The sequence below is a fragment of the Vulpes vulpes genome, chromosome 12 (assembly GCF_048418805.1).
Source record: "Vulpes vulpes isolate BD-2025 chromosome 12, VulVul3, whole genome shotgun sequence".
Lineage (NCBI taxonomy): Eukaryota > Metazoa > Chordata > Mammalia > Carnivora > Canidae > Vulpes > Vulpes vulpes.
In genome coordinates, this window is record NC_132791.1 from 64185835 (window position 1) to 64305378 (window position 119544).

The 119544-nt window shown below is 36.6% G+C and overlaps 1 pseudogene; it reads right to left on the bottom strand.

The window, feature by feature from the left end:
* Positions 1-642: 642 nt before the first annotated feature.
* LOC112912245 (cytohesin-3-like) lies at positions 643-72698 on the bottom strand (annotated as a pseudogene).
* Between the last annotated feature and the right edge of the window lie 46846 nt (positions 72699-119544).

The following is a 119544-nucleotide window of genomic DNA, read 5'->3' on the forward strand; positions in this document are numbered from 1 at the left end:
AAGAGAAACAGCCAGAACCATCACTTCCATGTTAAAGTTCTGCCTTTTCAGAAGGTTCTCTGTGGGGGCACAACATCTGTGCTGAAGAGTAGCCCCAGGCCGCCAGCCCCCTGGAGCCCAGCCCAGGGCCCCTTTGGGGGTAAAGGGGGGCCTGCTCCTATGCACTGCATGTGTGGACAGAGGTTTCCTCAGTGCACGTACTTGTGTCCAGGAGTTCTGTTTATAGCTGCCATTCTAAAAATGCTGTTAGAAAGTAAGTATCTTTCGTTATAATTTCAGAATATAAAAAGGCATATAAAAGCTATAATCCTATATATCTGAGAAAAAACTCTGAATAAAAAAGTGGTAGCTTTTCCTTTCCTGTCCTGATAGAAAACGGCAGCTTCTGGAACGGTGAACACAGCCACTGGAGCGCGCGTGTGGCCCGCGGGGCACAAGGTCCTGTCCGCGGAGGCGGCGTTGGGACATGCGGGTGGGCCCCGCACAGAGGGCCCCTCGGAGCTCGGGCCCTGCCCTCGGCGACCCCAGAGCAGCGCCTCCGTGAAGCCGCCGCCCGGTGCAGGCGCTGCCTCCTCTGGGGAGGCGGCGGGAGGGCGAGGCGGGGCCCAGGTGTCTGTCGGGGGAGGCTCCCAGGAAACTTTCTGCTGCGGGATTTCGGCTTCCACTTTCACCTGTTCCGGCCAGGAGGGATCTATTTCTTATTGGCAATCCTCCTCTTCCTCGTGGCCAGCATGTTCTAGAAGGGATCCCTGCTGATGCTTGCTCTGATGGATTTCATGCACTCTTCCTTCTCCTCGCGGCTCGGCAGAGATCCGTACACGACGTGGTTCCCCTCCACCACTGGGCCGGCCGCCTCCGTTTTACAGGCCTTGATGACCTGGCCCTTATGGCTCGGGTTATAAAGCTCGAAACAGTTCTGTTTCGGGGGTCCTCCACCTCCCTGATGCTGAGGTTTTCCAGGGGAACGATGCCCCTGGGCTCCTTGTCGGTCGTACTCCAAGTACTAGAGGCAGTTGTCGATGATGAACCACGCCGTGTCCAGGTCTTCACCGCCCTCCCAGCCTCAGGAGCCAGCCCTCACGGTCAGGGTTGAAGAACGAGCGCGTCAGGTCGCTGCCATCATCCTCGGGGATCTTAAACGGCTCGTTCCTGATACTCTCGTACAAGCTCGGTGCGCTCCTCCAGGAGATCCCCTCCCTCGCTGATGCCACGGTCCATGGTGACGAAGCGCTCAGCCGCGGGCTTGTCCCGCACATTGTGGTTGGAGGCTGGTGTTGAGCGTGATGATGGCGAACGACAGTACATAGCAGGGGTCTGTGGACTGGAGGACGCCCGGGTTGCACAGGCAATAGCGGGACGCGGACGCCTCCATCCTGCGGTCCATCTCCTGAGCGTCCCCCAAGTCGAAAGCTCCAAAAGAACGGCCTTGAGGCTTGGCCAAGGTTCAGATCAGCAAACTCACGGAGTTCGATAAACGCCTGGAGAACTGGAGGGTACTATGCTGAGTGCAGTAAGTCAATCGGAGAAGGACAAACATTATATGTTCTCATTCATTTGGGGAATATAAATAATAGTGAAAGGGAATATAAGGGAAGGGAGAAGAAATGTGTGGGAAATATCAGGAAGGGAGACAGAACATAAAGACTCCTAACTCTGGGAAACGAACTAGGGGTGGTGGAAGGCCAGGTGGGTGGGGGGTGGGGGTGACTGGGTGACGGGCACTGAGGGGGGCCCTTGATGGGATGAGCACTGGGTGCTCTGTATGTTGGTAAATTGAACACCAATAAAAAATAAATTTATTAAAAAATAAATAAATAAATAAAGTCGTCCCTCTCACCCAGATAGTCCCCAATCACGGCCTTCTCGTTTATACAGGAACTGGGCTAGTCTTCTGGGGAATTCTGCAGCAGGTCATTTTCTATTAGAAACTGAATTCCCTTTTCAGGATCCACGTTGAATTTCTTCCTCCCCATGGCTATCTGCTTGTTCCTCTGTGCAGTTTTGCTCTCCTCCACTCAAGTCAGATTGTCAATCTCAGTCATCACTTCGGCAATTTCGTATTTCGGCCTCTCAGTGTCATCAGTAAGTTCCTTCTTTCTTCGACTAATGTCTAAAAGTTCTTCTCTGTCTTCTAATGAGAGGTTGTCAGGCACGCCGCCACCCTCGCCACCACTGCCCAGCCGCCTTCGTCTATGTTGAGGCCGCTCCCGCTGCCGCCGGGCAGCTCAGCCACATAGCTTGATCTTAAACAGTATTACTATAATCTATCGTTAGAAGATTGTAATCCAAGAAAAGTATGACATATTTATTGATCATTTAGCATTATAACTAAAGGAAGAAAAATTGTTTTTAAGTATTTTTACTTAAAGATACTAAATATGTTTTGATGCCCAGAGGCTGGTGATTGGTGAGTCGATATTGAACATTCAACTTTCTACCTCCATCCTGTGCTAAAATGTTAACTTTCATGAACATTAAACTTTCACCCCGTATCATGAGCTGCTGCCTATAGAGTCACTGTCCTATCACACAATTACTAACATCTTCATGACTCAACATATCCTGTTTTCCCTTCTGGAGTCACTAGTCTCTTCTTCTGTGCTACCTATTTTATTTTTTTCAAGTAATGTCTACATCCACCTTGGTGCTGAACTTATGACCCTGAGATCAAGAGTTGCATGCTCTACTGACGGAGCCAGCCAGGAGCCTCTGCTTTTGCACAAAACACCTTCTGGTCCCTTGATGGGCCACTGTAGTCAATCCTTAACTCAACAAATCATCTTACACAAAGTCACAAGGCATCCCAACATTTCTCTATAGTGCTTGTTGGTGATCATTTTCATCATGAGATTTCATTATGGTACACCAAATGGTAAAAACCAGAACAAAATTAGTAAGTGCCTAATATCAGCTTTAGAAAAAAATTACAGACTATTTTGTAGAGTTTTAGGTTTACAGAAAACTGAGCAAATGGTACAGAGTCTCCATACACCACCTCTTTACTTCTTATAATCCCCCATATTCATATTTTGCATCAGTACAGCACACTTACTGTAACTGATAAACCAATATTGATACGTTATTAATGCTGACATATTATTTTTAACTCACAGCTACAGTTAAAAAAATGATTTCTTTGTGCTATACAGTTCTAGAGAAAAAGTATAATGTCTTGTACCCACCATGACAATACCATATAGAATAGTTCTACTGCCCTAAAATCCACATCTCATCCACTCCACTTTCCTGAACCACTGGCCACCATAGTTTTTTTTTTTTTTTTTTTTCTCAACAATTTTGCCTTCTCCAAGAAGTTATATACTCGGGAATCTTACAATATGTAGCTTGATCAAACTGACTTCTTTGACCTAGCAATATGCCTTCAAAGTTCCTCCATGTATTTACATAGTCTGATACCTCATTTCTTTTTTTTTTTTTTTTAAGATTTTATTTATTTATTCAGAGAGAGAGCATGTGTGATCAGGGAGAGGGGCAGTGGAAAAGGGGGAGAGAGAATCCCAAGCTGACTTAGTGTTGAGCACAGAGCCCAACGTAGGGGTGAATCTCACAACCCCGAGATCATGGCCTGAGCCAAAATCAAGAGTTGGACTCTGAACTGACTGAGCCACCCTGGCTCCCTACCTCTTTTCTTATTTCTTTTCATCCCATTATGTGGGATGAACCAGAGTTTTTTTTTATCCACTCATCTACAGAAGGACATGGTTTCTTCCAGTTTGGGGCAGTTATAAATAAAGCTTCTATCAACATTTGCATAGATCTTTGGGTGGATATAACTTTCAACTCACTTGAGCAAGGATGTGGAAGTGTTGAGTCCTATGGCAAAATTATGATTATTTTTTAAAATAAACTTCCCAACTGTCTTCCAAAGTAGCTGTATGATTTTGCATTCCCACCAACAATGAATGAGAGTGCTTGTTGCTCTACATCCCCATCAGCATGTGATACTGTTAATTTTTTGGATTTTAGCAATTCTAATAGAGGTTTCCTGGTAGTTCTTTGTTTCATTTTTGCAATTCTCTAATCAGTGTCTTTCAGGTGTTTATCTTCCATCTGTCCATCTTTAGTAATATGTCTGTTCAGATCTTTTATCCTTTATATGAATTTTTTCCTTATTATTTTATTTTAGGGTTTTAAATGCTCTCTACATAGTTTTAATCCAAGGTCCATCATCAGTTTTGTTTGTGTAAATGCTTTCTTCTAGTCTATGGTTGTCTTTTTATTCTCCTAAAGGTGTCTTTCACTGAGTAAGGTTTTTAATTTTAATGAGGTCCAACTTGTAATTTTTTCTTTCATAGATTATACTTACAGTGTCATATGTAGAAACGCCTCATCAAGTTCATGTAGACCTTGAATTTTGTGTTATTCTGTAGTAATTTAAATGTTTAAATTGTGAACGTTTTACATTTACATTTAGGTTGATGACAGTGTTTGAGCTACATTTTGTCAAAGATGTAAGATCTGTGTTTATACTTTTTGTTTTTGCTGTTGTGCATGTGGAGGTCCAGTTGTCCAGCATCCTTTGTTTAAAGGACTATTAATTCTCCATTGAACTGCTGTTGCTCCTTGCCACAGAGCAACTGACTGTTTGTGGCAGGTGTCTCTCCAGGCTCTCTATTCTTTTCTACTGATCTATTCTGTCACCATTGCCATGCTGTCTTGATTGCAGTAGCTTCAGAGCAAGTCTTAAAGTCAGATAATGCCAGTCCTTTAACTTTGGCCTTTTCATATAATCTTTATTTTTTATTTTTTTTAAGATTTTATTTATTATTCATGAGACACACACAGAGAAAGAGAGGCAGAGACACAGGCAGAGGGAGAAGCAGGCTCCATCCATGCAGGGAGCCTGACGTGGGACTTGATCTCAGGTCTCCAGGATCAGGCCCTGGACTGAAGGTGGCACTACACCGCTGAGCCACAGGGGCTGCCCCTCATATAATCTTTAGAATCAGTTGATCAACATACACAAAACAACATGCTGTGATTTTAATTGGGATGTCATTTGAATCACTGCTTGAAGTTGGGAAGAAGGGACATCTTAACAATATTATTTCTAACTGCAAACACAGAATAGCTTTCCATTTATTTAGACCTTCATCAGAACTTCATAGTTTTTCACAACTACGCCTTATGCAACATTTGTTAGATTAGTATCTAAGCATGTCATTTTGAAGTGTTAAATACTTTGTGTCTTTAATTACTAATTGTTCATTGCTGGTTCATGGGAAAGCAACTGACTTTTGTATGTAAACTTTGTATTGTGCAACCATGCTATTATCGATGATTAGTGCCAAGAGTATTTTTGTAAATTCTCTGTATTTTCTAAATAGGCAATCGTGTAATTTGTGGACAGTTTTATTTCCTTTGTTTTGTCTTATTGCTTTACTCAAAACATCTGGGATGATGTTAAACAGGAGTGGTGAAAGAAGACACCTTTGTCTTGTTCTCAATGTTAGGGAGAAAGCACCTAGTTTCTTACTATTAAGTAAAATGTTAGCTAAGGTTTTTGTTCTGTTCTGTTTTTGTAGGGGAAATGCTATTTATCAAGTTGAGGAAGTTCCTCACTATTCATAGTTTGCTGGAAGTTTTTGTCAAGAATGTGTGTTGAGGGGATCCCTGGGTGGCTCAGTGGTTTAGCGCCGCCTTCGGCCCAGGGCGTTGTTGTTGTTGTTGTCCCGGGATGGAGTCCCACATCAGGTTCCCTGCATGGAGCCTGCTTCTCCCTCTGCCTGTGTCTCTGCCTCTCTCTGTGTGTCTCTCATGAATGAAATAAATAAATTTTTTTTAAAAATAACATGTGTTGGGTTTTGTTAAATGATTTTTCTGTAGCCACTGCAGCCATAAGAGTTTTTTTTTTTTAATCTGATGTAATGGATTACATTCATTTTTTAAATTAATTGATTTTTAAAGGTTGAATCAGTCTTGCATTCTTGGTGAGTTCCATCTAACATTTAGAGTAAAAATGACAGAAATTCTCTAAAGTCTCTTCCTGGAATTATATGCAAAGGGAAACTCTAATTCATCCTGACGACAGTGCTCCCATCTTAGTAGTTCCAGAGTCTCACAACTAAAGCATTATTTAACTTTCCAAACATTTTCCTGCTATATTTTAATAGTTCATGTACCATACTGACAAAATCACTCAGCTTTCTTATACTTAAAGCCAATACTAGGCCTTTTACTTCCACTCCCAAATATCACTGCTTCTATCTATTCCCTTCTTTCAGGGCTCATTTCACCTGTGATGTTCAGTCCTCTCAGAACTTTTTCAATAACCACGTGGAGATATTCCTGCAGTTTCTTGTCTCCTCCAACTATCCTTCTGTATTGAAGTAGAAATGCCTTAATGAACAACTGTGATCATCTTACTTCCATAGAAATAGGAATAAAAACTAACTTGATATTCATGACTTTTTACCATCTAAGTATGCATTATATGCCCAGACTGTTAATTCTTCCATCCAGAGAGCCACTTTCCAATCACTCCCTCAAATCTGTTTAATTAAAACCACATTTTCCAGAAGCCTTTCTGACAATGAATTTGTGCATGCATAAATGAGTAACAGTAGTGGGAAACAGTATCGCTTTCCTCAAAAATATTTTTCTGCAGCACATGTCCCCTTCTATTGTGAACTACAGTGTTTTAAAATTCATTAATTATTACCCCTAGTAGACTTGAAAAGTCTTTGGGTAGACTCATTTCTATTGTTACTAGTTACCAAGCAAAATCAATCAGGATAATTGTAAAAAGCACAATGAAGATAAATATTGTGTGTACTGACAAGCCATTTCTATATTACTTCACATCCAGACCCAAGTCCAAACTTTCTTTCAGGAAATCCCTCTCTCTCTCTCTCTCTCTCTCTCTCTCTCTCTCTCCTAGTCAACATATTAAAGAAGCAATCCTCTTCCTGCTCCAGTCCTGCTGACTTTCTATTCCATTCCTTTGCTTTATTTCCATCATAAGCTGAAGCCTACTTCAAATCACCTATTTCCCGGCTTACCTGCTCTTTCTCCCACTCTAAAAGCCACTCGAAAATAGAAATGTTGTATGTCCCATTGTCTCACACAATGCCTAACACATAGTTGGCAGTAACAGATAAAGAGAAAACTGAATAAATATCTACCTATGTGTTCTATTCTAACCGGGAAATAGAAAATAATGAAAATAAAAGGATAAGGCAACTTCTTGAATGTGAAAAAGAAAAGGCAATCCTGGAGGAGGTACAAGTGGGGTGAACATCTGTGATTTCTGCATCAAGGGGGGTAAACAGTCCCTAGGCATGGCACACTGCTTTGCTAACCCTTTCTAAGAAGCCAGTACGTCCTAGAGGTGGCATGGCTACCCTTCATTTTCCCTGATGGTATCATCACTTCCCAGCTTAAGACATAATGTAAGCAGCTACTGTTAGCAAATAAAATCCAGCTGAGGAAAACCGATGGAAGTGACTTGGCAAAGAAAATGACAGCAATGAGGGGGAATGAGAAACCTCAGGCATATGAGAGGCTAACTCCCAGGAAAAGGCTTTATTACTAAAATAATACATTGATTCTATTGCCAGAATTGCTATTCAACAAGCAGAAACAATGCTAGGTCACATTTATTAGCCAAGTGAATGTAAACTGTTTGGTCTTACTTCCTTCAACTCCACATCCTAATAAATCAGTAGTCCTTAGACTTGGGTAGTGTGTCCAGGGAACTTGTGAAAAGCAAACACACGTGTATACAGTACGCCTGTGTTTATATATGCTAACAGGTATATATGGAGTAGAGATATAGACATATATATTTAAAACCTCAGTGAGTTATATATAGTCAATTCTCACCATTTGTGGTTGTCGTGGCCTATTAAGTCACCGTAAAGAGTTAGTGAATAATGAATTACTGCTCCCAGGGGAAACACAGGGTTAGGTTCTGACAAGCCTCCACCCATATTTTCCTCAGCTAATCATGTATGTTTCTGTTTAAAAGCATCCTATTTCATATATATTGTTGATTCCTTGCTGTTGAACTCATGGTCAACAACCCTTTAGCTCATGCCTGGATGAAGCTTATCGTACACATTTTCTTCACAAGGTACATGAGAGCCTTCGTGCACTAAGGAACCCTAGACAGTATTTCAGCACTAGAGGAGGCCATGTTCAACAGCGAAATTGTCAAGAAAAAGTATAGACATGATCCCTGGGTGGCGCAGCGGTTTGGCGCCTGCCTTTGGCCCAGGGCGCGATCCTGGAAACCTGGGATCGAATCCCACGTCGGGCTCCCTGCACGGAGCCTGCTTCTCCCTCTGCCTGTGTCTCTGCCTCTCTCTCTCTCTCTCTGTATGACTATCATAAATAAATAATTTAAAAAAATTGTTTAAAAAAAAAAAAAAGAAAAGAAAAATATTGCCACTAAATGGACTGTGAAATGGATACTTATTTACAGTATGACAGCGGAAATCATAAGGCAAAGTGAGTGCCCTCCCCCACCTTTCCCTCTCTGAATAGCTACAAAAGTACCATAAATAGTGACGTGAGGGCATTGGCTTATAAATAAATTTTAGCAGACAGGTGAATTCACACACACACAAAATCCACAAATAACAAGGTTCAACTATATATGTGGTTATACACGAACATACTGTAGTATGTGCATGTCAAAATTCAGAGAAAGAATGAAAGTCACATTTGAAAGTTGGCAAATTGGCATATGGATAATATAGGAAGCCATAATTTTCTTTTAAAATTCTGTTACTGGGCAGCCCCGGTGGTTCAGCGGTTCAGCACCACCTTCCGCCTGGGGCCTGATCCTGGAGACCCAGGATCGAGTCCCATGTCCAGCTCCCTGCATGGAGCCTGCTTCTCCCTCTGCCTGTGTCTTTGCCTCTCTGTGTGTGTGTGTGTGTCTCTCATGAATAAGTAAATAAAATCTTAAACAAATAAAAATAAAAAATAAAATTCTGTTACTGATTAAGTAAGCCTTGTTTTTAGTTTGATATAAAAGTGACTTTTTGAAAAATTGACAAAACTAAGTATTAAGGGCATGAAATCATAATTACCTCCAAAATTACTCTCCACTTATAGAAATAGGTAAAATGGTAATAAGAAGTACCTATAGCCCTGACAAGAACCAATCCTATCATTATCAGACTGTCAATTTTCTTTTTCTTCAAGTTTTCATGTCACTGAATTTCTGCTTTTCTTAATACTTTGGATAGACTATTATGACACATATTTCTAACTTAAGATGACAATTTTAGAAACTGGACCACAGAGTTGAGAATCTACTAAAATCAGTAGGCAAGAACTAAAAGGAAAAGCAAGAAAGCCGATCATAATGTAGGAGATGAAGTTCAAAGGGATCATGCTTTATTCATGCAACGCAAACCACAGGTCAACCCTTTGATTTGAATGGGTGATGGAAATAGGTCCTTTTAGGAGAAGGAGAAGAGGGAGGTATGAAGGAAAGAAGAAGGAGAAACGGAGGAAAGCATCACTTTCTTTGCAGTTGCAAAATAACTTCACAATTCTTTAGGAAAATAAAAAACTATTTTAAACTCATGTATTTAAAAAGGGAAGAACTCTGGAATTTAGCTTTTCAGTTTCTTATAAAAATACACATATTCTCACAATACAACCCAGCAAATGCACCCCTTAGTATTTACCCCAAAAGAGCTGAAAAAACATATCCATACAAAAACCTGCACATGTTTGTTTTTATTGGCTTTCTTCTTAACAAAACTCAAAAGCAACCAAGACTTCCTACAGGAGGTGAATGGATAAATAAACTGGGGTACATCCAAACAATGGAATATTATCCAGCACTGAAACAAAATGAGCTATCAACCCATAAAAAGACATGGAAGAAAGTTAAATGCATGTTACTAAATGAAACAGACCAATCTAAAAAGGCTACAAACTTATGATTTAAACCCTATGAAATTCTGGAAAAGGGAGAAATCAGAGAAGGTCAAAAGATCTGTGGTTGCCAGTTGGCTGAAGGAAGGGATGATTTTTTTAAAAAAATTTTTGTTGGAGTTCAATTTGCCAACATATAGCATAACACCCAGTGCTCATCCTGCCAAATGCCCCTCTCAGTGCCCGTCATCCCAACCCCCCCTCCCACCTCCCCCTCCACTACCCTGAATGAAGGGATGATTAAGGGGAGCAAGAGGATTTATAGGACACTGAAAACACTCAGATACCATAATAATGGGTATGTGTCTATACACATTTGTCCAAAACCACAGAATATACCAACACCAAGAGTGAACCGTACTGCCAACTACTGACTTTGGTGATTACGGTATGTCAGCGTAGGTCCAGAAATTGTTACAAATGTACTGCTCTGGGGGCACCTGGGTGGCTCAGTAGTTGAGTGTCTGCCTTCAGCTCAGGTTGTGATCCGGGGGTCCTGGGATCGAGTCCCACATCAGGCTCCCCACAGAGAGCCTGCTTCTCCCTCTGCCTGTGTCTCTGCCTCTCTCTGTCTCTCATGAATAAATAAAATCTTCAAAACAAAACAAATGTACCTCTCTGGTGGCAGATGTTGATAATGAGGGAAACTATGCCTCTGCAGGGGGTGGGCAGGGGGCATAAGGGAAATCTCTGGAACTTTCCTCAATTTTGTTAACCTAAAACTGCTCTAGAAATAAAGCTTTCAAGATCTTTTCCAATTAAAAAAAAAATGAAAGACTGATAAAAGTGTTTCTTTTTTTTTTTTCTGAAACTTGTGGCATGTTTCCTTTATTTTATTAATAATAATTTATTTTTTATTGGTGTTCAATTTGCCAACATACAGAATAACACCCAGTGCTCATCCCGTCAAGTGCCCCCCTCAGTGCCCGCCACCCAGTCACCCCACCCCCCCGCCGGATAAAAGTGTTTCCAAATGAAGATATATCACTAGGGAGTTAAAATTACTTTGCCAGGTATTAGGTAAGAAGAGTGTTTTTCTGGGGAGCTTACATATATTCTTTAAAAGGAAATTAAATAATTAAAGAATTTAATGAATCTACCAAGTAGACAAATTCACTGAAAAAATCCTCTGAAACAATTCATGACAACTCCTTATTACTGTTAGAAATGCCACTTAGAGGCTCCATCACTGCCATCCAGCAGTGATCTGAACTTTGCCAGGATCAGTAAACATCAGAAATAAAATTCTCTACCCAAGGCAGATCTGCAATTAACCACTGAACTAATCATTCCAAATTGAATGCCTGTGCAGAATTATGCAACCTAGAAGCTAGTAGATAAAGTAAACATTGCAAAACAATGACCTGATCTTTCAGTTCTCTGGGTTCCTGCGTTACGAAATTAAACATACAAAATAATTCTGTGGAAAGAACCATGCCAAAAGCAGAGTGACACAGTGACACAAACTACTAAAATTCTGATTTTAGATAGATCTCATTAAGAAAAGCTTAGACACACACACACACACACACACACACACACACACACACACACACACATTATTTCCTTAACTTCAGAATTCTTCAGAAAGCCATGAGAAAGGAGGGCTGTTTTGAAAAGCAAAATGGGCAACAAAACTGAAGGTTGGTAAAGAAATTCACTGATGTAAAATCATCACTGTTAACTTAATAGCTTAATGTACTGACTGCTTATAACACCTCAGATACTGTTCTAGGCACTTTACAAATAGTCACCAAAATTGCTTCTTATAAAAAACACCGTAACGTAGATAATATTGTTATTTCAGTTCTGTACATGACAGCACTGAGGTTTACAGTGTTAAGATAATTTGCCCATGCTCATGGGCATAATGCTGGAGTCACAAATTGAACTACGGATTTCACACTCAACCACTGCCAGGACCACAAAAATCAGCTCTGCTATACCATGTAGCAGAAAGTTTTCTTCTAATACTCTTAGCCAGAACATTCAACCCTCACTGTAGGATCATCTACCCTTTCTCTTTCCTTGCATTCTTTCTTACTCTCATTGTTTTCTCTAAGACCATTCTTTTTTCCCCCCTCTCTTTTTCATACTGATTACTTTCCAATGGTTTTCTTCCCTGTCTTTAACAGGTGATTACAGGGAACTAATGTGCATTTTTATCACATACATTAAATGACCTTGTGGTCCATACAGTATTATCCACTCCCAAAAAAACTATCAGGGAATTAATTTCTTGTTGCTTCTTAACATTGCAGCAGATGCTTAGTGACCTTTGTTAGGAAAAGATTTTAAGGCCTTATTCTATGTAAATCAGTCACGTATTAGACTGAGCTGAGACCACAGATAATTAGCACTAATAATCATAAAGCCCACTCATAGATATACTGGTTTAACAGGACAAATTGAAAACTGGTCCAGGGGCTCCTGTGTGGCTCAGTCAGGTAAGCATCTGACTCTTGCTTGTGACTGAGGTCATGATCTCAGGGTTGATTAAAATACTCACTTCCTCTCCTTCCCCTCACTCATCTCTCTCTCTAAAATAAATAAATCTTTACAAATAAATAAAAAGAAAAACTGGTCCAACTTAGGCCAAATTTGGCTCACAGAAGTTTTTGTTCGGCTCACATTCTAAACTTTACTGAACTAGTTGAAAATACAACTCCAAAAAACACATAAAATAATCCAATTTTTTGTTTTTTCCTGGGAAGTTAATAGCAATGCTATTTTTCAGAACAATCATCAGATGATGTTGAGTAACAATTTCTATCTTTTATATACAAGCTTAGGACTCTACAGTCATGTTCCTACACATAGCCCCGTTCACTCATTGACACCTGCTGGCCCTGTTAGGCAGTAGATATTATACACCCCTGATTTAAAAATATTAGTAAGCTAGAGAACTATCCCTAAGGTTGGAGCACAGAAATTAAAAATTTGCTTCTGATTTGGCTTATAATTTGCTATTCTTTTTTTTAACCAATTATTTCAAACTAGTTCTAAAAGTGACCTAGTTTGGAAATTCACTAGTCCTTTTTTAAATACCAAGAATTTAAATATATGACACCTAAGAACACTGGAAGTGACAATTCTGTATAAAATAAGAAAAATCCAGCGGTCAGCCCAGAAGACACAGTGACTACGTCAAACTCAGAGCAGATATAAATCTTAAGAAATGTCATTTCCAAAAAATGAAAGTGAGTCGGTGAAGGGCAGGAATAACAAATTTTCAAGCTTTTTTATATGGATAAAATTCTGTTTATCTCAAATGTGTTTGTCTAAAAAGCATGATTGAATGGGAGCTTCCACATTTTTGAACAGATAAAGCTTAGAGGTGATAACCCAGGCGACAGAGGAGAGAGGTTGGTGGGTCTGTTCAAAAGAGGCATTTTCAGAGCAAGTTTGTTTGTTTGTTTGTTTGTTTGTTTATTACGAATTTATTTTTTATTGGTGTTCAATTTGCCAACATATAGAATAACACCCAGTGCTCATCCTGTCAAGTGCCCACCTCAGTGCCTGTCACCCAGTCACCCCCATCCCCCGCCCACCTCCCCTTCCACCACCCCTAGTTCATTTCCCAGAGTTAGGAGTCTTTCATGTTCTGTCTCCCTGATATTTCCCACTCACTTTTTCTCCTTTCCCCTTTATTCCTTAACTATTTTTTATATTCCCCAAATGAATGAGACCATATAATGTTTGTCCTTCTCCGATTGACTTATTTCATTCAGCATAATACCCTCAAGTTTATTTAGATGGCATGTTACAGATCCGTAAAAATGGAAAAATCTGTAATATTGCCTTTGTTTGTATTTTCAGTAAGGAGGATTGGGAAAACTTTAATTTATCTGACTTTGGATAGGGAGATTCATGTTAGAAAATGTTTGAGAAGGATCTACCCCCAAATTACCTACCTGATGCACCACTGCCCAGGGTTTAGAATTAAAGGGATTTAGATCTGAAATGGAGTCAGCTATTAATTTTATAATATCAGGGAAACTACTCAAAACTTTGAGTCACAGTTTTTTCATCTGCAATTTTGGAGTAAAACCTAAACTAATATCAAGTTTTCTGTGAGCGTTTGGTAAGATTATAAACATAAATGTCATAGCACAGTACCCAGGCTACATAAGAAAACTTACTATATTTCACAAATGTGCCCTCTGTGCCTCTCACATAGAGCTTAGCCTGGCAATCCTCAAAAAGCAGAGCCGGGTGTGGAGGCTAAGTAGTTGAGGCAGAAAGGTTGATTGCAAGTTTCCCTAATGTTATCTATTAGGATATTTTAGAGACAAACATTAAAAATTAAAACCAGCGCCACTAGAGGAGGTTATTGTGGCTTTCAGCACTCCTATAAAACAAAATAAAAATAATTTAAAAACTGCTGATATTTCCAATTAACCTTGCATTCTTTGGTGGTTCTTTAGAAAAATTCTGATGATGAGCTCAAATACAACCCCTGGCTGATGCCAGCACACTCTTTCCCTTGGGACTGACAGTATGGCAGTGGTTACCAAGAATTCTACTGTTCTTTCATTTCCAGTTGTAGTTCACTACTATGGTCCTGTTTTGGGTATCTTCTTGAAGTTCTATACCTCTGCTTGTGACTGACATTGATCCTTTGCATTCTTTTGTTCTGTACTAATCTCTTACTGAGTCAGGTCATTTTTGCTCCTCCTAACTGCTGGTAAAGCTTGAGCCCAGACAATTACTTTCCCTCTGACCAACCACAGATTTTTTTCCTGATGTTCATGAACTTTTGGAAAGAACCCAGGTCTGTAAAATGCCTCACAAAGCAAGGAGAGCTCAACACAGAGCAGAAGCCTCCTCTCTGGTCTTTGTTTCAGGTCTTTCCAATTGCCCACTGAGCCCCAACATTTCTTTTTTTTAAGATTTTATTTATTTATTCATGAGAGATACAGAGAGAGAGAGAAGCGGAAACACAGGCAGAGGGAGAAGTAGGCTCCACGCAGGGAGCCCAATGTGGGATTCGATACCGGGACTCCAGGATCACGCCCCAGGCCAAAGGCAGGTGCTAAACCACTGAGCCACCCAGGGATCCCACCGTTTCTTAATCCCATTTTTCAGGGCTTTCTGCTTTATAGTCACTGAATTTCCACAAGTCAATATCTACTTTTTCGATGCCTTCAATTTTAACACTCCAAATGACTCAGTCCGTCATTACAGACAAATCCTAAATAAAGGTGCTCCCAAAGTCAGCTCCTATGGTAGACCTCCTGGCCTCACAGGCAGGAAGGATATCCAGAAAAAGACCATGAGAAAATAGAAGGCGAAAAAGGATAAACATCAAGGCAGACTAGAACAGAGCAGAGATCAGGGCAGAGGGACTAGAGGGCATTAGACACAAAGATGAAGAACTTAAATCTGCTGAGTCTTATGTTGTCAAAATCAGTACTGGGTGTTTGTGTGTGTATCTATACGTACATCTCATCCAAACCTCATGACAGCCTAGCAGAAAATATTTTACCTCCATTAAGATAAATAAACTGAGACTTAGATTAGAAAATCTACCCAAGATTATATACCAACCAAGTTAAAAAAAAAAACTATTAAAAATCAGATCTGGCTACATTTTCTATTAAAGCACAGGTTTGCCCTAACATCATTTTTTTCCATCAATTCTAATGATGTATGTTTTGGGCTGGATCCCTGAGAAGCAAGGCCTGAGACAGTGGTTTGAGGGTACGCACTGAGGGAATGCTTTCAGTAGAAAAAGAGTGAGGGAGGCAGGGTCAGGCACATAAAGAAGCTAAGAGAAAAAATAATGTGTTCTTAGTTGGGCTCTGTCTGCATCCTGATCCCATGGAAAGGACTATGAGCTTAATAGTACCAAGGGAATAGGCACTCTTGCTACAGGCATCTGGGCACAGATGATAGATTCCTAAAAAGACATACTTGCAAAGAGTTCATACAAATATAAGTTCTTCTTTTACCTTCCTTCTGGAACAGGGAGACAATACTCTCAACTGAATTCACCCCAGAGAATGCAGAAACTCACACTTCTAAATTATGGTTAGGAAACCAGAAAATAAATGTCACAAAGCTCCAACCCTGAAGTGATAGAAGAAACCCCTGTAAATGAGAAACAACTTTTTTTTTTAAATGATAGAAGAAACCAAGAATTGAATGGCTGAAATACCCTACACTTACAGAGACACTAAGTAGTGCAGCAGACACTCTAACAGTTTATCTGACTCTAAAGTTATTTTTTATCATAAGGAGGCTAAGTTTCCCTTAAAAAAACATACTGAAAAATTATCTTTGGAACTAGCTAGAGCAAAATACTGATTTCCTAGCCGAGATCATTATTTCAGATCATGGAGCCAAATCATAGTTGACACATGTTATTTTATTTGTTTTTCAAAATGGAACTTCAGAACATGTATTAACTGTTTTTTTGTTTGGTTTTATGTTATTATTTTTTTTTATTTATGATAGTCACACAGAGAAAGAGAGAGAGGCAGAGACATAGGCAGAGGGAGAAGCAGGCTCCATGCACCAGGAGCCTGATGTGGGATTCGATCCCAGGTCTCCAGGATCGTGCCCTGGGCCAAAGGCAGGCGCCAAACCACTGCGCCACCCAGGGATCCCATGTATTAATTGTTTTAAAGGATGCTGGAACCCCACGTTTAAAAATAATAGTTTAGATTTTGTTTTCTTTTGATGTTTGCTAGGTAATGAAATTGCTAATAATGTAGATTCATTGCCCATTTAAATCTTAGGCTCACTTTTGCTAATTATAATCAAATCAATTGTTATGAGAAGCAGAATGTGATATGATATATATTTTTTCCTTAGCGAAGAGAATCATCTTCTGGATAGTTAGATTCCAAATGACTTGGCAAGACAGAAAGTCAATGAAGTACAATAAATAGACCCAGTGGAAACATTTTTCCTAAACAGCCCAGTCTAAAACACTCATTCTTCAGATAATGTCAAGATTGGATTAGCCTGGTTAGGGAATCACATTTCCTAAATGAAATTTTGCAGCTGAAATGCCAAAGTTTTTATCATGCTATTATACCCCTGAGAAAAATAACAAGCAGTCTTCTTCCCTCTTTTCTGAGTATTTGTTATGAAGCATAGGTCATTTCCATAAAAGAGCCAGATTTCTCCCTGACTCCCCAGTACTACAAATTGGGACTAGCAGAGTATCAAAACATAACTGAAGAATAAAGAATAAAAATTATTGCATCAACAACTAATCTGCACAGTCTTCAATAATGAAAATATTTCCATTTCAGGCTTTAGAACACTAATATAGAGAGACTTTGTGAGAGAAGAACTCAATCAACCAAACCAAACAGATAAGCACTCCTACCTCTCATCACCATACACATTCACTAAAGCCATAGTCAAGTGAGTCTGAAGCCAATGAATAACCCCTTTTATCTTTAGGTCCAGAGTTAAGAGTTTTACTGCTGCTGACAAATTCTCTTAGTATTTTGAAAAACAACAGTCAGTTGTAGTCACTTTAGAGACAGGTAAAGATGACAAAGGGTTTTCATAGGAGTCTGGTGCCTTCGAGGTCAACAGTAAATGGAGTGGGAAAATAACAACAGGTAAGGATGGTACAGAAATATCCATTTATGGACTTTCATACTCCAGCACTGTATTTCCTGAAAGAAATAAACAATGATTGTATGACCCCTGTTATACATTGACTTGTCAAGTCTTACAAAAAAATTGATTCTAGACTGTTACTTCTGAGGGTAGTCCTCTGATTTAAAGAAACAATAAAGCCAGTATTGTGAAATAATCTGCCCAGGGGAAAAAAAAAAAAAACAGCAGCTTCTCCGTAAGACAAAATGAAAAACTGAAATCTTTGATAATAACTGGATATAAATTCTATTTATTGAACTATTCTGGGTAATACAGCAACAGAAGATGTGTGAACAACAAGGGAATTCTGTGTTCTCGGCGCCTCTTATCCTCATGGTGAATCTATGCCACATTTAGATTTTTAGAGTCCACTTCCAAGGCTGCCTTTTCCATGAATTTGCCCTGGTATCTTCAGTCTAAAGTAATCTCTCATTATAATCAAGCTTCTTACCCCATACCACCCATCTGCTATATAACCAACTTCTTAAAATCTGGGAGAATGTCTTAACCTCTTCCTTATAACCCAGCACCTGCTGAAATTTCTAACAGCTGCCCACGAATAGATTTTGCAGAAGGAAGACCAATTACAGAAAAAAGAAACTAAAGTTGCAATTTGACATATTAGTATATATTCTACCTTTCAGAGTGTGGTAAAGATCAGTGTGATAATGAACAAAACACACCAGTAAATGCATGGAGCTCTAAAGCATATAATGTGGTAGTGCCATTATTATAATCATTTTCACCATAATACTCATCACTGGTCAGAAAAAGAATCCTAAATATATTGTAGAAAAAAATCAAAAGAAATTGAATGGATAGATGATCTCTGAAATACCATTTGATCATCAAGAGACATTGCTTTTAATCACTTCTTACATCTCTTATCATGAGGTATAGTAAAGACATTTCCTTGAAGTAACTTCAAGGAAAATGCTTACACATATACTGACAACATCACACTAATACAATTTTATAGTTCTAGGCTATTTTAGAAAGGACAGCAGCTACTTCTCAAGCTAATTAACAGAGGATACCTACTGCAGAGGCATAAAACTCAACAGTGAGACAGGAATCAAAAATGCAAGTTCCAACTCCTAACTAACACACTGTGAAGATTTTACCCCTGCAGACTTCAGCTCTTTCTTCTAGAACATGAGATCTTCTGCAGTTCACAGCTAAGGTCTTAATAAAAACAGAGTGTGTCTTCAAAGTTCATATGAGGAGGACTTAAAAGACAAGAGTAGAGATGGACTTTGAAAGTCATTTAGGTTTGATCACTAAACTTTATTCACTATGAAATGGTAGTGAGGATGTGAGTCTTTGTATTACAAGAGGATTCTCTTAAGTACTTGTGTGCCCTTGTATAATCATTACTTGTTTTCACTGATGTTTTTCTAAATTACTGAATAGTTTCCCACAGAATTCCCTCGTTGTTCACACATCTTCTATTGCTGTATTACCCAGAGTAGTTCAATAAATACAATTTATGCATTTATGCATACAAATGCAGACATTCAGAATAGCTTCTATTTCTTTTCTAGAAAAAGATCTGGCTCTATCAAATTATTTTTCTTAAAATAGAGGCCTAATTATCATAATTATTCATTAGATATTATTAAATATATAGATTTATTGTTAGTAGATATTATAAATATAAATTTATAGATATATTAGATATATAGATATATTATTATAATCATTCACAGGATATTTTTAAATAATGTATATAATTATATATTAGATATATTTTAGATATATAGATATATATTACTAGATATATACCATTCATTAGATATTATTTAAGATATATTAGGCATACATTAGATATATAATTACAAACATATTTCATATATATCTCTCTCTTGAAATTTTGCAATCACTGAAAGTGATGCTTTTTTAGAAAAGTTTATTGAGAAATCAACATGGCAGAGCAGGAAAAAGTAAATGTAAGAAGAATAATACCTTTATTCTCATCAGTTATTTCCTGAGTGACAAGAAAATTTTCTGGGCCAGTTCTCTCTCCTAAAAATTTCTTTTACTCTTCTCCTTCCTTCCTTCCTTCTGTCCTCCCTATCTCTTATTTTCTTTCTTCTTTCCTTTCCCTCTGTCTTTTGCTCCTCCTCTTTCCTCCCTCCCTTCCCATTTCCTTTTTCCACAATTAGATTTATTATGTCTCAAATACAAGACATAACAGTCATGGACTCAATTTATATGCTGGTGAGAAAGCAAGCAAGTAAAAAAATTAATAAAATACAGAAAATTCACCTGAAGTAAATTTTAAGAATAGGGATTAACCAGTTATTCTTGTAGGTGCCAATAGAAGCTACCACTGGTTACCACTGATGGACACACAACATAGGATGTGTAAATGAAGACCAGGTGAGGTTTATGGAGGACTGTATGGATAAAGTAGTATTTAAAAGTGGAGGAAAAGTATGGATTAAATAAGCCTGAGGTAGGAGTAGGGGTGAAAATGTGTAAAGATGTAGGGAAAAGCTTTAAAATGAAAATGAGCATGGCGCTGCAGAAGTTCAAGGTAAGAATGAGAGACAGTATAAGAAATAAGGGTGCAGAGTTAGGGAAAGACTAGATTATAAAGAGCAGCGTGAACTATATAATTGAGATTTTTACTTAGAGTTTGGGTATGGGTGCTCCTTGAAGAACTGTAAATACTAGAATGACTTGATCAGTTTGCCTTTTTAAGAAAGATCATTCTAGCAAGCATGCGGAAAATGAGTCAGAAGAGGACCATAGTAGAGTGAAGGAGATCACTAATAAAATACAGAGTAGCTCAATCAAAAGATGGTAAGAGATCTGAGGTCATGGAGAGGAAATGAGAATTATAAGAGACACTGAAATAACAAAACAGTAAGATTTAAATATTCCATGTGACTGTCAACAGAAGAAGGCTGTCATGTGTCTCCTTTGAGCTCTGTATGACTTGGCTTTGGCTAAAGAACCACCACTACATCTCACTGGTGTACAAGACACAATCATTTCTTCTTCACACTATAACAGTAAAGTACAACTGGGCTTGACTCTAAACTACACATTGGACTCCAGTCTGTTCCATGTCTCTCAGCCTCTTTGCATGAACAGCTACCTGAAGCATCATCTTCTTATTTGGAAAGGCAGAAAATCGTACGAAGTCCATGTAATGGCCTTAAACCGTAAATTTTGTCATCTACACAACCATTGCCCTAGCCAAAACAAGTCATATGGTAAGAAGCAGAAGTGTATCCACCATAAATCCAGGGCAAGGGCATATACATGTTATAATAACCCAGGGCAGTCAGCAACCAAGACCAATGATTCAATTTACCACAAGCCTTGTGTGGATGGTGGGAGTATTCTTAAAATAAGGAATTAAAGAGAAAGAACATAATCTGGATATAGAAAAATAGAATTTAGATTACTAAAATGCTCCTAGCACTTAAAATCACCAGTGTTTTAGTAGGCAGTATGGTATACAGAGCTGTTGGGAGAATTATACCTGGGCTGGGAACACAGATGAAAAGCTGTCAACATTGATATTCAGAAGGCACTATGAATCAAATCATGAAGACACTCTAGGGTAAAGAATCCCAACATTTAAGGGATGAACAGTAGCAGAAAACCCATAAAGGACAATGAGATAAATGGTAGAGACATAAAGCCAAAGGAAAGAGTGATTTTATGTGCTAAAAGCTACACAGGGGTCCAGGGAGGAAAGGACTCAGAATTCTTAATTGGATTTAAAGTTTAAAAGAGCATTAATGACCTTTGCCAGAACCATTTCAAAAAACATGGTACAGTTAGAATCCAAAGTCATCTCAGGAAAGAGGACTATTATCTTTGAGTTCCTTCCCTTACTCTTCTCATTCACGTCTCCTCCCCTTCAGTACAAAAGCAACTCTGTCTCTCAAACTATGTCCTGTGTTGGTGCAATCTCTCCATCTCTACGTGGGCCACTATGATAACTACCATGTCCCACGAGAGCTTCCTAGCAGGTCTTTGGCCTCCATTCCTGCCTCCACAATCCATTTTCACATCACAAATACACTAATGTTTTTTTTTTTTTAAACTCATCACATAACCATGGTATATGTTTTCCTATGTAAAATATCATTCCCATCACTAAAATCCCGCCATGGGAAGTCTCACACAGCTTGACCTCTCACAGTCTCTTCTACTACTCGTTCTCCAAGACAACATATTTCACCCAGATTGTCCTTTTTTTGCATATCTCAATCACCTCAAAATCATTCCTTACTTACAGTCTTTGCCCTAGCCGTTCCCTGCTTCTGTGGTGCCTCCTCTTCCAGATAACCAACTTACTAAAGTCTGGGATAATGTTTACCTGGATTTCTCTTTCTACTTCCTCAAATGCTTGAAATACCTAACCTTTTAGCCACTTTCTGCTGCCAAAACCTACTTGATTCCTCAACATTGTACTTATCCGTATCTGATCTTATTATTTACTGTCTCCCAACATCACTGCAGATATATTGCCTTATCACCGTGTCTTATGAACATGGAACTGGACCTCAGAAGTAGATATTATGAACTGTTTGTTGAATAAATGAAGAGAACTCTGGATTAACTGCAGAGAGTTGAAGAAGAAACAGGATGAAAACCCTGAAGATAAAAAATAAATTCTAAATCATAATCAATAATAAAAGAGAGGATGTAGTACTCGGGTACTACGGGCCTTATTAATTTGTTTGTTTATATATGCCCATGCCTATATGTATATATAGGCATATATATGTACATATACACACATACATAACACATATGTGTAGTGCAGTGACTTCAACGTTGTTAAATACTGATGGGAGTAGAAGTTGGGAATGTAAACAAAGCAGAAATCAGAGGAAATAATGGAGAGCAGGGGCTGAGACAGGTAGTATGGAAGGCAGTCAGTTTCAGAGTAGAGGTGATAGGAAAAAGGGTACTTCTTCCACTTCAGCTGGCAAAAAGTATGAATAACCAATGCATGCTTTTTCCTTTTCTCCTCAAAATTACTATACCTACCATTGTGTAAGCTACTCTGCCCCCTTGGTATTTCATGCATATTTACCTGTCTTTTGAGAGAGTCTGATAAAGCATCACTTCTACTGGCCTTATAAACGTTATAAGCAAGCACCTTGCTTACTTAACTACTAGTTTTATTTGGCAATACAAAATTTTTCTGAATTTTTTTCATTATTGTAAATCAAATTGCTGTATATACACAGAATAAATATATAAATCTTGGTGCAGGTCTGTGAATATTTCTATGGCAAAAATTCTTTGAGTAACTGTATTTGAAGGCTTAAATCTTACAAAAGAGATTGTAAAATTGGCCTCCAAAATTGTTTCTACCAACTACTCCATTTCCTTCTACTGTCACAAACAACAGAAATCATGTACTCAAAATTTTTAGATTGATAGGTGAAAAATGGAGGCTTCTTTTACGGTACAGTTCTTGGATTTCCACTATAGAAGAATTTTTTGTACATGTACTTTCCATCAAGATTTCTTTTGTGAAAAAAAAAAAAAAAGATTTCTTTTGTGAGTTGTCCACCTAATTTATTACAGGGATATTTGTTTTATTCATGAATTCTGATAGCTTTTTGTGTATTTACATGATATTTAAGATTAGCATGAAACAAATTACATTACATAGATCCTATCATGGAAACGTGTCATTATATGATACAGAACAACCAGTAATGTATACAGTATGTTTATTATATATGGTAGGTTCCTGCCCCTTAGATTATGACATACTCTTTTTTTTTAAAGATTTGTTTATTTGAGAGAAAAACAGAAACAGAGGATGCACATGTGAGTGAGGGGAGGGTCAGAGGGAGAGAATCTTCAAGCAGACTTCCTGCTCGGCGCAGAGCCAGACACAGGCTAGGCTCCATTGCCTGCCCCTGAGATCATGACCTGAGCCGAAACCAAGAGTCAGACCCTTACCTAACTGAGCCACCTGGGTGGCTCAGATTATCACATAGTATTGATTTAAAAATTCATCCCATCTCAGGGATGTTAAACTGTGAAAAATAAAACAAAACAAAACAAAAACAACTGAAGAACACTGCACTGATGTAGTACACAGATTAATAACTTTCAAAGATGCCCATACCCTTATCCCGAGAGAATGTGAACATATTATGCTACCTGTTGGGGGGGGGGGTGCGGAGGAGGGGACATATTGCTCATGTGATTAAGACTACTGCATTTAAAATATAGAGGCTATCCTGGATTATCCAGGTGGCCCAAGCTAATTGCATGAGCCATTAAAAACACAGAATGTCCCCTAGCTGGGAACAAATGGTATGTGGCAAAAAGGGATGTCAGAAAGACTCCGAGGGTGGGAAAAAGTTAATATACCATCCCGGCACGCAGACTCATGTGTAGTGAAATAGAGGGAGAGAGACCTCTTGGAGGTGAGGGCAGCTCCCAGTTGACAGCCACAAGGAAATGAGGATCCATGTCCTCCAAGCACGTGAGGCAACTCCAACAACTCTGGAAGCCTCCAGGCAAGAACTTAGGCTGATTAGTGCCTTGATTTGGGCCTTGTAAGACCCAGATCAGAGACAACAGTTAAACCCTCCAGAATTCTCATCTACTGAACTATGAGACAATAAATATATATTCTTTTAAGCTACCAAGTGTGTGGTAATCTGTGGCAGCAGCATTGAAAACTAGTACAATTATAAAGCAAAATCAGGTATATGAATTCAGGAAGACAGATGAGTTCTAAAGTGTAACCTTCCCCAGGTTTAGAACTGCCTAATTTTATGAAACCAGACAAGAGAAAGAACAAATACTGCATTAAAGCAGATGAAAGAGAACTTCTGGAGTTTTAAAATCAGAACACAATTCAGTTGTGAGGCTTTAATTTATAGGCTAGAACTACAGTGGAAACTTGGAGTTTGTATATTCTTGGTATTTCTTAATTTTTTTGAGTTTCTTTTTCACTATCTTGAAAATTATCCAAGGTGTCTGTAAAATATGCCTTGCTGTTAATTGCATATTTCTGACCACCTAAACTAATAAATTAAAAGCTGTGTATTCTTACTCTGCCAGATGAAATAGAGAAAACAAAAGGATAAAATAAACTTACTTCTGATACCAAATCCTAAGGACATAATTAAAACAACCAGCCACTACTATAAATTTTTTTCCAGGTTATAACTTTTAAGATTGAGGAAAATTATTCTGAGATTGTAAGCCAAATAAAATAAGTCCTCATAAAAATATGAATATGTGAGTATCTAACTTGATTAACAGACCCAAGCAGTGATAAAATTTTCCAAATATCATTGCATCTTACTGTTTAATAACAACATTACTTAATTGAAGAAGTTGCAAAACATGTTTTCCTCTATTACTCCCCATAGTCTTAACTTAATACTATGATTTTAAATATGCACTGCTTATCCCACTGTATCTCGTATTTGACGGTAACCTACAACGTGTTATAGTGTTGCCATCAAGGTTTATTTAGGTATGCCTGAACCAATCATTAAAATGATTGTCAAAGATTCAAACTGGCAAGAGACAAAAATGTAGTCCACCATTGTGGAACTACTTAGAAAAAGAAGGTCTATACACAGAAGTACAAGGATTCTACAGTAGAATGTGGTGTAAAGACGGTATTAACAGTCTCTAGTTTACTACTCTAAGAATCTACCATTACACTAAAACTGCCTATGTGTTGGATGAGCGATGTATTTTATTTTCACTCTTGTGTTGTACTTTTCTCTCAAGGCAGTTCAGGAATGTATAACAGAGCAGAGAGTGATGGTGTCTTGTTTTCTTTTTCCTATTAAAGTCAAAGATCTGATGGGGCAACTCTGACAAATGCAGTTGGTAATTACAAAATTACTTCCAGAATGTTCAGTCTTAGCAAAAAATACTAACAGATTAAGGAGTTCAGTGGTTCTTTCAAGTAACTTAATTAACACAAAGTGATGTTCCCTGGAGACGATCTGAAACTATTTTGTGACTAAAATGTAAGATTATTGAAAGGCAAACACACTGAGGTAAATTTCTTCTGACCAAAAGATTTGCCAAAGTATTTGAATACAATTATTTCTTCGATGATGACACTTAGTGCAAGGCAAATAGTAAAACTGTTTTAACACAAACTCATATAATTTTAAATTAATATAATTACAATTATTTCCTTCTTAGATACTCATTTATTCATCATTTTGTCATTAGCATTTAAACAGCATACCTACCACATATTAGATGATTGACACTTGACTGTTGAAAAAATGAATTGCTGTCGTCCTCCCTATATTTAGGCAAACAAATTCTGTAAGCAATAGCAGTAGCAGAGAATACCACGTGGGACAGGTTTTCCAGTCTGTTGTCTTTCTGAATCTACAAGTGGAAAATGAACAAGAGCTGAGATCAAAAAGGACAAAAGAAAGAAGACCAACAGAAGTGGGAAATAGTAAGGTCACGGAGTATCTGTTGGAAGTCAGAGACCTTTCTAGCTTTTTCTCTGCCACTTCTTGTTGGGTGATCTTGGGTAAATAATTCAGCTCCTCGAGATTTATTTTCCTCATATGTAAATGGAGATACAATTATTCAATTTATAAGAATGTTGTGAGGATTAAATATAGTGTTATCACCATTGCCTTGCACTGTGTCTAGCATATAAGAAGATCAGAATAGTTATTATTATGAATACTTGAATTAAAGTAGCAAAAATAGTTTTTAGCTTAGTTACTTTACAATGAATATTTAAGGAGCCATCTTTCATTTCTTTTCCTTGGTAAGTGGAATGCTTTCATTAACTTCTCTTGGATCCTCACTGATTTGCATTATGTCTCACTAATATAAGATGAAACCAACCATCACTGATTGCATTATGATTAACTTTGCTGGTTTGTCACTTTCAAAGAGTGAAGGATGACATGGCAATGATATTCCTTAATTAGTTAAACATTTCTCATTTATAAACTGGAAAGGATATTATATCTCAATGAATTTAAATGTGTTTTGACCCAAAGAAGCTATTCTCCTGTTCATGGATGTGAGCTGTTTCATACTGCATTTAGTCAGGAGTTATCAGGTCAGGGAGAATTATCTGCCTTTCCTCAAAGGCAGACCAAGTAGTTATACAAAAAGGCTTTATCTGTCTCTGTGGTCTGAATTACTTAGTCAATGACAAAGAAAAAAGGAAGGTGATAATTCACAGTAAAAACTGGGTAAAAACATCACCAAGGTAAAAATAACTAAATTATGCTATGAGCCTTCATTCTATAACATTCCACATTTCCCTCCTATTTTATTTCCCAAGAGTAAAAGAATAAATAGAATTATACCACTCTTATTGAAAAGGTCTGCCTTCTATTAGCTTAAATCTACGTTCATTGGAACATCTGTCTTACAACAAGTTTTGTTTTTAGAGTTACACGACCCCAGATACTGAACAAAATATCTGAAAAGAAATCTGAAACACTTTATTCACTCCTACTCATTGGATGTACTTTATCATCTATAAATACGTGTATATCACATATAGAATACATTACAGGTCACCTATACACACAGATAGATATGGCTTTCAGATATTTCTAATGTAGAAGAAAGTGGAAGAAGTGTGGGTTTGCAGAGAGGAGTCAGTCCATGTGGATACATGTTTTCCACCTAAATATGAGAACACTATTCTAGATACAGGTCAAGAGTCAATTCATTAAGACAAAACAAATTACTTTGGAAAAGAACACTTAAAAACTGAAGTACAATGTCAAAATAAAGAATAGTTCTCCTTTTATGTACACTGCATAGGAAAGTGGAATATGTTTGAATAGAAGAGTTCCTTAACTACTTAGATGCATTGATTAAACACATTGACACAGCCTCACTGTAAAGCTGAACTCTCCATAAATTTTTCAGATTCTGGTATGATGTTTGCAGATTCCTTCTATTTGTAGCTTTCATTTGTTGGAGTTAATTTCTATATATAAAAAGATACAACTAACAGGAGTAACAGAGTATGATGTCATGTGACTCTTCTATCAGAAGTCTGCATTGTTTCCAGAATCTTTTTCATCTACAAAAATGTAACACTGAGAAATTGATTGTACCTAATGTGATACCATTCCAATCAAAGTACAATGAAAATGGAAAGCCAGAAATCTTAAGTTTTAAAATTGTGCATTAAAATTGTCTACCAGAAACCAAATCATCTTGGGAAAAATGTACTTAATAAATGATATATTTTAATGAGTGAAAGGATGTAACTGTTACTACATTTAAAAACTAAATCATACACCAAATTTAGATGGAAGTGGATAGGTAATCTAAACCTCAAAGTCTTGGACATAACTTGCTATGGCCTTTTTCATGCATCATGTATCTGATCTCACTGAGTGCTGCTCATCAGTCCAGCAGGGTTCTGATTGGGGCATTCAGGGTGTCCAGCATAATTATGGCTTTGTCAGGTTAGATAACTATTTAAGAGTGCATGAGACTAATCCCATGAATTTATTCATCAACTTGGCTACACTGTCTGTGTTTAGTCTTTGGCCTCCATTTTATAGAGACTTAAACTTCTTTATTTTTCTATCATAAAATCGAAATACTTAAAAAGAATATTGTGTTCCTCATTGTAACTTCACCTCCTTAGCACAGAAATCTATTTCCTGAAGCTTTTGACAAGATTGAAATCAGGAATTCCAGTACACTCACATTTAATAAGGATTTACTGCAGAATTTAATGTTGAATTAAGGTGTAATTTATCTAAAATTTACTGAGAAAGTTATCAGAAGTTGGAAGACAAATGTAATGACCTCAGAGATAAGTTGTAACACATAGACTTAATTTTAAGGATTATATGTGATTACTTTGATATACACTGTAAGAAAGAAGTGACTTATAAAAACCATGTAAGAAGAGATTTAACCTATCTCAACCTATCTAACAACAAGGGCTGCCTGCACCTCTGATTTTATTGATTGCAGCCATGAGTCTACTCACTATTTGTAATTTCTAAATCGCTCCTGTCTGTCAGTAATAATTTAATCACATCCACAGAAATTAATTATTTAAGGATCATTATAAGAGAATTTGGGAAGAGACTAATATGTTCAAAAGGTCTTAACTATGAATCAGGCATTTGAGACTTTTCTAATGGAACCTCTGAAGGAACAGAAAATACTCAATGTCAAGTCACACCAACGCTTCTTACAGAGAGAGTAGGGACTACAGGACAATATTAGTCATCCTCCCAAAATGATAAACAGTCGATATAAATGTAAATATTTAGGACTGTGCTGTCCATTCCGCGAATGTCTTGTAAGTGGACAGCCAGTCACGTCTTACAGTTTAAAGGTATTGAAAGCCCAGTTTCTCAGCCTTCACACTGCATTCAGCATAGAATGGACCTGCTCATCTCCTCTCCTGAACAACCTCCACACCACTCTGCCACATTCCTGCTTCCAGTTACTCATCATCTGAGAATGGCCTCTGGCAGGACTTTTTTTTTTTTTTTTTTTTTTTTTTTTTTTGGTATTGGGGTGGCTCCTCACTAAGTAAGGTCTGTCTCTTGCTCAGCAATCTCTATCTTTAGTCCCACCAGTGGGAGTAGGTTTAAATTTTCTTTTGGTGGAAAAAGACCACTCTGCATTACTCTGCTCAAATAAGCCCTTATATTTAGCAATCCAACCCTCACCCTTTTGTTCTTAAGTTTATTATGCTTCAGCTTTCTTAAGGCAATTGTTTTATATCAATAATAGACATAAATACTCTTTTCCTAGCCCCCTCCAACACACCATCTCCAAAACAGTGAACATCTCACCTGTTAGCTATCCCCTTTCTTCTGCAAATTTTAGTGATCACCTGTATTACATTCTGGAAATAGTTCTGTGTTCTTAACTACAAGATGGTGAAAATTTAGGGCTTACAGTTTCTTGGTTTAGACAGCCTGAGTTGGACAGAGAGAGAGTCTTTTTTCCAGGGTAAGTTGGCCTAAGTAGCCAGGAAGGAAAAATCAGAGTTTTTTCAAATGGCTTCAAAAGGAGATAGGGGAAATACTGAGAAGAAAACAAGAACAACAGGAGAGAAATATTAAAGAAATACAGGAAGAGATGAGAACCTCTCAAGTAAAAAAAATCCTAATACATTTAACATTTGAAGAATTGTGTAAAATGAGCACTGGGTGTTATAGGTAATGAATCACTAAATTCTACTCCTGAAACAAGTATCACACTATACGTTAACTAAAATTTAAACATATACTTGAAACAAAAAATTGTGTAACATTTTTTTTGACCCAGAAATACATTTTCCCCAATTTTATAAAGGGATATCATGCAATAGGACAACATTGGTTCATGTTCAATGATTATACATATCTTTCTTCTGAGTGTGAAAATATGTCCTTGGCAAATATAATTGTGGATCTCTTTTCACATTTTATGCAGAACGTTCAGCTTTGATTTTAAGTACTTCCTTCTTTCTGGCACTACAAGATGTTCCAGGCTCATCTTGTTTATTTCTTACTTCAATCTTACAAGCAGCAATTTCTTCAAAGGGTCCTGGAGACTTTTATTGGAAAGGGCCTTAGGAAGCCAGATTAGGACAAACTGATACTGGAGTGTTGTTGCTTCAAGAAATTTATATGAGTATACTAATTCACGTATATGCATGTAACTATAAAGACTTCTATGTGTAACCATGAGTATATATATATATATATATATATATATATATATATCTTTTAAGCTAATTGTGACTTCATACTGATGTTTTTGACCATCTTCCATTACCACATAGATCATTCTAGTTCCCTCTCCTTTTTATCTCTTACCTCCCACTCCATCAGTGAGACACCTGGCTCTATCCTTTGTCAAACATTTACTTAACTGTTCAATTTCATTGTAAGTATATAATGATACCAAACTGTTTCAGCATACCCCTACTGGGAAGCTTTATCAGCCAGGATATAGGTTTATGTATAGATTCATGTGCCTTTAATTTTATAGACTCCACTCATTTCCAGAGTTACATGGGTCAGCCTCTTTTCCACCACTCCCCTCAGGGATACTGTTTTATCTATTTCTAACACAGTTAGATTCTCTTGTCACAGCTGGTGTCCTTTCCTGGGATCTCCTGACCTCCTAAAGGATTTTTTCAATTTGCATACATCAAGGTTCACTCTTTATGCTATAAAGTTTTGTCATATATCCATCATCATGGTATCACACAACATAATTTCACCACCCTGAGAAGGGCTCTGAGCATCATCCATTCAACCTTGTTTCCGAGCCTCTGGTCATTACAGATCATTTAAATATATCAAGTTGCCTTTTCTGGAATATCATATAATTTGAATTATACAGCACGTAGCCTTTACAGACAGGGCTCTTTCACTTATAAGCTATGATTTTATATTAACCTGTGTACCTAAGGTGAATATAATTTTTTCCCCATCTGCACAGGTGATGTGTAGATTCTCTACTGAAGCTGACATACATCAGATGGCCTGGAAGGAGCTATACCAGCTATAATCGGTATCTGGTAGTATTTCTAAGGGTTATTCAAAATTAGCTAGCAGCCATCTCTAAGAAACTTTAGAGGAGAAGGAGGGAAGAAGTGAAAGAAAGAGAAATAGAGAAAGAGAGACTGAGATACGGATTCAACTTAAATATTAAAAGATGAGTTGTATAATCCAAATACCCCAAGTCTCATCAGACTGCATAAATTGTTTTACTGTTCTGTTAGTACATCAGAGTGAAAATACTCCCAGGCCTGACTGTGTTCGCATGCCTGTTCTTTAACTTAAAAGCTACCAATGAGCAGTAGCAGAAAAATTATTCCCACTGTATTGCCATCTTTAACTAAAATATATTAACACTGTGTAGTGGGGAAAATAAAGTGAATGGGTGGAAGAAGGCTGCCACTAGTGTGGTATGAACTTTTCTACAGTTCTGGGTCTTTCCAGAAAGGGTGATACCCATTATCTATCTAGCCACATATATCTAGCCACAAACATGCACAGAGCCTCATCATAAGTATTACTTCATAACAATCTTTTTATGTTTGAAGACAGTGGCATTTTTGCTCCTATTCCTGAAAATCACACAAAAGCAATAAAGAGAATGAGAAATAATAAAAATTAACTGTATTTTGACACAATCAAGGGAATTATAAAAATCACAAAGAAGGAAATATGTGTTATGGTTACACAAAGAAGGAAATAGGTGTTATGGTTACACAAAATCAATGAAGACTGATTAGGGGTAGGATAAATGGAAGCAGAGGGAGAAAGCTGTGGTTTCAGATCATCAAAAATGCCAGAAAGTACATTTCTTAAAGATGAGGCACATACCCTAAGGGTTGTAAAACTAAATTCTCCCTGCAGGAAGAGAATACACAAGAAGTTGGCCACAGGACATTTTCTAGAATAACTTCTGTTCTAAAAAGTAAGTATGAGAAATCATTCAGCAAATCAATACTTATAAGGAAGCATTCTGTCTCTGAACCAGTGAGGGAGGAAAGAAACTTTGCATTGTTTAAATTCTGATAGGTCTCCTGATTTCATTGGTGAGACAGTGAAAATTAAAGGCATTCTCACAAAACTAAGTTTTAAAGAAAATTCTTTCTAGATCAATACATAACCTTGATTCCTCCTAAATATAAACCACAGGCCAGAACTGGGGGGGGGGGGAATTGTGCTCCATCACAGATGAGAGATTTTAAAATACATGTACTATTGTAAGATCAGTATAAAAATAATACAAGAAAATTCGACAGACCAACCAACCAGCCAAACAACCAGAATATATTGATGAGAAATTATAGTAATGGAATAGATAATATCTTATATCAAATATTTCACCATGAATATTAGTAAAAACTAACTTACTACTTTAGTCATCTATATGAAAAGATTAAAAAAATATCTACGGAGAAAATGACAGAAAAACGTATAAAGCCTAGAATGAAGTAGGAAAAAATTTACTAGGTAAATAAAGGAAAAATTAAAAGAATACAAATAAAATTGATATTCCTTGAAAAATGGTAAGATACATAGACAATATAATAATTGAATAAAATATATATAGAAATTAAATATCTGATGAAAAGTATCCAAAAACAAACCAACATCAATTTAGTGTCAGGAAATTGTCAGAAGGGCAGGTAGAAAATTAAGAAACATTTCTGTAGGGCGGCTCAGTCCATTAAGTGCCTGACTGTTGATTTTGGTTCAGGTCATGATCTCAGTGTTAAGAGATCAAGCACTCCCATCGGGATCCACGCTGAGCATGGGGACTGCTTAGGGATTCTCTTCTTTCCTCTACGACTCCCTCTCTACCCTGCTCATGCACTCTCTCTCTTAAAAAATAATTTATTCGTGGATCCCTGGGTGGCTCAGTGGTTTAGCGCCTGCCTTCAGCCCAGGGCGTGATTCTGGAGTCCCAGGATCGATTCCCACATTGGGCTCCTTGCATGGAGCCTGCTTCTCCCTCTGCCTGTGTCTCTGCCTCTCTCTCTCTCTCTCTCTCTCTCTCTCTTTGTCTCTCTCTCTCTCTCTCTCTCTCTCTCTCTCTCTGTGTGTCTAATGGATAAATAAATAAAATCTTAAAAAAAAAAGATTTTATTCAAAACACCTACTAAATCTCTGTAACAGTAAGATTCTGTGGCACTTGAACCACTGTGGGCTAGCCCCTGCCCCATGCCAGCATGACAAGTTTCACCAGGATGGGTGGGGCTAAGAAGATAGTTACCTTCCTTCCTCTCAGCTCTCAGGCCAGGACTGAGATCTCTCCCCAGGAAGAGAAGACTTCACCATAATTTCTTGCACTCTCTCCCAGTTCTTTTTGTAGAGGCTACATTCCAATAAAGTGCAGTAGAGTTAGGGGTTCCTCTTTTCCACCCAGCCTCTATTCGTAGGGTGAAGGCTCTGCACCAGACAAAGCACACCAGAAATAATGAGAACCAGATCACTCTCACCCCAGCTGAGTTATGGGGCAGAGGTTCTAAGCTAGGAAAGGCAAGCCAGAAAGAGTAGACGCTATCACTGCATTCAATGTTTTGCTCATAAAGCATGATGTCCACTTAAGACAAATAAGTCATTCAATGTTCCTGTCTCTACTTGTGAAACAGTAGGGCAGAAATTATGCCTGGGGAGATCAGCAGGCCAGGAGAACAGAGAACTCCAACGTTTTCCACAACAACTGATTTAAGTCCAACGGAAACTTGGCTGAGATTTTAAATGGCTATTGGGTATTGTTTTTGCTTTTTTTTTTAAAATAAATTTCTTAGAACATAGGGAAATTCAATCCTAAGGGAACTTGCAAAAACAAGGAGATGAAGGGTTTTTTCTGTTAGGTAATATAAATCCTTAAAATACAGGCATAGAGTAGCTTGGTATAAAAGAATTCACACTTATTCCACCCTTCTGCTCAATCATATTTAACAAATAACTTTCATTCTCAAGATCATCTCATGGTCCAGAAGACTCTTGGAAGCTCCTGCCATCAGGTCTACATCTCAGATGGAAGGAATAAATAAAAAGGTAAAGGGCAGAGGCCGTATGAATTAGCTCCTTTAAAGCAAACATCACTGAAGGCCCAGAATTACATCTCATTGACTATTATTTAGTAATAAGGCCAAACTTTGCTTCACCGGAGCAAGGAAAGTAGTATTTATTTTACTGGGAGCATGTCAACCCAAACAAGGAATAAATTCAAGTATACAGAGAGAGCATTTCAAAACAATTCAAAAGAGCCAAGTGATTCAATTTTTAAAATGAACAAATGATATCAACAGTTGACAGAAAAAAACAAAGATTTGGCTTTTAAACATAAGAACATGCTTAAATTAACTTCAAAGAAAATAGAAATGCAAATTTAAACTATAATGAAGTATTGTCTTATAAGATTGGTCATAATAAAAAAGATTGATTTTTTTTAAAAAATGGGTTAACGAAGATATGCAAATAGGCAATAGATACGTGAAAAGATGCTCAACATCAAAAATTATCAGGGAAATGCAAATCCAAACCACAGAGAAGTATCAGTCCTCATCATAAAATGGCTATCACCCAAACGATAAAAAATAACAAGTGTTCATGAGGATGTGAAGAAAAGGAAACCCACGTGCATTTAGGGTGGAAATGTGTACAGCCACTGAGGAAAACAGTATGGAGGTTTCTCAAAAAATTAAAAGTGGAACTACCATATGCTCCAGTAATTCCACTTCTAGGAATGTATCTGAAGGGGGAAAAAAAAACTATCTTGAAAAGATATCTGCACTCCCATGATCACTGCCATTATTCACTAAGCCAAGATACGAAAACAACCTAGGTGTCCATCAAGAAATGAATGGATAGGAGGGGCAAGATGGAAGAAGAGTACGGTCTCCAAATCACCTGTCCCCACCAAATTACCTAGATAACCTTCAAATCATCCTGAAAAACTACGAATTCGGCCTGAGATTTAAAGAGAGAACAGCTGGAACGCTACAGGGAGAAGAGTTCGCGGTTCTATCAAGGTAGGAAGACGGGGAAAAAGAAATAAAGAGACAAAAGGCCTCCAAGGGGGAGGGGCCCCGCGAGGAGCCGGGCTGAGGCCGGGGCGAGTGTCCCCAGGACAGGAGAGCCCCGTCCCGGAGAAGCAGGAGCTGCACCAACCTGACAGCCTGAGGAAGAAAAACCTACGTTTAATTGGGGTTTCCCGAGGGCGCCGAAAGGGATAGAGGGCCAGAATATGTATTTGAACAAATCCTAGCTGAAAACTTTCCTAATCTGGGAAGGGAAACAGGCATTCAGATCCAGGAAATAGAGAGATCCCCCCCTAAAATCAATAAAAACCGTTCAACACCTTGACATTTAATAGTTAAGCTTGCAAATTCCAAAGATAAAGAGAAGATCCTTAAAGCAGCAAGAGACAAGATCCCTGGCTTTTATGGGGAAGAGTATTAGGGTAACAGCAGACCTCTCCTCGAGACCTGGCAGGCCAGAAAGGGCTGGCAGCATATATTCAGGGTCCTAAATGAGAAGAAAATGCAACCAAGAATACTTTATCCAGCAAGGCTCTCATTCAAATGGAAGGAGAGATAAAGAGCTTCCAAGACGGGCAGGAACTGAAAGAATATGTGACCTCCAAACCAGCTCTGCAAGAAATTTTAAGGGGGACTCTTAAAATTCCCCTTTAAGAAGAAGTTCAGTGGAACAATCCACAAAAACAAGGACTGAATAGATATCATAGTGACACTAAACTCCTATCTCTCAATAGTAACTCTGAATGTGAACGGGCTTAATGACCCCATCAAAAGGCATAGGGTTTCAGATTGGATAAAAAAGCAGGACCCATCTATTTGCTGTCTACAAGAGACTCATTTTAGACAGAAGGACACCTACAGCCTGAAAAATAAAAGGTTGGAGAACCATTTACCATTCGAATGGTCCTCAAAAGAAAGCAGGGGTAGCCATCCTTATATCAGATAAACTAAAATTTACCCCGAAGACTGTAGTGAGAGATGAAGAGGGACACTATATCATACTTAAAAGATCTAGCCAACAAGAGGACTTAACAATCCTCAATATATATGCCCCGAATGTGGGAGCTGCCAAATATTTTAATCAATTAATAACCAAAGTTAAGACATACTTAGATAATAATACACTTATACTTGGTGACTTCAATCTAGCTCTTTCTATACTCGATAGGTCTTCTAAGCACAACATCTCCAAAGAAACGAGAGCTTTAAATGATACACTGGACCAGATGGATTTCACAGATATCTACAGAACTTTACATCCAAACTCTACTGAATACACATTCTTCTCAAGTGCACATGGAACTTTCTCCAGAATAGACCACATACTGGGCCACAAATCGGATCTGAATTGATACCAAAAGACTGGGATCGTCCCCTGCATATTCTCAGACCATAATGCCTTGAAATTAGAACTAAATCACAACAAGAAGTTTGGAAGGACCTCAAACACGTGGAGGTTAAGGAGCATCCTGCTAAAGATGAAAGGGTCAACCAGGAAATTAAGGAAGAATTAAAAAGATTCATGGAAACTAATGAGAATGAAGATACAACCATTCAAAATCTCTGGGATCCAGCAAAAGCAGTCCTGAGGGGGAAATGCATCACAATACAAGCATCCATTAAAAAACTGGAAAGAACTCAAATACAAAAGCTAACCTTACACATAAGGAGCTAGAGAAAAAACAGCAAGTAGATCCTACACCCAGCAGAAGAAGTGAGTTAATAAAGATTCAAGCAGAACTCAACAAAATCGAGACCAGAAGAACTGTGGAACAGATCAACAGAACCAGGAGTTGGTTCTTTGAAAGAATTAATAAGACAGATAAACCATTAGCCAGGTTTATTAAAAAGAAGAGAGAGAAGACTCAAATTAATAAAATCATGAATGAGAAAGGAGAGATCACTACCAACACCAAGGAAATACAAACGATTTTAAAAACATATTATGAACAGCTATACGCCAATGAATTAGGCAATCTAGAAGAAATGGACGCATTTCTGGAAAGCCACAAACTACCAAAACTGGAACTGGAAGAAATAGAGAACCTGAAGAGGCCAATAACCAGGGAGGAATTGAAGCAGTCATCAAAACCTCCCAAGACACAAAAGTCCAGGGCCAGATGGCTTCCCAGCAGAATTCTATCAAACGTTTAAAGAAGAAACCATATCTATTCTACTAAAGCTGTTTGGAAAGATAGAAAGAGATGGAGTACTTCCAAATTCGTTCTATGAGGCCAGCATCACCTTAATTCCGAAACCAGACAAAGACCCCACCAAAACGGAGAATTACAGACCAATATCCCTGATGAACATGGATGCAAAAATTCTCAACAAGATACTACCCAATAGGATCCAACAACACATTAAGAAAATTATTCACCATGACCAAGTAGGATTTATCCCTGGGACACAAGGCTGGTTCAACACTCGTAAAACAATCAATGTGATTCATCATATCAGCAAGAGAAAACACAAGAATCATATGATCCTCTCATTAGAAGCAGAGAAAGCATTTGACAAAATACAGCATCCATTCTTGATCAAAACACTTCAGAGTGTAGGGATAGAGGGAACATTCCTCAACATCTTAAGAGCCATCTACGAAAAGCCCACAGCAAATATCATTCTCAATGGGGAAGCACTGGGAGCCTTTCCCCTAAGATCAGGAACAAGACAGGGATGTCCGCTCTCACCACTGCTATTCAACATAGTACTGGAAGTACTAGCCTCAGCAATCAGATAACCAAAAGACATTAAAGGCATTCGAATTGGCAAAGAAGAAGTCAAACTCTCCCTCTTCACTGATGACATGATACTCTACATAGAAAACCCAAAAGCCTCCACCCCAAGATTGCTAGAACTAATACAGCAATTTGGTAACGTGGCAGGATACAAAATCAATGCCCAGAAATCAGTGTCATTTCTATACACTAACAATGAGACTGAAGAAAGAGAAATTAAGGAGTCAATCCCATTTATAATTGCACCCAAAAGCATAAGATACCAAGGAATAAACCTAACCAAAGAGGTAAAGGATCTATACCCTAAAAACTATAGAACACTTCTGAAAGAAATTGAGGAAGACACAAAGAGATGGAAAATTATTCCATGCTCATGGATTGGCAGAATTAATATTGTGAAAATGTCAATGTTACCCAGGGCAATTTACACGTTTAATGCAATCTCTATCAGAATACCATGGACTTTCTTTAGAGAGTTAGAACAAATTATTTTAAGATTTGTGTGGAATCAGAAAAGACCCCGAAAGCCAGGGGAATATTGAAAAAGAAAACCATAGCTGGCGGCATCACAATGCCAGATTTCAGGTTGTACTACAAAGCTGTGGTCATCAAGACAGTGTGGTACTGGCACAAAAACAGACACATAGATCAATGGAACAGAACAGAGAACCCAGAAGTGGACCCTCAACTTTATGGTCAACTAATATTCCATAAAGGAGGAAAGACTATCCATTGGAAGAAAGACAGTCTCTTCAATAAATGGTGTTGGGAAAATTGGACATCCACATGCAGAAGAATGAAACTAGACCACTTTCTTTCACCATACACAAAGATAAACTTGAAATGGATGAAAGATCTAAATGTGAGACAAGATTCCATCAAAATCCTAGAGGAGAACACAGGTAACACCCTTTTTGAACTCGGCCACAGTAACTTCTTGCAAGATACATCCACGAAGGCAAAAGAAACAAAAGCAAAAATGAACTATTGGGACTTCATCAAGATAAGAAGCTTTTGCCCAGCAAACAATACAGTCAACAAAACTAAAAGACAACCTACAGAATGGGAGAAGATTTTGCAAATAACGTATCAGATAAAGGGCGAGTTTCCAAGATCTATAAAGAACTTATTAAACTCAACACCAAAGAAACAAACAATCCAATCATGAAATGGGCAAAAGACATGAAGAGAAATCTCACAGAGGAAGACATAGACATGGCCAACATGCACATAAGAAAATGCTCTGCATCACTTGCCATCAGGGAAATACAAATCAAAACCACAATGAGATACCACCTCACACCAGTGAGAATGGGGAAAATTAACAAGGCAGGAAACCACAAATGTTGGAGAGGATGCGGAGAAAAGGGAACCCTCTTACACTGTTGGTGGGAATGTGAACTGGTGCAGCCACTCTGGAAAACTGTGTGGAGGTTCCTCAAAGAGTTAAAAATAGACCTGCCCTACGACCCAGCAATTGCACTGTTGGGGATTTACCCCAAAGATTCAGATGCAATGAAATGTCGGGACACCTGCACCCCGATGTTTCTATCAGCAATGGCCACAATAGCCAAACTGTGGAAGGAGCCTCGGTGTCCATCGAAAGATGAATGGATAAAGAAGATGTGGTTTATGTATACAATGGAATATTACTCAGCAATTAGAAACGACAAATACCCACCATTTGCTTCAACGTGGATGGAACTGGAGGGTATTATGCTGAGTGAAATAAGTCAATCGGAGAAGGACAAACAGTGTATGTTCTCATTCATTTGGGGAATATAAATAATAATGAAAGGTAATATAAAGGAAGGGAAAAGAAATGTTGGGAAATATCAGGAAGGGAGACAGAACATAAAGACTCCTAACTCGGGGAAACGAACTAGGGGTGGTGGAAGGGGAGGAGGGCGGGTGTTGGAGGGAAATGGGTGACGGGCACTGAGGTGGACACTTGACGGGATGAGCACTGGGTGTTTTTCTGTATGTTGGTAAATTGAACACCAATAAAAATTAATAAAAATAAATAAATAAATAAAAAATAAATGGGGCAGCCTGGTGGCTCAGTGGTTTAAAACCACCTTCAGCCCAGGGCTTGATCCCACTTCAGGCTCCCTGCATGGAGCCTGCTTCTCCCTCTGCCTGTGTCTTTGCCTCTCTCTCTCTGTGTCTCTAATGAATAAATAAAATCTTAAAAATATATAAATGAATGGATAAAGAAATGTTTACATATATACAAGAGAGTATTATTCAGCCACAAAAGAGAAGGAAATCTTGCCGTTTGTGACACCATAAATAGACTTAGAAGGCATCCTGTTAAGTGAAATGAGACAGAAAAAGACAGAGACAAGGACAATTCCACACTTATATGTGGAATCATTAAAACAAACAACTCTTAAGTATAGAGAATATAACAGTGGTTTGGGCAGGATGAAGGATGAGTGAAGGGGGTCAAAGGCATACACTTCTCGTTCTAAGATAATAAATCCCAGGGAAAATAATGTATAGCATTGTAGCTATCTCCAAGAAATTCTGTACTATATATTTGAAGGTTGCCAAAAGATTAGACCTCAAAAGTTTTTATCATAAGGTAACAAAATTTTTGATCATGTGCAGTGATGGATTTTTAACTAAACTTATTTTGGTGATCATTTCAGGCCTTTAGGCTCACATAGGACTACACCATGGGCTCTCCTGGGTCTCTAGCTTCCTGACTCCAGGGACTTCTCAGCCTCCATAACCATGCAAGCCCATTCCTTATAATAAATCATATACATATATACATACATACAAATACATTGTTTCTCTGGAAGATTCTAATGTAATTGTGTTTTTGAAAAATAAAATGATTTTAAACTACCAAGCCTATTTTAAAATTAGACTAGTGGACTTTATTCTATAGAATATTAACATGATACTATCAATTCCGATAGACCCTTGAAGAAATTATGCTTCAGAGGCCTGAATCCTTCTGATGGTGATCATAAATTTTATATTATTTTTCTCTGCCTCATGAAAAAAAAAAGCAAAGTTAACAAATTGTGACTAGAGGCAAGTTATACTGAAATCGGCATTACTCTCTTAAAAAATTGCAACACAAGTTGTAATCAGTACAACATGGAATGCTAAAGTCTTATACATCCATCAAAGTGTTACGGCCTGTTGCTATCTTATACTTTCCCTAAAAATTAAACAAAACTGATGAAAACAAATGAAGAATCATTTGCCCACTGAGCCTACTGCTAACAGAGGAATGGAGTTACTAACCAGATCCTGGCATTGCCCATAATTTATTCCTCACAAATGGTATAAAATGGATTAGAATTTTTTTCTTCTTTTTCTTTCACAATGTATGTCTACCCCTGAAAATAGCAAAGGTAGGACTCAGATATGCAAAAGCTGACTAAGATCAGAGCACTGTTTAAAATGGTTAGGACAGGGCAGCCCAGGTGGCTCAGTGGGCAGCCCAGGTGGCTCGGCGGTTTAGCGCTGCCTTTGGTCCAGGGCATGATCCTGGAGACCTGGGATCGAGTCCCACGTTCGGCTCCCTGTATGGAGCCTGCTTCTCCCTCTGCCTGTGTCTCTGTCTCTGCCTGTGTGTGTGTGTGTCTCATGAATAAATAAATAAAATCTTTTAAAAAATAAAATAAAATGGTTAGGACAGAAAAAAAAAAGAGACTTTTTGAAAAATTCCTTTTTCCAGATTTTTACCTCCCAGCATTCTGAAAGTCTTTTGCCTAAAGTCAATTAATTAATTAAAACTTGAAAAAGAGAAGGGGGTTATCTCAATCCAGCAAAGTGTTGTAACAATATAGTTGTATTTTCTTTATGACATATTAGTTTATCTAATTCCTTAATCACTTCTTACCCTTTATTAAGTGACAAAATATGGAATTGGGAATTGGTGAATTTTGATAGGTAAAAGAGGTTGAGGATTAGTGGTGGGTGTAAATATATGCGAGAAATCTCATTTCTAGTCTATCTTAAATGACAGAAGATTATTTCTCAAGACTATATTGTCCACATGAGCTTTCCCTAAAAGTGGTTTTCTGTTAGTGATCCAGGAATTCTAGCTCCTTCCATATGTTTCCTTTGTTTTCAAGATGCAGCTTTCAGTGTTGCCACACACAAAGAGAATACCCACAGAGGGCCACATGTAAGAGCTCGCCCTGGAAGTGAAGTAAGTTAACTTGCTCATATTCAGTTGGCTGGAACCCAATCATCCAGACACACCTAAGTGCAAAGGAGGCTGGGATATGTAATCTAGAGGGAACAGGCTGGTTGTTGGGAGCAGTCAGATGCAAGCACCAAGGCACCACAATCCGAACTGGTCTCCCTAAAGCAGAGAAGTGGAATGCTTTGGGTGCCAGTGAGAGCTGGATAAAGAAGGAGAGCTAAAAAATGAAGTGGAGAAGCAAAACCTCAAAAGCAGACCATAGAAAAATTCTTCATTAAGACATGTTTTTAGTCAAACTGTAAAGATAAATGTATAAATCCTTTCTATTCCCCGCAAGGCACACCTATCAAGGCACAACGTAACATACTCTATTACATGAAAGTGAGCTCAGAGATCCTTCCCAAGCATGCTTTTATATCTTCATTTAACTTTGAGAAATTGCTGTTACTTGGAGTTAGGTAGGTAAGTTACACGAAAAGTTGATGAATAGCCTGTCACCTGTAGCCTGTCCTGTCTCAGGTGACTCTTGCACAAGATAATTTTAGAAGTTTCCAAAAGAAAAATCAGATGGACTTTTGAAAAAAGGAAGTTGCCTTCAGAGAACTAGAAATGTTCTAGGAGAAAGGGTTGAGGTCATTTTTATTGAAGAAAAAGAACCCAAAAAACTTAAGTTAAAATAATGGAAGGGACAGTCTCTTCTCTCTGACTTTGGTATGGTGTATTTTTTAAAAACCAGTTCTTTGCTGGAAAGAAATCTCCAATGCTGCAGAAAAACATTTTTAACATATTTGAGGTTTTTTTCCCAGTGAACTTTTATTTTCTCAATGGTATAAATAACCTTTCTCGCTACTCAAAGATCTAAATTAGTTAGATGGTTTTTTAAAATATTATTACCATAAATATTCCAAAGAATGTTCTTATTCTCATGATGATAAACTTTGATTAGAGGGAAAATCTAGAGAAAAAAAAGAAGCGCATCTAATAATAATAATTAACAACTTAACAATGCGAAAAAGGGCAATATTCTTTGACACAGAGGAGGATGCTTCATAATTAAAAGTCCAACCACTGAGCTGATAGAGATTAAATTTTTATGCAACCACTTCTATCCTTTTATTTATTATAAATCATGAATACTAATGAGGAAACTCAATTCTTCATTAAAAAACATGAAATGTTAAGTTTAGCTTGCTAATTACATCTAAATTTTGGAGAGTTGTGGCAACTTGCAAAGATAAATTTATTATATTTTCCCTTTAAAATAAAAATTTAATGAAGATATAACTTGTAAAGGTTTGTTATAAAGTGACAGATCCTATTAGAAAGGGTGTGTGAAATACCCAGGCATTTATAAACCCAAACCCAGATGAATTTTTTATTTCAGAACTGGGGCACAGGCAATATCAAGCCATTGGGGAAGTTAACTCAGCTCGCTGTGTGTATATATATATACACCTGAACTGCAGCAGAAACGTATTTCCCTAATGCTATCTACTTCACCTACTTTGCTGGTGGCCCTAAAGCCACTAGTAAGTCTGATGATATTTGATTGGGAGACAGGAGCCCATTCCCCCTTGGCTCAAAAGGACAAAAGGTGATTTTATATATATATATATATATATATATATATATATATATATATATATATATATATAATGTTTCGTTTTTTTTTGAAATTCTGGCAGAGATGATTTACAAGGAGCTTTATTCCAGTGGCTGAATGAGTGAGTGTCCAAAGCCCAACCTTGAGAGTCCCAAGGTTAGGAACAGAAAGCCGTGGCTTCCAATGATCTGTGATAGTTTTAGAAGTCAACATCACTCATTCCCCTTCCTCACAAGATGCCAAGAAGGAAGTGAAAAAGTACTTAACTTCTTTCTGTACACCAAGAACATAAGGAGCTGGGAAAGCAGAAAAGTTTCCAGTAATTGCCACAGTGAACACTTGGAAACCTGCCTACTCATATACCTGTAGCCTGTCCTGACAAAGTCATCTTCAGTTCCTGGTTAGGATGCTACCTCTTCGGGCACTCCAGCACCTGAATCTGAGCCCCAGGGAGCCACAAGAGAAAAAGAGCAGTACATCCCTAGGTACTCAGGAGTCTACAGAATAAATAAAATCAATCAGCACACTAAGTAGAGGTTTTGGATGATCCAGACAAGAACTTTAATTTTAAAGGTGGGAGATGCATTTAAGAAAATTCAAGTATACATGAGGATGCCTGGGTGGCTCAGTTGGTTAAGTATCTGCCTTCAGCTCAGATCACGATCTCAAGGTCCTGGATGGAGCCCCATGTCAGGCTCAGTGGGGAGCCTGCTTCTCCCTTTCCCCATGGCTCTCCCCCTGCTCATGCGCTCTCTCTCGCTCTAATGAATAGAATATTCTTTTTAATTAAAAAACAAGTGAAAAAATTCAAGTATACAATGATCACACAGGAAAAAACAAAGCTTTTCTGGGTCTTGGGAGAACATAAATTCCCAAATGATTCAAAAAATTAAAGAAGAGCAGAATACCTTGCTGGACAACTTTGGATTGTAAAATACAAAAAATATATATAGTGAATAGAGAAATCCAGATATAGTAACCAAGAGAGAAAAGATAAACAGTTGAGAGAATAAACCCAGGAGACCTAGCATATAGATGTAGCAGTGAGAGACACAAAAGCTGGAAGAGAGTCAATATTGCAGGAAAAAGTATGAGGAGCTTCAAAATTAACAAGAAAAAAATTAACAAGAAAAAGCATAGTCATCAATAAAATCAACAATGCTGAGAAAAAGTCAACAAAAAAGTGCAATGTAAAATAACAGAGCAAACTCACAGTAAGAAAAGAAAAAAGCATACCAGTCATTATCCTGAAAGTGAGGCATCTCATGTCTCCAATTAAAATATAGAGATTATCAGATTATGTTTACAAGAAACATTTAAAATACAGAAACAGAAAATGCAAGTAGGAAGAAAGGAAGCATCAAACAAGGTAGAATTTAAGGGTCAAAGAGATGAAGATGAAACCGAAAACTAATTAATTAGAAAATTCGCAATTTATGAAAAAAGGCAACATATTCATAAAACTGTGCATTCTAAAAGGAGCAGCAGGTATATAGGCAGAGCAAAGGCTATCAAAAATGCAAAAAAAAAAGAAAAAATTTTTTATTAAAATTAGAGTAGGAAACTTAAATACCCCTCTTCCTGTCTTGGATGTAGCTAGAAGGCAAAAATCAGCAAAAGTAGTTATGATCTGAGTATCTGTGTCTCCCAAGATTCTTACGTTGAAATCCTAACACCCATATTGATAGTATTAGGAGGCAGAGGCTTTAGGGAGAGACTAGTTCATGAGGGTGGAGCCTTGTAAATGAGATTAATGCCCTTATGAAAGAGTCCAAGGGAGCTCCTTCTCCTCCCACCCTATGAGAGGACACAGAGAGGCTGGCAATGTGCAATCCAGAAAGGGGTCTGTCACCTGACCTCCTGGCACTCTGAAGTCCAGTTTCTAGTCTCCGGTACTTCCAGAAATAACTTGCTATTGTTCATAAGCCACCAGGTCAGTATTTTGTTATAAGAGCTAGAACTTCTTAAGGAAAGGATAAATAAGAATTGAACTCAAAAATCCAATGACCTCAAACACACACCTATATCCATGCATGAATATGAAAACTTACGGCCCTCTAATAGAGAACAAGTGTGTTTTTTCCCTATGTTTATGCAACATGAAAATATGTAACCATCTCCTTGGACATATAGAAACTACACAACTTAAAAAGTAGAAAATTAACACACCAGATTCTCTGATCAAAATCCAATAAATGAGAATAATAAAAACGGATAGACCTTCTCAATTCGTTAGCAATTAAGAAACAAAGCCTTGAATAATTCCCACATCAAAGAGAAAAATCAATAGAAAATTGCAAAACATCTTTAAGACATTGAAAAGATAATACTTCACACTGATAACTTATGCTACATAGTAAAAACTGTGCTCTGAAAATAGGCATTTAATTACTTCAACATTAAAGAAGATTAAAAACAAAGCAGAATTTACATAAATGTCAGTAAGAAAGAGCAACATAATTTAAAGAAATGATGAAATTAATAAAGATAAAAGCTGAAAATTAATAAAGCAAAAAATAACCAAAATTAATTTACAATATTCTAAAGGTGGTCCTCTGTAATGATGAAGTTGTTAACTTTCTTTCTCCAACAAGAGAAAAGGAGAATGCGAGAGAACAAGAGAAAGATACAAAATTAAAAAGAACGGAAGTACAATTGAAGGAAGTAAAATTAAAGTAATATTTGCCACTCTGTGGCAAGGTGTTTGAAAAGTCAGAAGAAATTATTTCCTTACAAAAATCTAAGTGGCCCAAATTGAAAATCCCAAGAAATGGAAAACTTGAACATTTAAAAAACTGTTGTTTTTTTTCTATTAAATTACACAGAGCTTTTTAACAGAAAAATAACAGGGCCTACTACTCAAACAGCTCTGGCTTTGGGAATTTACAGGTGGCCTGTTAACAGAGTTGATCCTGTAAACATGCAGTGTTCAGTATAACTGAAAATGTGAAAGCCACCATCCCCAGCATTCCAGGGAGAGCCAAGGACTCAAAATCTTTGAGAGAAATCACAGTTAATTGTGTAGTTTAAACAAGTGCAAAGTAAGCGCCACCTGGAAATGCCCAGGTCATAATTTCTGTACATGTGCTTCACGTATGTTTTTCTGAGACTAAGGGACTATTCAATTGATAGTCCAGATCGTGATTGGTTTAATTTAAAATGAATTTATGGGCAGCTCTGGTGGCTCAGCGGTTTAGCGCCGCCTTCAGCCCAGGGCATAATCCTGGAGACCTGAGATCAAGTCCCACATCAGGCTCCCTGCATGGAGCCTGCTTCTTCCTCTGCCTCTCTCTCTCTGTCTCTCTCATGAATAAATAAATAAAATCTTTTAAAAAAATAAAATAAAATAAAATAAAATAAAATAAAATAAAATAAAATAAAATAAAATAAAATAAACTTACTTTAATGCTGGTAGGAGATAATTTTCCTCATCCCACAAAGCTGACTGATTTACTTAGTTTCTAACATGTTAATATTTCTCTCTGCTGTGCTCACGCCTCAGCTCAATAGAGCTGTAGGCCATTCACTAAAGAATATGAATACTACTATTCATTACGGAAATGAAATAATCAAGCACAGCATGCAAATTTTAAACCTATAATACTAGATAGGCACCTTGTTTGAAAAAGCAACAGTATTTATAAAGTATATTTTCTCTTACTAAGAACCTAACTGAAATAGCTATTCAGTGCCTCCAACTCACTGAGCAGCCATTACATTAGTAACAGTTCAACACTATAACTGATGAAAGTACATGGTCTTTATTACCTCTTGAATAATACATTCAAGGCAAAGAAAACAAATTTTAAATTCTTGCAAAGAAAATGCAGCCCCCATATTCAGGAATACCAACACATAAGAGCCTATGTTTTGATTGATCTGTTATCAAATCCAATTTTGGTACATACTTGCTTATGTTTATCTCTACTATTTAAAATACATCTCATTTCATTTATCATAGGCATATATATTTTTAAGTGTTAACCAGCTTGGCATTGATATTTTTCTGTAATATCTATATTATAAAACACATAAACCAAAACAAAAATTTTAAGGTATAATGACATAAATAAACCCTGGCACTTCAAGGCCTTGACATGCTCACATATCCCATACTGAAGACTGCATTCCTTGAAAAGTGAAGGGAAAATATTCCCCCTCTTGATAGAAAATCTTGAGTATACCCATGAGGAAGAGTTCTCTAAGCAAATATGTCCTTGATAGAAATAAGCTTACAGGTTTCCTAGGAAAATATCCCAGTCTTAATTTTAGCTGAACTAAAGGGAACACCATGAGAGTCAGCGTCTCTAAAAACAAAACAAAACAAAGGAAGAAAGAAAAAGATCTTTTTTCTTAAGAAGAAATACTACCTAGTTTCAGCTATCTTTCACTTATTTCAGAGGTGGGAAATTTCTGGATTCTAGATAAGAAGGTCAAGCTCAGCATTAGAAATTTTATACACTTATATAAATATTCTTAGTTTGTACCTGTTATGTATCTGAAATAGACCTAAATTATTAGTTAAATAATACAGTACATTCCAGTGTGATGGAGTGAAAATATATCTTTTAATTGTCTCTTTCCAGTGTATGATTTACCAACATATGCTGTCCAATTTAGAATATTTTAAAGTGCCACAGGCAGCAGTGCTTTTCAGCAGGCAACTGACTATAAAGAAATGGGATGCAGAAAGAAAAATTTGTCGAGACATAAACACTGGCCAATGCTGGCCTCAATACAATGAGGCAGTGGAATGGAAGGGAGGTGAAGATACTAGAAAGTGTGATGGTATATGTTACTGAATTTTTCTTCTCTTTACTTTTCTACTCTGTCTACAATCACGTCTTAATTATTAAAAAAAAATACATTTAAAAAAACTCGTTCTAAAATTAATATACTTAATTTAAAATTTAATTATAAATCTACTTTCACCTATTACCAATGTTTCTTTTCCATCAATGCCTTTGTTTACATTTCAGATCTTCTGTGTTGGACACATTAATTGTATGAATCTATGTTCATCCATGTGCTACCATTATTACAATTCAATTATTAAATGGTATTCTCTTGTTCTTCATGCTCAGAAGTGGGAATTACCTATACACATTAGTTTTGAAAGATTCTAGACCCTGAAAATTTCACTGTGAATCCATATTGTTCCATGAAGTCTACTGAATTATTATTATTATTATTTTGATTCAGTCTGAATCAACCATTTCTTGTGCATGAACTCCCCATGCAAAAGTTATGTGTCCAATGTGGGAAAAAATTCTCTTGTAAAAATGAAAGAAAATTAGTCTTACACAAACATGCAAAAACAATATTGTTTCCAGTTGTGATGGAACAGCTTTTAATCCACATCTTAATATGCATATACACAAAACAGTTAATTATTTTAATGATTAATGGAAGTAAAACTGGTATTTTCCTCATACTAGTCCTCACTTTTATTGTTTCATTAAAAGTTATGTTCATACCCTTAATTCAGTTATTTGAAAGAGATGGACAAGTAAATAAGAATGACAAGTTATGGTGGTTTCTGAAAGTACTAGAGAAGTTCAAAGGGAAAGCAATAAATTCTATGCATAGGTAAGATGCTTGGTACAATTCAAAGAGAGAGGGTGATCTGGGTGGGTCTGGCAAGATGAAAGGAAATGGTGTTGTCTCTTATGAGCCTCATAATAACTTCATGTCGTAAATTCCACTGAGTTCAAACAGCTTTGCCAAGGTCCCAGAGTTTGGCAGAGAGGGAGAGGTTGTGGAAAAACTGACACATAAATATAACAGAGGGCTATGAGGTGTTGTTAACTATGATAGTAATGTTCACTGAATGAATGAAGAGAGCAATTATTTGGGAAATAGCCTGTTGCTTTATCAGTGAATAAAGGGGTAAATACAAAAAAAAAAATTCCCAGTCTCCAATGTCTACATGAAACTATTATGACTGGAGATTTCTCCTGTCTTTGGGTACATGGTGTCCAGCTGTGGGCTACGGATGACAGCAACTGGTGGTAAAGGTTGTGGAGTTAAAGACTAGTAAACATCACATGCAAAGCACTAAGCAACCCCTTTATGCTGGTGTTGGGCAGCTTGACTGTTCAGCAGCTCATTCTTTGCCCAAGGTTCTGTGCTATCATCTAAGTCACGTTCTTAGCTACTGACTCTCGGTTCTGCTGGATACAACTGTCTTTTGTGAATGGTTTCTGCCAGTTCTTTTTATATGAGAGAGGGAACATGGCTCTGCTCTGGGATATATTCCCCAAATATTACTAGAGGCAGCTATTCAAAGAGTTCTACAGAGCATGTCCAACTTCAGAGTTTCTACAGGGCTAATTTTCCAGGGAGATTTCAGGTAGCTCCTAAATGTCAGAGGGTAATCATACTCACATCCCAACTCTTTCACCACTTGAATCATATGGTGTCTCTAGATCCACATGGCTTCTGACCACAGTGACAATTCCCTTTGTTACCTCTGTTTCCCCATCAAGATCAACGGGCAGACACTTGATTCTTAACTACCAAACTATAAGATCTACTACTACAAAACTAAAACTCCTATCACAGCCTTTCTCATCCTGAGAGATAGACAGGGCCCCTAAAGGAAGTTAACAGTTTAATTCTTTACCCTAATGACAAATATTGCTTATAACTTTGAAAGATGAAGTTTTGGGGTTTTTTTTAAAGATATTTATTTATAAGAAACACACACTCAGAGAGAGAGACAAAGAGAGAGAAAGAGAAGCAGAGACACAGGCAGAGGGAGAAGCAGGCTCCATATGGGGAGCCTGACGCAGGACTCGATCCCAGGTCTCCAGGATCACACCCCCAGCTGAAGGCGGCGCTAAACCACTGAGCCATCAGGGCTGCCCAAAACATGAAGTTTTACAAACAGAATAAAAAGATCAAGATCCAGTCAACTTGGGTACCATACAAAACACCAGATTTTGAAGGTGATTGGTGTTTAGGTCTCTAATGAATCAAATATTAAACATTTCCTCTCTTTTGGAGTCTACAGTTTATTGGAAAATGTGATCCTCTTACAAAACTGGTCTTGTTCTTAAGACAAAAATTTTTTAAAGCTCAAGACAGAATAATTTAATGAAGTGGTGTCCAAAGTTTATTTGAATATTTATAACCGTAAGAAATGAATCTTAGCATTTACAGTTATTCACCTTTTTACACTCTTTTCACACCTAGAAATCAGTAAATTTGACTAAAGAATGAATTAAAATACAACTTAGCAGCATTTTTGATGACAACAATGGATCATGATGCTCCTTCAAATGATTTATCACCTGATGATCATGAATACCTTATGGATAAGTATATTATGCAAAATATTTTTCAATTCATTTTTAACATTTTAAATTACTGTGAAAATATATGGGTATTTTAATATCCTGATAAGAGCTCCAGGTGTGTTTAAAGCATATCTTTTGATATGCTTTAAAATTCTTCACAGGGAAGATTTTTATTTTTGCTTATTTATTCTACTATGCCACATGGAGACAAAACTTTTTTGATTCTCTACTTTTTTGAAGTCAAATATAGGCCAGATGCCTATGTAGACCAGTCTGCATGTGTTGGTATGTTCAAAGACCACCAAATCAACAGAAATATAATATGTTATAAAACCTCCTTGGCCTTTCATCTCCAATTCTCTCATTGCTTTTAATTGCTCCTGAGTTTTTTAATTGTTAAAACTGTCTTTATGAATTTTCTCCCTGAAGCTCTCCCAAATAATCCATTCATGGAGATGCTTATCTCCTCTTTTCCTCATGAAAGGAGTATCACTTTCCTGTCAGATGCTTCACTATAATTCTGGAATACATTCATAAACTGTCAGGACAAAAGGCTGCGTGCCTGTATGGGCACCAATATTCCAGTTCTCCTCAGGGAAATGCATTTACACTATGGGGAAGAAGTTCTCTCCTGGTAACTACTCTTCCACTATGAAATCTCAGGGGAGCAGTGCTAGAGAATAAAACTGACTAGCTCTGCATTATTTAACTCAGTAGGTTGTTTCACACACCCAACTGTTGGTGCTGTTATTAGAAATGCCCAGTATGTGAAGACACATATACTGACAAACATCCTCAATGTTCCCAGCATCCTAATGTAGTCTCTGAGCTATGGTAGTAAATAAAGTCCATTACACTGTTCTTCCCTTAGTTCCGGAGCAAAAGGAGGGTTGATCTTTCTCAAGCTAGTCCACACTCAGCCTCCTGGAATCCACCTAGTGTATTTACCAGTATACGAATAAAGCAACTTTGTGCCAGGTCAGAATTTTTATGCCTCACACTTTCTTGGGTTTTACCTGAAGAAACCTCACCAGGTTCTTAAGATAAAGAGCCAAGAAAAACCACTGTGTGCTTCTGGCAAGAAGAAGGCAAAAATAACCACTTTGAAATATGCCTAGAATGTTCTCCCTAACAAAGGTCTATTCTCTAAAGTAAAAAACTTTACCAGAACCTTACCCAACCTAGATAAAAAGTAATTAGTCCAATCAAGCTTTTAGTTTACACTCACTTAAATGGGGGAGACAAAGCTCAGGAATTCAAGCCCCTCCTTAAAAAGTGAGATTTAGTTATAACATTATAGACTGCTTCCCTTCCCCCAAATTTTCCCATACGAGGGCTCCTATATGTAACAATGGGTTATATTTGAAATAGTTGTGAAATATAACCCATTGTTATATTTAGTTCTAGGGGGTCTAAATACAACAAGTATAAATAAGGAGATAAAAAAGGATATTGTAGGAGTCTGAAGCCTCTGGTAGCTATAGCTAGAGCAAACAGTAAACAGAGCCAAATTCTCAGCCAGATTAACATAAAACCTCATATAATTGGGTATGTATCAGAGTTGATCACTTCATAGATCATGCCTGGCTTCCCACCAGAAAGTTACAAGGTATGCTATAAGGTATGAAACCTGGTCTGAAAAGACAGAGCAAATATCAGAAGCTGACTCATATATGGCATCCATTTTGGAATTATTAGAGATTTTAAAGTAACTATGATTAATATGTTATATTACAAAACTGTAGTGATCAAGACAGTATGGTACTGGCACAAAACTAGACATAAATCAATGGAACAAAATAGAAAATCCAGAAAGGACCTATATGGTCAATTAATCTTTGACAAAGCAGGAAAAGGGACAATGGAAAAAGGACAGTCTCTTCAACAAATGGTGCTGGGTAAACTGGACAGCTACAGGCAAAAGAATGAAATTGGACCACTTCCTTACACCATTCCCAAAAATAAATTCAAAGTGGATGAAATACCTAAATGTGAGACAAGAAACCATCAAAATCCTAGAGAACACAGGCAGCAACCTCTTTGACCTTGGCCAGAGCAACTTCTTACTGGAGACATCTCCTGAGGCCAGAGAAACGAAAGGAGAAATGAAATATTGGGATGTTATCAAGATAAAAAGCTTCTGCACAGCAAAGGAAATAATCAACAAAACTAAAAGGCAACAGATAGAATGGGAGAAGACATCTGCAAATGGCATATCCAATAAAGGATTAGTATCCAACATTTATTTAAAAAAAACTTATCATGCTCAACACCTAAAACACAAATGATCCAGTTAAGAAATAGGCAGAAGAGAGCAGTGGGCATGTCTCTCCAAAGAAGATATGGAGATGGCTAACAGAAACATGAGAAGATGCTCAACATCACTCATCATCAGGGAAATACAAATCCAAACCACAATAAGATATCACTTCACACCTGCCAGAATGGCTAAAATTAATAACACAGGAAATAAGTGTTGGCAAGGATGCTGAGAAAGAACCCACACACACACTACTGGTGGGAATGCAAACTGGTTCAGTCACTGTGGAAAACAGTGTGGAGGTTCCTCAAAAACTTAAAAACAGATCTACCTTATGATCAAGCAAGTACACGACCAGGTATTTACCCAAAGGATACACAAATATGATTCAAATGGATACCTGCACTCAATGTTTAGAGCAGCACTATCAACAATAGTCAAATTATGGAAAGAGCCCAAATGTCCATCAACTGATGAATGGATAAAGAAGTTGTGGGGGATGTGTGTGTGTGTGCGTATAATGGACTATCACTCAGACATAAAAAGAATGAAATCTTGTCATTTGAAATGATGTGGATGGAGCTAGAGTGCATTATGCTAAGTGGAATCAGTCTGTCAGAGAAAGATAATACATATGATTTTACTCATTTATGGAATTCAAGAAACAAAACAGATGAACATACGGGGGTAAAAAAAGAGAGAAGCAAACCATACAGCAGACTCAAGTACAGAGAACAAACTGAAGGATGCTGGAGGAGTGCTGGGGGCAGGGATGGTTTAAATGGGAGATGAAGATTAAAGAGGGCACTTGTTGTGATGAGCACTGCTGTGAGTGATGAATCACTAAATTCTACTCCTGAAACTACCTACCTATCTAAATATATAAATAAAGTAACTATGATTAATATGTTAAGATTTCTAATGGAAAATGTAGATAACATTCAAGGACAGACAGATAGCGTAAGCACATAAAGAGAACTAACAGAAAACATCAAAATGAAATGTTAGAATCAACACTACCTGAAATCAAGAATGCATTTGATGGACACATCAATAGGATGGATTGGCTAAAGAATCATTAACCTTGGGGATCCCTGGGTGGCTCAGGGGTTTAGCACCTGCCTTCAGCCCAGGGCATGATCCTGGAGTCCTGGGATCGAGTCCCACATCGGGCTCCCTGCATGGAGCCTGCTTCTCCCTCTGCCTGTGTCTCTGTCTCTCTGTCTGTCTCTCTCTGTCTCTCATGAATAAATATATAAAATCTTGAAAAAAAAAAGAATCATTAACCTTGAAGATATGTCAGTGCAAGCTTTCCAAGCTGAAATGCAAAAAGAAAGAATCAAAAAGATTAATAAGGAAAAAGCAACAGAAATATCTGGATCATAATAGATGAGAATTTTTCCAAATTATTGACAGACACCAAAACACAGATAATGAAGCTCAGGTAATGGTGAGAAGGATAGATAACAAAAAGTCTACACCAAAACATATCATATTTAAACCAGAGAAAACCAAAGACAGGGAGAAAATCTTGAAAGCCAGATGGAACAACACTTTAAGGAGGAGTAACGATTAGAGTTACATCAGACTTCTTGTCACAAAGCATGCAAGCAAGAAGGTAGTGGATTGAAATATTTAACGTGTTAAAAAAAAAAAAAAAAAACACCGCACCAACCCAGAATTCTATATTCAAAGTATATTAAAAGTAGAAGAGAAATAAAGACCTTCTCAAACAAACAATAACTGAGGAAAATTGTCACCAGTGAACTTGTCCGAAATTAATGTTAAAAGACATTCTTCTGGGAACAGGGAAATGGCATAGGTCAGAAACTCAGAACTACATGAAGAAAGGAAATATTTCAGAGAAGGACTAAATCGAGGAAATTAAATATTTTATTTGTATTATTCTTTACTGATTTAATAGAGACCTGTTTGTCCAAAGTAGTAATAGCAGCAATGTGTGTGGTGAAAGCACATAGTAAAGTGAACTGAATGAGAGTCATGTTATAAGGGACAGAAAGTAGAAAACAGAAACATTAGGTTGTAAAATGCCTGCACTATCAGTGAAACAGTATACGGTTATCTGAAAGTGACTTTGGTTAGTTTTAAGTGTATACTGTAAGCTCTAAAGCAAGCACTAGAACAAGTAAAATAAAGGAGTCTGACATGCTAAAAAAAAAAAGAGAGAGAGAGAGAGAGAGAGAGAAAATTGAATCATTTAAAATGCTCAGTTAAAACTAGCAAGGCCCCCCCAAAAAAGACTGGTCACAGAAAAAGGAAACAACAAATGCAATGAACAGAAAACACAAACAAATAGTTGAAATTAAGTTAACTATAACAATAATCATGTTAAATGTGAGCGGTCTAAATATACCAGTTAAAAGTTAGAGACTACCATAGTACATAAAAACATATGCGATTACGTGTCATCTATTAAAAAAAAAAAAAAAAAAAAAAAAAAAAACCTAAATACAGAGACACTGGTCTCCACTATTGCAGTTAGAGACTTCAACATCCTCTTTCAGTTATTGATAGATCCGGCAGGAAGAAAATAAGTGAGGATATAGTTAAACTGAAGAATATCAAGACAATCTAGCAGTATATTAACAAAATCAAACTTAGTTTTCCCATGTGATCTAGTAACCATTATCCTAGGTCTGTTGAGCTGAATATGTACAAAGACCTGCACATGAATATTTATTTCAGCTTTATTCATATTGCCAAAAAATAGAAGTAACCAAAATATCCAGCAATCAGTGAATGGATAAGGCACAGCATATCAGCAAAATGGAATATTTTTCTGTGAAAAAAGACATGAGGTATTAAGCAACAAAAAGACAATGGCGTTAATGCATCCTGAGTGAAAGAAACCAGTCTGAAAAGACTGCTTAATTTATGTTTCAAATCATAGTACATTAGGGAGAAGGCAAAATAATATAGATAGTAAAAATATCAGCAGTTTCCATAAGTTCAGGGAGAGGGTGTAGAGATGAGTAGGTAAAAGCACAGGGGATTTTTTTTTTTTTAGGGCAATGAAACTATTCTACGTATTCTGTAATGAATACATGTCATTATGCATTTGTCAAAACCCATGGAAATTTGTTGCAGAAAGAATGAACCTTACTTAGTTCATGCAAGTTTTTTAAAAATCACTGAGGTTGTTGGAGGAATCTCAGAAAAAAGTATTCAGATGGTGACAAGAAAATCTAATGCTATTACAAATGTATGGAACAACCTCACTGAAGGGAGTGTAAAGACGGTGACCTGTGTAACTTCACAAATGAGTGAAATGTGTAAGACCATAGGCCAAAGGGACTGAGTATAAGAAAAGTATTCTGGTTCAAATGGTTGTTTGCCACAGAGGTATGGGTGAACGGTTCTGATATTGCTCCTTTATATATAAGCTGGAATTAAATGATTAGGTAGATAGATGGCAGATGATGGGATCCAAGTTTCTCACTGTTGGAGTGGAAATTTACAAATAAGCAAGAGAGAAGGCAAGAATATTCACATGGTAATTTATCAGAGTTTATTATTATCACATGGTAATTCATTTATCAAATGAATATCAGTAACACTTGATGCTTAATATAGATAGATATAGGTGGTTTTACATGCAGAAATGTTTATCAGTATATGCATATACAATGAGCTAATATACACATTATCTTTTTTTGCTCCATCAGCTGAGCTGAGAGGGCGTACAATAAATGACACCCACTAGCAACGAGAATATCTAGTGCCCTGACTCTGATTTCTAATACCACTCTATAGTAAAAAGAACCAGACATCCTTGAAGAATTGGCTGACTCAGGGCTAGGGCTGGACATATCTAACATGAATCTGAAGCATCTTATAATGCCATCAAACAACAAAGTGCTCAAAGATACATCCAGACACAAAGAAAAGGTGGCACTGAGGTGGGCACTTGATGGGATGAGCACTGGCTGTTATTCTATTATGTTGGCAAATTGAACACCAAAAAAAAAAAAATTTATAAAAAAAAACACAAATGAGGATTCAAGGCCATGATGTAAAGATGACTATTTTTCTCATCATCTAAATGAAAAGAATGCACTTAATGGTGCCCCTTAATTTAACAAGAGATCTACATGTTTAATATATGATTAAATTCATGATGTTGGGGCCACATAAACATGAACATAGTTAAGATTCTAAATGTGCATAACCAAAGGAAAAATGAAATAACTGACATTGTACTTTTTGGTCAAGAATATACCTCAGTTGTGTTTCATTAAAAAAAAATTCAGCTGGAAAATGACCTGGCACAATTTAAAAACAATTCAGACAAACTATGTGTTCAAATATAACTGAACTTCAAAAAGGCAATTTTAAGATTCATTGAGGGCATTTAATATGTGTATATAAATTTTGTGAGTAAATTCAGTACCCCCGAAAATCTCTTTCATATATTACACTAAGATAAGATACTGTGACTGTTTCAATATTAACTACTTAACGGATTTATAACATGGGCAATTAGGAAATTAGAATTAAAATCAGGCTGAGACTTTAGCAACTCCAAATAGTAAATCTGATGAACTGATCTTTAAGCACTCCAAGTTCTATTCTGATTCAAATGTTATAAAAATCAGGGCTACTGAATGAAAGAATGGAATTTTTCCCATTAAAATAACATATTTTACAATACTTTACATTTAATAATGACTTCCTTACCCAGTAAGGTCTTTAACTCTCAAAACAACTTTTCAGACAGCTTTATGGCAGCAAAATATATCACTTGTTTTGTACCCATTTCAAAAACAAAAATTCAGCAACCACTCCTAGATAAAAGTGCCTTTGAGGAAGCCATGGGACCTAGCACCACATGTCCAGAAAGCTGCGAAGTCTCGCTCACCCATGCCTTAGGAAATAGGCAGACAGGACTCTGTTCCTGCTGGGCACCCTGTTAGAGCCCATGAACCAACTCAACCAACTCTAAATTATGATGGGTAAGCTCCTGAAGAATATAGATTTCAATAATCACCCATAGACAACATAGCCTTTGTGGAAATTCAGCCTACAGCCAAGAGAGATTTCCTTGGCCATTTCTTCTGTGGGGGAAAATAAGAGCTAGAGAGCGAGCACCTATTTTTCCCCTTGTAATAGGTGCTGTTAAAGGAGACATTTCTCTCTTTCCCTATCCAAAGTACTGAATCACAAGCTAAATGGCCCATGTGCAGTAAGTAGTGGGAAGGGCAAAAGAGAGGATATTCATGGAGACATTAAAATGATATGGACACCACTAACCATGTCACTGATTCCACCCAGAAGTTTGCCCACGAGTCACACAGAATGCTTCACCGATGGATCCCCACAACTGGTCTAGGGCACTCCCATTGCTCCAAATCCCTCACTCACATGCAGCCCACCTTGTGGCTGGCTTCTTGTGCATTCTTCCCATGACAGTGGCAAAAGCAGGTTTTGGCAGGCACCTAGTGAGTGCACGTAAAAGCTGGACAAATTTTCAGGTCGGTCAGAGAAAGATCACAAACTTAAGCTTTAGTGTCATCTTTGGGAAAGCAAAGACAGGCCTGGTACATTATAGGTTAAAAAGAATATATGCAACATGAATAAAGATTACAGAATTCTTAAAGATTAAGAATTACACCACAAAAAGGAGCAAGAAGTGTAATGCAACTGTATTGATAGAAAGTCTGAGAAAGCCTCAGAATCTCTAGCAGGCCTGACAGAAGGCATTTCTCCCCCAAAGTCATTTAGTAAAGACTGTAGGAGGTGACTACTACTTCATGTGAAGGCAATGTGCAAAACTTCAAGGAACATGAAAAATCAAGGTAACATGATACTATCAGATGATCACAATGAACTTCGGGTAACTACACCAAAACACGTGGAGATCTGTGATTTATTGACCAAAACAAAACAAAATAACTGTTTTAAAAAAAGCTTTATAAAAAAAAAAAATGTTCAATGAACTGCAAGAAAATACGGAAGGACAATTCCATTAAATCAAGAAAACAATACAAGAACAAAATGAGTTTATTTTATTTATTTATGATAGTCACACACAGAGAGAGAGAGAGAGGCAGAGACATAGGCAGAGAGAGAAGCAGGCTCCATGCACCGGGAGCCCGACGTGGGATTTGATTCCGGGTCTCCAGGATCGCGCCCTGGGCCAAAGGCAGGCGCCAAACCGCTGCGCCACCCAGGGATCCCCGAACAAAATGAGTTTAACAAAAAAACAGAAATTGTAAAAAAGATGCAAAGAAAGGGCATCAACAACAGAAGTGATCAAGCAGATCAAGCTTGATCTCTCAGTGAGGAGCCTGCTTCTCCCTCTGCCTCTCTCTCTCATGAATAAATGAATAAAATCTTTTTTAAAAAAAGAAGAACTATTGCAAGGCAGGAGAGTTTAGGATGGCATATTCAAAGTTCTAAAAGAAAAAAACCTGTCAACCAGGAATATTTTACTCAGCAAAGCTTTATTTCAGAAATGAAGAAGAGTTAAAGACTTTCTCAGAAAAATATAACCTGAGGAAATTATCATTTAACCTATATCACAGAAAATGTTATTAGGAGTCCTTCAAGTTAAAAGAAGACTAATTAGTAACTTGAAATCATATGAAAATATATAGCACAATTAAGAACTCTAACACTGCAATATGGTATGTTAAACACTTAACCAGCATAAAGATTAAAGGACAAGAATATTACAATAATGTTAGTGAATACACAGTATGACAAGAGCTAAACTACGACATCAAAAACATAAAAGAAATAGAAGGGTAGAGCCTTGTTATGCAACTTAAGTTGTTATAAACATAAAATAGACTGTTAAATTTGCAAGATGCACAGAAAATATTCCATGTAAGTGGCAACCAAAAGAGAGCAGAGGTATTTATACTTACATATATATTATGTAAAATAGACTTTAAGCCAAAAACAATAACAAGAGACAAAAGAAGATCATGATGTGACGATAAAAGGGACAATTCATCAAGATTATAGCCAACTGTAAATATATATGTAGCCAACATCAGAACAACCAAATTGGTCAAGTAAATATTAACAGATCTTAAGGGAAAATAGACAACCATATAATATATCCTACTTTCAACAATGGATCATCTAGCAAAAAAAAAAAAATTAACAAAGAAACACTGGTTTTGAACCATACTTTAGACCAAATGGAATTGACAGATATGCACATAATTTCTCATCCAATAGCAGCAGAACATATTCTTCTCAAGCACATACTAAATATTCTCCAGGATATGTCACATCAGAGGTCACATAAAGAGTCTTAGCAAGTGTAAAAAGATTGCAATCATACCAGGTTTCTTCTCTAAATCTCAATGATGTAGAACTAAAAATCAGTAACAGAAGGAGAGATGGAAAATACACTGATAAGTGGAAAATAAATAACATGTTCCAGAACAACTAACAGGCCCAAGAAGAAACAATATCAAAAAATCTTGAAACTAACAAACATGGAAACTCAACATATCAAATTTGGGAATGTAGCCAAAGCAGTGCTAAGAGGGAAGTTTATAGTGATACATGTTCACATTAAGAAGAATAAAAGAACTCAACCATAACCTTTTAATTTTATACCCCAAGGAACTAAAAATGAACTAAGTAAGCCCAATGTTAGCAAAAGGAAGGAAAGAACAAAACTTAGAGCATAAATAAATGAAATAGAAACCCCAAAAAATCACAATAGGAAAGATCAGCAAAATTAAGAGCTAGTTTCTTGAAAATATTTCAATAATCAACAAAACTTAAAAAAAATCAACAAAACTAACTTTAGCTATACTAACCAAGAAATAAAGAGAGGACTTCAATAAATAAATCAGTAATGAAAGAGGAGCTATTACAATTGCTACTGCAGAAAGACAAAAGATCATGAGAGACTAATATGAATAATCATATACCAACAAATTGAGGAATGTCAAAGAAATGGATAAATTACTAGGAACATACAATCTATCAAGATGGAATAGGAAGATACAGAAAATCTGAACAGATCAATAATGAACAAGAAAATTTAATCAGTTACCAAAACTTCACAATGAAAGAAAGCCTGGGACCAGAGGGTTCCAGTGGTGAATTTCACTAAACATTTAAAGAAGAAATAATGCCAATTTTTTAAAGATTTTATTTATTTATTCACGACAGACACAGAGAGAGAAAGGCAGAGACACAGGCAAAGGGAGAAGAAGGCTCCATGCAGGGAGCCCAAATGAGACTCGATCCCTGGAAGAGGATCATGCCCTGAGCCAAAGGTAGACACTCAACTGCTGAGCCACCCAGGCATCCCAGAAATAATGCCAATCCTTAAAAGTAAGTGCCAATCTTTTGTAACCTATTTCAGAACAAAAAGAGGGAACATTCTTAAATACTTTTTATGAAGCCAGTAATACCCTGACACCAAAGCTAGATAAGGACATTATAAGAAAATTACCAGGCAATATCCTTGATGAATATAGGTAGAAAAATTCTCAACGAGATACTAGCAAACTGAATTCAACAATACATGAGGGACACCTGGGTTGCTCAGTGGTTGAATGTCTGCCTTCAGCTCAGGGCATGAGCCCAGGGTCCTAGGATCTGACTCCTTGCAGGTATCTCTGCCTCTCGTGAATAAATAAATAAAATCTTTAAACACACACACACACACACACACACACACACAAAAGGATCATATAACATCATCAAGTGAAAATTTTTCCAGGAATGCAAGGATGATTCAACACATATAAATCAATAAATGTGAGAAGCCATATTAATAGAATGAAAGATAAAAGTCATGTGATATCAATAAATGCAGAAAAAAAGCATGTGACAAAATACAACATCCTTTTAGAATAAAAATACTCAACATATTGAGTGCAGTAGGAACATTTTTCAACATAATCAAGGCCACATATGACAATCTCACACCTAACATTATACACACTGGTGAAAAGGTTAAAGCTTTTCCTCTAATATCAGGAATAATACAAGTGTACTCACTCTTACCACTACTATTCAACACAATACTAGAAGTGCTGTCCGTACAATCTAGCAAGAAAAAGAAAAAGGCATCCAAATCAGAAAGGGAAAAGTAAAACTGTCCTTATTTGCAAATATATAATATTTTGTATAAAAATCCTAGACTCCACAAAAAAAACCTGTCATAACTAATAAGTGAATTCAATAAACTTGCAGGATATAAAATCCACATAGTGAAATTAGTTGACAATTCTATACAGGAAATATCCCCCACAAAGAGGTTTTTCAATCCTATTCACAACACCATCAAAAAACAATAAAATATTTAGAAATAAATGTAACCAATGGAGTAAGAGACCTGTACACTGAAAAGTAAGACTCTGAGGAATGACATTAAAGAAAATACATACAAGTGGGAAGATGCCCCCTGTTCATGGATAGGAAGAATTAATATTATTAAATTATCTATACTATCATATGACTCAATGTTATCCCTGTTCTAAATCTAATGGCATCTTTTCAAGAAAATGAAATATCAATCCTAAAATTTGTATTGAAGCACAAGAGGCCCCAAGTAGCCAAAGCACTTCTGAGAAAAAAGAAAAAAGCAAGAGGCATTTCACTTCCTGACATCAAAGTATGCTATAAAGCTGTAGTAATCATACCAGTATGGTACTAGCTTAAATACAGATATGTAGACCAAAGGGACAGTATTAATGGCCCAGAAATAAATCCCCAGATGTGTAGTCAACTAGTATTTGACAAGAAAGCCAAGAATACTCAATGCTTGTCCAATTAATGATGCTTGGAAAACTGGATAGCTTGTACAATTAATGGTGCTTGGAAAACTGGATGACCATACTCAGAGGAATGAAACTGGACCTGTAACTTATATCGCTCACAACAATTTACTTGAAATGGATTGACTTAAACATAAGACTTGAAAATGTAAAACTCAAAAAGAAAACATAAAACTCCTTGATGCTAGTCTTAGCAATGCTTCTTTAGCTATGACACCAAAAGTGCAAGCAACAAAAGATTAGTAAGTTGGACTATAGTAGACTAAAAAGTTTCTGCACAGTGACAGAAACAAAAAAGAACGAACAGATGACTGAATGGGAGAAAATATTGGCAAACCCTGTATCTGATAAGGGGTTAATACATGAGATATATAAAGAGCTCATACAACTCAATAGCCCCTCCCAAAAAAGATGAAAAAAATGGGCAGAGAACTATGCAGACATTTCTCCAAAGAAAGAATACAAATTTTAAAAAAGAAACAAAGAAAATATACATATGTCCAACAGGTACATAAGAAGGTACTCAACATTACTAATCATCGGGGAAATGCAAATTAAAACCACAATGAGTTATTACCTCATACTTTTTAGAACTATCATCAAAAAAGACAAAGATAATTGTTTGTAAGGACATAGAGAAAAGGGAACCCATGGAAAACAGTATTGTGGTTCCTAGAAAAATTCAACAGAGAACTACCATATAATCCAGCATTTGCACTTCTTGGTATGTATTCAAAGGAAAGGAAAATATGATCTTGAGATCTATCTTCAGTCTCATGTTCATTGCAGCATTATTCACAATAGCCAAGATAGAGAAACAACCTAAGTGTTCATCAACAGTGCTCATGAATATATATATATATATATGTGTGTGTGTGTGTGTGTGTATACACATATATACACACAATTTCAAAAGATATATCTTTTGAGCACACACATATATATATCTTTTGAACACACATATATATGTGTGTGTGTGTACAGATATATACACATATATACACACAATTTCAAAAGAATATTATTCAATGATAAGAATGAAGAAAATCCTGCCATTTGCAACAACACAGATGGACACTAAGGGCAATATACCAAATGAAATGTCAGATAGCAAAAGACAAACACTACATAATATCACTTATATGTGCAGTTCAGAAAAAGAACTGAGATGTTAAACATGTTAAAATGATGGTTACCAGGGCCTGGAGATTGGTGAAATGTGGAGAGAGTCTGTACCCTGTCAAAGAGTACAAACTTCTAGCTATAAGACAAATATGATATACTATATGTTGGCTAATTGAATTTAAATAAAAAAGACAAATTCTGATAATCTAATGTTCAGCATAGTGATCACAGTTATTAACACCATTTTATATATTTCACAGTTGATAACAGACTAGATCTTAAATGTTCTCATCACACAAAAGAAATCCTAATTATATACGAGGTGATGGAGTTACTAGCTAATGTGGTGATTATTTTTCAATATATAAATGGCTCAAATTAACACACTGTATGCCTTTAATTTTTAACATGTTGAATTCCAATTATATCTCAGTAAAACTGCGGAGGAGGGAAGAAAATAAACTTTTCTAGTGGGAGGAGAATGATTTGTTTTATACAGTTACCTAAGATTTCAAAAACTATTTCTTGTTTAATACTGAACCAAAAGTTGAAACCAAATCCCTCGTAACCCAGCACATAGTGTGTGCTTATTACATAATACTGTGGAGACCAGTATTCCAAACCATTTGCTTCAGGATAAAGCACACTGCTGCATGCTTACTACAATGTCAGGCACTATGCTCTTTGCTAGAAATACAGAGATTAATAAAATGCAGGATTTGTTTATCTCTCTATGGCCTTACCATCTGGCATAAATGTTTGTTAAATGATGAAAGGAAAGTAATGAGTTTCAGATAATATGGATTTCTGAATTATGGATTTCTTGATTCAGATACAGGCAATGCGATGCTTCTCACGTTACATCAGTTTTATTATAGTTTATACTGCAGAGGCGCTATTCTGTATACTGCTTGTCCAAGTTATGCTTGCTAATAAATAATCAACACAATATTTCTGCAACATCATCCAATTAAAAATCTACAAATCGATACCTGATGTTAGGAAAACATAATTGCTTCTGACACTTAAGAGAATATCTATATTCCTTGGATGAGAAGACAACAAAAAACTAATGAATTTTCTGGTAATCCATTTAGAATTTTTAGCAACTATTTTAATTTTAAAATAGAATATGTGATTTTGGTTTACAACATTTTTGTGATGAAATTCATACTTTCAGTCACCCTGCCAAAAAATAAATGTGTGTTTTCATATGGTGATAGAGTGAAAGAAATGGTTAATCAGGTCAAATTCCATTCAATATATGGAACTCTTAGTGCTTTTGTATGATTTCAGAAGGTTTTTATACAGGAACACACACATACATATGCACTCAATAAAACAACACAGTATTCTTAGAGTAACAGAAGTGTATATTGATCCAAAACACTCAGTTTTTTCTATTGCCTAGGAAACTAACAACCCAGGGCCATCCCTTTATCACAGACATACTGAAAATAGTTAGGAAGGTGGAGAATAGGGTTTGGATTATTTACTATAGAACAGTTTATTGATTCGCAGTGTTACACCCCGCACTCTAAGAAGAGCTAATGAGGAATATATTACTTAACGGAATAGATGTTCCCTTCTCTGTTCTTTATTAATTGCCTCATATATTGAAGCAGAAATTTTCTGAGACCTAACATTACCACGCACATCTCTACTTGGGCTCCTACAGAATTAGCTGGCATTTTTTCATTCCACATGCTAATAACTGAATGGCATTAGCAGAAACCTAGCAGATTTGTAAGGTTTTCCTCATCTATTTTGGCTGATGTGTCCTCAAAGACTTAGCCTATTGTGGTAAATTCTCTTCTGCTGGCCAGAAGATGTCTAGATTTGTATGGGCGTGAATTTTTACTTTCTATTCCCATCTGTTCTCTTATTGTCTTCCCATGTACGGCTGGCAGATGTTCTGGGACTGCCTTGTCACTTTTCTGTGCATTTTCTTCCTGAAACTAAGTTTTTTTTTTTTTTTTTTTGGCTTGGCTTGGCTGCATTTACTTCCTGGAACACTCTCAGAGGCTTTACCTTAGTAATAATTCAGAAATCCTTCGAAAATTCTTTAAAATTAGCTAATTGGTTGCAATCGACTTCCCTATTTTCAGATATATTGTTTTGCTTTGTTTTGTGTGAACATGGCACATGTGATAAAATTCATTCCAAATTTTCAACCGTAAACTCTTTTAGTGCTTTCATTTTGGCTGAAATCAGATGCAATTTAAGTATATTGGTATGTTGGGATAATCTGTCAAATATGTCATTATATACATATAGGACCAGTGACATAATTCACAAGGCCTCTCATGCAAAATGAAAATGCAAGACCCCTTTTCAAAACAAAGTAAGAATTATGCTCTGCTGACATTAAAGCATTCAACAAAGTGTCTGACTTCACTGGCTGCCTCCCATGAAGCCAAGCCTGTCCAAACATTTTTCTGATACAAATGCTCACATCTGAAATAATAAGCACATTTTCACTATTTATTTATGATATTTACATTTATATTAATGATCTGCCTGATAGGACCTCAGAAATATGCAAAATCTTTTCTAGAACCTATTTCCTAGTTCTGTAATATTCCTGACTTGTAAATTTTTCTGCTGAAACAATGTTGTTTGATTTATTGAATTATGTTTTAATTCCTTATTTTGCATTCCTGGTTGTTGAGATGAAGAGCTCCGGAGACAGACAGTAGGTGTGTTTCTCCTGGCCCCACTCACTGCTTCATGACCCTAACAAGGTATTTACCTCTGAAGGTGTCTATCTATAAAATGCAGGTGGGAATTATATGCATCTCTTAGTTTTTGTATTTGTTTTCTAATAGGGATTAAACAAGTTATATTAGCAATAACCCTAGTAGAGGGTCTGACACCTAACAGGAGCTTGCCAATGTTAAACACTAGCTGTGTAGTTAAGCTCTTTCTTTTTTAGTAACCACAGACCTGTAAGTCCTGGTTCTGACTTCCACATCCCCTTTTAATTTTTACCATAGTATATCCCACTCCATTGTTCCCTCTCTTTTCCCTCACCATGTATTCTATCATACTATCTGGAACAGATGTTTTATTCTCTATTACAGAAGATCATTAGTCAGGAGTTCCCAACTCTGAAAATCCTTTCTAATTGTCCTACCAATAAACTTTTTGGGATCACTAGGAGATCTTCAAGATGGTGATAAAGGATTCGGTTTTCACAACTGTTTGAATCCTACAAGCTGCCCTTCATGGTCTCTCAGATGTGGCACCCCACTTCTTTCTACATCTTATGACCTCATGTATGTAATTTAGGTTATGCCCATTAGGCTATGAGTAAACACAAAAGACACTGTTTGTATTCTGAAACTAGTAATTTGAAATCTGAAAAGGCAAAATCACCTTTTCCTTTATGTAATGAAGTTTGTTCTCTCGTGGCTCTATACCAGAATATGGAAAATTCTAGCTTACATGGGCTGTCAAAACTCTCTCAAAGAAACTCTCCAATCAATCCATCTTCAGAGAGAACTGAAGTAAATATTACTATTTCTTTCATTGTTCCAAACACCCATGACATCTGGAGTCATTGGATTTGCTCACCGTTGCTCAATTAGGATATCCCTGAGACACCTGGGTGTCTCAGTGGTTGAGCGTCTGCCTTAGGCTCAGGTCATGATCCCAGGGTCCTGGAATGAGGTACCATATCTGGCTCTTTGCAGAGAGCCTGCTCCTCCCTCTGCCTATGTTTCTGCCTCTCTGTGTCTCTCATGAAAAAATAAATAAAATCTTTAAGAAAAAATTAGGGCATCTCTAATACTATCCAAACCCTCTCCATCCTCCCAAATGTTTTCAATATGTCCTCTAGAACACCCAATTGGTGATTAAAAAATTTCTCTACATTTTTAGTTTCTTATTAACTATGATCTTGATGGAACTTGAGGATTCAGCTTCTAACAGAGCCCCTAGAATAAGATTCTGTATCTCTCAGATACCTCAGTTGTGTGAGACAAACAGCCTGGAGGCTGAGTAATTGTTCTCATTAGGTTCTGATCCAATAACATCTGATAAACAGTAAGCTTTCTTACTGTAAACATTAAGCCTTCTTAGTAAATAGACAACCTAACCTTGAGTTCCTTACCAAATACTTGGATTGGGAGAATTCACATTTAGACTTAACTAGATGATATGTTAGGACTCCCACACAGTTCAGTGAGTTAATTAAAGAGGACATTGGTTTAACTCCAAGCAAGTGGAAAGACAATGCTGGCATCATCTAAGACAGGAAGCAATACATGTACAGGAGCTATGGAGAATTGGAGATGACTAATTTGGGTTCCAGAAATTCAGTTTTGAACCACTTGCCTCTTTCTTTCTTCAAAAACACAATCCCATTCAACTCATCTTTAATTTTTATTTTTTTTCCTCATCTCCACTGCCTTCCAGGAAACTGCCCCTAATTCACTAAAACTGCCCCTAATTCCCACACTGTCAAATTGTTAACAATCTTTGGACTTAACATGAACATATATGATTTATGTAATTCCTGCCTCTTCATTTCGTTGATGTACTTAATAAATATTTTTTCAATGTCCCCTTTCCAGTCACATTCTCCCCAAATCAGATGCTAGGCACCCTAGTTTCTGCCAATCTTAGTTTTTTCTCCCAACTTGCTTATTTGAGCACTTAAAAGATAATTTGATTTAATAAAAGTTTTTAAGCCATTAATACTGGTACTTATACATTATTTATCACCCAACACCTGTTGTCCCCTCCCTACCTTTATAGCTTAGATTGAATGAGTTTTCAATTTATGTATTTCCTGGCAAGCACCTTCAACTCCTTTACCCCCTTTGTAATACTGACTTGCAAATCCCAACCTTGATTGGAGTGTCTTCACAGCCTTTGTTCTAATGTCTGAGTACATAACATTCCAGTAAAAAAAAAAAAAAAAAAAAAAAATGACACAATTAGGCCAACGGGCTTATTTTCCTATTTATGTTTTCATGCCTCAAATGGACACACTGTTCTGCTTGAAAATCCCATTACATGTCCCTAGAAAGTATTCCTTTCTATCCTCACAGTTTAATATTCTGCAGCTTTTTATCAATTTGCAAATGAACTTTATAACCAACCCCAGTTTTTAGTTGCTAAGTATTTTTTAATTTCATAGGATAAAACAAGAATTTCTACATTGTCCCATGACTAAATCTATACACCTGCCGGCCTTTATAGCCATATTCTCTGCCTTTGTGCTGTTACAGTGGACAATGACACTCTTCATCTAAAAATGTTAATTCCCAAACATGTGCTCTGAGCCCATCCTTTCCCACCCTTTCAAAAGGGCTTTCCTTCTTAGATACTACCTCTCTCTAGAAGGTTCTCACTCACTTCATCTCTACTAGGTTGTCCTAAATCACAGAGAAACCCATCATACTTTTTCCTGTCTCAATAAAAAAAAGTCTGTCTTAATAGACTACCCCTTCTAGATACTACACTTCTCCTTTTCACAAAATCCTTACCCCCACCTGCTGAATGACTCTTTGATCCTTTCCAATCTCCCCCATCACATACTGAAACCGATCTTCACTAAACTCTTGGTGACTTAAGTGTGGCCAAATCCACTGGACATTTTTCTGTTTTATCAACAATATTTAGACTGATAGAATATGCTTTATTCATAATAAAACCTGTTGTTTCATGGCTTTTGTAACACTCTACTATCCTGTGTTCTTTTTTCTTCTTTATATTCTTTAGCCATCTTGACAGCCTTTTTTCTTCTCCAAACATTCCCTACATTTGAGGGGTCCAGGGTTCAGCCCTTAGCTTGCTATATCCTCTCCTTAAGTCATCTTATTTAACCTCTTGGCTTTAAGAGCCATATTTATTTTTATGATCTTCCAAATTTCTATCTCCAGCATTAATTCATCAATTAAGCTTCAAACATATTTATCCAGCAATCTTACCTGACATGTTCAAAGATGTAATCACCATTCCATATTTAGCACAACCAAAATTTAACTTTTGATTTCTGTCTCTAGTTGACAGCAGCCAAAAACCTGAATATTCCTTGATAATTCCCTTTTCCTTTTCCCCATCTTCAACCTGTCAGCAAGACCTGTGAGTTGTCATCCAAAATATGTTTTAAATTCATCCATTCTCCTCCATCACCAATGCCACCACACTATTTTAAGCAAGTACTGGAAATTATATTCTATCCATCATTCTGTCCCTTCCTCCTACACTCTAAGTTCTGTCAATGTAAAAACTTGTATGTCTTCACTTCTTTATCTTCTGCATCTAGAAGAGGACCGGGAATATTCTAAGCGCTCTGTAAATCAAGAAGTAATGGACACTCATTCTACCACCACCGTTGATTATTCAATAAAGTCTCTTTTTTCTTCTCTAATATCATCTCTATTTCTTGTTTTCTACCTAAATCTCTGTTTTTGTTTCCATTCTCTACTTTTACTCTTATTAGGTGACTAGGAATTCTTATTTTTCTAAATGAAATATTGTTCCAGGGGCACCTCATTACTGAGTTGGTTAAGTGTCTGCCTTTGGCTTAAGTCATGATCCTGGAGTCCTGGGATCGATGGAGACCCAGTGCGGCTCCCTGATTAGAGAGAAATCTCCTTCTCCTTTTGCCCCTCACCACGCTCATCTTCTCTCTCGTGTGCTCAAATAAATAAAATATTTTTAAAAAATCATAAAATAATAAAATATTATTCCAGAAGATACCTATGTTCTTTAGGTTTCTTTTTCAAGTCAGAAAATGTATGTACACAGGGGAAAAATTCATGACACAGAGATCAACATTATTGACTTGATATGTACACTCTGGACTTTCTTCTGTACATATATACAGAATGTATGGTCTTATTTGGGGAATATAAATAATAGTGAAAGGGAATAAAGGGGAAAGGAGGAAAAATAAGTGGGAAATACCAGAAAGGGAGACAGAACATGGAAGACTCCTAACTCTGGGAAACGAACTAGGGGTGGTGGAAGGGGAGGAAGATGGGGGGGGGTGACTGGGTGGCAGACACTGAGGTGGGCACTTGACGGAATGAGCACTGGGTGTTATTCTGTATGTTGGCAAATTGAACACCAATAAAAAATAAATTTATTATTAAAATAAATAAAATAAAAATACAATAAAGTAAAAAAATAAAGGTTTATTCCTCTATGTATAATTTTATAACCTATTTACATATAACATGAACATATTTCCAAATTAATAAGTATAGCCAACATTACTTTAGTTAACTGAGTTTAAATAACTTTATTTTAATGAATGGGTATTATTTTATTACATGAATTTATTTAGTAACCCTAATATTGCTAAATATTTAGGTTGTTTTTAAGTTATTCTTAAAAAAACATGCCCGTATACAGCAGTTGGTATATACTCAAGGATTTCTTCAGACTAAAATGACAGGAATATACATAGACTTCAGGATCTATTCTATTTTCAAATTGGTCTAGAGATAAGTTTCAGATATCTACTTTTCTTTCATAGTCCGTTATAATTCTTATTCTCTCCAATTCTGATGTTTTCTTCTTTTAGATCACCGTTAATTTATTACATACAAGATATACTTAATTATTGTTTTAATATATAGTTTTGGAATCTTACTGGAGTATTTTATTCTTTTTACATTTAATATTCATATTTTTAAAACTTCTTTCTACATGTTTAGTCTTACTTTTTTATTGGAATTTTAATCATTTGTCTTACTGAATGCTGCCATATTGTCCCAAGACACATTGAATTTGTTTTGTTTTTTTCACTTTCACTTTTGGGTTTACCTGTAGCTTTATTCTATTAATCATAAAAATTTGGAATATTTAAATAATCAAATCAGTACTTTCTTTTGTGGTTCTTAACTTTCATGCCACGTACATAAGGCTCTCCTTTCACACCGAGATACCCCTTCCCTAAATGATTTCACATATTCCTTTTTCCTCAGTTAAAATCATTGCTGTATTTGGAATTTACTTTGGTATGTGGTTGGACATAATATTTTTGTTGTGCTAATCACTAACCTGGTCGATGCAGTACAACTATAACATTTTTTTCAGTTTTACTAAAAAACTAACACATATCACTGTATAAAGTGCTATAGCACAACAATTTGACTTCATATGCATTACAATGGGTTCAGCTAACATCCATCTTCTCATAGAGATACAGTTAAAAGAAGAGTTTTTAAATAAGAGGAAAAAAGGAGTTCTCCTTATGTAGAAAACTAGGATTTACTGTGAGAACTTTCCTATGTATTGAACACCAGTATCAGCTATAGTCACCAAGTTGTACATTACAGCTCTAGGGCTTATTTATCTCATAACTGCAAGTTTGTACCATTTGACCACCATCCTCCATTTCTCCCTCTCCCCACCCCTCCACCTCTGGTAACCACAAGTTGAATGTCTTGTCTTTGAGTTTTATTTGTTTTGTGTGGTCTAGATTCCATATATGTATATTTATTTCACATATATGTGAGATCATATATTTCTTTCTCTGACTTACCTCATTTAGCATAATTCCATCAAGTTCCACCCATGTTTTTGCAAATGGTAGGGTTTCTTCATTTTTTTCATGGTTGAGCGCCATCCTGTTTCCAATTTCGCAGAAGATGATAATGAGGATAATGATTTCAGTATCTGAGAAGCCAAGACCTTTCATTGGTCTCATTTCCTAAATATTCTGAGCTATTGTTATTTTATGACTGTCACATCTGTGAATCAATGCCCGGACGATACACATTTTGGTCATAAGTACAGTAATTGTATTGATTGTTAAACAATTAGCAGCATTACAGTATTCACTGTTTCTACTAAAGAAAACAGACCATTTATTTAGGTGCTCTGTTATGGCTTTTGTGAGGTTTTATAATTTTCATTATATACTGACAATTACTATGTATGTAATGTTTTATGATTTCTTGTTACTGTATATGTGATTCTTCATCCACTGCATTTTTTAAAAACTTATTTATTTATTTATTTATTCATTCATTCATTCATTTATTTATTTATTTATCTGAGAGAGAGAGAGAGAGAGGCAGCAAGAGTGGGGAGGAGAGAGAGAAGCAGGCTCTCCAGGAGCGGGGAACCTGACATAGGGCTTGATTCCAGGACCTTGGGAACATGATCTGAGCTGAAGGCAGTTGCTTAACTGACTGAGGCACCCACCCACCCACCCACCCACCCCCACCCACTGCATTTTCTATCTGGTAATTAGTATTTAGGAAATCTGTAGATTTTTTTTTAAATGTGTTGTTTGTTCCTGCAAGCATCATTATCTCCTCACTAATTCAGATAGATCCCAATTGATAACTTTAATTATCTCAATCAGAACATATGTTAAGATGATAAATTTATACCTTCTAAGACCACTGACTAGCTATTAAGCTGTTCTCATGACCCCTACTTTCTCTGGGAAATCTTTTCCATTCTCATGCTAGGTTGGTCAGCGTGGGCTACCATAACAAAATACCACAGACTATATGAAATAAACAAAAGGCACTTATTTCTCAATGTTCTGGAGGCTGGAAGTCTAAGATAATGATTCTGGATATTCAGTTTCTGGTGAGGACTCTCCTCCTGGCTGGCCAATAGTTGCATTTTTTTAAGATGTTATTTACTTATCTAAGAGAGAGAAAGCATGAAGAGGGTGACAGAGGGAGAAGCAGACTCTCTGCTGAGAAGGAGCCCAATATGGAACTCCATCCCTGAACCCTGAGATTATAACCTGAGCCAAAGGTAAATGCCTAACTGACTGAATCAGCCCATTGGCTGCATTCTTACTATGCCTTCACATAGCCTTTGGACCAGGAGTATGTGCAGAATGAAAGGAAGAACAGGAGAGGGAGTTCTCTGGTAACTTTTCTTATAAGGACACTAATGCTAGTGGATCAGGAACCCACCCTCATTGCTTCATTTAACCTTTATTACTTCTTTAAAGACCCTATCTCCAAATACAGGCCCATTGGAGGCCCTCCACATACGAGTTCTGAGGGGAATGTAATTAAATCTACAGCACATACCTTATAATTTAAGTCTCAAGTTTAACATATCATCTGTATGTCAGTAACTTCCCACACTTATTGTGGGAGGTCATGAAGAAGACATGACCTAAAACCTGGACCTGGCCAACGCAAGGCTCCTTACTCCCTCCCCTGTCTTTGGAATAGGCATTCTGCTTGCTTTCCCTACTCCTCGATGCTGCCCCAAAGACACAGCCTCCAGGTAGTAAAGTAATGATGAGACCATCTGAATGGTGTACTTGACTGAACTCAGTTAAGGACTCTATATAAGCTTGTAAAAATCTGGTGGCACAGGCGCAAATGTACTCATCTTGAGTTGAGGTAGGCTTGTAAATATGTTCCCTTGCTGCTTAAACCTGCCGGCTGCCAATCTGGAGTGATCTGCCTCTTTGTCCTGTCTCTCTCTGGCCTCAAGATAAAGCAGCCGGTTTCAGATTACACCAAGGAAGCTCCTGGGCTTTCAAAGCAACAAATCCTCAGAGACCTCTCCATCCCTTCCTCTGATATCCAGATTGGTATTTCCAACTCTCAATTAAATAAGGGATTTAAATTTATCTTTGCACACCACTCCCTCAAACCTAAATAGACTATAGAGTCACAGTTTTGTTTCATTTTGTTTTCATCCTTATCCCACCACCCCCACCGCTGGATCTTCAAATCCACTCTTCCCACTGCACCTGACTTTATATTTGGGCTCTCATTTGTTTTCCTAGATGGGTGAAGGTGTCTTCTATTTCAACTTTTTCGAAGCTCCCTTCCCTTAAGAGACTAGATTAGTTCTCATTAACTTTTCAAATGTCACTCTCTAAAGCACTCAGTCTATGGGATACAATGCTATACAGTGCATATCTAAGAAAAGTTAACTCCAGGATTAGCCAGAACCATAATTATCTGAATTTTCTTTATCTTCTTTGGAAGTTTTAAAATGTGTCATAGTACATATTCTGGGTTTCCAAAACATGTAATTCAAATTAAAAATAAAAATCAGCAAAAGCAAAAACAAAACACTGATTAAATAACTGGATTATGAGTTTTGCTTAATTATTACAGATTTTGAGACTTTCTTTCAGACACCTTACTTCCTTAGGGATATATTAGTTTTCATTACATTAAGTATAGGACTAGGTAATGTATTTCTAGTACACTGGAGATGAGGTTCTAAGTCTCTGCTCTGTATTAACAATATATTATAAGCTAAAAATGTGACATTTGGATATGTCTATAAAGTCTAATTTACTTGATTTTTTTTAAGATTTCATTTATTTATTCATGAGAGACACAAACAGAGAGATAGAGAGAGACAGAGAGATAGAGAGAGGCACAGAGACACAGGCAGAGGGAGAAGCAGACTCCATGCAGGAAACCCAACGTGGGACTTGATCCCGGGTTTACATGATCACACCCTGGGCTGAAAGTGGCGTTAAACTGCTGAGCCACCTGGGCTGCCCTACTTAATTTTTAAAAAATAAAACCATGGCTGTGAGCACATGAAAATCCAGCAAAGCTCAGGTTTCTGGGACTTCCTGGCTATTGTCTTAGTTCTGAAGCTACAATACTAACCAAAAGCAAATGATAATACTAGTTTTTTTTTTTTTTCTCGTTTTTACAGTACAGCACTACAGCACTTAGAGATCAGAGGAGAAAAAAATCTAAGATCCTAACTTTGCCTCAATATAATTTACCATCTGATTGCCAGGCAAAATATTAAAAAAAATACTTATTGTTTTGCAAGGTCTAATAAAGTCAGTCTGTAAGTCAGAAACCTAACAAGCAGGATAAAAGTTGAAAAACAACAGAAAAACAAAACTTAGTTACCAGATAATGTGTTAACACAGTCAACTAAAAAGACAGAATTTTTCCAACCTCTATGATTTTTTGGTAGGCTTGTTTTTTTTTTTTCCAATGAGAGCCTCCCTTCCTCCCAAACTCATTTCCATTTTTTAAAACATTACCCAGAGACTCTGGATACACTATTCTTAATCCATTCCTCTTATCTCTTCTTCTACTAAAATACCTTGGACCAAAGCACAACAAATATAGGAAGTGTCTGAAATGTGGACTGCCTAGGGACTTAAGGATTTCCAGAACAAGATGTGATGAGTTCTCTGGACTTCCTGAATGCTTCCTGTATGTTTCAGACAAGGCACTATAGAAGTTTCCAGTCAGGAACCGCCAAAGGAGACAGAAAAATACTCCAAAAGACTCAGGAAAAGAGGATATAAGAAGAGATGGCCTTTTTGGTAATCCTTGTCCAGCCAAACACCAACAGAAGAAAAATCACTTTCTCTGTCTAGTTCTCTAATGAGATGTTGGGGAGTGGTGACAGTAAGCACTCCACCTTCCTCTTTGAGCGCCCTGGGGCTTAACAGGGAGTTGACTTCCCACCTTAAATCAGAGGCAACAAGTCTGTGCAAGTCCTCTGGCTGCTTTCACCCAGAGAGTGTGAGTAAGGCTAAGTGGGGATATGGCCTTCCATCCCACCCACCTGAAACCTGGCAGGGCCCCACTTCTGCTTAAGTGGTGTTGGCAGGACAAGTGATGTTGAATATAAACACTGGTCCAGCCCACAGGCAACATATCAACAAATAAACTGCCTATAAAATATATATGTGTGTGTGTGTGTGTATATATATATATATGTTTAAATATATTAAAAATGAATTATATTTAAATGTTACATATTTACAGTTATACAAATGTATAAGTTTATTATTATACATTTTTAAACAGGAACAATTCTGGAAATGACATAATTACAGAAATGGAGAGAACAGATTAATAGTTGCCAAGGGGTGGGGCCGTGAGTATAAAAGGTCAACATAAGAGCCTTCTTGCTAATAAAAGCACCAAACAGCACTTGGATGATATGCTTGGGAGCCATTAAACAGCTAAGTTACCAACAAAAAGCACAAACATGGGGAACTGGGTGGCTCACTGGTTGAGTATCTGCCTCTGGCTCTGGTGGTAATCCTGGGGTCCTGGGATGGAGCCCCAGGTGGGGCTCCTTGCTCAGCAGGGAGGCTGCTTCTCCCTCTTCCCATGTCTCTCTCTGTGTTTCTTTTGAATAAATAATTTAAAAAAAAAAAAGCACAAATAGGGCAGCCCCGGTGGCTCAGCGGTTTAGTGCCACCTTCAGCCCAGGGCCTGATCCTAGAGGCCCAGGATTGAGTCCCACACCAGCTCCCTGCATGAAGCCTGCTTCTCCCTCTGCTTGTGTCTCTGCGCGCGCCTCTCTCTCTCTCTCTCTCTCTCTCTCATAAATAAATAAATCTTTAAAAAAATAAAATTAAAAAATTAAAAAAACACAAATATGTAAAAAGTATGGCACTAAATACACCTTGAAAAGGGCTCTTGATTAAGGTATGAAAAATGAATAATCAGTATTATCTGGCCCCAACTAGGATGTATATTAAGAAACTCCAATTTTTTGCTCCCCTGTGCTTGTTCATGAACGACAGTGAAAGCACCATGTATATGGATTTGGGGGCTACGGTAAGTTCTAGCAGGCAGGGTGAATTCCCAACATGGAATCCATGAATAATGAGAATGGACTGTAATTCTCAGGAAACCCCTGGGTACCAGCAAACTAAGATCATAATCACAGTCCAAATTAAGAGAGAAAATCGTATTCACAGCCAATATATATATGAGAAGCAGCTTCTGAAACCAGCCTATTTATAGTGTTCTCTTTTAAAGGATTACCACTTCCATCAAAGCAACTCGAGATTTTTATCTTTACCCCAATGATGCATTGTGAAAATGTCTTTCAGCTTTGAAATGCTGCCATGCCATTTTTTTCCTTTCACAATGTGCCTTTGTGCTTAGTTTATACGTTTTCCCATATTCTGATATCAGAGTTTCTATTTATTGACTGTCATTCTATATAAACAAAACAATAAAAAGTTACTTATCTTCCATTGTTTTTGCTATTCTTATGCACAACCTGGTAAACCTGGAAATGGTATTTATGTCCCTAAATTTACAGAGTAATTCTCTAGAATTCCTAGAGGCTGTCTCAGAGTTCGTGGTAAACTGAGAATGTTTTGTTCTTTATGCCATAACAGTTGCCAAGAATGCATTTTACAGAAAAATTGAACAAAGACTCTTCTATAGCATGAGATCAATCAAAGCAAGAGAAACTGTACACCCCTCAGGTTGTAGTGTTGGCATGAAGCAAAATAGCTTCTAGCTTTATCAATAGAAAGGGCGATAATAAAATATTGGCATTATAGGAGAAGATCAAAACTGTTTTCCTTTGTCTTCCTAGAGTTTTCTGATTGCTTATAACAGAATAAGGGTAACATAATGGCCAACCCTCTTAGTTTTCTATATATAATTATTTTCAACTGTCTCTTCCTTACTGATCTGTAACATTTTTAAGAGACTGCATGTTGGAGTTGACTCTGGAACATCCAGCTCAACTCTCCATTTGTGTAGCAGCAATGTGGTTTGAGGACTGACCTTCCAAAGGTAACTCTGAATAGTCTAAGACAGTCAGTTGCACACTGGAGTCACCTGTGGAGCTTTTAAAATATATAATGTCTGGGTTTGATCCAGACATTCTCATTTAATTGGTTTGAGGTAGAGCCCAGGCTTTTAAAACTCCCCTGATGACTCTAAACTGCAACCCATGTTGAGAACTACTGGCTTAAACTAGCCATGCTAATTCCAGCTCCCTTGACATTGATTGATTCAAAATAAGGGTCGAAACCACCAAAACATGGCATTTTTATCAGTTGTGATTAGTGTCAATTGTCAACTTAAAAAAAAAAAAAATCCTAGAGAAAAACCAACCAGGCATAGCATGGCCATTCTATAAAGTCTTCAGAGATCCAGTCTGTGTCCTTATTTCCATTCATTAAAATTTTATTTGAACCAGAAAGAAGGAGACTGAGAAAATAAGGGTTCAAAATCCTTTCTGTTAAAGATCATTCCTGGGAGTCCCAAGTATTACACTATATTGACAGGACTTAGAAACAGTGAATGATCACTCTCCATAGATATTTCGCTTTGAAGCTTCACATATCTCTTGTGCTTGGCAAAAACTTAATCACATAACTATAATTATCTACAAGGGGGAATGTAATTTTTAATACAAGTGCACTGTAGCCCTAAACAAAAGCATATTTTTGTTATTTAGAGACTAGGGGAGAATAGACTAAGAACAAAGAGCAGTTATTACTTTACCATTTTTAATAGCTGAGACTGGTTCAGAACATGACCCAAGCTAGGCAAAAGCAGAGAATTAAAGTAAATATAGAAAGAAAGAAACTTAGTACTTAGCTACATCATTAAGTCACTGAATCCACCAACCTGAAGACCTCTTAAGTTAAATTCATGAAGTCAATAAATTTTCTTATTCATTCTGATATGAACAAGTTTTCTGTTATATGCATTTCGAAGCAGCCTCCTGATTAGAAGAGCTAAAGACAGTTTACAGTCACTCACTTTATTTTACCAAAGGGTGAATATATTTGCTTCATATGAAAATAAAAGTAGCAATTTACCATTCTTAGATTGTGTCAAATCTGTTTGCAATTCACTCTTTTGGTCTAGAAAAAGTAAATCCTTTTACTTTCCTATAGTAATCAAGTTGCCACAAGTTGAAAAATATGCATAAACCCACTGTATAATTAGTTTAGACTAGGAATTAAAAATATTTGGGTTCAGTATTCTCTTCTTGAAATGAATTCAGTGTGAGAAATCAATATTTGTTTCTATTGGACTCAGACAAGAAAGAGACTGAATGTTTCCAAACCCTCTATGAATTTCCTTTTAGTAAAATGGAAAATATCATGTGGAAATTATACCAAAACATTCTCTTTTTTTCTCTTTCCCTAATTTTTATGCTACTCTGTGTAACCAAGAAGACAACAGATACATGTGATTGGATCTGGGAGCATGTAAAGAAAATCTAAATGAATTTATACCAGGTCCATCAATTACAAAGACATCACTCAGAGCTCATATCTTGTCTTCAATTCACAGGAAGGTGTAATGACCTAATAGGGGCCAAAGCCCAGAACAAATAATCAGAAAAAAAAGATATTTATTAGGTCTCTCCTGGAATATCACAAGTAAACCATTTACCCCTGTGTTAAGTCAAAACTTACCCAGGAGTCAGGAATATTAATATCAAGATGGGCTTTATACCTCTTTGTGTGGCATTAAGCAAATAATTTAGCTTCTCTGCTCTTGATATAATCAGATAGAAAATTATTAGCTCTGTTTGATGGTCTGACAGGTCTGCTCCTATGACAAAGTTGTCTAACTGAGTCTCGGTTTTAGTTCCTTATTTAGAAAACAGTGTTGGGCCAATTCATGTCCAGTCTCTCTCAAAGTGATTCATTCATTCTCTCTCTCTCTCTCTCTCTTTCTGTCTCTCTCTCTCTCCTTCCTTCAAAGATTCAAACTCCTTTTACTAATGAGGATGGTTTTCCTATAGAAAGGGCTGGGAGACAGCATTTGTTAAAAATGATATATGGAATACATAATTGGCCTATTAAATAGGCCAAATTTAGTAAGATATAAGCAGAAAATGGCCTATTTTTCCTGGTCACTCACTTTGCCTTGTTCTTTGGTATCATTTCAGTAGATGCCACAGCCTTCTGGTTACTATTAGGTAAATAGAACTCACTTCCAGGTGGTAAGAATCCCGGGCAATCTAATGCAGTATTTCCATCTCATACCCAATGCAATATTCTCCTCTCATCCTCAGACTGGACACAAGTCTGGGGATCTGTATTAGAGAAGAGGTATGTGTCCTGTTCTCTCTCTTCTCTTGGTCCAAATGTACCACTAAGACTTGCTGCTTCCGGCTTCTCCAGGATAAGGGATAAATAGAGTTAGAGGAAAGAGGAAAACTCTGACCTGTGCTTTTACAATATGCCCTCTGCAAGGCAATTGCCCAAATGTGCTTCCTCGTGGGACACACAATCTGAGATTCCCTACTGAGAAGCTCCCACTGTACCTTTGCCTGATGCAGGCTATATATTCACCATCTGATTGCTTACCATGCCCATAACCCCTTACTTCCAAAAGGAAACCTTATACTCTCTTTCTCCTGGGATCCCATCACACCAAGAGACATTCCTCTTGGTTAAAGTCCTTTTAAGCTGGTTATAGTCTGGCTATGTTTTATGCATTCATTCAGCCCCTTAGAAGGCATATACCCCTTCTCCTCTAATGAATGAAGCTTGTTCCAAAGGTGAATGTTCTTCTGGCTTCAAATCAGAGGTGGTTCCAGTCAACCACTTCCTTCAGGTTTCTCCAGATGAAATACAGCCTTTTCTTTAACCTACAAAATGTAAGGGATACATGTCTAATTTTCCAATAATTGCTTCCTACCCTCCTACAGTAGCAGGTAAGAACAGGCCTATGTGCGCATACATTTTGGTAGCACCCAGCTAGAAAATAAGAGATGTCATCTAGAAAGTTAAGAAATGCCATCTCACCAATGGGTTCTTCGGCCAGTCTTATTTTTTGCTTGAGAAGATTCAGCTCCTTTCTCCATACCCACCCAAAAAACAGAACAGAAAATACTGTAGCACTTATGGCACAAATTCCCACTGAAGGATCTTCCTATTTAACCACTGTCTGGCCTTTACCTCTGTAGGCTGGAGATAGATGATGTGGCCATGATCTCAGAGATGGTGATGGTACTCCAATAAGACTTTCATATGTTATTGTGTTTCCTTTTAAAACATGGAAAGAATTATTACCCATTATCCTTAGCTATAAAGAAAGATTTGGTCAAAATCCTGAAACAACTAGAATATATTTAGATAGAAAGAGGAAGGAAGGAAGGAAGGAAGGAAGGAAGGAAGGAAGGAAGGAAGGAAGGAAGGAAGGAAGGAAGGAAGAAAAGAAAAGAAAAGAAAAGAAAAGAAAAGAAAAGAAAAGAAAAAAGAAAAGAAAAGAAAGAAAAGAAAAGAAAAGAAGGAAAAGAAAGAAAGAAGGAAGGAAGGAAGAAGGGAGAGAAAAAACAGTTCATAGTGAAAAGAGACACAAAGGCTTACATTTTATGAGCAAGGCTTAGAAATAGGAAATCTCTTTGAAAGAATATTTTGAGAAAATATTTTCTAAATTACTCATAAGTTTAGCTCATGTTACAATAAATTTCATGTGTGAAATATTTAAAATCTTTCTGCTTTTCTCTGGATGACATGTTTTATGCACATCTCTGTTTAATAGAACATGGAAACTATTTTATGTTTTAATCACTTCCTTTTTCAGCAACAGAAACTTTGCTAAAACTCTCCTATTAAGTTCTCAAGGGTGCATGTGAATTATACTGCAGCCAAACAAATAAAACTGCAGTTGAATCATCAATGTGATATCTATGTTATTTGGGATATGGGCTTTCTGGGAATTCCCCCTTTATCCTACTTCCTGTTATGGCAACATTCTTCTGCATGGTAGTCACTGGTTATTAGAATTAATCCTATCAACTTCATCATAATTAATATTAAATTTATTTTTATTAACTTCCTAGACACAGGGGAGCTATGTTATTCTCTAAGCAAAGAAAACTGGTATGTGTTCTCCTCCAGAGTTTTCCATTTGGAGCCAATCAGTTCAAATAACAGACTCATTGGGATGGAGATCATTTTATAACCATAGTTATCATCCCCATAATCACCATCATTATCATCAAGAGTACCTACAATATGCTGAGTTTATAGCAGGTGCCTTAATTATATCATCTGTAACCATCAAGTCACCTGGGGGGACTGCTATGGAGGCCTCTATTTTCTCCTCTTACAAGAGTGTGGGGGGGTTTCATTAACAGGGTAGTTTGGAAGCTGAGCTTCATTGGGTCTTGAGCTGAAGTCCTCTCTGGTACATTCTGAGAAAGGGTTCACTGATGCTATTAGCCCCCGCACCCCCGCCATTGTCTGACAGAGCTTAGAACAGATGACATGGAACATTCTCCCTGGGACTTATGAATCATCACTGGACCAATATAATTAACAGCCTGAGGACCAACTATACCATTTGTCAGTTATATTGGGAGATTTTTTTAAAGTAAGGCAAGGTAACCTCAGATGGGAAGAAAAAATGCAAGCTAACCAAGAGAAAAAGAAAATCCAGTTCACTTAGCTATTCCTCTCTGTAGGGCAAACAGTGTGGACACATTTTTATCTCCATGAGAGAGTCTCCTCAGATGGAGTTTTATTCATGACCTCTCAGGTTGGCCTCCTTCCTCACCCCTACTAGTTTCTCACCTGAGAATTACAGTAGCTTCCCGGGAAAACTCCAATCCTTCCAGTAAAAATGTGAGCAGTTCTCTTACTTCAAAGAGTTGCACACTGTTTATTTTCTGACCCTATTCACAAGTTCAGAAGGGGGTGAGAAACTTTCCCATTGAGGAGAGGTGAATAAAAGACCTACTGCCCCAGTTCAGACTCTATCACAGTCGGGGAAGAGTTTAACATATTTACAAAAAACTTTTCAGAGACCACAGAGTCTTAGCTCATTGGGGAAAATAATACATTACCAGGGTTTGACCTTGCACTTGAGCAACAAATTGAGCAACAAGGTTTCCACTCTGTGCCTGCCTTCCCTCACTTGTATACTAAAAAGCATTTGACTCTCACTTGCCTACCTCAAACTCAAGCAGTCACACAAAGAACCACAACACCCTACACATTAATTTCTCTCTTTATTCTTTGTTGCCCAGAGGAACTGTACTAAAGTAAGGCAATTAAACTGCTTACCTAAAGTCATACAGCATTAATCGGCACAGAGAGGATTCATATGCTCAGGATCTTTCAACTACACTATTAATACAACTAAAATAACTAGAAGCACCAATAATACCCAAAACATTCCAGAAGAGGTTTGGGTATTGGTTCCAGCTCCCATCAGTAATTTTCCAAATGCTTTTAAATAATATCTGACCTTCTCACAGAGATATTAGATGAGAAACAGGGAAACTCAATACCACTATCCTCAGGCATGATCCTCAAAGCCAATAATGGAAATTGGAGTAGCCATTTTAGAAGGTTTCCGAGGATAGCCTTTATGTTACAAGGAATTTCTTTATAGGCATCACACCAGCAAATCGTTCGGGGGGGGGGGGGGTGAATCATATTCAATTTCATGACTTTCACTTTTACATCAGATTAAAGGCTACTACCAAGGGTGCGTGGGTGGCTCAGGGGTTGAGCATCTGCCTTTAGCTCAGGTCATGATCCTGGGGTCCTGGGACCAAGTCTGCATCAGACTCCCCACAGGGAGCCTTCTTCTCCCTCTGCCTATGTTGCTGCCTCTCTGTGTCTCTCATGGATAAATAAAATTTAAAAAAATAAAGGCTACTACCAGAAATCCTTTAAGTAAATTATTAAAAGTTAAGAAATCTTAATATTCAGAAGCATATTAATATATTTGATTGCTCTTTCCAGCTCAATATTCTAAGAAGACCTACTAAGTTTTAGCACTTAGATAAGATGCTGAAATCCTACCAGGTAAATCCACACATGCATTTAGTTGGAATTCATACAATTTGGAGGGAAGACTTTTCTTCCAGTCATCGATATTATCTTGAATTAATTATGTCCCACCATTGATACCATTTCAACTTTTTCAAATTATGAATTACTTACAGTAGCCTCATTATTATAAAATTATTTTGTTTTTCTATTATTCTCCTATAGATGTATCTGGAATAATTTTCTATGATTTGTTAACAACTGGACTTTATGATACATATCAACTTAGGTTCCAGAAGTATTTATTCTTAGCCCTGTCACTAAGGGAAAACTATGCATAATCTACCCTCCCCTCCAAATTTTATTATCTGGTTATATTTCATTATGAATGTGCTACCTAGGAACACTGGATTTTTAAAATAAATTATAATTTACCTTAAAATTAAAATATAATTATATTAACTTCTTTAGGGTTTAAAATACAAAATCACAAGTGTAAGATCATGTTACTCTGTACCTAATAATAGGAGATTCATATTGACCAATAGCAACATTTTTGCTGAAATATACTAGAATGTTTTTTATAATACTGTGTTATTACAGAGTTCTTTTATCTTCTGGAAGTGGGAAGGCGTATATGTTAGCATCCTACAGCTGCCATAACAAATTACCAAAAATTGGGTGTCTTAGAACAACAGAAATGCATTGTCTCATAGCTCTGCATGCCAAAAATCCAAAAATCAGTGGAGTTATTTCCTTCTGTGTGTTCTAAGGGAAAAACTGTCCCATGCCCTTGCCCTAACTTCCAGTGATGGCTGGCAGTGCTTGGTGTTGCTTGACTTTTAAATGAATCCTTCCTATCTCTGCCTCCAACATCATGGTATTTCCCCCTAACCAGAATTACCTTTACCACCTTCATTCCTACCCACTGTCACTTCAATGTATAATGTAAATCTTTCAAACTTCCTATTTACTTGATGCCTCAACTTCCCTCTAAGCAGGTGATGAAATGCATCAGTGTGATCAGGCTGGTCTCTGCTCCAAGTTTCTCTTCCTGAGCTCCCCCAACCATGACTGAGTGACATTCAAATACACCCATGAAATTCCCTCATGCCTTTTTCTTGTATGTTCCTCTCAGATCTCCAGTAAAGGCACTTGCCCATGGTCCTCACTCTCTTGGCACTCTTCCTATTTGGCCCCCTTTGTAGTGTGACAAGCCTCACCTCCTCCAGGATCTATGAGTCTTCAAGCATAGTTTCTGCAGTCATGTTGTATCACCCTTAAAATTCCACATGAGGGTTTTCTCCTCCAGTTACAACTCACAGGGTAATCTAGGCCTTGCCCATCATGTGCCTCAGCATTCTTCCAGCCTCTACTCATTATCCAACTTGAAAGCCACATCCACATTTTAGGTATTTGTGGCAGCACCCCACTTCCTGGTACTAAAGTCTGTATCAATCAGGGTTCTTCAGAGAAATAGAATATATTAAAGCAAAAAGTTGAAGAGAGATTAGGATAGGGGAAGGGAGAGAGAAAAGGACGTTAATTTATCTTAAATGAATTGGCTTAAGGGATGATGAGGGCTGGCAAATTCAAAATCCAGAAGGGAGACCGATGAGCAGGAGATTTAGGAAAAAGTTGAACTTACAGTCTTGAGTTCAAAATATTCAGAGCAGGCCAGCGGGATGGAAACTACACAGGATTTCTGTGTTACAATATTGAGGCAGAATTCTTTTTTTTTTTTTCTGGAAAACCTGTTTTTGCTCTTAAGGCCCTCAATTGATTGGATGAAGGCTATTCAAGTTATCCAGAGTAATCTCTTTTACTTCATGTCAACCAACTAACTGAAATGTTATGAGATCTACAAAATACCTATAAGGCAACATCTAGACTCAGCAAACAAGCAGGCACCACAGTCCACCCACATTGGTTTTGCAGAATTAACCATCACAGGGTAAAATGCAGGCTATGAGGATTTTGTGGAAAGGACTAAAAACCTTAGAGGTCTAGAATTTGAATGCAAATTTATATAATGACTAGTTTATGCACCCTTGGTGTGTATGTGGTTAATTAGGTTTCTCTCCAAGAGCAGAGCAGAAAAGAGAGAGAAGAGAAATAAAGATTGCACAAAATACAAAAGAGAGATTAATCAATTGCCTGAGGTAATCCTGAAAGAAATGATAATTATCTACCTGGACACATGTCAATTGCCTTAGCATCTAGCCACATTAAGTAATGATATTAATCACCTAAATCTGTCCAAAGAGTAATGTACAAGAGAAAACAGTTCCAATTTAGTGAAAGATGAAACAATACTTAGTTTTAAGGAGTGGTTCAGGGCTGAGGCACTGTACAATTCGGAAATGCACTGTTACTTCATGATGGAGCCAAGGAGGAAGATTAAAAATAAAGTATGGAGAGGAAAAAAACCAGAGTCAAGAAGACCAACTGAATAGTCAATAATATGGGATGAATGAATAGGAAAATGAGGCTCCCCTACCTTCTACCTTCCATTTCAGACCTCATCCTTACTAGCTTTGTGACCTTGGAAAAGTCCCTTAAATGTTCCAGACAGGAAATAGGCAGGTGTGACCCAAGGAAACCAGATCTTAGGGATGCAGTCTGAAGTGGAAGGTAGAAGGCAGGGAGCCCAGTGAAGGCTAAAGCCTCCAGCATAGATTTGGCATGGTTTCCAGAGGCTTCTAGAAGGACTAGGAAGGAGCATTTTAAAGATATAGACATATATACAGGCAATATACAGATAGAATAATAATTATGGCAACCAATAATGATTAACCGTTATTGACTACTTCTCAGTTTTCTTCACACCAAACTCAAGGATGATTACCATGATCAGCTCTATTATCCATTTGTAAGAAGAAACCAAGGCAGAGAAAGGCTAAGAGACTTCTTCAAGGTCACAAAGCTAGTAGGTGGCAGAGTAGGATTTAAATCAAGACAGTCTGGCTCCAGAGTTTATGCTCATAACAACTACATCATTTGCTATACAGCCATAAGTTGATGCCTTCCTCTCACTTTCTTTTGGCTTCCCAAGAAACTGCTACCTGACTTCCTATTCCCTTCACCTGGCTGGCCAATGATCAGTGTGAGAGGGGAGCTAATTAATTCCAAATTCACATCTCAAACTATTTACGGATACTGGAAAATAAGAACGAACTCAAAAGACATGAATTCCTTTTATAAGATTAGGCAACTATGAGGGCCTTGGGGGAAAGGCCATAAAAAGGCCTTGGGGGGAAGTTACCATAAAAAGACCATAAGGAAAACCATGCTTTGGACGCATGAACATGTGTAACTCAACAGGTCTGCAGTATCTGCAGTCAAGGTTAATAAATTACATACTCATGTTATGAACCAATGAAGTACTTCAGTAATGTGTGTGAAGGGGAACTCAAAGAATAATGATGAATTTGAAAACAGAAACAAAAATAAAGGTTGGGTTCTAAACACCAAGAAAAGCTAGCACTTGATAAAGTTTTCTAGGCATAGAAAGAGCAATACAAGAAATGGCTGAAAAGCACCTAGACGTTATAGAAAAGAACTGGTATGTGTAGAAATCAAAGTAAATCATATCAAATAAGTTTGGTAGCTTTTAGAGGGAAAGGATGAACTTGAAGGAATAGGTGCTCTCTCACAGATTACTTGCATTTTTGAGGAATAAAAAATATCAGACCAATTAAAAAAAATCAGTCCATCTTGAGTGAATATCCAGATTTATCTGCATTAATCTTGTATCTAGCCTAATACAAATCATTAGCTCACGTTTTTACTTTTAAGAAATATTTACTGAACCTCTACTTCTGTCAGACACTGTTGTGCATACTGTAAAAATTCCTCATAAATCTCACATTATAGAGACAAGAATCAAAAAAAAAAACTGGAGCGTATTATGCTGAGTGAAATAAGTCAATCAGAGAAGAACAAACATTATATGGTTTCATTCATTTGGGGAATATAAAAAATAGTAAAAGGGAATAAAGGGAAAAGGAGAGAAAATGAATGGGAAATATCAGTGAGGGTGACAGAACATGAGACTCCTAACTCTGGGAAATGAACAAGAGATAGTGGAAAGGGAGGTGGGCGGGGGGTTGGGGTGACTGGGTGACAGGCACTGAGGGGGGGCACTTGACAGGATGAGCACTGGGTGATTTGCTATATGTTGACAAATTGAACTCCAATAAAAAAAATAAAAATAAAATAATAATAATAATAATAAATAAAATATGTAGCAGTGGCAAAGCTGTAATAAATAAGAAAAACAAGCTATAAAAGAAAATATGGGAAGTAGAATGGATACCCATGAGTATCCGACTGGACCTCCAGAAAGGCAGCAAGAAACTGAGAAAAGGAAAACAGAACAGATAATGGCTGTGACACTTCTAAAACTGATAAAAGACACCCATCTTCATGGATGGAAGACCCAAATCTTGCCATCAAATAGCATCTAGGTCAGGAGGAGAGTTGGTAACCAGAAAAATATTTTAAGGTCCGAGTATTATTCATTACTGATGAGGAGGAACTATAGCATTTGATAGGGTTTTTTAACATAATTACTAACAAGTTCACAGGTAATACAGTAGCTATACAGAGTAGACTTTACTTCTCAAAACAATGATCATTAGTGTATTATTATAGCTGCTTCTGGCCTGCTCAAGGGAGCCAATTATTATATTCTCAGGAATTTTGGCAGCCAGTTATTAAATCAGCAGCTTTAAATTAACCATGGTAGACTATTGACACCAACAATAATCAGCAAAACTACCACCAAGTGCTAGCTGTTCAACATTTACCAGCATACTACAAATTGGAATGCTGTAATCTTATCTTTCTGACATGCTGTTTCATTGTGCCATTGCAACAGAAGCTCACTGAAAGTAATGATAAAAGTCCTTAAACGTTTTTGAGGACCCTACAGAACCTGGCATGTGTTCCTCAAATACTGGATTGTCTACTACTCTAAGTAAGATCAGGAGTAGTCCTCAATTTCTGGGAAGAAACAGAAGTCTATATTAGCTTAGTTACCATCAGAAAACTATACATCTCTAGAATTCTGAGAAATAAATGAACCACTAAAGCCTCAAAGTATAGTTAATATACATATCACTTATTTATGAGAAGAATTTGGTCAGATAATTTTTATATGTTCCAATGTGAAAATATTGGAGATACTAATAATTTCAAAGTAAATGCATAAAAGAATGAGAATCTACTAACTTTATGAACGGTCAGTAAATGTCTTCTTAGACAATGGGAAAATGTCATGAAAGAGGCAGGGCCTACATTCCCACCATGAATTCCCTCTCAAGCCAGAGAGATGGCATAATTGACCTGTTTAGGGAAAAAAAAAAAAAAAAAAAAAGCAGACAGTACAAAGGGTGAGGGGAAGATAGAGTCAAGATTCAATTAATCTGCTAAAAGAAATCCCTGGAAATAAAGTTTTTTGTCATTTGCATGATAAAGGTATCACAAAGGATAACAAAATACAAAGTGTAGTCAAGCATAATAAATCAATCTACCTATCTCTGTGGGGTAATGCCAATTTTATTTTGAATCATAGCCAAGGTGACAATACTTGAGACAACAGTATAATGAGATCATTTTTTAACTCTCATCCAGTTTTTTTTAAAAAGCACATGTTGAAGGAAACCTGATATATATTGAGGCAAAAAACATTTTTTGAGAAGATTACAGAGAAACATTTACAGTTCAGTTTGATGAGAACTAGTTTATGAGTGGAAAAGATGGTTAGGATTCTGGAGGAATTTTAATTCAATTGAAAAAAAAAACTCTAAAACTGAAGAATAGGAAAAATTTCCTTAGTCTATCTCTGTAAGACTATGATGGGAAAATCTATTTCATGATGTAAAAGTTACCTCCAAGAAGCTGAAAAAAATCATGGCAAACAACCCTACCTGGCAAGGTTTCATTAGAAAAGGTTTGGCATGACTCCTATCTCCCCACCCCTTCCCTTTCTATAATTCATCAGTACATAAAAATTTCAACTAAGACTATAATCATTGTAGGCTGATACCAAGTTCTCTTTTCTTCCCATTTTCCATCTCTACACACTGATGCTTGGGACTTCAGAAATAGTATATGGAACTTAGGCCAAGTTGAACAACTGATAATAAAATTTAAGGGTTTAAATAAAGAACGTCTATCCTTTACAGAAAAGGATCTTTTCATTTTTTTATGAAATAACAGCAGTAATGCTAAAATTAAAGGTGAAAGAGCCATTCTATCTAAATAGTGCTTTTTATAGGCTTTGAAGTTGCCTGTGTAATGTTTATAGGAGCTAAAACTTCTTTTTCATCTTAACATAAAAGACATTTTTCTTTTAATCCTAAAAAAAAAAAAACCTATCTGCTGCTTTTGAATTAAGGAAGCATGAAAAAGAGATTCATTTTGTGCTTATAAAAAATTGTTTCAACCTTTACTCAGACATCTCCAAACCAATATTTTTAGAATTCAAAGAACATACAATGAAAAATGATATTATTTCCAAACCAGAAATAATTTATTTTTGAAATAAAATTTTCTTTACGAAGGTCAAATACTTACTGTGGAACTCAGTGTTCTTTTCCTCAGTGATTCAGGCCCACCCCAAAGTGTGACTCTCTGAAAAAATTATATTAAAATAACATGCTTGTATGTATTTCTATATGTAGGTAAAATAGATTCCACAGAGACCTCAAGTTACGGATGCAGATGGCATATTAATTTAACTCATGATAGCCCCAGGACAGGACTTTAGGAGTTTTTTGCATACCATCATCACCCCCATCTCACCCAAAACACAAGTCTTCTGGAAGAACTGGCTCACTGTACAAGTAAAGTCTCTAGAAAGTTCCCTAGTTGCCCCATTATACTTCTCCACCTAAAATTTAGTCAGGTTCCTCCTCTGAAAACCTTCCTATAAAGTCCTACAGCCTGACTTTAAGAGCATTTCAAATTGCCAGCTGGTTAGGAAAACCATAAGGAAAGCCAGAACATTTTGTGAAATTAGAGATTTTCAAGTCCATCTAGCAGCTGGTCCAGGATCACATAGTTGTGGACACAGGTACAATTATTTGCAATGAATTAAGATAAGTGAGGTTGTGTGTTAAGTGTGTGTGTGTGTGTGTTGATAGTAGTCACATGTACTTTTTAACTACATAATGGCAAGAGATAACATTTTTGAATGTTTCTCCTTGAAAAATAAAATTTGGGAATGAAAAGAAAGGAATAAAAGAAGGGAAAGAAAGAAAGGAAAGAAAGGAAAGGAAGGAAAGGAAAGGAAAGGAAAGGAAAGGAAAGGAAAGGAAAGGAAAGGAAAGGAAAGGAAAGGAAGAAAGAAAAGAAAGAAAAGAAAGAAAAAAAAAGAAAAGAAAAGAAAAGAGAAAAAAGAAAAGAAAAGAAAGAAAAAGAAAATTTGGGATGCCTGGGTGGCTCAGCAGTTTGGTGTCTGCCTTTGGCCCAGGGTATGATCCCGGAGTCCTGAGATCAAGTCCCACATCAGGCTCCCTGCATGGAGCCTGCTTCTCCCTCTGCCTGTGTCTCTGCCTCTCTGTGTGTGTGTGTCTCTCATGAATAAATAAATAAAATCTTAAGAAAAAATAAAATTTGGCCACTTAGGTTGAAATGAGATTAGGAAAAACTTTTTCACTTTGGGTACTTGATTCTCTCCAAAAAGAATCAGTTTAAAAAAAAAAAAAAAACTGTTTTTACTTCATGTCAGTGAATGTTTTCTATTAATATGCTTTTGGCTATTTGCTATGAATAAATACCAAATTGCTACTACTACATGCGGAAATCACTATTAAAAAATTGACCCTACGGAGATCTGGGTTTACTTGAGTTGTCAGTTATTATTGGGCAGAGAAGTATGTCATTGAGTACCTTCTCCCCAACTTTGCCTTTCTTCTCCTCCTGCCTAAGCAGACTCAAAGTCCAAGTTCCAAAGATCCGGTCCTTCTTTCTATCTATGCATTGCTGATCTCATGATATCCTGAGTGTCATCAGCTCTGTTGCTACAAAAGTAGGGCACTAAACCAGTAACAAAGAACTGTGGAATAGATTCTCTTTTATGGACACAAAAAGAAGTTGTAAGATGTAGAAACCAACATTTTATCAAAAAAGTTAGGCTTAACCTGAAGGGAAGAATCCAAGTATTCAGCAAATAACTCACATGTTAACTCTAAGCAGAACTACTATAGTGCCCAAGTGTTACACAGAAAATTTTTGTGACTTTGCCATTGCAAAGCTGGGGTCATTAATACCGTAATTTCTTTCTAATTCTCTTCTCTCCTGCTCAGAGAGGCAAAAGAAAAAGTTGCAAATCATGAAGTTTGCTGAGAAAGAATTCCATCTGGGGGGAAAACAGCAATTCTCCTTATTTTGGGTACCCCCATCCTTTGGAAGTGATTCTCTTGATGCCCACTCCCTTGGATTCAGGTAGAGGAAGGAATAAATAGCTTTCTCCAATAATTTTATACTCCTTAAAGGACCAACAACACCTAGTTTTCCCCCCCAGGACTCTTCTTTATGCTGACTATGAGAGGCAGTTTTATACTAGTGCCTTCCAGGAAGCCCTTCATAGATATAAATGTCTGGTATGTAAGGAATTTGTCTTCAGCTTTGGCTGTTGGCCATTATTTCAAGAGAAGTGACAAAAATGCCTGATATCTTGTTACACTCAATGGAAACTCAGCAGGTAATATATCAGAAATTATAAATTAAAATTCAATAGGGGGATCTAACAGCCCTGGGTACTAGCTAAAAAATTATAGAAGTGGTTGAAAGCAGCCATAGCTACCTCACTACATGAACCATATACTCTTTGGTATATTTTAGAAGGATTAGGAAGTTATGTTGATAGAGGGTTAGCAAGTCCTCTTTGCTCTATTTTTTTCTTTTATAACCCCAAGACAGTAAGAGAAAATCCTTCATGTTCAGGCTAGAATACAACTGAATCCAAAATAATTTAAAGACTTGATTTAATGTCTTTTGCTGCCCACACCACCTATCTTTTTATCTCCAACTAAGGAAGTGATGTAAAATATTTCTACCCCTACTCTGCCTAGGAGATAGCCTTATCCTTGAATAAGCTGATGAGTCCCAGACTTATATATTTATTTATAACCTTACATTTATCAGACTTAGGAATCTTGATCACTATACTAATTCCTAAGGATGTCCCACAAATGTTAAGCTCACCCATGAATTTGCCTAGACCAAAAACTTGGAATTCATCTCTGATTCCTTTCATTCCTTCACATTCAGTCCATCAGCAAATACCAGCTCTATTCATAAATACATCACAAACCTGCCTACTTCCAACTACGGTCATTATAATTTCTTGCTGAGATTATTTCAAAAACATTGAGTTTACATTCATGCCTATAAAATTCCTTTTTTGTCATCAGTAACTACAAAGCATTTCTAACTCATCCACCTTGTACTAAAACCACACAAAGATATCACAGGATGTCTCAGTGAACTCAGATGTTTCACTAAAAAGACTTTTAAAAATATGTCCCATAAACAACTTAGAAGTTTAAATCTAATTTTTTCATTTATTTCTTCATTTAACATTATTTATTTAGGAATTGCTGTAAGCTCTCATTCTTATTTGAAGACTGAAAAGAAAACAAAACCAAGGAAATACTAGGAGTATTCTCTGCTATACAGAAAATATGTTGAGGTGATGTAATAATGACTAAAGACCTACTTCAAACTGGATAATCATCATTGAGGGATATTTAAACTAAGATCTGAAACACCCAGGGAGCCCTGCCATTCTAAATCTTGTGCAGAAGCGTCCTAAGCAGAAACAACTATTAGTACCCATCTCTAAGGCAGGAAAGAGCTTAGTGTGTCCCTGGAACCCAAAAAGGGACTGAATGCCTGAAGCTCAGTGACAATGGAATAGAATAAGGGAAAAGAGAGTCATAAAATTAAATGAGATTAGCTGAGTCCTTGTTGGTCTTGGTTAGTTAAGTCCACTTTATGTAGTATGAGGTGAAATACCATTAAATGGATTGAAACAGAATAGTAACACTACCTGATTTTCATTCTTAGAAGATCACAAGTTTTCTGGTAGCAAGTCTTCTAGTGCTAAGACATCAAATATTAGCTTTTGCTCTCCCCATGACTAGGCTTATTTCCCAAAAGCAATGCTAATCCATGATTTTATGGCTTCAGTATGTGCTGTGACCCATAATTTAGGGAATGATCTAGGACTCTGTCATGCTGTCCTGGAAGGAGGAAAAATGGAAGTCAGCTTCCACTACCAAATTGTGACCAATGAGCTGCGAATGCCCTTAACTGTGAAAAAAGCAAGTCTTATTACACCAAAAGCCCACTGATGTGTCTCCCTCCTAAAGCAGGGATTATTTAATAAGTTCTGCTGTCAGGCCATGGATACTGGTTCTCAGTATCGAGGGAATTCATTCCAAGTATTAATTTATCTAAAACTGGAGGTTCTTGGGAATTGAGGTACTCCAACATGGAAAACATAGGTAAATTGGACACAAATTAGAAAATACCCCCCAAAATTCAAGGCTATGTTTTATCATAATCTAGTTTTAAACATCATTCATCTCTTATACTGCCCATACAATCTAGAAATCAAGTGGTAAAAGAAAATGTCCACACCATCGATAACCCTTCACACTGGTAATTGTTAGAAGAGCTAAACTGAATAGTCCTGTGATGATTGTCTGCATGTTGAGTGTCACTGGGATATGATCAGAGAATACAAAGCAAATTCTCCAAAGTTCCCCCTATAAATCATACATATCATGAATCTCAGAAACTCTTCAGGAACCAATCACTTGCCATGGCAAAAATCAAGTCCTCACACAGAGGATGCACTCTATTCTAAGCAGACTCTCCATTTGGTCTTAACTCAAAGGCCAAGGTAATAAAATAAAGCAAAGCCAAGCAAGCCCAGTAGACTCAGTATGTGGAAGAATTTATTTTTGTTCCTTAAAAGCTGCATAGGTAGTTATTATGCAAGTCACTATGTTCAATACGATTTTTAGGAGTTAGATTTTATTTTATTTTTTTTTAAGATTTTATTTATTTATTCATAGGGACACACACAGAGAGAGAAAGAGAGAGGCAGAGACACAGGCAGAGGGAGAAGTGGGCTCCATGCAGGGAGCCTGACGTGGGACTCGATCCTGGGTCTCCAGAATCACACCCCGGGCTGAAGGTGGTGCTAAACTGCTCGCTGTGCCACTGGGACTGCCCAGGAGTTAGATTTTAAAAGGGAGTGAAATATATTTTTTTGAGTCAGAAAGATCTTATAAATCATCTGGCCCAGCTATTGTTTCAGAGAAAGGAAACAAAAGTCTAGGAGCTTCCGTACTTTTTAAAAGCTAGAGCAAGGAAAGGCCAAGGTGGATATCCTCCAAGCAAGGAGGATACCCAGGTATGTGAACCTGGTCTAGTGGTGGTTCTGCTACATGGCAAAGAATTAGAAAAATGAAGGGAGGCTAGCTTTTTTAACATAATGGAAGAGGGAGAAATGATACGTTTTTGTAAGCTTTCTTAGAGCCAAGTTTTGCATAGTCAAACTAGAAACTAAGAAATGTGGTCATTCTCCAGCCTTCCACAGTAGAGCAGATTGTGTATTATCTGAGGATATCAATGGTTGCCAAAAACACCACCACAGACTGAGATGAAATAAAATGACCAAAATGAAATCAACTAGAGGAGGTACACACAATTCTGGCATTTCTTGTCCAATGCCCTCTGACATGGGAAACTTTGGTTCTGATTACACAACTACTATGAATCACGGTACCTTTGCTAGTCATTTGTTGTCCTTCAATGAAAATATTAAAAAGAACTTGGTATCAAAAATATCAGGCACAGTGCCATGTCAAAGACCATTTCATAATGTAAGTTTCACAATATTAAAATTGAACATCAATATATTCATTAAAATGTACTTCAAAGAGCAATGAGAGCTTCATCTTTATTTTATTTCCATAATTTGCTTAATTCTACCTTTTGTAGGATGTGTCTATTAATTCCAGATAAAAATAGAAACATCTCTGTCATCCTTATCAACTTCGTTACTCTCACATCATTGGAAACGTGTAAGTAGTTCATCAGCATTCTTTAAATATAAGAGCTAAGTTGTAAGATATAATTCTTGGGGAATTTTATTTTTTATTTTTGTATTCTATTAACTCTTATTTTGAGGCCCAATTTGAGTACACTTCATATGCTTGTTAGGCTTACTGACAACAGTAAATTTGTAAGTAGGTACTATTACTATACCCATTTTACAGATGAAAAATATGAAACTGCCCAAAGTTTACACATTTTAATTTCAGGCAATCTAACTCCACTTCCATTTCCTTGAACACTTTTGCCGCAGTGATGATGCCTCTCATTCGGGAGAGGGTAAGAGATTTCATGGCATTCAGCAGACTTTCAAATGCAGCTGATAATGTAAAAACTTCCTAGAGGTTAGTGATTTACTTAAATACTCTCTATCTACAGTAGGTAGATCCAGGGAGCAAAACAGAAAATAAAGCCTTGAGAAGTTTAACCCTAAGATCTCCTTTTGTTGTCTTCTAAGAAAGGTGCTGCTTCACTCTTTTTTTCTTAGACAGGAATGTTAAGGTGAAAAGAGATTCTTGTAACCAACATCAACCAGAACAATTTCCCAGAATACTAATGCTCCCTATGCCTTCAGTCATCAACACTATTAAAATATCAATTAGATTGGAAGTGTTTGCTAATACATCTGTGTTTGTCTGCTCTCCTAGGTGAACTGCATGCTCACCTAGAATCACCTCAAGTATCTTTATGGCAGTAGGATGCACCTATTACTGCAACTATGTAATTTAATTACACTATGAGTATAAAAACAAAGTAAATAGAAAAGTGTTTAAAAATAAAAGTCAATTAGGCAAGGATAAGAAAAAATTAATGTTTGAAGAAAAATTGTAGCACTCTAAAAGTATTCTGCATTCAGTTGTCTTCACAGATACTTCTCATTCTACTTTGGAGAAACCCAAGGAAAATCACAAGTAGTATGGTTTCTACAATGAAGATGTAAACTCTAATCTGAGGATTCGTACATGAATACTTTTTAAAAGACTTTAGATTAGCATCAAAAGATTGGTGATAGGATGTATAGCTATGTTTCAAGTCAATATAAAATAAGTATGTACCATTTTGAAACAAAAGCTTCTCTTTTTAAAATCAAACAAATAGGGTAGTACTGAGAAATAGGCGCATGTGTACTCTAAATTTTGCTAATTGCTAAGTCCCTTTAATTCTACTGAAAGACTTATCTGAAAATAGATCAACCACTCACTGCAAATAAAAAACACGTGCAAAGGGGAACCTGGGTGGCTCAGTAGGTTAAGCATCTACCTTTGGCTCAGGTCATGATCCCAGGGTACTAGGATTGAGCCCAACATCGGGCTCCCTGGTCAGCAAGGAGTTTGTTTCTCCCTCTTCCTGTCTCCAGACTCATGCACGCAAGCATGCTTTCTCTCTCTGAAAAGGAAGGAAGGAAGGGAGGGAAGGAGGGAAGAAGCACATACAAAGTTTGTGAAAGAACATAAAATGAAATGTGTGACATAAAATTTGGAGGTTTCAGTGAGGTCTGTGATGGAAATAGGAGAATTCAAAAGGAACCCCTCTTTGGCATGGTTAGAAGAGAATCCCCACAGCACAAGAAGACCTCAGCAGTTAGGGCATGTTCTCTCTGTGAGTAAATGGATCATCCCAAACAACTTATAAAAAATTTTCGTTCCTCAGCTACCTCAACTCTAAAACAAGAAAATGCCAAGTTAACCTTTCACCTGGTCTAATTTAAAATTTTTCATAGGGTAGAAATTTTAATTGCATAAAAATAAGGTCAACCTTTCAAGGATATTTCGATTTGTTTTTCTTTTTTTACTTTTATATTATATATAGAACTGTGATTTTCTTGTGTACAGAAATAGTCTGCTAAAATTGTGCAGAAAGTGGCCAGTAGTCAAAATATTAATTCACTTAATTTTTAAAATTTCAAATATAAAATCAAAAGTATTACAGAATTGGCAGAGAATCCTATTTCAAAATGCCTCTGACATTAAAATTATTCAAATAAAGACTTGAGAATAAAAGATATGACAAATTGCAAAGAAAATACACAAAAAACATCTGATTTCCTCTTAAATGTCATGGGCCATAGTAAGCTTGCCAAATGTAAGCAATAATTTTATTAACAAAACAACTGTTTCAACCTAAGAAATGTACATATATAGGATCTGTATATGTAAATCACATCAAATATTTAAGTGAAGAGACATATTATATATTCAAATTTTACATCACAGGACATTGATCAAAGGAAATGGTTGATACTCACCATCTATTCTCATTTTTAATAGTGTGTGTGTGTGTGTGTGTATATATATATACACACACACACACACACACACATAGGCTATATATATAGTATAATTTGGTGATTCACCCACCATGTCTCCTCCTTCCATGGCAGACATAGCAGAAATCTCAAAACTATCAAGGCAAGTTTCAGAAAAACTAGGACTCCTGGCTCATGATGTCTCCTTTCCACTCTAACTTATCAAGCTTTATCTTATAGACTTCTGTTCTAGCCAGTTTGATGATAGTAGAGTACATCTATAAATGATCCCAAAATAAGAGCTTATAGCTAGGAACATTTCTACCTATGGAGTTATTGAAACGGTTCACAATTTATAGCACATTGTTGACATCCCCATTCTATCCATAAGGGCTGAAGGAGGATACTGGTTTCACTAAATACACATATTTCCAATGAAATCTGATAAATTATGACTTTCAAACTGTAGCCTTAGAGAAGACATGCTTTTGCAGAACCTTAATTCCAAAAATGTGGTAGCTTAGTTACTACAGAATTGAGAGATGTTATTTTTTTCAAAAGATATTAATTATTTAATTATTAAATAGCATACAAGCAGGAGGAGTGGCAGATGGAGAGGGAGAGAGAGAATCTCAAGCAGATTCTGCACTGAGTGTGGAGCCAACAAGGGAATTCAATCCCATGAACTTGAGATCACAACCTGACCCAAAATCAAGTTAGACACCCAACTGACTGAGCTATCCAGCTGCCCCAATAGAAGTACCTTATAAGAATACTGATAGCTGAATAATAACTCTTTTTTAGGGTTGAACATTCTCTAAAGTTTTAAATTTTCAGTTTGTGTGCACAGAGCAATTAAGTTATCTCAGTGTGTTGCCTATTTAGCACCCAGTTCTGTAAATTTGGTATCTTACAGATAACTTGGGTATCTTACAGGTTAAGATAGGTGTAAAGAAGAATATCAAATGTAGATCTTTCATGGAAACAACCATCAAAGGATTAATAAATATAGAAGTTGTGATATATATGCAAATATATATAAAGAATATATATATATGAATAAAGAAGTTGCATATATTTATATTTAATAAAGAAGTTGCATATATTTATATATTTATATATGTTGTGGGGTGTGTGTGTATATATATATATACACACACACATATATATATGCAAGGAATATTATTATTATTATTATTATTATTATTATATATTATTCAGCCATCAGAAATGAGGAATTCCTACCATGAGTAAGTAACAACATGGATGGATCGTGAAGGCATTGTGATGAAGTGAAACAGAAAAAAAAATACTAAAAAAAAAGAAAAAAAAAAAGAAAAAAAAATACTGTTTGATTTCACATGTAGAATCTAAAAAACAAAAACAAAAAACCAAACTCACAGAAACAGGAGCATAATTATGGTTATTCAAGGCAGAGGGAGAGGAGGGGGAATTGGAAGAACGTGGTCAAAAGGTACAAACCTCTAGTTACAAGACAAGTAAGTACTAGGAATGTAATGTACACCACGATGATAGAGCTAACACTCCTATATGATATAAAAGTTGTTATGGAAGAAAGTTGTTAAGAGAGTAAATACTAAGAGTTCTCATCACAAGGAGAACATTTTTCCCCTTTTTTCTTCTTTTTATTGTATCTATATGAGAAGATGGATGTTAGCTGAGCGGACTATAGTAATCCTTTCATCGTGTCTGTAAATCAAGGGATAATGCTGTATTCCTTAAACTTATCCAGTGATATATGTCAATTATTCCTCACTAATACTGAAAAAAAAAGCAGATCTTCATGGGATTGTGTTTATTTGGAAAAAAAGAATGATGTCTCCTATCTCTCCCATTATATTTCAAATCATAGCAGTTCAACAGAAATCAGAAAAGTAGGAAAATTGGCAAAGAATCACTTTGAAAGTACCTATGAATATTGTTATATAAAATATCTTTAGTCCAAATGCTGTCAATATTAAGTTGTCATTAGTATGCTCACTTTATTATACTTTGTTTTCTAATGAGATTTTAAGCTTAAGTAGCTACTGTATCTATTTTTTTATTTCTCAAAATGCCTATCCCAGTACCTTATAGACAGAATGCCCAGTAAGAACTGTTGATACATTGATTATTGATTGACTGTCAGTGCTGAAAGTAGTCTCCTCACCCTCTAGGTAGTGCCTGTGGCAAAAGATGTGGTAAAATGGAAAAGTTTGTGTAAGTTTTAAAAGTCTAGCCCCTGCCCTGTGATACATAATGGTTGCTATTTATTTAAAGCTTTTAGTTGTATAAAATTGTGTTGTAGCTTACATGAAATTAGTGGAATTTCTTCTGTTTCCAAATGGACACTATTTTACAGCACTGTTTTACTCTAAATTTCAGAATTCCCTATCTCAGCAAGAACCAGAATGTGTTAAAATATTAAAGGTATCCTTTATTTCTTCCAAAATAAAGTGAAAATGATCAAAAATTATTTAAATAGATTATGAGCTGTTTGGTTCTCCCTTCTCTGATTAACCTCCGTCCAAGGACACAAAAATACATTAAGGGTCAGTGATGAAACAAGTCTCACAGCCACAGAAGAAAAAGAAAAGGGGGACAAATGCACTAACTCTGCTTTCTCTCTGCACTCTTCTCTCAGAGCTCATTATTTGTTTTTTAGATGAAACTTGCAGACTTCTGCGAAATGCTGGATCCTTCTAATTCAAAACTACTCAATTGTCTGAAATATTCTATGAATGAGAGAGAGCCTCTTATTCAAGTTAACAGTAATAAGAAGAGAATCATAAGCAGAAACACAAATCTCAAATAAACTAATGGACATTAGCCAGCATTCAAACACTGTACACAAAATCAGGCTTTAGACCATAAAAAAAAAAAAATGCAGATGTTCTATATGCTTGGCCATACAGCTCATGATATAAATATATATACTATTTATAAAATGTATAATTATAAATATATATATTATATAGTGTGAAATTAATGGTAGTTATTCATCTAGCATTATATATGCACACATGCACACACATATACATAAAATTCTCCAAGGAGTTTTAGTTCCTGAGTGATTCTGGAGCTGAGTCCCGAGCAAGCAATTTTATTCCGGGGAGAGCAAGTATCTAATGTTTGTTTAATGACCCAATAGAGCTTGGATAATGAGACAATTGAGAGTTGAGAAAGGTACACCATCCATCACAGTGAGTCTAATGTTAGTGACATACTGTTTATTTACAGTGCAATATAGGAAGACCTATGGCTCACACTGCCAACACAAACAGAACAATAAAAAGTACTTAAAGCCATTTATATTCATTTTAAAATGAAACCCATGGAGTGATGTCAAGATTTCTACTCTTTCTGACAGAGATATAGTATTTATCAACAGCAGTATGTCTCGTTCTTCAAACAGTGCACAGTGGGGGCTTGGATTTCTATAACTTGTCTTCCACTCTAATGGAAAAACAATGGAATTGGAGAAAGAGATCATCTACTTTATGTCCATAGTTATGTCTATGAGACATGCTGTCTCATTTTTTCCCCTGGCCTGACATTGACAGTTTCCAATGAAAATTCTACTTCTTTCTACATCATGGTACAATACAACTTGGCTGTCCCTGATTCCTTTACCCCTTTTTAAGGTTATCCCATTATCCTTAGTCAATTCTGTAGTAAAGTATTTGTGATCCTCTTCTTTGGCAATGAAATCTGCTATTCATAAAAAACAAGGCATGTATTAAATCTTGACTTACTGAGCCATTCATATGTGGCCTCATAGTATACTACCCTCCATGGTCTTGCTTGTTTCCTTCAGGTTTTAATTGCTACTGTACCAGTGACTCACACCTTCACGAAAATCATTTAAGGTCAAGAAAATAATTCTACTCCTCCTTACACAATTTTGGAGTGGGGAACGCATATCCAGCTACATTAGGAACATGTGTCCAGATGCACAGTTGTATCTAAAGTCAAAGTGAGGAGGGTTCAGAGTTTCTGACTGCTGTCCTTCCACATGGAGAACAGTTCAATTGCATAAACTAGAGAAAAATTCCATTACAATTTTAGCACCAAGAATTAACTCCTTGTCAGTCCTGCAGACTGATTTAGCCCTACCACTAAGCCCAGTGCCTGGCATGTAGCTGATGATGCTTGCTAGAAATATTTTCTTGTTAGAAATATTTTGCTAATACAAAACTGCCAAGTGTCAGTGATAAGAGAAATATTTCTGATAATTTTACTCTATAAATATTAAGATTCAGCCTACTGCAACCCCTTTATGTTCATCTTTTTAATAATGTTTTTGATAGCACATTCAAAATAATGGAAACCTAGAAACAAATCATTTTTAATTCATTTGTAAACCACTAACTTTACTATTCTCTCCCAACAAACTCATCTAATTTTGACGTTTTTAAATTTGATTTTCTGTAATAATTTTCAATAGCCACAACAATTTGAAAAAAATGAATGAGAATCCATGATGTCAACTATCAAGTTATTTTCAAAAGCACTGATATACATTCACTTTCTTTGCATTCATTGATCAAAAGAACCATCAAACTTTTCCTTAGAGATATTTAACCTAATAAACTTCTGCTAGTGAAAAATATAATTTGATTTGCTTTAATTCATATTTATAATATTTTACCTACATAGGGACTTCTACCCATAATAATCTTCAACACAGACTGTGTCAATATCACTTCATTTTTGGTCCTATTTCCCATTTTGCTTTAAAAATCATTACCACACACACACACACACAAAATCATTACCATGGTTATATTACCCACATCTTCAAATACTATTGAAATACTTCCTATACTGGCTCAGTAATCAGCAAAATTCATATATAAAAATCAAATAACAATGTGACTAAATCTTATTTATATGTATCCTCTGAGTCCTTTAGATTAGTTCATGCTTAGCCATTATTACATAATTGCAGCAATAACCTTATTATTTGGGAAAATGTCCATGTATTGGTCATAAATTGTTAAAGATGTGCATAATTAGTGATTTTTCTGTAAAAATTTGAGATCCCACAGCCCTTTTTAAGCAAATAGTATTCTGATTCACGTATCATGTTTTTACTCACCAGTTCATCAGTTTTATGCTGAGCACCTATACTTGCCCAGTCCTATGCTAGTCCTGCAGATCCAAAAGTTAAGGAAGTCAAGTTCCCTGAATTCTTTTTTTTTAATTCTTTTTTTTAAAGATTTTATTTATTTATTCATGAGAGACAGAAAGAGAGAGAGAGAGAGAGAGGCAGGCAGAGAGAGAAGCAGGCTCCATGCAGGAAGCCCAATGTGGGACTCGATCCTAGGTCTCCAGGATCATACCCTGACTGAAGGCGGCACTCAACTGCTGAGTCACCGGGGCTGCCCCCAAGTTCCCTGAATTCTTGGAGTTGGAATCTACCATGACCTTAAAGCCCTCATTCTTTTTTCTGGATACCTTGACTGTAGTGTCATGTTTTTAGAAGTTACTTCTATTTAGGAAGTTTCAAGTCAATTCAGATAAGTTGACAATTTCTTAGAACACTTTGATTCTAAAAGTACATGTAAAATTCATAATGATATAAATGTCCATGTTCAAGTACCATACTATGATCCACATATACTTCAAAAAGACTAATATGACAATTACTAGAAAGTGGTAAATTTTAATTTTTCTTCTTGTATAGTGTAATAAAATTCCATATATTCTCTGTAGACTTTTATCTCATGATGCTTAAATGGATAACAAAAATATCCATTCAGTTTTCCATATAAACTTTATATACATAAATGGTATGAAGAGCTTACTTATACAACTCAAAAGAGGCAACTACTTACAAAATTTCCAGAGAGAGAGCCCTCAGTAAAAAATTCCCGATCTGGTATAATAATATGACATAGTAATAATTATGTCAACATAATATGACATAATAATTAAGTGTATATACTAAATCCATGAGAATCTGTCACAGTGTCCACTAGGCACTCACCAACATCTACTTCCTCTTATTTCTGGGCCCAAAGCTAGGTTACATTTCCCAGCCTCCATGTGATAAATTCTGGGCATGTGCATGAGTATTTCACAAAGAAATGTGAACCAGACTGAATGTGCTGCTTCCAATCTTGGTCTGAAAATATCTTAAGGGTACTTCCATGCTCTTACTTATGACAATTGGAATGAGAGGAGTGTTGTGTTACTCAAGTTCCCTACTTTGAAAATGGCAGCAGTAAGTGGGTGAGAAACACCTACGGGATGCCAGAATGGTGAACAACTCTTATTTTTTGGCTAAATAGATGTTAAAACTGTTGCTTATAAAAATCCTGAAGACAGACCCAGGCATCTACCAAATCTTGAGCTCAGGAAATGGTAAGGAAATTGGCCAGGGTATTTGGTTTGACTGCTGCTTGATGCATTTGTCAAAGTATCATGAGAAAGAAATGAACTCAGGAAAGGACTAGCTGGTTTGCAGGCAGGTATCAGGGTCTTGCAGAGAAGTCAATTTCTTCAAACACCCTAATAAAAGAGTTAAAACTGAAAAAGGCTGTGGGCACAAAGTCACATTCTCCATTAGACAAGGAAGTCAACCCTATAGCCAAAAATAAGATTAAGGATGTTGCTTTCCTACCAAAACCTCTTATTCCCATGGCAGCTACCACTAGGTTCAAAGAAATAGGCATGGAAGCAAAGAAGCAAAGAAATACAGCAAGATTTAGAAGTAAACCTAAAAAACAAAAGAAATTGTCTATGGTTACTAACAATTGGAATACACTTGTAAACCACTAAATTAGAACGCTAGAAACTTTGGAGACAATTCTATAGCTAAAGAAGTATGGGTTTAGACCAAAAACTAAAATTTAAGAAAAAGAATGTAAAACAATCCTCGGACTCCCATTTGTATAAGATCAAGAATTGGACTTTGAAAGCTGCACAGCTCCCTGAGAGAACAGTGTTTATTCTCCATGACCCATTTTAAAAGTGTCTGCAGATGTAAATATAGAAGGAAGATCTTTCAAGAGGGTGGCAATTAGATCCATGAAGATCAGTGGACAAGAAATTTCTTCCAGAACACAGAACCAAGATCTAATGTAATCTCCTCTCCTGCCAGTGTAGACAAGTCTAAATATTGCCTTCCTAGAAGGATTTCAGCATTTTTCTATGCTAGAGCTAGCCATGAGATTCCCATTCACACATTGTCAAAATACAGGTTTCTTACAATTACTACTAGAGTATGCTATCTGCTAGCTCATAGGAATTAAAATATACAAACACAGAACTGGTCCTGACTGAGAGGACTGAACATCTTCCAGATATTCTGGACTTTACTGTATATGGCATACCATACAGTAATAGAAAGGGGCTGTAGATTGTTTCACTTGGAAAAGCATAGGTCTGCCTTAAATATGAAGCAAAGGCTATGATTAGTATTTCAGGATCAGCAGGGTAAACTGTGGCAAAAAAAAATGCCTGCTAGTCACAAACACACATACTCTCCTACTGAGGGCACAAAATTGGGCACAATATTTTTCAGACATCCTTGCATTATTGTGTGCCCATGGGATGATGTAGGAAGCGCAATTTCCAGGCTGCGCCAATGAAAATGTCTCAAAATCTCTACTTCTCCCAATTTACTGGTTTTAGACAACCATGATATCTTGGATACCTCACCAGGGTTTCCATCAATAGGAGCTCCTATGTAACATACAATAGAAAAGACAGCGGTTCCTGACAAGTGATACCTGCCTTGGATTTCCTGGTGAGAAAAATAATTAATTTATCTTGGCTAAGGGTTTGTGGTAACAGTTAGCTAGCATTATGCTAAGCCAAAAGCTAAATTTTCAAGTACAATTTTCAAAGTCACTCACCTATAGACTTATTAATGCTCACCACATTACAATTCCTCCCTAAAGTGTACTACTGGACAAGTCAACAGAACCTTGTTTTTTCTCAAGTTCTTCAAACTTTTCAATCAAATGTCTTATTTTAAGATCCCCTACTATAGGTTCGCATGAGACTTGTATAATAGAACACCTGTTAAATGGTCCACTGTTAGGTGCCATCATTTTTCACATTAGAGATTTGGAAACTGAGGCACAAATAGAACTGAAAACCTTTATCAGGATTCCATTTCAGAACCGTTGGACAAAGGATTCAGACAAAGGCAATCTGACTCCAGAGACATTATATACAGCCACTAATTGGGGCCACAGTTATAGGTTGTGCAAACCCAGTGGAACACTAAGTCCTCCATATGATTGCGTTGAGTACTGTGGCTACTAATAGTGTTAGACAGAATTGCTATAGTTTGGGAAATACAGGTAAGATTTGGGAAATGGATAATACAGAAGAATTTCATTTTTAGAAAAGAATTCAACAAAGAATTCCTATAAACAAAGAGCTTGCAGTGCTCTTCAAGCAGGGTGTACTTCAGAGAAATGTGAAGAATCATAAAGTCACAGGCACATGTTTATTAAATGACAGTAAAGGGCAGTGCTTAATCCTCTACCCCAAATATATGGTTTGTAGAGGCAAGGTTTGCAATGTTTCAAATATTTTCACAGAATGAAAACACTATTTCCTTCTAGTAAAATGAAACAGCTTCCAGAGCTCATAAAATAAAGCACTATTTTGTCCCTCTGTTTTCTCATAAAATATCTTACATTCATACCACAAACGGGTGTAAGTTCCTTCTAAGAGAATCTGGTAGTAACACAGGATGTGGAATTTCTATTTGTTCTAGACATATAACTACATTTTTATTCCCTTATTACAGCATGTTGCTTCTATGTGTATGCCCTTTCTCCCTTTCTAATTAATTCAATCACTCATTCATTTAGGATGTGTTTATTGGCTGTCTATGAATCGATTCCAGTGCTTGATATAAACTACTAAAATCTATCTCCAGCATTCAGATAAATGCCTGGAACACAGTGGACATTACACCAATATTTAGATAATGAATGAATTAATTAATGAGTTAATGAGTGAATGAACAGTCTTAGTTTAACACCTGAAACAAAGTTAAACCTATATAAAGGAGACACAGTACACAGTAAGCCCTTGAATCCATCTATAGTCAACACTCAAGTGTAGGGCTAGAGTGTCTGGAAGGCAATTAGATGGGAGGTGGAACTGAAGGTAGACTTAAGTGTGCACACAATAAGTTCAGAAAGATCTAGAATAGGACAAAAAATGAAAAAAAAATGAAAAAAAAAATGAAAAAAAAAAAAGGACAAAAAATGAACTACAAAATATTTAAATAAATAGTGTGCTCGGGATTAATAAGAGAATTAGCCTTTATTACCCAGATTCTTTTGTTCTCATAGCCACATGGCCTCAGTGCCCAGAATGATTTTTTTTTTTAAGATTTTGTTTATTTATTCATAGAGACACAGGAAGAAAGAGAGAGAGAGAGGCAGAGACATAGACAGAGGGAGAAGCAGGCTCCATGCAGGAAGCCTGACGTGGGACTCCAGGATCACACCCCAGGCTGTAGGCGGCGCTAAACCACTGCGCAACCGGGGCTGCCCCCTAAAATGATTCTCGAAAACAGGTCTCCTAATTCCTACAGAAAGTAATCTGGGGCTGTTTTATTACCTAGGGCATTCAGAGTCATGAGTCTTAGCCTAAGCACTGAATGTGTCTCCCACCTGTCTTCCTGGCAGAGAGATTCCAGAGTGGAAGTAAATGGCTTGTTCAGGACCTGAGGAGAATCAGTGCTAGTTCAATAAGAATGCACACAATTGAGGGAGGAAACCACAGATGTTAAATACACGTGGTTTGAGAAAATTGTTTGTCCTCAGGGTCCCATGTATTCTTTTATTTGTCAGTATTATTCACTTCAGAAAGTAATCAACTCCAGACTTCGGTCATAAGTGGAAGGTGTATGTTAGCTCCTCTGATAAGCAGAAACACTGAGGAAAGATACCCATTTACTTAAATCACTTACAGGTTAAGGGGGGCAAAACATTTTAAAAGTAAACTGCATACAGTTTTCACTGGCATAACTGAGTTCTAAAATTATTATTTTTTAAAATTTCATCCACAAAAATTCTCAGGTCTAAGTATTACTGGTGGCACTCTCTAAGACTTCACTCTTCCTTTCTTTCTGAGATCTCTGTAATTCCTTAACTCCTTGTTTGATCAGATTTCGGGATTCTGGTTTCACAGCCTAACATCATGAGAAAGTCATACATAAAATAAAACTCTGGTGATTTTTTTTCAAATTTAACTTTTTTCTTCCTTTGGATTTATAAATTATGAATTTATTTAAAGGTTTTAGTTACTGAATACTATTACTAAAGAGACTTTGGATATTCAGAAATGGTGATGTCTGAATATAATACACATAATAAAAATTCTAAGCACCTAACTCAGGAATGCTACAATAATACATGTGTAATTGCACGTGTGTGGTAAAAGGGAAGGAGGGAACCTCCCACCCACCCACCCGATTAATGGAATGTGACTGCTACACTATGGGTGGCAGGTAGAATCTGACAGGCTGTAATGAACACTGGCATTCGCTGTCCACAGAAGTTAAATGTTTAATCATAGACTTAGTGTAGGCCAATTATTTTCACATTTAAATTCTCATGTTTGGTGTCTCACCAATACTAAGGCCCCAGAGGGGAAACTTGGTCTTTTTCTTTTTAAAAATAAATTTAAAATATCACCAAAGAAAAAATGGAAGTAATTTTAGATGCATTTTCATCTTGGTAATAGACTGGTACTACCCTCTCTTTGAAGCTAAACTTGTATCAGAACCTGATGTGATAGGATAAGTCTATACACCTAGGAGTCTATATCCATATCTGTATAGTACTACTCACAGAAAGTGAACTCAGCTAGATGTAAGTTTTAGGTCGACATGTATTGTAATCCTACAAAATATGTATTCAGGATATCCTCAAGTGGGGGCAGTCTTGAGGAAGAATTCATAAAATTATAAACACAATTAAGGTATAGAGCCATGAAAGGGGCCGTGCAAGTGAGAGGCCCTGACACTTAAGTTTCATTAACATAAGGCTAAAGATTCTTCCACGTGGACTCCGTGGCTGTCTTCCACATCAGCCATGAACACTCATGCAATTCTGTGAATACCTTGGCTTTCCAAGACTGACAACTGGACAAACTTTTCAGATGAGTTTTAAAGAAAGAGGCCAATAAGAATATGCACAGCCTATTTGGATCTCCTAAAAGTGATGTTCAGAAATTTAATTTTATATGTATTTTTAAAAGTCTTATAACAATTCTGTGTATTAAACCTTTCCATCTTACCATGACCTTTTAAACAAGCAGAATACGATGAGGTGGGGAGAGGAGAAATACTACAAAAATAATAGTACGGTTAGTCATGTAAACTTTATATAGTACTTTGGAAAGTACTATAATCAAACATTAGTAAGAGGTTTATGCAATATAAGTAGTCTTAAAGTCATGAAAATTATGTAGTTTCAGTTCTAGAAGGCACTCATCAGTTCATTATTTTCATCCAAATAAAAAATTAATACATGATACTTCATCTCAACACCATTCAACTGATTTAATTCTGTTTATCTCTTCCAATTCACAGGATGACAAGGCATGGTAAGACTTTCATTTTTTACTTTGCATTACAAGTATCTCTCGCTAAATGAATAAATCATGGTGATGTAATGTGCAGCATGGTAACTACAGTAAATACTGTATAGCATATTTCAAGATAACTAGGAAAGTAGCTCTTAAAAGTTCTCACCATAACAAAACAATTGTCACTATGTATGGTTACAGATCTTAACTGAATTTATTGTGGCAGTCATTTCGCATTAGGTACAAATATCAAATCATTATATGCTGCACCTGACGCTAATATAATGTTACGTTAATTTTATCTCAATAAATGTAAGTACTTATTTTTCAATGTTTAGAAATGCAGTGAGTAAATGTGCATAAATATGCTTTCATCTTTAAAATAGTAAAACTGATCAAAGCAGCTATGGGAGGGTAAAGCATATGGTTTTTGGAGTCCAAGAGAGTCAAGTATGAATTCCATGTCTGCTAATGACTTGCTGTGTGATCTCTCTGAGCCTCACTTTCTTCATTTATAAAGTGAAGATAAATCAATTGCATTGGAGTGAATGCCTACAGGGTGCAGGAAAAAGAGACAGAGGATTAGGGTTAAAATGGAATAAGAAAGTACATAAAACAAGAAAATGGCCTTGGACAAACCAACAATGATAATGTGCACTGAATATGATTAACTCAGCCCTCTGCACGTTGGGAACTATGTAAGTGGAAAATACACAAATATAAAATAGAACAAAGATCTCACAGAATACCAGATTTGTGTGTGTGTGTGTGTGTGTGTGTGTGTGTGTGTGTGTGAAGAAGCTGGTATGATTATGGTGTCACTTAGTTTTATGACCTCATGTTCTGGAAACCATCTGGTCCTATTTTCCTAATATATATACCACAATTCGGTAATATCTGACTTTATCAATCTGCCATTGGAGCACAATGAGGAGAAGCATACTCCAGAAGGCAGACTATTAGCACGAAGGAACAGGGGGAAGAAACCTTAACAGGAAAAGAGACAATAATTGTGGCAAATGCAAAGAACATTGTCTATGATACAAGTGGGAACACAAGACCAAGGAGCAACATGTCTTACAGCTCACATTCTATGGCTCTGAAAGCATGGGTGAAGACATATTCCCCCACCCAACCAGAACAAAATGAATCACTGCCTATTCTTATTATAAAACTAATGCCACAAACATTAGTTACATTTGCCCATTCAAGAGTTCTATTCTATTTCACTTGTTATTACTCACAGTTATCTCCTGGCCCATTCTTTTTTTCTGAGAAAGATAATTTGGCTGGTATCAGTCAGGCCCCAGGAGGAAATGAATGGCATACCCAAATTAGTATAATTTGAGTAAGAGGAGCACAATTATGAAGGTATAGAAATTCCAAAAGATACTCTAGTCCCCTGGGGCTACTGATAGGGCACTATTATAACTCCAGGCCTAAAGGAATGGGGAGAGGAGGAAGTTTCTTTCTCCTAAAGGAGAAAGAAAGAGATTTTGAGTTGAGCAAGCCTCCCTGGGGAAGAAAGGTGGCATTTAGCAATTCAACAGCTCTTCTGATGCACCTCACGGAGGAACCAGCAGATCAAATAGTCAGATCTTACTCTCCTCCCTGCCTTCAACATCTCCACTGGCTTGAAGGTCTATTGACACAGGCCAAGCAAATTAACCTAGTAAGGGGGGGTCAGTTGTGAGGAACCAGAGATTTGGACAGACAGAAGATACCTAGCACAGCTGATTACACATGGCCAATGAGGTAGATTTTTCTTTTTAAATAAAACATATTGCTTGCCAAAGTAATATAAGTATACAGTTAAACAACTGAGGAACACATAGGGATTTATAAATGAAAAGCAACAACCTTTGCTCAATCTTCCACCTCAAAGTCTGGGCCATGAAGTTACCACTCTAAACCACTTTAGGCTTTGGCTCTTCTAACAATTACCTCTGAATATTTGAATAAGATGCTCAGAATTTTATTTCCTGATTTACTGACTGTAAAAACTGCCTGCTTGCTTTCTTGCCTGGTTTCTTTCTTTCTTTTAAGATTTTACTTATTTGAGAGAGACAGAGAGAACACTAGCAGCTGAGGAGGGGCAGATGGAGAAGCAGACTGCCCACTGAGCCCCAACGTGGGGCTTAATACCAGGACCCTGAGATCATCACCTGAGCCAAAGGCAGGCGCTTAACCCACTGAGCCACCCAGGGGCCCCAGCCTACTTACTTTCTGCTATGGAAAATGTAGATTTAGCTTACTTCAGCCAACATGCTTTCATAGGCACCTCCCAGGTGTTATTTTAGTTCTCTGAAAGTTAACCCTGCATATTTTTTTAAAAAATCTGACTTTGTTCAAGATGCTAAGCTTTTCTTCTAATTATAGAGAAAGTTTATTTTATTTGATGAGACCGTTAAGAGAGTATACTTTCTGGAAACATCCACAAAAGTTTACTAAATTCACTCATGAGCAAACTTTTCTGTTTTATGACAGCTTCACTGAGATATAACTTACATGCAGTAAATAGCATACAGTTTTAAGAGTTTTGACAAAGGCATATATATCAAAAAATAAAGCATTCCTATCATGTCAAAAATATCCCTGTGCCCTTCTCTAAACAAATTCTTTCTCCTGACCCCAACCCATGACAACCACTGACCTTATTTCTATCTCTGTAACTCTATCTTCTCTTGGAATGACATATAAATGGAATCATAAAGTATGTCTTTTTTTTTAAATCTAGTTTCTTCACTTAGCATAATGCTTTTAAGAAACATCTATGATGGGCAGCCTGGGTGGCTCAGCGGTTTAGCGCCGCCTGCAGCCCAGGCAGTGATTCTGGAAACCGGGGATCGAGTCCGCGTCAGGCTCCCTGCATGGAGCCTTCTTCTCCCTCTGCCTGTGCCTCTGCCTCTCTCTCTCTCTCATGAATAAATAAATAAAATCTTTAAAAAAATTATGATGCTAAATATGTCAGCAGCATATTTTTTGTTCCCATTGTGTTAATAAATCACTATCCATTCAACCGTTGAATATGCTATGATTTTTTAAAAAAATAAATGCATACAATACTGATATAAATGTGTCACATAGTATATAGCCCTAATTTCCAATTACTATTTCCCTAATAATTTCCTTCATTAAAAAAAATTTCCCTTCATTTATACCTAGTATATTTTTTTAAAAAAATTAGGTCACTGCTTAAGTTTTTTCTTTTCCTTCTTTTCTTTCTTTTTTTTTTTTTTAAGGAAGAGGAAATAATCATCAAATATCATTAAGAAAAAAAAATTTGTAAGGTTCTATTAATTCACAGAGTAAAACACTAATTCTGGAAGTTCTAAAAACAAACTATCTTCTTCAAAAATGTAATGAGGAAAAATTTTGTAAGCCTCTAATTCATATGATAAAAATTTAGCAAATCACAATTTCATTAAAAATTTTAAGAACTGAGAGCTAATTTTTATGTATAGTTTTACAACTTACTAAGTATACTTTCCTAAGTCAATAACTCTTTAATTTATCAATCATGATAATAATAAAACAGAGCTTTACGATTCACAACTGGTGTCTAGAAAGCTAAAACGTAACCTTTTGTGGCACAGCAAAACTATGACATCTGAAAGCAATTTAACAAAAATAACAGGAGGAGTAACAAATGGGATGGATTTGCTAACAACTTATAAATAGGAGAAATGGAGAATCATTTTATCATAATCACTAAAATACATAACGGAGAAAAATAGCTTTTATTTAGACTTCATAAAAACTCCTCATACATTAGGATACAAAATTTCCTTTGGAATAAACTTTTATTTGTATGTCCAGATCAAAAGAAAATGATAATCAGCAATTATTCAACTGGGAGTATAAGCAAGACTAATAAGGTTTCCTCTAGAGCTCTTGAAGTTCTGGGAAGAAATTTCTGAGAGAGACAGATGAAACATAATTTGTTCTAATATAAAGGTGAAGTAAACAGCTTGCCAACTACTGATGAAGTCAAAACATAACTACAGGAAAACTCTAAGAGCAAAGAAGATTTTTTTAATAGAAAAGGCAGTAATTTTTACAATCTTCAGCATCTTTTTTGTTTGTTTCAAATTTTGTCCTGAGGTTATATTACCTTTAATAGTTTTTCTTACCTACTAATGAGTCCATTTTCTACTTCACCAGGAAATTCACCCAGCTAGTTTTCAGGTGCAATTCAACTCAATGCACATGATGTCTTTGTCAGATCCCCAAAGACTTAGCTTTGATTTCATTGAACCAATGCAGATAATAAAACAGCATTTGGGAAGTTGAGCCAGACATAATAAAAAGATAGTTCCACCAGAATGAGAGAGGTTGATATATTTACAGACTTCACAATAAAGGAGAGCCATATGTGAAGCAAGAATGCCAAAGAAATTTATAATAAGAGAAAGATGAAACTTACATGGAATGAAATTTAAAAAAAAATAGAGAAGTTTTGCTTTGTTTACTGACTGTCCCATCCAAAAATGAAGGAGAAAACACCACTACAAGCACATGGAGACATATCAAGATTGATCAATTTGCAATCCTGAGTTCAAAGTTCTGTGAGTGAAAATGGATTCTAGGCATTTATAAATCATGATTTAAAGAAAAGAGAATGAGGGAAAATATAAAGGGGAACTCCATGTCTTTCCAACTATCTTAAGTGCAAGTCATTGCAAGTGATCAAAAAGGGGGAGGGGGCATCATAGTTGTTTATTTCAGTTGTTTTCAGTATCACTGTAATGAAATAAAAATGTCAGTTCTTCCTGCATTAGATCAGTTTAGGTCTCCAAGAGAAACTCTCCTCTTGTGGCCACAGGTTGTACCTTTAAGCCATAACCATCCATAAAAGTATTCCTTTGACATTGTGCACGGGTCACTGGCAATAATGCCAACAGAAAAATATATACAGGATCAAGGTCATGAGAGAGTGGACATTGGTCTTAAACAGTAATGTGAATAGGCAAGAAAAGACTTTGCTAAGAATCCATTAGCAGAGCAACAGTACACCCATCTGAGATTCATTAATGGGTTGGAGCCACTGTCCAAAGTAGGCTAGGTGTTGTCAGAATTTGGGTCTCCAGGGTTTATGCAGGGGAAAAAAAAATCTTCAGAGCCACTAGTGGACATCTGTTGAAATAGTTGCTCTGATACTCTCGTAGGGCCACCTGAGTGGACTCATTCATCCAAAAATAGTCTTATGATGCACAGTGCTAGAAGTTGGGAATACAACAGTCAAAAGGATAAGTGAGTTTTATTCTGCCTTACAAATTCAAAAAGTCAGAAATGATCAATTCTATGAAGGAAATACTGTTACCATGAGTGTCTTGAACTGAGAAAGGAAGTGGATTTACTTAAATGGTGGCTCAGTGGTTGAGCAATCTACCTTTGGCTCAGGTTGTGATCCTGGGGTCCTGGGATTGAGTCTTGCACTGGGCTTCCCTCAGGGAGCCTGCTTCTCCCTCTGCCTGTGTCTCTGCCTCTCTCATGAATAAATAAATAAAATCTTAAAAAAAGAAAGAAAAGAAATTGTGACCTGAATGGGAACCTGAACAGTGAATAAACAAGAATCAGTCATGAGAAGTGAGGGCATTCCAGTGTGGACTGCAGCCTTACTATGTTATTTAACCTCTCAGGACCTCATTTCCAAGTCCATGAAAGGGATAATAAAGCCTGTCCTGTGGGGTACTTAGAGAAAATGAGTCTGGCATCCACTGCAGTGAGGGCTCTCGACCTGCTATCAATACAACTCTCTGAGTGCTATCTCTTTCCCTTGGACTGAAAACCACCCTCTCTTTGACAAATTCTCAGGGTCAGAACTGTGTATCTTACAGTGAGTGGGCACTATTTTTATTGTTTGAGTATAAGTACAATTTTAAGAGGAAAAAAAAATCAAGAAAATATGTATTCCAGATAATTGATTTTAAAAAAAGTCTTTTTATCTTTGGAAATTAAACAATGTAGGGTCAATGAAACTACAAAGTTGAGGTCAATGTCCTGAGCAAGAATCCTCTCAAGGAGCACATGAGTAAAAACAGCCTCAAAGATAATATTGGCTTCCTTCCACAATACCACCTGCCTGAAGCCAAATCTCAATTCTCTTTCTAGCTCAGTTCTTCCTATAGTTATTACCACACACATATATCAGGTTAAAAAAAAAAAAAAGCAGATTACTTTTCCTACTGTGTCTTTTTTTTCTTCCCAGAAAGATTAGTATCTTTTTTTTTCCTGAGAGCTCTTGGTGACCTTTTATAATGACATACTACAAATATGACAAGATAGAATGAAAGGAACAAGAAGAACATATGCCTATAGGATCATGCTGTGAAGAAGAAGAGGGTCTTTTTCTTCCAAGTTTCCTTACTCCTCATCTCTCCCCTTACTGTGCCCAAGATAATCTGGGGTAGATTGAAATGAATGAAATTCAAAAAAGTAATTTCACAGAGTTACTACCAAATAGAGGAGCTGACTTGCTCACCCAACAGAAATGCAAGATAAAAGATTCCACATAGGGAAAAGAAAGAGGTAAGGAAGCCAGGTATTAGGATCCAGAGTGCCTTTGATAAAGAATCTGAACAATCTAGTAGGATCCAATTAAAAAATATAGTCTGATTATCAAGGAAATTACAAAAAAAAAAAAAAAAAAAAAGATTCCCATAGAAGTAAGTATGCCATAAGCGTGATTATTTGAGCTTTGAAGTATGAATTAGAACTAAGTACCTGAACAGGAGAGTGAATGAAATATGGTTTGGAAATTGCTAAATGAAAAACTCATCATTTCCCTTCAACTAAAACTTTATATTAAAATAATATGTTGGGACACCTGGGTGGCTTAGCGGTTGACCATCTACCTTTGGCTCAGGGCGTGATCCCCTGGTCCTGGGATCGAGTCCCACATCAGGCTCCCTCTGCCTCTGTCTGTGTCTCTCTCTCTGTGTCTCATGAATAAATAAACAAAATCTCAAAAAAAATAAGAAATAAAAATAAAATGATAAAAATAAAAAATAATAGAATTTTATTTTTTTAAATAAAAATATTAAAAGTGGATATAACAAAATGATCTGGATTTTTTGCAGTGAGATTTATACAGGAACATTTTAAAAGAGAAAAAAGAATATAAGATACTCTTAAAAAATTTCAATCACAGGGCATCTGGGTGTTTGAATTGCTTACATGGCCGACTTTGGATTTCTGCTCAAATCGTGATGCCAGGGTCTTGGGATTGAGCCCCATGTCAGGCTCCATGCTCTGCGTGGAGTCGGCTTGAGGATTCTCTACCTCTGCCCCTTCTACCATTCCCTCTTGCTCTTTTTCTCTAAAATAAATAAATCTTTAAAAACAAAATTTTAATTACAGATGGTCTAAAAGAGATACTTATTAAATTTCATTTAGACTTATTCTGGTTTGCTCACTTGTTGATTTCCAGGAAAAGACAACTGGTGACATTAACAAGAAGCAGACCTCCCTTTCTCCGGAACTGTTGGGAAACACCAATGACTCATTTATGAGAGTAAACAAAAGGATTAAGCAGAGAAGAGCTATTTCACAACTACAAATACTTAATAAAGTTACAGAGCTCTTTCCCAGACCAATCTATAAAGAAAATTGGGGAAGAAATAAAAATGGCTTTTGCAGTAAGCAAACCAAGAGGGAAGCAGTAAAAGAGAGTTAAGTAACTTTTAATCTATGCTAAATGAAATAAGTCAGAAAGAGGACAAATACTGTACAATTTCACTCATACATAGAATTTCGAACACAAAACAAAACAGAAATACACTCACAGACACAGAGAATAAACTAGTGGTCTCCAGAAGGAAGGGAAGTTGGAGGATGGGTACAATAGGTGAAGGGGATTAAAAGATGCCAACTCGCACTTATAAAACAAATAAGTCCTGGGGATGTAACATACAGCACAGGGAATGTAGTCAATAATGTTGTAATTACTTTGTAGGGTGACAGATGGCAACTAGACCTATCAAGAGGCATAATTTCATAATGCATAAAAATATTGAATCACTATGCTGTATACCTGAAACTAATATAATATTACTGTAGGTCAATTATAAGTCCATAAAATAAAAGCTTTAATCTAGATTGAAAACATGTGGCTTCCAAAGAAAGCCAGTATATTAGAATTGGGGGTTTGTTTTTGCTTTTGTGCCAGCTTCCGTTAGCCTTTGGGCTTGTCTGTATTCAGTGTTAGAAAATGGCCATTAGTTTCACCTACCATATTGATTTAACCAAAGTACCATTACCTGAGATAGTTAATTCCTAACACCAACAGATTTTTTTTTCATTAGGTTTAATGCCTCACCACAGATTATGCACATACTACGGTCTTTAAGTACAATGCACAATATTTGAAAGAAGCTACTAAGAGGTAAGGATTCTCCTGATACAATAATAAATCTTAGGCAAAAAAAGTCTTATTTCAAAAATTTATGTTTTAAATTTTGCTATAATGGCAAATGGATCTAACAAATCCATTTTCATTATCACCTTTAAATACTGCAGTGTTTTATCCAAGAACAAGGAGACCTCTATATATTATCACCATACACCCTTTCCATTCAGTTAAATAACAGAACAAAACTGACTCAACTCATAGATTCCAAAGTTTAACATAATAATCTCTCTGTCCAGCAACCCACCCAAGAATATGTACTACATTTATCCAACATGCCTCAGCAGATTCCCCATCAGTTTTCCCCATTTCTCCAGCCCTTGATAGTCTTCAAGAGTGCAGGCTTTCATGCTACAGGATAACCCTTGGTATCCGACCTACCCCCATGACAAGACTGAGGCCGTGCATGCTGTGTGTCATATTAGGAGGCACACTTTAGTAACGTCCCACCACTGATCATATTCAAATTGTCACCTGCTTTCTTTCAGGTTTCTTCAATGAAACCCACTTTTGGACAGGTGGCTGCAAGGATAAAGAGATGCAGGGAAGTTAGTAGACCCAAATAGGTTCCCGAGTTGGATGGTAGTACTGTTCTCAGCATCAGGCACTGTACTAAAACTTCTTCTCTTTGTTTTGGTTACTATCTGATGGGGGGCTATTCTGATTACATAGACACCCTGTTCCTTATCAAA